This window comes from Bolinopsis microptera, chromosome 12 (assembly GCF_026151205.1).
Source record: "Bolinopsis microptera isolate Bmic1 chromosome 12, MBARI_Bmic_1.0, whole genome shotgun sequence".
NCBI lineage: Eukaryota > Metazoa > Ctenophora > Tentaculata > Lobata > Bolinopsidae > Bolinopsis > Bolinopsis microptera.
This window is the reverse complement of record NC_087083.1, coordinates 9,476,693-9,598,588: the sequence shown is the minus strand read 5'-3', so window position 1 is coordinate 9,598,588 and position 121,896 is coordinate 9,476,693. Positions and strand designations below refer to the sequence as shown.

The window sequence follows — 121,896 nt, the reverse complement described above, 5'->3', positions numbered from 1 at the left end:
ATTGTTCACTTTAGTTTCTCAATTTTATCATCATCGACGATTCTGTCAACACTTTTTAGGAAAACTGTTGATGGATTGCAGTTGAGAGTGCAGTAACTGTTTTTGCACTCAAATCTTATGCGACGTCTCTTCTAGGCACAACGTGAACGTTCTAGGTCGAGGACATGCACAGGACACTATAATCATTTATCAGACCATTGCAGCACGCAGCGAATGTTGAAACTTTGTCATATCCAATTCAATCAATAAATTATACAGTTTTGGATAAGTGTTAATTTTTTGCAGATCAGACAGAATTTCACAACAATTGTATCGAGCATAACAATGATTACCAGACGCCTCTATTTTTCAATTTTATCAATATAGATGGTATAATCAATATAATCAATATATCAATATGTTCATTATAAGCAAGCCTCTTGATTTATAACTAAATTATTGTAACTGGTCGGCGCTCAGCCTGACATTATGCCTTAGCAAGTAAAACTAAACCACAAGTTTCAAAAGAAAAACGCGACGTACTAAACTTACACTTTGTGAATTCCCTGATGCTTCATTTTAACTGTCTGTTGGAAGTTAAAGTTTTATTTTTATTATTTAATATTAAAGAAATGTTAACGGGTGATATTGCATTCGTAAAATATATTTGTTCTAAAATATTAAACCACCCAAGCAAGACCATCAACAATCATGAACGAGTCCAATTTGGTGCGCGTGAGTTTTGATAGTCTAGTAAGTTATAAACCTACAAAGAAAATTATTTGACGGATGTTACTCGTTTAAATTTCTTCGAAGTAGAGCGCCGCTTTAATTTCTTTTAGAAATGTTATGGCCCGCACATGGAGACTAAAGTGTAAAGAAACTGCTGCTGACTGCTACTGACATAACTGCTGCTAACTGCTGCATGTGCAAATAGCGCGCGCGCGACAGCAGCAGTTAGCAGCAGTTAGCAACAGTCAGCAGCAGTTTGCAGCAGTTAGCAGCAGTTAACAGCTAGCAGTTTGCAGCAGTTTGCAGCAGTTAGCAGCAGTTAACAGCTAGCAGTTAGCAGCAGTTAGCAGCAGTCAACAGCAGTCAACAGCAGTTAGCAGCAGTGAGCAGTGCAGTGAGCAGCAGTTAGCAGCAGTTTCACCTAACCATGTGCTTTCGCGCCACTTCGGGCGCGCTTGTTTCACAAGTCAAGAAAAGCACCAATCCACGAACCCCGATGGGAAGGTTCGTACGCGCGCGTACAGTGCTGACAACAGTGTCTATTTAGCGCAGGTAGTCTTGGCACTTCTCCCTCCAGTATGCAGTAACCACTTTTCAGGTTTCTATAGTGCATAGACGCATAGTGACAGTGTATAGGGGTTAATTAGGTATAAACTACAGTACCGCTGTACTTACACCTACATTCACAAGCATGTAAGCTCACCTGGTCCAATGAGCGGGAAACGGAGGACAAGGTCTGGTGAAGTCATAGTCACGTGACCTCATAGGCTCATAATTACGTGACCTCAAACCCAATCAATGATCAATTAGGTTCGGGCATGGTCAGCCCCCTGTCACCCGATCTTTAGGTGACGTATAACGACACCTCGTTTACGCAATCAATGTCTGAAAGGCTACACACGTTGCATATGAGGACAAAAGCGCGGGAAATTTTGGCACCCTATATAAGTGGTGCCAAAATCGTTGGGTGGGTTGGTGGCTAGAGCATAGAGCCCTTTTTACCGCCGTGAGGCGGGCGCGCGCTACTGCAAGCGCAAGGGCTCTGGATAGAGCAAAGCAGCAGTCAACAGCAGTTAGCAGCAGTTAGCAGCACTATAGTCCTCCTGTGGCGAGCCTATTGGCATTACATGTCGATTTATATTTCACTTGTTTGTTTCTTTATTTGATAATTTTACTGTATAATTTGTACCAGTATTTTTCAATTCTTAATTTCGACAAAAAATGACAGGGGTATCATTGTTCCGATGTAAATTAACATACAGAAAAAAACAATAGCGTCCAATATTTGTAAACGAATAGATGTAATTATATTGCCAGATGCAGGTATGAAAATGATTAAAGAACAAACCGATTTAGTTAAAAAGAGGTATAACTATACTTATAGCACATCACAAGCTCAAGATATGAATTTCTCAATTCTCATATCACCAATTTCAGACCTCGTTATAACGCGGTTTTTGTCTAAATTCTGTCTTCCCTTGACGCGCGTTATAACGAGGTACAACTACAACGACTGTATAAGTATTACTAAATATCAGACTTCAACAATATTGAAAGACTAAAATATTGATAACACAAGATAAATAGATGAATCAGTGTTCTCCATCAAGCCAATGTAGATGCCGTTCTGAAATCAAAGCTGGCAAAATTTTTTCTCTGATTGGCATCAAGATAATGATGGCGAATGGGAAAAACATCTTTAGATACGCAGATCCTGCAAACGAAATCAGACAGAGACCGACTAGCTGCACAATTTGTAGGAAGGTGAAACAGTGAATGATCTTTTGAGGAACTTTCCTAACATAATGGATGGGAGGATACAAACTCTGCTCAGTGAAGATCAGGACAAGTCTCTCCCACAGTTGGAACTCTCCAAGAGAAGTGACCGCCAGGAAAACAAACTGTCCGTATAATACAGGTATAGGGATCAGGTTCAAGGGGTAAGGAATCATCAGGACGCAAGCGCCGATCATGATATTGGATATCAGGGTAGTGAGTCGGGTTTCTCGTACGTAGACAATGTTCTCAGTGAGATTTCCGTTGTCGATGTGCTCCTCGATGTCAGCCAGAGCTCTTACGTGAAGAGGTGAGTGAGGCAACGAGCCATGAACAAAGGGGAGACCAAATATGCTCATGATGGCGTTTATGAGCCCAATAACAACCATATCTTGGTGATATGCCCTACCTTTCTTTAACTTGTTAGCCGGGTTGTTCACAACACTAGCGGCTATATTCACTTCCATGAAAAATAGGATTGACATGAGGAAACCTAAGCCGATTGCTGAAAGCACAGCTCCTGCTGAAGGGCTCTCGAACGTTACCACCTTGAACAGGGGCCTGTCTTCATTCACGTGGAACTGGTCCAATTCAATGTGTCGAAACACGTAACTTCCTAGTACGGTGCCAGCAGCAACAGCCACAACCAAAGCGTAGTCAGCAACGATTACCCTTTTGTCTGCATTGAGAAAGGGGCTGTATTTGAAGTTGAAGATCACGACTCCCACATAAACTGTGACTAGCACAAGAAGCAGAGACAAAATGGGTTTTGTTTGATCACAATCAGCCGCTTCAGCTATATCACTTGCTCTTTTTACAGCATTCATGGTCGCATTAACGGATAGATCACACGAATAGTAGTAGAGGTCAAATTCTTTCACAATGTACTTGACCGAATCGACGATAAAAGCGATGGAGATGAACAACCCGAATATCTCCTCCGTAGATCGGGAACAGTAGGCCATGACCTTACTTATACCACTGATACCGTAGATAACCAAGAAGACCGCGTTAGTAAGACCCACCATGGCGTAGAAAGTGTAAAAGAAACTGCCGTCGTCAGCCCAGTTCTTGCTGATCAGATAGATAATCTTAGTGTAGATAACCACAGGTATAGTGGTTCTAATCACCGCTAGATGTTGCCCACTGAACAAGGCCCAGAGTAACCCACCCAATGCTTGAGACACAATGACATTCTGCACATCAATCTTACCGTCCGTGTAGTGAGCATCGAGGACACCAAATGCTATGGAGGGTAGAAGTAGCGAGAAAAAGAGGAAGAGCGTAGTGGAAATTATTTTCTGTATGCTGGTACAGTCCTTCAGATCCCCGATGTAGTCGTGGACGTAGTGCTTGCTTCGTCTTTTTATATCTTGGATCAGTCCTATGACAGGTATCCCGTGCTTCTTTTTTGGGATTGTTTCATTCTCCTTGGAAATCTTGGCGGCGGCGACCCTTTCACGTTTTTGATGTTCTTTTTGCATTCTGTGGCATTCCATTTCGAATTCATGAGCAAACCGTTCGGGGCTATTTGTGTTTAACAGGTTATGCCTTAGTCTGTCGTCCGACAGTAGCGTGGCATAAGTCCTTGCAACCTCCACTCCAGATTTGGTGTGCTTAGTCTTCTTTGGGCTGAAGACTAGGCATATGAACCTAATTTCTTCGGCCCCATTTCCAAAATTGAAGGGTTGCTCCAAGACACACATTACTACCTGACTATCGGTTACTGCCTTTGTCTCGCCTACAACGACGATGAAGCTTTGTTCAGTAATAGGCCCATAGGGTGACAGGGTTATTCCTTGAACAGATTCTGGAATCAGGTAATCGGCCTCATTACTGATGACTGACTTCATGGCCATCTTAATGGCAAGATTTAGCTCAGGCTTCTCTTTACTTAACTTTATAATCATCTCCTCAACAATCTCTTCCCATTGAGTGCGGTGCATTTTGTTTTTAAACAAAACTATGGGCTGAGCTAAGAACTTCTCAATATCTTTCATAGCTCTAGCATTATTGTGATAGTTTTTGAGTTTCAAAGACTTTCTCTTTGTATGGTAGAGCTGGCTACAAGAATGGGCATTCAGGTCTCCTTCAGTTGGTGACTCTCCAAAGCTTGTGTTTTTCTTGGCAGCTGTTACTTTCCACAGAGTTGACAGCTTGTTCCAGTTTTGAGCTCCATTGAGTGCGGTCGAATATACAGGTCGTTCGGGTCTGTCCTCTTCTTGATCAGATTCATCACTGTCAGAGTCGGTGTCTACAGATGAGTTAGAGTTGGGACTGTGGTCCTTCTGTGCTTTCTTAGCTCCTGTTGTTTCAGCTACACCTTCTTCAGCATCTGAAATACATAGTGCAGTGATATTGTGATTTTAGCTCTTAGCTGTCTGGGCATTTGCAGTGTTAATCAACAATAATACATTGCTGGCACGTTAAAAAGAAATATTTATTGATATGTGTACGGGATAAATTACTGCAAGACTTTCTTAATACTTTAATAATATAATATGGTTCAAAATCATTGTTACATCATATAATATTTTCATAAACTCTTAACTCATACATCATAGAACCAAACCTAATCGAATAGTCGGTTGGGTAATGGAATGTTCATGGTGAGTTTTAGAAAGTTAAAAGAAATTGCATAACAAAAATCGCGGCCATGATGAGTTATACTTTCTTTAGGTTTAATAGTATAATACGTGAGTAATAACTTACCAACAACAATTTCATCAGAAAAATTTATTTGCTTGTTGGACATTGTGATAATAAGATACAAAAGACTCAAAGACGGTCAAGCAAAACTGCAAATGAGATTCTAAATATAAAAACCTTATGTTAAATAGTTTCTTTTACTAGCCGTGTTAATAATTAATATGGAGGTAGTCATTCAATACTCGTCTTGTGGAAAATGAAGTGGCTTTGCTTGCCGAAAACTGGCGCCTGCATAGCAAGCAATTTATATGAAAGTGTGGTCATAACGATTATATCGGTAGTACAGCGGTCAATTTAATTTATTATCGGGGGTTTAAGTATCTTCCACAACAGATTCCCCAAGCTAGTATAGGAGTGCCGCTTTATGATAATATTTCCTCGTTATTGAAATACGCTATTAGCATGTTATTTAGCATGTTATTTAATTTAGATCATTTTAGGAATCACGAGATATACTGCATGCAAAGTAAGTGGTTTCCTATATTTTTATATTGTCTACCGTAACCTGAGATTTGACGAGGATGATTTACAAGATTAAAAGTTTCAGGGTTAACTTTAGAGTGATATTACCATATTTTGGTATCACGTGATACTACTTTATTTGGTTATCACGTGATCTGGGTAACAGAGACACTTACCCAAAGTTATAGTGGTATCGGTCGAACTAGCAGGAGAGGGACCACCGCCAAGTGACTGTACTGCATTCGAGTCCATCTGTTGAACTAATTGTTACGAACACCGAGAAGAAAATCCTACAACGAGAAAAACATCAAGTTTAAGATTTTGACCATGTGATTGCCATCGTCGGATCGCTGCGATTTCAAGCTATGTTGGCAAGCTCGTTACGGTCAAACATAAAATATTAGTTTAAAGACCTATATAATATTCTAAAGAAATAGAGTGCATGACAAAATAGCCAATTTCTCTAAGTCAATTCTAACTTAGTTAGCACTTCAATATGGGACTTTAGTATTTGAATATTACAACTTCTGATTATCTTTCACAATATCATCCACACTTTGGAACTACACTAAAACACTAAGTGCTCATATCTTTGTAAGTTTGTACATAGCAAACTCATTTGCAACACAATTTTAAAGCTATTGCGCTTTAACTGTTACGATGCTCGTACTTGGATACGCTTTATAAGGCGAGCGCTTCCATTAGAAACTTTTACAATCAAGCACTTCATTAAACCCGGACATCTCTTAGATCTTTTGTTATGAATAGTTTTCTCGGTTGCGGCCCTCTGATTCGTTACTTGACCGACAGGTTTTAACTTGTTGTAACAGTGTATACAGTTATAAAAATAGTTTCTGTTATCTACTCAGTTACATAAGTAACTCATGTTTGCAGCTCCTGTAACTACCTTTGAAAATCGTATGATTGACAAAATTACAAATTTAGAAGACCAATGTTAAAATTTGGTTTAAAGAATTACATACATTATTCCACTGAAATATAGCAGTGTTCATTTATCACCGGCAGTGAGAGTCAATTTTATTATTTATTACTAATCAATCAACGCAATCAAGGAATTTATATTAAAAACATCAAAAGAGTTTTGTTTCATTGAAAAGAACTATCGTATCTTCAAAAAGTCTGTTCCGTTAGTTGTTTCGTAATGGTAATGGTAATTAATGTAGAAATAGATATTATAATTAAAACTAAGAAACGGCAAAAAGATTATGATTCAAATCATCCAAAACGTGTCCTTCTTTTTTGATGATTTTCCGTTTATCAAAGCTTTCTTCGGTAATTTAGCTTCCACTACCTCAACAGTGTCTTGTAGTTGCACCATTAACACTCCACAGGCAACTACGCCGAGCTTTAATTCATGCAGCTGGAACCAGACACAATTGGGCGGAGGACACGAGGGCGCGGTACCAAACACTGTTCTGAATGATGAACTAGTAATAAAATTGCAATATCACACAATTCCATTTTAACTTGGTTTATAAGCGTCAACCTAATTTTAATTTTATACACATTAAAAATTAATTAATATATTTTTGCTGTTGCCATATAATAGCTATATTCAATCATTTAATTTCATCTGATAAGACTTTACTGGTTAAACAGAAGATTGAACGGATTTTTGATGTCAGGTTGAGGTAAAGCGTAGCTGGAAGAATTGAATATTCATTTACGTTCATGTCTAAAATTTGGAACAAAACATATTCCTGATGTGACAAATAATCACCAATTTTGAACGAGCCAGAGATTTTTTCTTTACTTTTATTTTTTCCTTTTACTTAAATACCTCAGCTAACTCAGCAGCATATTTTGGGGTTTGTTAACGTGCTTAGACCAATAAAATAATAAAACACTGCCTAGATTTGACGGATGTTACTCGTCTAAGTTTCTTCGAAGTAGCGCGCGCCGCTTTCTTCTCGAAACGTTATGGCAAGAGCTACGAAGTAGCGCGCGCCGGGCCAGATCATTAACAATGGTCAATGCCTAGATGTGTCAAATCTGGTCTTCTGAATATTGCAATGGCTGACGCTACAGTTACTCAAGTTTCCGTTTAGATCAGGTGTATAGAACGAGCCGAGTTAAGTAACAAGTGGAACGCCAATTAGTAGAACGCTACCGGCTACTGCAGTTACCCAGGTTAAGATCAGGTGTATAGAAGTAGAAGTAGAACGAGTCATCAGAATGCGTATTTACTTTGGGATGACGAATTCTACTGAGGTGACCGTTGGTTTTTGTTTTGTCAACTGTTGATTTGAGCCTGGGGTATTGTATTTTAGAGAAATTTAGACGCGTATCATTCATAATTTAGAGCTTTCCAATGGGGGAGAATAAGAACCAATTATAAGAGAGCTAATCATCTGGTAGCTATTTGCTAACCATGGTAATTATACATCAAAAAAAGTGGTGAAACGGTAAACAAAGAAATCGGAGAAATGATCTTGAATACAGCAACATGATACAGCCACCGGGTTTGTTCTTGATCTTCATTGTAGCGGTGTACCTCCACCTACCCACTTGTGGTTTTTAATTTATACATTGTAACTGTATCGTTGTTGCTAAAAGTTTAGCTCCCAGATTTTACAGTTGTGGTATGATTGGAGCAGTAGATAGGCATTGATCAGAACTTTTAATATGTTTGGCTCTTGTTTGGCTCTTGTTTGGCTCTTGTTTGGCTCTTGTTTGGCTCTTGTTTGGCTCTTGTTCGGCTCTTGTTTGGCTCTTGTTTGTCTCTGCTTTGTTCTTGCAGATACTCTGATCTTCATGTTGTAGCGTACAGTTTCTGTAACGTCATTCACGACAATATACACATGATTATAAGTACAAAAAGTATAATTTAATGTACGTCGGAGCAGAATGCTTTTACTTACTCGTTTTTTGAATTTCCACGCGATTTTGAATCTTTTCAAAACCAAAAGCTGGTATTTTCCTTGTTTAAGTGTATTTGAAAAACGTAACTTTAAACAATCCCAGGCCGGCCGGCACTATAACTTCTAAATAAAGTTGTAAATGATTTTAAGGATCATATTTTTTAATATTTTGATAATCATTAAAAATTAAATATTATATATATATGTACTTACATAGTGCGGAGTTCTGTTAAACTATTTCTCGTTCATTAAAAGATGAAACAACGAGAAAACAAGAAAATGCGCCGCAAAATCTGGTATTTTCCTTTTGTAACTGTAAGTGTATTTGAAAAACGTAACTTTAAACGATGTGGAGAAAATAATTGATTGACTAAATAGTAAGTAACTTTATATACTGTTTTATAGAAATTAGGTTGATTAGACATATAACTATATAGCACTGCGGCGAACATACAGATCAGTGAGACACACACATTACACACGATCACGTGTCATATGTGTACATCCTTGCAGATTAAATAATAATTATAAATACAATGAATATAATTAACGTAATACTCAAGGAGCCTGGTTTATTGATACAAAGGTAAAAAGGTAAATAGCAATTTCAATGATGAGAACACTGCGAAACATACTTTTGCTCTTAATGAGTTACTTTTAAGCTTATTATTACTAATACTATGTGCGGTTTAGTTTAACCTCGTTTATCCATTGTAAATGAATTCAAGATTTTAGATTATAGTTATATTATAGTATTATGCTGTATCTCATCTACAATTATAAACAATTGCAATCACTATGATTGAAAACAATATGGATTACATTTATAATGTATTTTCTATTTCACTGGATAAAATTACGGTTCGTGTTTTTGTGCTTCGTAATTTACACATTTTTCACGGGATCAGTCACGGTCAGTAGAAAAAGGTGGAAGTTCCACTTTTAGTTCCACTTTTAGTTCCACCTTGTGTCATGTTAATTTTGTACGACATTTCTTACATAAGATGTATAATACTGGAGTACTTGATTCTCGAGATATTGAAATTTGATAGAGCAGCATTTTTTAAACACCTATATAAAAATTACGCCCATCAGAGTCATGGTCAGAACAGTTTTATCATGTTGTTTTTTTATCAGCTAATATTTGCCACTCCCTCTCAACCCTTCCAACTTAAACACACATTACATAAATAAATACAAGTATAAGTAAGGTTGTAAGTACGAAGTAATGAACGCTTATCTCCAGTACAAATACAAGCTAATTTGTCCGTGACGTGCTTATGATAATAGTAAATAAGTAAATACTAACTATTAACCATAATCATAGACCACATAATATGCTGACGTCAACCACTTAACCATTGATCACTAAACACTAAACAAGGCAACTGTACTCACTATTCACTATTCATGCATATTTGGCTGCATTTTCTGCAGCATTTTCTGCATATTTTGGCCTCAAATCTGTTTTGCAAACATTGCCAAATTATAATTGCCGTGTTTATTATTTCATATACGAATTTAAATACGATCAATCGGGTTTTCGTCATAAAACTTCTGATCCAAGAGGTGCTGAGTTGTTTCAGGATTTCTATAATGTCCTAATGCCAATGGAACGGCACAAGACCAAAATTTTGAAATTTGGTGCATTTTAACCGTGTTAAATTGGCAAAAAACTGTAATTACTTCCTAAGCTGCCACAAGACAGCTTACCAAACTGCTAATAGGTAACGCCACGTGACGATAAAATTTAATATATTTTCTAGCAATGTATTTCAATGTCAAAGAAAACGTTAGCGTTCTAGAAGAATTAGTTCTCACCTCGCCAACACTTTTAAAACACTAACTTATACTAAGCCTTAAATAAAATCCAGTCCTTCTCGCTGGATAAAAACGGTCACATGATAACTGATCACTGACTGTACCTCGTGGCCCGATGACCACAAACTGGTGCAGTACATGACACGTTTCGTACGTCACTTTTAAAATAAAATGAAACTTTATATTAATACTCTCACGTAAGCTTTTATATTTTCTATGACTATTATAGTTATATTATTTCCAGAACTTACACATCCCTTGTTTTGCGTGCTTGTTTGCCAACTTTATCCCATGTTTTTGCCTGGCTGTTTGCCAAATTTATGAAATTACCGTGTTTAGTTCACACTGTTTGAAGAGTGTGAAGATAATTGGCAGTTGTGCGACAGGTAATGTTATGTGTGACAGGTAATGTTATGTGTCATCCACTTTATCTTTGTATATACTGTACAGTGTATGGTGGTTAATTATGACTTCCACAATCTGTGATTCATATCATATAAAGATATAATCACCTTCGGGGTGCAGGTTGCATATCTAGGTTTTTTCTATTATGTCGAGGGGAAAAGGTGCATGGGACCACGACCTACTCCACGATGGCAACTGATATAATACAATACAATATTATATGATCTCTATTATTATTAAGCTTGCAATTATCTAATTAAGATTCACGTATACTGTAAAGTTTAACCTTGTTTATTTATGATTATCAACACTTTATGAAGATAATTGGTATACACTATACACTATACACTATACAATATTAAATGGTGATTGGCGTGCCAGGTCGTGTTATTATACCATTATTATAGCTGCTCTCATGTCTGTTCGTCCATGATCAGGTGATTAATTAACTTAATTTGGGGATTTTCTTTTATTTTACTGATTTTCTTTTATTTTACTGACCATTTCATTACACTCCTTTTGTTATTTACAGCCGGATGTTACTTGTTGTGATTTGTATTTCACAATTCAGCTAATTGTTTTTAAATGATGTTAATTGTTTAACTCATGTTATTGTATATTATGATCTTAGTGTGTATTATAAGTGTATATGTTCGGACGTAAATTAATATTTATGTCATTATCTTTATTAAACTCACAATATTCATGATTAATTTAACCTTGTTATGGTGTGAAGATAATTGGTAACTTGGAAATCACGTGAGGGGCTGCTATATCTTATTATCATTATATTATTAGTGTGTTTGTAGGTTGTGTGTTTGTAGGTTGTGTGTTTGTAGGTTGTGTGTTTGTAGGTTGTGTGTTTGTAGGTTGTGTGTTTGTAGGTTGTGTGTTTGTAGGTTGTGTGTTTGTAGGTTGTGTGTTTGTAGGTTGTGTGTTTGTAGGTTGTGTGTTTGTAGGTTGTGTGTTTGTAGGTTGTGTGTTTGTAGGTTGTGTGTTTGTAGGTTGTGTGTTTGTAGGTTGTGTGTTTGTAGGTTGTGTGTTTGTAGGTTGCGTGTTTGTAGGTTGTTAGTTGCTCACGCGACCCAGTGACTCACATGCATTGTATAATAACGTATATATTTCCAAATCACGTGTATCATCGCAGTAATACTATACTACTAGTATTACGTACTGGTAATGTGAAGTGTATCAGATTATCAAGCTTAGTAACGTTACAGTTTCTCATTAAGTTATCTGTTATCTGCTTGTTTTGAGATCAAGTTGCAGACGCCAGTCTTATCTAGATCAGCTGTCTTATCAGCTAATTATCGGTATATTGCAGTGTTTGGTGATGGAATAATGACTGCAGGCTAGTGACGTGTATAATTTCAGCTGTTTATATTGCCTGCTCTTTGCGAAACCTTCAGTTGAGACATAAGTGATTGTGCTCTTACAGTTACAATCATTTGGTTGTCATCTCCATTTGAAATGCCATGGTTAGGTTATGTAATGTAACTTTGCTCTTATCTCATGTTGTCTGTGTGTGACTGCTGATCTGTCATACTATAGAAAACAACACTAATTAATCAAGATAAGAGTACAGCGCGTGCAACCTAGGTTAGATAATTTACTTCAGTAGAGCGTATAGTAGTAGTACAGTGCTAGTACACTATAATTCGCTGTCCGTACTGCTGTTGTACTTATACTATACCCATTATTATACCATATGTAATTTATTGTATGATGTGCGTGTATATACATCTTATTGTATTCTCTTGTATGATTGGAGCTGCATCCTTGTAGTGGTGTATATAGTCGAGTAGTTGTGTTCTTTGATATCTTCTTTAATCTTCAGTATTCTAGATTATCTGCAAGGCTGAAACGTGTAGCAGCTTCATTGATGTGATATTGATCTTTTAAAACTTTTACTGATTTGATAGCTTGTTCGGATGCGAGTGATTAAACAGAATCATCAGACTCATCTTAATTAGAAGAGCCTAATTCGTGGTGTTTTCAATCCTAATCCTTAGGATTTAAATTAGTTTTACTATTGTTTGTACAAATTAATTATACTAATTAGTTCTACTAAGTTAATGATAATGTACAATGTACATAATGTTAGGGATAGTAATATCCTGATGCAGCCGATAACTTGTATAGTTAGTTGTATAAAGGTTGCATTGTAGACCCATTATCTGTCAACGAGGGCAGTAATCGGTTGAGAATATCGGGGCATGTTTTCATCTGAACTGCTGGCAGTTCAGGCTTTAAATTTGCTGGCAATAAAGTAGTTAGATACCAGTGTTACAGTAGTTAGTTACCATTGTTACAGTATTTAGTTACCTGCAGTGTTTCAGTAGTTAGTTACCAGTGTAAGTGATATAACTACTGACCGCAGTGCAACTTATTTTCGCATGTATTTTCTTAAATAGATTATTACGCGGTCTGTATAATAAAGTTTAGTTTTTTAGTTTTGCCTTTGGTTTGAGAAATAAGATCAGACAGTAGCTACTTGTTAATGTATTAACTATTAGAGTATAAGTATATGTACATTGTACTAAGAGCAACAACTTGCGGGTGAACATTTTATGTCTCAAATCCCGACATATTATACATCGTTGGAAAGATCTCATTGAGTAGAGTCACATGGTACCAAGTTTTAGGCAAATAGCTGCTCCTAGCGAAAGTAGCAACTTGTTAATGTATAAACTATCAGTTGTTTAGACCTAAATGTTTATCGTGTAACCAACTAACCATCCAACTCGAATCAAATCGTCGATAAATAGCGCTGACGTCAAATGTCTTAAACTAGAGTAATTTGCTGAATAAAGTAACTGCTAACAACTGAATACTCTAACTCTCTAATACTTCATTAAACTGATAGGTGTGTAGCAAACTTTCTGACATTTCAGAATATCTGGTATTAATTTCCTGGCCGAGATAAATTGGTTCTCAGTTTGGTTTATCACTTTATCTGCTGTTTAATATTATGGTTTGCTGCTCAAGTTGCTCTCAAATTCCCCAAATAAATAATGACTTTCAGCTCTTGTCACCACCCCAAGCCACCACAGATTTATATATTTTCATATCTTTACCAGCAAATACTGCATGTATTTATTTAATGATAGTAAAATGTTTATTGATATTTACTGTTTGCGAACGCCGTAATTGTAAATAATTGTTTAATTAAACGATTGTTCAATTATTTACTTTATCTAATTAAACAATTGTTTTAATCAGACTACAGTTCATATCACAATATTACACCCCAATAGGTTGAAAATATTACACCCCAATAGGTTGACAATATTACACCCCAATAGGTTGACAATATTACACCCCAATAGGCTGACAATATTACACCCCAATAGGTTGACAATATTACACCCCAATAGGCTGACAATATTACACCCCAATAGGCTGACAGTATTACACCCCAATAGGTTGACAGTATTACACCCCAATAGGTTGACAATATTACACCCCAATAGGCTGACAATATTACACCCCAATAGGTTGACAATATTACACCCCAATAGGCTGACAATATTACACCCCAAAAGGTTGACAATATTACACCCCAATAGGTTGACAATATTACACCCCAATAGGTTGACAATATTACACCCCAATAGGTTGACAATATTACACCCCAATAGGTTGACAATATTACACCCCAATAGGTTGACAATATTACACCCCAATAGGTTGACAATATTACACCCCAATAGGTTGACAATATTACACCCCAATAGGTTGACAATTATTTACTTTATTTAATTAAACAATATTGTTTTAATCAGACTACAGTTCATATAACAACGTCACACCCCAATAGGTTGACAATATTACACCCCAATAGGTTGACAATATTACACCCCAATAGGTTGACAATATTACACCCCAATAGGTTGACAATATTACACCCCAATAGGTTGACAATATTACACCCCAATAGGTTGACAATATTACACCCCAATAGGTTGACAATATTACACCCCAATAGGTTGACAATATTACACCCCAATAGGTTGACAATATTACACCCCAATAGGTTGACAATATTACACCCCAATAGGTTGACAATATTACACCCCAATAGGTTAACAATATTACACCCCAATAGGTTGACAATATTACACCCCAATAGGTTGACAATATTACACCCCAATAGGTTGACAATATTACACCCCAATAGGTTGACAATATTACACCCCAATAGTTTGACAATATTACACCCCAATAGGTTGACAATATTACACCCCAATAGGTTGACAATTATTTACTTTATTTAATTAAACAATATTGTTTTAATCAGACTACAGTTCATATAACAACGTCACACCCCAATAGGTTGACAATATTACACCCCAATAGGTTGACAATATTACACCCCAATAGGTTGACAATATTACACCCCAATAGGTTGACAATATTACACCCCAATAGGTTGACAATATTACACTTCAATAGGTTGACAATATTACACCCCAATAGGTTGACAATATTACACCCCAATAGGTTGACAATATTACACCCCAATAGGTTGACAATATTACACCCCAATAGGTTGACAATATTACAGCGAGCTCTCTGATTGTCCATGATAGAGCTGGTCATACAGCTCCTCGTCACTCTCGCCCTCCTCTTCGTCACCGTTTTCTTTACTATCCCCTACATCTTCCTACATTGTAAAGCATTCAAGTACAGGTTCCTCTTCTCTGGTGTCATCAACTACCCCAGGTTAATGATTATTAATTAATTAGTTAATGATTATTAATTTTTAATTACTTATTGATAATTAAAATTAGAGCCCAGTGATTAGGGGATCTACTTATCGTTTGCTAGTTTGTGAAATTAAAATATTTTCTTGTGTTTGATCAATGTTTTTCCTCGCATAATAATTTTGCTTTTTCTCAGCAAACAAGACAAACATCTGAGTGATCCCTCCAAGTTTGGTCTAGAAAGGACAGCTAATCATGTTCTCGAGGTAAGGAGAAACTGACTCTGATGAAAAGTGGCATTACGACATATTCCTAATTAAACATTTAAATATCAAGATTTTATAAGATTCTTGCGCATTTCTGATAACTTTCACTTTATAAAGTTATAATTACCGAGGTTATTTTAGCATGTAGGAATACGGTCGCTCGTCGCTGTGGTCCAACATAAGGGCTGCACGACATAGGGGGAAATCTACCCTATATCTAGCGGCTAGCCCATTTCTAGGTCAATTAAATTCTACTGATGGATCACATCACTAATTATGTATGTCACTAATTGTATATATAGTATATACTTATATATTAATGCTTTTCATACAACGTTACAACAAAGTCTTCATGTTATGAATCCTGAGTTTGGACAGGTTATTTATACCCGTTGAAAATATTTCCATCACGTTACATGATTCTCAATAACTGAGTAGATTTGTAGTGTTGCAATTAGTTGAAAACTAATTATTAATTATTTGACCCTTTTTATGACGACCAGATTTATTCGGCTATATAAATACAAATAATGGAATTGATTAACTTGAGAAGTCCCGCCGTGAATGGGTAATTGTAATTAGTTTAAAACTGATATTTGCAGGTAGTAGACGAGGGGAGAAGTAGCAGAAAGCCAGGTAGATTGGGTTTATGGGTAGTGGAGCCGCTAGATGAGGCAGCTCGGCAGCAGGTTCTGATACTTTACTGTCATGGTGCTTCCAGCAACAGAGGTATATTAGTTTTCATTCAATTGGTTGATGTGCTTATATTTATACTCTTGATTATATTAGACAACGACAAAAAACAAGGCCCTTCGTCAAAAATTGTCCTTGAAAATATCGGCAACCTTACATCATCTTTCAATAAGAAGGAACATAAACATTGAATCATTTCAGGAAAGCCGCACCGAATAGAGTTCTACAAAGTATTCCAATCACTCGGCTACACAGTAGTAACATTTGACTACCGAGGGTTCGGGGACTCTAGAGGTTGTCGTGCTTCAGACGCTACAGTAGAAGCAGACTGTCGGCGAGTGTTGGAGTGGGCTGTCTCTCAGTTCCCTGACTATCAAGTCGTGGTTTGGGGTCACTCTCTTGGCAGTGGCATTTCCACAAAGTTCGTGCACGGTATACAGTCTGATAAGCTGGAATCCCTTCAGAAAGTTCGGGGTTTAATACTGGAATCTGCGTTTATAAGCGCTGAGGAAGCAGCTAAAAACTTCCCCGCTGCTAAATACTGGAACTACTTTAAGATTACCCGCGGTAGAATCCCCAAATCTATGGAGGGAATCTTTCCCACTGTCCGCCTCCTCCCTCAACTCCAACTACCTGTCTTTCTGGTACATGCAGTAGACGATAAGACCATTCCTCACCAGCATTCAGTAGTGCTGAGAAACACGTGCTCTGGGAATGGCAAACTTGATGTGCAGCTTCATTCTGCTGCTTCTGGTGAGCATAGGTTTGTGCATCAAGACAATGAGGCTATACTGGCTGCTCATCAGTTCATTCAGAAAATTAACATAACTTTTTGAGAGATCACAGAGTGGAACAGTTTTGTTGTGAATATTATTATTTGGATTGTTAAACAGACAATGTTTTGATGCTTATGATTACATTTTATTTTTAATTAAATTTTGCCAAAAATGACCAGTATAATAAATGGCTGATTTTAGTCGAATTCTACAGATGTGAATTAATTTTAATGCGTAGATGACGAATTATTTTGATTAGCAATGCCACAAAAATTAAATAAGGTATTATATCATTACTTAACAGTTAAGTTTACAGCTACAATATAACTATAGCTGATAATATTACAAAAGAAAAGAACCTAATTGGGACCCTTTCTATTATTATTCGTAATTACTATCCCTGTTTATAAATATTTATACTTATTTCAAAAAGAAAAACATTTGTTTTGTTCGCAAAGTGTACTCCGTTTTTGGGTCCTTCGTTTTAACAAAGAGATATTTCAGTTGAAACTTGCATTTCTTAAATTCAATAAATGAATTATGACCGACTAAAACGCTGGAATTGAACCAGTGTAGTTCCACTTCAGTTGGTGGGGGGGAAGGGGGGGGGGTTCCACTTCAGTTGGGGGTTCTACTTCAGTTGAAGGGGGGGGGGGGTTCCACTTCAGTTCGGGGGGGGGGGGGGGTTCTACGAGTCCCCTTTACTTTTAGCCCCCTTTTACTTAACTTCTCATGTAAGACTAAGTCAAATTTGGTTAATTTTATATTATTTACTATTATATAAATTGGACCAAAACCTACAATCATGGGTAGAGTGGACCGCTGCCAGTGTCTCTGATTTTTTCCAAACAAAAGGAAATGATATTAATTTGAAGAACCGGTTGCAAATGCAAATTGATACCGATAATGAAATCGGTAGCTCGAGCTTTTCTCATTCAATAGTATAAGCTTTATTACAATTCGTAAGCCGTGAATGAATGGGAAAAGCGTTACATATTTGCAAGTCAAAACAAACACATCGTATTAAGGGATATATTAGTATAGTTGTATATAGGTAAGAAAAGAGAAAGAGAAAGAGAAAGAGAAAGGGAAAGAGAAAGAGAAAGAGAAAGAGAAAAAGAAAGAGAAAGAGAAAGAGAAAGAGAAAGAGAAAAAGAAAGAGAAAGAGAAAGAGAAAGAGAAAGAGAAATAGCGTCTTGTTTACACCGAATACTCCAACATGCGAAAATCTAGAGTTACTACAGTAACCATATTAATTAATACCAGCTATAGCTTATAATCTAGCACTTCAAACTTCGCGCTCTAAACAATATTTAAACACACATAACCCCGGCATGCGCAGGGATTATATTTCAATTTTTCCCGCGACGCGCGGGAAAAATTTATAATAATTTCGAGTGCGAAGCACGAGGGATTATTATGAAAATAACCCCGACGTGCTTTAGCACGAGGGGTCATTTTAATATAACTTAAGCGTGCCGGTGTTATGTGTTATAAACCCCTCCGGGTTAGTGCTAGGACCAACAAATTTGACATTTTACTCTTAATTCTAGCCATATGAGATCAGTATGGAAAATATGAAATGGAATTGGGGACTACCAAATTGAAATAAATACAACTAAGGTACTATGACATTTGAAATTGGCGTTATATCTAAACATTATTCCTCAGTCAGAAGTACGTTGAATGAATATGAATATCGACATAAAGGGGCGTCGAGTTAAGCCTGGCAAGCGATAAAAGGTGTAGCTAATAATGATATCGTGTCATGAAGTTCATCAAAGTAGACGACTATAATACATGGCTTATATCAAACACGACAAAATTAACCGGACAAAATCAAATGTAACCGTCGAGACAAGTTCTGGAACTGGTCCTATTAATGTAAGAGTTTAAGTAATGTAAGCAGTGTGCTGGAGTTTTGCCAGCGCCTGCAATTAGACCGATACGTAGATCAAGTGTATTTATAGTTCTTACGTTAAGCCATAGGTCACGTGACATTTTTTACCAATGCGCGTCGTAGTAGTTAGTCACGTGATACACGTCATCAAAACACGTGACAGTGCGCAGTTGAAATTCTCATGGAATATCAAAACAAAACAAATCTTGTTGAGCCAAATTAGCGGGGCGGGATTATAGAAGTTGTGCCGGGGTTATTTATTCAGCGGGAAAAAACTAACAGCGGGAGGCGGGATTATCAGAATCTATTTAGCGGGAGCCGGGATTATCATAATCTTATTCTATCCCGGAGGGGTTTATAATGTAGTAATCTGAAATATGTATTATAATATGGGCTACCGGGATTCGGCTCTGAACTTTACTTAAACTTATCACCTTATTGACGATCGAATGACTCTCATTTTAACTTGACAAGACAACAAATTTACAAAATAAAAGTAGTTAAGTCTTTAAGTGTTTGTATCAAGAGAAAAAGCTGCAACTTGCACAATAATTGGAATACAGTGAACTTTAACCTGTACTCCTCCGAGAATACTGCTATAAAGGGACGGAATAGAAAATAAGGGGCGGCGTTATGTGTGTTATAATTAAGTAATTAGCATTGCACTAACGCAGATAAGAAACAGCTCTATCGACACACACACATTCCGCGTACACATTTTACAGTGTTAATGTTATAAGTCAGTTTGAGTGCGTGCACACTCGGCGGTTATATAGCGCGCTATCTTATTGGCCACCAAACAACACGTACGTGAGAACTGAGAAGCTCTGCTATTGGCTGGATCGACAACTGCTCAGGGTTACCATGGTTACCGTGTCATGGACTACTCGAACACGTGCGCGTGTGCCGTGTATGTGAATTGTGATATTGGTACCTTTTTACCGTTCTGCTGACTAGACTTTATTAAGGTGCACTTTCTGCTCGCTTATCACGTTCTGCAACATAACTTCCTTTATATTTCGTTATTTTACCTCTTTATACTTAATTAGTTAATTTGACTTAATGCTACTGGTAAAATCGAGTTTCTACATCAGTTACCTATATCAACTGCATTGTTAAATATTTGAATTACCTTTATCAATGATTGGGCGACATATATGTCCGACAGCATGAACCCCGACAGAACCCTCAGGGTCGTACTCTATACGACGCAGTTTCCTGACCCGCGGGAATATAATCGTGAGCACATTTACTGTACACTTAATCTTCTACAAGATAAAATATCATAACAAAAGATAAGCCTAGGACGCGGTTCGCCCTGTAGCGTGTGATTGGTCGGCCTAGCTCGTCACGTGACAGGGAGGAACATCACTTGATTGGTCAGTTTATCAAGTGTTAGCTCGGTGAGCGCCTGCTGTTTCTTTTTGTAGCCTAGTCTCATTTCTGTTTTTATCCCCTGATAATGGGCGGTCGCTTTTTGTTCCGTTTAATATCATCTGCGCTTTAAACTTTGATTTAATTTATTTTATCCCGTTCAAGCGTGTAATCAAAATCATCAAGCTTCCAACTATCACGTTACCTTGGTGACCGAGGCGTCTGCCTGTTCTGCCTATAATACCACTTGCGTTCTCTTCCGTTTAATATCGTCTGTGCTTTAAACTCGGATTTAATTTATTTAATCCTGTTTATAATGTGTGTAATCAAAATTATCACGCTTCCAACAATGAACTATCACGATTCACGAATTACCTTGGTGACCGAGGCGTCTGCCTGTTCTGCCTATACCACTTGTGTTTTCTTCCGTTTAATATCGTCTGTGCTTTAAACTCGGATTTAATTTATTTTATCCCATCCATTTATAGAAAAAAAATTGGATGTCTGCTATTTTTTGCCTTTTTGCCTTTTATTTTTCTAAATTATGTCTTGCAGGATCATGTTATCCAAGTCGTCAAGCCTTCAGCTGAGGAACTGTCTCCACTGCAGCGTACCTACTCAACTGCCATCATAATAAAGTAAGGTTTTGTAAGTTTCACTGTGCTGATTGGACAACATCTGTCCGACAGCAACATCTGTCCGACTCAGAAAATAGATTATTCGAACAATAGTTTAGGTCGGATCCTACCGTACGATTTTCTTGAAACTTTTCATAAAGTATGCAGGTGGTTATAGGACGGATAATCTATGTAAGTTTTTATACCTTGGTAATGAGCGGTTGCTTTCTGTTCCGTTTATCATCGTCTGTGCTTTAAACTCGGATTTGATTTATTGTATCCCATCCGTCTATAGAACTATAGAAAAACAAAATGGATGTCTGCTATTTCATGCCTTTTCCCCTTTTATTTTGCTAAATTATGTTTTGCAGGATCATGTCATCCAAGTCGTCAAGCCTCCAGCTGAAGATCTGTCTTTACTGCAGCAGACAGACAAGTGATATCACATCGTAAAAAGGTAAGGTTTGTGAGTTTATAGGTTTTACTGTCCCGCCCTGTCCCGTCAAGTCCTGTGTTGTCCCGTCCCGTCCCGTACCGTCATGTCCTGTCCTGTGCTATCCAGTGGTGTGGTGTGGTGTGGTGTGGTGTGGTGTGGCGTGGTGTGGTGTGGTGTGGTGTGGTGTGGTGTGGTGTGGTGTGGTGTGGTGTGGTGTGGTGTGGTGTGGTGTGGTGTGGTGTGGTGTGGTGTGGTGTGATTGCCCCGACGCCCCGACCTTTAATTTTTTCTTCATCGCATCGTAAAAAGGTAAGGTTTGTTTGTTTACTAGCTGTGTTTATTTTAAGTTTTACTGTCCCGTCCTGTCCTGTCATGTGGTGTGGTGTGGTGTGGTGTGGTGTGGTGTGGTGTGGTGTGGTGTGGTATGGTGTGGTGTGGTGTGGTGTGGGTGTGGTGTGGTGTGGTGTGGTGTGGTGTGGTGTGGTGTGGTGTGGTGTGGTGTGGTGTGGTGTGGTGTGGTGTACGTGTGGTGTGGTGTGGTATAGTGTGATTTTTATATCAATCAATTTTCATATAACCAATTTTAATTGACACGTTTCGCCAACCTATATCCATTTATTCACATTTTTAACTCAGGTTAAATCTACGCTCAACGTCCCAAGTGTTGAGTCATTTGATAGATTATGTCATTTTCCCTACATCATTCAGTACAAATTTCCTTTTTTATCTACAATTCATTCATACGTAAAAACTTCAATTTGAACAAAAAACAAATCTATCAAATGAGACGGTGAGGGACCTGTACGAAATGATTCAGATGTGTAATGTATGTATTTTTAGAAGCTAAAGTTGTTGGATCGTGTGCAAAGTTTCAGGGTGATAATTCTTAGACTCGATGTTCAGTACATTCTACTGAAAACCATTTTCGCAATACTTAATACGATTACTCATCACTCATAAACGCTGACCTTTAGCTTTGACCACTGACAAGCTTTCCCCCTGTGACCACGGGCCCCCTAGTCATCGTAATAAAGTAAGGTTACTGTCCCATGGTGTGGTGTTTGACACCAGAGAATACTAATTCACAACTTTTGTGTTTTTATAAAATTATTCTTAAAAAAAGCACTAACTTCAATAGCGAATATCTTCATGAAGAAGCAAGGTAGGAAAATTTTCTGACAGATTTCCAGAATAATGAGGTCTGATCGTCATCTTCTTACAGCGTTCGATGTCTGTGTGAAGGTAAAATGGTGATATCCTCTGGATCAGGCAGAGGTCGAGTGTTATCGGGATTATTTCTTTAGTAGTGGAACAGCAATTCTAAGGTAATGGGACTACTGCGGACCCTCTACCGGCCAAACCTTGTTAACAAAGCCGCAGTCAAGGTTCGGTGAACGGTAGTTAAAAGCGCTTAAGGCTTTAAGGGACATAAATCAAATTGGTAGAGCAACATCATGTAGTGGACGTCTTAAGAAATGAGGAGTAGGTAGAATGTTAGGTAGCTCCTTTATAAATCGTCTTTTTCTCCGATAATAAGTTGACATCAAGTCTTGAAAATTATTCGAGAAGAATCTCGAATAATTTAGTTGCAGCGGCTTTGTTAACAAGGTTTGGCCGGTAGAGGGTCCGCAGTAGTCCCATTACCTTAGTATTGCTGTTCCACTACTAAAGATTTTCAGAATGCTTGAACAATTATCCAACTCGAAAATTTCTTCAGATTTTGAATAAAATTACTCCTTAATCAGTTAATGGAGTTGAATTGATTTGAAAAGTTATTGTTTTGTCAAAAATCAAGATTTAAAAACGCTTAATTTGATGACGTCATCAAGTGCAGTGATGATGACGTTAAATTATTTTTTGATATAATGTAAACTTAAGTGTAAACGATTATCTTCAAGACATATTCGTACTTTTGAATCTACTGACACTTTAATGTAAGCTACAATTGACAGCCAAAGCGTCTATAAATCTATAATACATACCTACCTATATCACGATAATCTGTTGTGAAACAGGCGTTCCAGAAAACCCACTTCCACCCTGAAAAGTTTCAGATCTCTAACTCAATTTTAACATGGTTTTTAAGGCACCTAAATATGGCGATTTTGGGTTTTTACCGAATTTCGTATAACTGTATAAGTGTATAACATGCTGGCGCGTATATTTTGCGCAAATTTCTTAAAAACCTCAACATAACTATTTCCTATTCCTGAATTAGAATTAGAATGTTTTGAACTTAAATATACTGGCTGAACTACTTTCGATGAGTCTTAACAGAGTTTTAAATACTGTACAGACATGGGTTAAAAACAACGGTCTTAAACTTAATGTAGGAAAAACTAAATACATGATATTCACTAACAGATTACCAGAGGATATAAATATTAGTATAGAAGGACAGCGACTAGTGAAAAGTGAACATGAACGATTTTTAGGTGTCATTATTGACTCAAAACTTAGCTGGAGCCTGCACATTAAACAGTTAAAAACTAAAATATCCAGAAATGCAGGCGTAATGATGAAACTTAAAAGTTCCATTCCGAATAAAGCTCAAAAAATGCTATACAATAGTTTAATTCAATCTCACCTGTATTACTGCACTACTGCTTGGGGTACCAAATCTTTAAATTCCATTCAGTCTTTATTCTCTGCTCAAAAGAAAGCTATTCGCGCCACTGATTCAGAATATCATAACTATTTTTACGACAAAGAAAAACGTAAACTACCATCTCACACAAAATCCATCTTCAACAAAATAGGAATTTTGGCTCTTCCTAATCTCATTGCTAAAAGCTGTCTAACTTTGATGCACAAGGTTTATATGGGAGTAGCACCATCGAGTATCTGTAGTATATTTGAAAAATCACCGCTTAGACAAACGGAAAGGAGAAATCCAAAGTATTTTGAAATTAAGTTCAACAGATTACGGATCACCGATTATAGCATCTCTAACGTAGGACCACGATTATATATAACAACACGATAAACGAAATAAATAAAATCCTTCCCTTCAACGTACCTAAGTTACAAGATAAGTTTATTAATTCATACAAGGACAACATTGTACGTTACTTACTGGACAAACAAAAACTTGACCTAGAAAACCTTTCGTGGACGGACAAGAACTTTGTCCTTTACAACTTTTAAACAAAATATTAGCAAAATATAACAGCTGTAAGAATCCTAAACGTTAGTGCAGTCAAATAAATGAACTGCGATAATGCATTTGACAGTCAGTCACTGCAATTTATTCTGAAACTTATTTTTCAATTTTCACTGCCACCCTAAGGCTTATCTTGCCTACACATTTTTTGAAACGAAATTCCTTGCGCACCGCGTACTAAAATTACTTGGATTTCTACCGCTTTGATAAATGACTACAAGAAGATGGGGAGTTAATATTGTTGATTTATATAATATAGATTATTTATTCTTTAGTGTAGATTAACTTTATTTTTATATATTTTACCAAGTGTGAAAATCACCATACGTTATTGATATTTTTGAAATATTTAATGATAAATTGATATAATAATAAATGATTGTAATATTTTTATTGCGGCACATGCCACCCCTTCGCGGGTTTACTACTACTACTACTACTAATGCCTGAAAAACAATATAGGGGATATAATAGTATAGGGGGTAAATAATATTGTGAATATAAGAGCGACGGTCATGCTTGCCAGCATTGTGATACTATATAAATACTACCTAACAGTTCTACGAGTCCCACCCCCCAACCATTTGTCTATTAGTTAACTTCTCATAATATAAGATTTGGTTCATTTCATACCCCTCCCTTAAGTTAGTTTACAGAGATTATGCGTAAATAATCAATTATTAATTAATTATATATTCAATATTCAGGTGCAAAACTCACACAATAATAGTAATCATACTACTATAGTAAATTTCTCCTCCCCCACGACTGGCATAGTACGTTATAATTGAGCGTTAATTTAAGTGATCAGCTCCATAATCACCTTGTACGTAAAATAAGTGATCATCTTGTTGAACTTGAAGCTCATTATTGGTAAGCTGACACGTGGAGACAACTAGTGTTTGTATTAACACTACTTTAGTAGACTCTTCAAAGTAAGAAAGAAGTGTTACCGCTGGACTCTGTGTGTAGTGTGATTGTAATTAGTGTCATTTGTGAGGCTGTCACACGGGTTTTATTCAATGTACCTACTCACTAGTACTCGTTTAATATTTTAATACACGGTCATTTTATTGATCTAATTATATACCGTCTTCTTTCAAAATATGTAAACATAAAGTTTAATTGATCAAGATTTCTGCTAGACATTTTGCTGTTGCACAGTAGTGCCACAGTACTGCCACAGTACTGGGTACTGGCACAGTACTGCCACAGTACTGCCACAGTACTGGGTACTGCCACAGTACTGCCACAGTACTGGGTACTGCCACAGTACTGCCACAGTACTGGGTACTGCCACAGTACTGCCACAGTACTGCCACAGTACTGCCACAGTACTGGGTACTGCCACAGTACTGCCACAGTACTGGGTACTGCCACAGTACTGCCACAGTACTGCCACAGTACTGGGTACTGCCACAGTACTGCCGTCTGCCACAGTACTGGGTACTGCCACAGTACTGCCACAGTACTGGGTACTGCCACAGTACTGCCACAGTACTGGGTACTGGCACAGTAGTGCCACAGTACTGCCACAGTACTGGGTACTGGCACAGTACTGCCACAGTACTGGGTACTGGCACAGTACTGCCACAGTACTGGGTACTGGCACAGTACTGCCACAGTACTGGGTACTGGCACAGTACTGCCACAGTATAACTGTTACAACAACACTTGAAAATAAAGCGCGATATATCTACATGAGGATATATAATATTGTGGAAGAAATCTTCCTTTCTAATAAAGCACGTACCGTGAAATGAATCGTACTACTAAAGTATATTATATCAACAACTCAGCTGATCTAACCTCTCAGATCAGATCAAACAGAATACTGTGGAATTAATTTGATCACTAGATTAAAAAGTAGCTAGGTGCAATAATAACAGATAAATTAGTTCGGCACGTGCATTACTTCATAGTAGAGAGTAGTCATGTGTTAGATATAAACACGTGGTAGTTGATATAAATCACTGCACGTGCAGGTAGTTGTTTTGATAACGGAGAACTGAGTGGATTTCGAAGCTAAGAAGTGTGACCATGTGACCGGTCACCTAGGAGCCTGACTGATTTAGGGCCGATAAATATACTTTTCCATTTCCTAGAGCGATTGTTGAGTTCTTGGTGCATTAAATGATTTGAGGATATCATTTCTGTATTCAATACCTTTAACTCTACTATATATAGTAACACTATATAACACTACAGCACTACTATATATAGTAGTGTTAAAACAAATAATTTGAGATAAAGATGAATGTGGGGGTATCTCCCTGAAACATAATGCGCTGTTCTTAAAAATTGCCCAATTCATTTCAACCTGATATTGTGCTCCTTACTTGGACGACTCGAGAAACGACACTCAGCTAAATCAGTAAATATTTGCGACTCCGAAATTCGTTGACAATCTCAGAGATTAAAGCAGCTTTTATTAATATCATAACATTATTCAATTTTTCAAGAAATGTTTCTTTAATCGATGTCAGTTAGAAATTTCTTAGAGGTATATTAATTAGTGAAATAGAGTAATGATAAGCGACATTATTTGACTAGGTTGTGCTGCAAAACCGAATTGAAAGATTAGTGTAAGGATATTAGTTTATTTTCAAATACAATCATTACAATTCCCTGTGACATCGACATCGTGAATTCCATTTTATAATATTAGTTAACGTTAGTTTTTCTGAAATTTACATAAGCTCAATTAGATTTAACAGTTGTGCCGATTGAAAAACCTTCAAATCAATCGCTGATTTTAACATTTAACATCTCATAACTCGCACATAGCATTATCACAGTGCTGGCAAGCACGACCGGTGCATTTATTGTGGGTATACTATGTACCCCCTTTACTATTATACCCCCTTTACTATTATACCCTCTTTGGTACACGTTACAAGCCTCTTTCGTGCACGCGAAGCGTGCACTCCGGCCGGAGGCGGCGGCCGAAGGCCGCCGCCTCCGGCAGGAGTTTTTCAGGCATTAAGACTCATCGGAAGTCGTTCAGCAGATTTATTTTTAGTTCAAAACATTCTAATTTGGTGTCAAAGATGACAGGAATAAAAAATAGTTATGTTGAGATTTTTAAGAAATTTGCATAAAATACTCGCCAGCACTGTTATACGAAATTCGGTAAAAAACCCAAAATCGCCATATTCAGGTGCCTTAAAAACCATGTTAAAATCGAGTTAGAGATCTGAAATTTTTCAGGGCGTCTAGACGTTGACCAAATCGACTGCAAAAAAAGTTTCAGGTTTCAGGAACATCGGGAAGTGGGTTTTCTAGAACCCCTGTTTTACGACAGATTGTCGTGACATAGATAGATATACATATATATTCAGGGATAGACGCTTTGCCAGTCAATTATAGGCTACATTCAGGTGTCTGTAGATTTGTACCTATAAAAGATACAGCTATTTCCGACCACAGGTCTTAAAGATAATCGTTTACACTTCAGTTTCAATTATATCAAAAAATAATTTAACGTCATCATCACCACTTGATGACGTCATCAAATTAAGTGTTTTTAAAACTTTATTTTTGACAAAATAACAACTTTTCAAACTGATTTTACACCATTAAGGAGTAATTTTATTCAAAATCTGAGGAGATTTTCATCTTAGATAATTGTTCAAGCATTCTGAAAATCTACCGGAAAGTTTTTCTAGCTTGCTCCTTCATAAAGATATTCGTCATTGAAGTTTGTGCTTTTTTGAAGAATTATTTTATAAAAACGTCAATTTTGCGATTTAGTATTCTCTGGTGTTGGGCCATGCCTTGGGTTGTGGAGCTCAGTTCTGCTTCCTATAGATATAAATTGTGCATTAGGCTAGTTTTAAAGTTAAAAATCGAAAAGTTGCACACGTGGGGACACGCCCAAATTGATAAAAAATTGCTAAAATCACTGAAAATTGCTGTTTTCGTCATTTTATGTCAACTTTAGAGTGCCGTTGTGATAACAGTTCTTCTTGAAATACTTTGAAACTTTGCATGCTTATCAAGCTATATATACAACAATTACATGCAAAATTTTACGGCGATTCAATATTGGATGCGCACGCAACGTCCGCTCAAAGTTTGCACGTGCGAAAGGTGAGAATTTTGCTCATTTGTGATTTCCAACAAATTCTGCTTTGCCACGACAGTTTAATGTCATTATAAATGAATTTAATGCCAACTTGAATGAGTATTAAGTGGCATATTCAGTCAGTGATCGACCGATATGCTTACCTAAACACAAGGAAATGTTTTTAAAGGAAAAATTTCGAAATTGTTGAAACTTCCTCCTTATTAATGAAGATATCAGTTTATATTTCGACTTTATAAAGTACCCTGACATTATAATCAAAAAGAGATGATATTTGACCAAAACCCATAATCATGGGTAGAGTGGACCGCTGCCAGTGTCTCTCTTTCCCAAACAAAAGGAAATGATATTAATTTGATTGACCGTTCTCAAATGCAAAATGATACCGAGAATGAAATCGGTCGCTCGCTTTTCCCATTCATTTACAATTGTAATAGATTAAGATGAACTACCCAAAGGCAGCTGTACTCAGCAATAAAGATTCAATAAACTTCAGCTAATTCAATAAGTAATAACTACCACCCTTACCCCGAAATACTAGGTATCGACCCGAACGCAACCCAAAGAGATTTTTACAGCATCTGATTGATGTACCTAATCAATCGAAACTTATTACAATTCGTAAGCCGTGAATGAATGGGAAAAGCGAGCGACCGATTTCATTCTCGGTATCATTTTGCATTTGAGAACGGTCAATCAAATTAATATCATTTCCTTTTGTTTGGGAAAGAGAGACACTGGCAGCGGTCCACTCTACCCATGATTATGGGTTTTGGTCAAATAGCATTATAACAGTTATGTGTAATCCTTTTAGCCTGCAGCAGCTAGTGAGGTTACTGGGCCGCGCTCAGTCTGTCATTCCGCCTAATCTCTATTTATAAACATGATAGCCTGAGGTCCCCAGGTAACTAGTGAGGCAGCAGCTAGCTGAATACAAAGATTACGATGCTATCAAAGGATTAGCTGTAGACAGACCTTTTAGCCTTTTTAGGTTTATCATGAGATTTGTAGGGCACTTAGGGTAAAATTCACTGCCCATTTTTGAGTGGTCCAGCTGTAGTTTGTTTATTATTATTCTGTATGATTTAAATTGTCATCAGATTTTATTCCCATCTTCCAGATTTTGTGGCAATTCGGAACTTAAATGAAGTGCAAGGTATACAAAATTAATTGTTGCGATTTTTGCACCTATTTTTGTTCTACTTACTCCAAAATTACAACAGCGTTCAACACTAATAAGGAAATTGTGATCCTAATTACCTTGAAATTTGAATACCTTAATCGTAATTCGAGCACTACCACAATGAGTTCTAGTCAAGTTACCACATTTTTCACATTCCAATCCACCATCCACAAATAATCAGTTTATAAGTTTCAATTTCATACAGTTTCCACTCTCACCATGATCTAAGGTGCCTGCTGGCGTCTTTGACAAACAGGGATTGCTTAAACAAGTTTCAATTTGTCCCTAAATTTGTCATTTTGTTTACTTTATTAGAGCTCGTATAACCCTGCTACTAGTCTGATCTCACGTTATTGTCGAGGCTGTATTAATATAGGGTACTGCAACTCTTACTGATTAGTCAGCCGTCTGCAGGCACAACACAATATGCTCGAATGACTTAACTTTGATCTCTAAATATAAGGTAAAGTAACGTAATGTAATGCAATATAATAAAATAACGTAATATAACGTAATATAATGCAATATAATAAAGTAACGTAAAATATTTGCAGCGCCGCGACAAGCTAAAGTACAACCAATACCTATTGTGTGATCTGGATAATATGATAGTGTGATCACTATATTATTGCTTTGTTGGTGCGAACTAATGATCGGACTACCTTGATCGAATTTTGCCAGTATCTCAGAGCTTCTGTAACGAAAGGGGAATTTGATGGGAATTAACTTGTAGTCAATACAACCATTCGTCCATTGAATACTAACTATGTTACAATTATTAACATTTCCTTGCATATTCACTATCATTACATAATGGTGATATTATTTGTAATTTTGCTTGTGCACTTTATTTTATTGATCCACGAAAAATTGCTCAACATGCAACTATCTCTAATTTGCTAATAATTATACTTCAACCAGCATATTTTCACTGAACCATAAGAATGTTATTGTTAACATTTTCTCCAGCTGGAGTGGGAATAGTGTTGGAACCGGCCCCATAAGGTGCCCCATAAGGTGCCCCATAAGGTGCCCCATAAGGTGCCCCATAAGGTGCCTCATAAGGTGCCCCATAAGGTGCCCCATAAGGTGCCCCATAAGGTGCCCCATAAGGTGCCCCATAAGGTGCCCCATAAGGTGCCCCATAAGGTGCCCCATAAGGCGCCCCATAAGGTGCCCCATAAGGTGCCCCATAAGGTGCCCCATAAGGTGCCCCATAAGGTGCCTCATAAGGTGCCCCATAAGGTGCCCCATGAGGTGCCCCATAAGGTGCCCCATGAGGTGCCCCATGAGGTGCCCCATAAGGTGCCCCATAAGGTGCCCCATAAGGTGCCCCATAAGGTGCCCCATAAGGTGCCCCATAAGGTGCCCCATAAGGTGCCTCACAAGGTGCCCCACAAGGTGCCCCACAAGGTGCCCCATAAGGTGCCCCATAAGGTGCCCCATAAGGTGCCCCATAAGGTGCCCCATAAGGTGCCCCATAAGGTGCCCCATGAGGTGCCCCATAAGGTGCCCCATAAGATACTGATATCCACACAGAAATGCAGTACTTACCCTCAAAAAAACAATCAAAGAATAAAAAGCATTTCGAGACTAATGACAGATCCGCCCCCCTTCAAAGATAATCTATACAACAAAAGCAACATTTAAAGTTGTCTACCCTAATGTATACCCTTAGTGGTCTGCCACAAACAGTCTATCCATGAGTTGGGTCTTTAGAGGAAATTTTAACATGGATCTTAGGTTGTAGCAGTGGTAGAACTCATAACATTACTTTTTATTTAATAAGTTTTTTTCCTCATGTAGCATGTCATTTTATTGCAAAATGATTGGGTAAGTTTGATAAAATGCAGTCTTCAACGCCATTGCAAGAATACAGCATTTAGTTCTAGACTTCAGTGAGACTGTGTTCACTTATTAACGCTTGAATTTGTCTGACTTTAAGGGGGCATACACCAAACCTGTCCAACCCAAATGACCTCATAGGCAGTTCAGTGACCATCTAGCGCACCGTTTCCACACCAAAAAAATATTTTGAGAATAGTGAATACCACAGTAAACCTGCTTATTCTGTTATAAATATTCTTTTATCTTTTTGTATTATATAATCCCGTGTTACACTATTCTATTATTAGTTGTACTTACATATTATCAGTGTCCTTAGTTGCCTTTAATACCACTAGGACCTGCAGGCTGCTGGGTCCATGCCAATATAGAGTAATTCTTATTACCTGGATAATTAATTACCTAGTAATTACCTAGTAATTACCTAGTAATTACCTAGTAATTACCTAGTAATTACCTAGTAATTCTTGGAACCTTATCTAACGGAACACTTTGTAGTTGCTTATAAAACTACTCCGGATTTAGCTTCAGCATCAGCCGGGATTCTATACCAATGTTTATTCCATGTTAAATACCAAATATGTTCACTGTGCTAGACTCATTATGCAAATAATATACTATTGTGTGTCCATGAAAGCAAACAGGTTTTGTATTATCTTATTATCGTGCTTAGCCCGGATATGAATAAATTTTACGTTTCAACAATAATCATCGATTTAATGAATAACATTCCTTATATTGTCGTTATTTTGAAGCTCATTTTACGTGAACAATTTCCAACTTCTTTTGTTTTGCTCCCTCGTCAATATTCTAATATTGTCCGCTGAAGTTATCCACTGTATATCTGATTGTACTATCTTTCATTTCTTTTTCATTTCTTGTTTGTTTGTTTATTTATAGAACTCGCCCCAATCTCGTATCGGAAACTGACGAAACTCAATTTTGAGTGTGAATACGGGTGGTACCTGCAAGAGTGTTTATTAGGCATTTGGAGTTCCGTTTTCATTTTTTACCTAACATGTAATGCTTGGGCTAGTAGAAAAGTAGGTATGATGTAGCACTGGGGTTCAAAAAGGGTCATTGTAAGCCTCCAGCGTAATGGTCCTAAGTCTCTGCCTCATGCGGTGCCTGTCAGCATCTATTAATATTGTTGAATAAAGAGATTTGAATATAATATTTGTTTTATTCTGAGTTTATATTTTTTCAATGGACATTGCTCCACAAGTTCATTAAAAGAAAAAACTATTGCTTTATTAACCTTCGTGAGAAAAATAAGGTTTGAATTAAATTATCTGTTCGAAAATTATGTTTAATTAAGTAAATGACCGTGTAACAACATGTCATGATGACTATTGACTAATGACTTGAGACTGCAAAATAAAAATGAAACGTCAGCCGATAATTATAGTATCCGTAGTATATCATAATTTATTCATTCCTGTTTTTTGAACGTTGTTGATTATGTTTACATAACTTAACAATACACAGAACATACAGAACTAGTGCTTGAAGTATCAAGCACTAGGCTGATCTGTACGGTATTCTCGACTGAGCGGTCACGCTGCAACAACATGAAGCTTCATGATTAGAAGTTTGAGCTCCTGAATCATCTCCACGACAGAAAGAGCCACTTTTCTGAACTCCCTTTTTACGTGGAAACTCTACTTTACAAGGTCTACAGCGAGAACTAGTGCTTGTTGATTATGTTTACATAACTTTACAGTACACACAGAACTAGTGCTTGTTGATTATGTTGATAGTGCTTGAAGTATCAAAATCCCAACAGCATTCCACGCGTAATCTCAACAATTTTAACTAATAAAGCAGAAGTTATTATGATATCCATCAGGCATTCCACGTTTAACATTTAGACAGTTTAAACCATGTACCACAACTGCTAAATCATAGTATCATCAGGCGAATTGCCACAACTTTTGGGAAGCCATTTAATGACAATAACACAGTGAGAAATATTTAATTGAATAATTGATGTTCAAATTATGACAGCTAATTGAATAATTGATGTTCAAATTATGACAAAGCTACAGATGTTGCACATGAAATTTGTTCAGACTAAGATTTCTCTGTTGTTGATTTTGAATTAGTTCCATGTCTCACATCAATACTATGGTACTTATAACGATGTTGTCTGCTCATATTGTCGCACTAGTATTAATACAATAGCAAATAAGAGGGATTGGCGTGCCACACCCACTGTAATTAATTAAATTTGACGAAACTTTCAAGAAATCTAAGTTTGACCCATATCTATAATCTCTGAAATTTCTGTGAAATTCTAAGAAGAATTACGTGAGTTATTAAAGGGTTGCGTGTGGGCAGTTACTTCTGGGCCACCCTGTAACTTTATAACAATGTTGTCTGCACATGTTTTATATCACACTGTCGCATGCTAGTATGCACCTTTCTTGGGTCAGCTTCAATTGGGATGTACGAAGTTGTTATAATGCGTTAATGTAGGTCAAGAGAGCAAGAGTGAGAACCTAAGGACCAAAGTCTAAATAACAGGGCCATTGAAAATTCAGTCTTAAATCTTTTAATTTTAGCCATGACTGACTGCTTCAATAGACAAGAAAAAAGAACAAACTGTGATGATATTAGGAATAGTTCCTTGAAACGGCCGAGGGATCTCGAATATAGATTGTCTCCTACATTTTATATACGCTGTGTTCGGAAAAGGAACAAATCCAATACGCATTTTAGGATTTTAACTATCAAACTATGAAATAAAACGTAAGCAGATCAGAGTTATTGATTTGATAGAATAGTACTATATTATGCTCAACGAGAACACACGAAGGGAAGTCATTGGTATACAATTACAAGTCCATAAAAGGGTGATGTCATCATTCAGCCTTTGAAATTTGGAGAACAAACCCGAAGCAACATTAAACATACTAAACTATAAAATACATTTTTGAACTATGATAAACGTAAGTGAACCCTGGGTGACGTCATCATAACCATGTGTGACATCATCACGAGTCAAAATGGCCGTTGAACAGCCGACTCCATGGTACGGGGGTTGGAATGTGTTAATTCAGTTTCAGTATCCGACTAATACCCACCATTGAATTATTGGACACTCTCCATTACTGTGATAGTTTGAAATTACATTTACAACCCCTCAAAAGACAGCTTTGAGAATTTAAGATGTATGTTTTGACATTTTGGGTGCAGGGGGTGCGTGAAGTGGTTGTACCGTGGTCTGAGTGCGGTAAACATTTGTTCTTTTCAGTTGTTCTGTTCTGTTCTGTGCAGTGCGCTAGACATTCGTAATTCGTATAATTCGTTTCTGTTGTTTTCATTCGTCAGTTTCATAGATACAGTAATATTTCCATTTTAAGGTTTGTAAATGTTGAATCAGTCAACCCAAAATAGCAAAGTTGCCAATTCTGGAATAATCACATTGAGCCTAATTTTCTTTTATCCTATAAGGAAAAACAATCTTTTGATTTTTGGTAGCACTCTTACACATTCAGATCCAGGTTTATTGTCACATTATACCCATACTAACGCAAATTATGTCTCATCTCGGTCTATAATCCCAGGTCTACACCACGCATGTTTACTATAACACATGCGGGTCATAATCGTGATCATTTTTTCAAAAGCCAATTTTGTCAAGAGGCTATTATAACACACAGAACGCCGGCACGGAGGTATTTATAACCATTCTTGAGTTTGTCTTGGTGTGTGATGATTAAAGTCTATTTCTAAATTGACCGTGAATAGAATATATGCAGAGAATTCATGGTAACATACATGGTGTTGGATTGTTTGGTAGTTTGGTGGTTTATTTACAATTTTACGCCCTTATACCTTACATTTTTTGTGAAACTTGGTTTCGAGACCAACAAACTAGGACCGGTGACCGAAATTTTGAGGGGGTCCCGGACCCCAACCGCCAAACGGTGCCGACGGGACAGCCACGCCCATATTTAATCCAAAGTAGCCAAATAAATTAAGATATAGTCCGGCTTTAATAGGCTCACTATGTTAATGTAGTTAATTGTGAAATTCAGAAAATCAATGTTAGTGTACAATGGTGGTGGTGGTGGATATATAGGGGTTTATTCAAATCCTTTATTCAAATAGTGGTTTATTAAAATCCTTACCTCCTTGCACCATTGTGATAGGTAATACTTTATTGATACTGTATAAGTGTATAGAGTTACAGACTACTGACTATGCCAATGGCTGCTCAAAGTCTCATTTGGTAAGGAAAAACCAATTTTCTTTTGGTGGATAATTTTTAATGTCCTTTAGTACTTTAGTACCTACCCAGAATATTATAAAGATTTGACATATATTTACCCTTCTTTATTTGATTTCAGCGAGTAAGAAATAAACGAATATTGCATAAACCATCAAAAGACTTCGTCATTATTGCTCCGATTTGGTCCCTCTGCTCTTAAATGATTTAAATCTGACGCCAATGAAACTATCAAAGGTTCAAAATGCAATTTTAGTCAAACGTTCATTTTAATGTTTCATAACACGTTCGGAAGACTAAACAGGTGTTTATTTCTTGAGATGTAAGAAATTAAGAAGAATTAATTATATTTGTGGTGTCTATTTAATGAGTTAATACGCTGAATTTTTGACACCAGATATAAGCACCCAAAAGTGTAATTCGCTGTCTTGAATTACCATTGAAATCCTCCTTTTGCTACAAAAGGCAGTTGATGCAGAGAATGTTTCAAAATTGGAACGGTTATACAAAATGTTATGCAATTATGTCGCAGATGTTGTGAATGACATCCGAATAGAAGTCTTCTCAATCTTACATCAGCTGGTCTAAAGGCAGTCTGTCGCTTTTATATATGCTTCCTTGATTTCTTCAGTTCTTTTAATTGTTGGAAGCAGCATATTGCAGGTTCGCATGCCCTAATTTTTTGAAATTGGATGCTGCTTGACGTAATTGAAAACGTCTAAAAAGTTTGCTTTGCAAAGTTATTTCCAGACTAAACTCATAATAGAGTTCAAATTACTTTTTTCTCTGAATTTTTCCCTAAAAAAGTTTGCCCAGTAAAAAATTTACATAAGACAGCCAAAATTCCTAATTATCTTTCTTCGGGCATTCCTTTCTGATTTGATCAATTGGCCCGGCGCATATTTTACTTTCTGACGCACATTCTAATTCAACACTCACCTTAGTGAGCAGCGAAAAAAATGTGTCTTTTAATTTTGACCAAAAATAGTTTATTTAATTATATTACTATTAAATTTAAAACAGTTGAACATTTTTGAGGCCTTTCTCCAGATCACACTCACACAAAAATCGGATACACTTTGAATCCCGATACAATATACATGCATGACCCATCATCTGATCATCATTTCACAGGAGTGCATCCCCGTTAAAGACCCTGAATTAAATGCTAAAAGAAACACCTGTCTCACATTCTCTCATTCTCTCTCATTCTCTCTCTCTCTCTCTCTCTCTCTCTCTCTATCTCTCTCTCTCTCTCTCTCTCTCTCTCTCTCTCTCTCTCTCTCTCTCTCTCTCTCTCTCTCTCTCTCTCTCTCTCTCTCTCTCTCTCTATCTCTCTCTCTCTCTCTCTCTCTCTCTCTCTCTCTCTCTCTCTCTCTCTCTCTCTCTCTCTCTCTCTCTCTCTCTCTCTCTCTCTCTCTCTCTCTCTCTCTCTCTCTCTCTCTCTCTCTCTCTCTCTCTCTCTCTCTCTCTCTCCCTCTCCCTCTCCCTCTCCCTCTCCCTCTCTCTCTCTCTCTCTCTCTCTCTCTCTCTCTCTCTCTCTCTCTCTCTCTCTCTCTCTCTCTCTCTCTCTCTCTCTCTCTCTCTCTCTCTCTCTCTCTCTCTCTCTCTCTCTCTCTCTCTCACCCCCACTTGCTCTGTAATTACCCCCTAATTGTCAGTCCTGGCTAGAAAGTATGTTGTAAGTGCCTGCATTTACATAGCAGCTGTCGGACAGTAACATGGTTCCAAAATTGGAATTTCTCAAATTGGATCAATTAATTAATTGCTCAAATTCTGCCAGCATAATATGATCTAGCTCAGTAATTACTTTTTAATTTTCAACCTTTCTCCATCCTGACATTGTAAATGCCTGTATTTACATGGCAGGTGTCTGTTACTATTATAACGAGGAGTTGGAATTTCAGCTTTGGAACCGACCACATCGGAGGTGTGTATTATCGTGATGTTCAGGATCTGGTTTAAAATGGTATTATTTCTTCATTTCTGACTGATTAATGTATTCTTTCATTAGAACAATTTTCCGTGCTGTGGCTTTTGGTTGTTACAGTTTTAAAAGCTCTATTCACAGCAGTTATCATTTAGTGTACAATGCACTAATTGGCTTCCAATCATCTCATTAAATAAATTGAACGATTACATGATCTTGTTTTGCACCAATTTCAATATCTAATTGTCAAACATCAGTGACCATGAGTGTTGTTGCTGTTTCCACAACCTTGTTACTCGTCAACTGATCATATGAAGAAACTCGGTCGTGCACTTGTTTTTTTTAAGCTTTCGTTACCAACAAACCATCGTACCATTTCATTTTTTAAACATCCACCAAATAAATTGGAGCATGCCACATGCAACTGGTAAATCTCTGTCAGTATTCCACTCATATAAACATGCAAAAGTGCACTGAATGAAGACAGGTGTATAAAATAAAGGAGCATGCTGTAATACCTACAGTATTACTATTAGCCGCACTACAGTAAAAGTGCAATGACTGGAGGATAATTAAGGCAGAGTTCCTTTTGTTACATCATGGTTGCAAAACCGAGGCTTTTAGTACCATGCTGTAGTGGAGGGGCCCCGGTTTTTCCCTCCTTAATACTATTTATATTCTTTTATTATGGTTACTATTTTTTCCATAATGATATTTTGTATACCCAGTCGGCTCAGTTATTTGTTTAGGTGCGGGCCTTGCTTGCTGGCCCCTAGTTTGGGCAGGTCTGACTTATATAATATATATATATATATATTTCATGGCTGGACTTCTACACAATAAAAGAAAGCGGTTGTGATTAGATCGTCGAAAGTCTTTGCATCATTTATTTACATCAATTCTGAGAAATTATATCATTAAAGTAACTACAACAAATACGAATCATATACAATTGAGAATAAATACAAACTAAAAGCAGTGGGAAAATCTGATGAACTGAAATTTAAAAATATATATATAACATTACCATGCTGAGAGGCCCTGCATTGCTATTTGTAATTTGTATACAATTTAATCCTTACATGCTCATTTATAAAGATTAAGGAGCGGTGCATTATATTCGATACTTACTTATAGAATGACTTTCTGCAGCTGCCTAACTGATTAGAAGTGTAGTAGTGCTTATAACTCAACAATTGAATCTTATATACTCCTTTATAAAATCTTTTCTCGTATTTCAGTATAATTGGTGACCAGGTTCTCAAAACAGTCTCTATTTGAAGTGCTACATTTACTTAGGTTGTACATTGCTCTTCATTTCGTTCTCGCGCACTATGCATCTATAAAGCACGTGTTGCACTGCTACAACGTTGAATATTACGAAGGAGTAGCTCACTGTCCTCATCGCTGTAACGATTATCCACCTCGTAAGTCCAAACCCGATAAATTATTCCCTGTTCGGAAAATGTAGGGACACAAATTTTTGTAAGTCTTACTACTTTACTAGTGAAGAAATGTGCGCCTGGTGTAATGTTAAAAATGCTGTTAATTACTCAGCTATATAACGTCACAAGATCATGACGTGTATCGTGTAGTGACGTAATTAACATTGATGACAACAGCTGCACACATACAGTTGCTACATAAGATGAGTATCTCTAGTTCGATAGGAATCGTTTTTATTGTCAATACAAATTCCTTAGAAGCTTAAAAAGTTGAGGGCCTCTGTTAAAAATAAGATTATTTATTTGCGGTTCAGTTGCTCATTTTGATCATATCACTGTATAGAAATGGCGTATTTCGTGCAACCGCGATCAATAATTACAAGAAACTTTATTTGATACAGCTGTGGTACAATACATAATCAGACGCGTGATCTAATATATTATCTTGGATCAAATTAAAGAATTAGTCTTATTAGATCTTATATATTTATACTTTTATACAGCTAATTACAGTGGGTTCCAATGAATTACAGGATCTTATTTATTTAATATCTATTTAAATGTCTACGTGAATAACTAATCGTTAGTCTTAGTATAAGTAATAATAATATTTATATTACTATTAGAATAGGTTCCATTACGGGCCGTTTTAACCAATGTTTATTAACCAATGTTAATATTAACAATGTTTACTAACCAATGTTTGAATGTTTATTAACCTATGCTGCCTGCACTATTAAGAAATTAAAACAGGATGGTGTAAATTTAATTTATACTCTTTTTGTCTCTCTTACCATCTGCCCGGCCGAGGCAACTCTACCACTGCAGTTGTGTAAGTCAATACGATTCACCTTTATACTCCATACAGACCTGACTGATGGACTTCTCTTTGTTTCAAAATGTAGCACAGTGACATCGCAGACACTACCACCCACGTGCTGATCACGTGCTGATCACGTGCTGCCCACGTGTTGATCACGTGCTGCCCATGTGCCCACGTGGGTGACATGTGCCCACGTGGGTGTTGGTAACTTACTAAATACGGGACCCTTACTTTATATTATACGGGATCCAGTCCACTTGTAATATTATGAGGATCTCAGTAAATCGCACCTATTTTACCGAGATGGGGGTCTGTCTGAAGGTTAAATTGTAGATGTAAGTTTGACTGAATCTCCCTATCTATATCCTAGGGTAGGTTGATAAGCTTCACTTTTTTAGTTTAGACAGTAATTTATTGTTGACCTTGCAGATCTTAATGCTTTGTTGTGATTCGTGAGACTATATATTGCTATCTTCTGTCTTAAATTAATGATTCAAAATGTTTCCAGCTCTAAATTATGAATAGAATTAGATGCAGCTCAGTCTACGAGATTCACTGTTTCCTCTGTTCGTCACATTTAGTTAATTTCTTGATGCTTTGTTGATCAAGGTATTTAGATTAAAAACATTCGTAGTCTGATTATTATAGCTTGATCTGTCTAATAGATGTGTCTCAAAAAATTGAAAATAACTCTGTAACTTTGTAACTCTGTGAGTCACACCTCGAATGGAGATTGGAGGCAGACTTAAACTGACAAATCCTCATGCGAGATTGTGTCATTTTGCGCATCCAATTTGTCAGTAAATCAATGAGATTAAAATAGAAAATCAAAAAATGTTTGTAGATTTGGATCTTGTACATCTTTATTTAAAAAAATTATGTACACTTCAATACTCCGAAAATTGTGGATTTTTTAAAATAGTCATCTTTTTTGTATATTATTACCTAACCTTTGAAGATGTGGAATCCACTCTGTGGACTATTATAACTGAACTTCAATATATTGCAATTAATATGTATAATTAATATTATATGATGTTTCTTTTGGAGAAATCCAGTTTCAAGAGTGCTCTACCCGGGAGGGGAGCATTGTACAATGAAAACAACGATTCTACAAACTCAGAGTTTCATGCAAATGCAATCATCAGTGTCAGAATAAGTTTACTAAATTAATAAATCCATGTTTTCCTTACAAGCTCCTTCATAAAATTAACTTAACTAAACTAAATCAAAACAAAAATCTGCCTTACTGAAAAACTTTATATTATTTTAAATAAAGATGGCAATCTATTAAATAGGAGGAGGGAACTCATAAGTAAATGTAGGCACACCAACAAGTTTATGCTGAAGAAATGCTTTTAGGAATATTTTATTTTAATTTTAGTTTTTGTTCTTGTATTTCATTTTCGTTTCAATTTCGTTTCGTTTCGTTTGATTTTGTTTTGATTTAGTTTAGTTAAGTTAATTTTATGAAGGAGCTTGTAAGGAAAACATGGATTTATTAATTTAGTAAACTTATTCTGACACTGATGATTGCATTTGCATGAAACTCTGAGTTTGTAGAATCGTTGTTTTCATTGTAATTAATATTATATATATAAATATAATATTATGCCATGAATACTCAATTTCTTAACGGTTACTGGTAGAGCGATAGATACAACTGCATCAGCTCGCACATCAGAGCACGTGTTCAAATACTATAGTATAGCTACTGTGATGAACACAGGACACATGTAATGAACACTTGACACATGTGATTATAGTAATGAACTGGTATATGCTGGACGTATGATTTATATGTGATATATCACTAGTACTAACTGAGCTATCACAAGTTTGTGTGATTTAGTAGCTCCGTTGGTGGCTCCGTTATCATGCAGTGAGTTGTAAATGTTACGGTTGTGCAACGGCATGGTGATGTTCCTGTGTTCATTGTGCATTCTAACTAGGGGTGCTGTGCGGATTATACGCTGGAATTACTTGAATATGAACTGGATATAGGATATTTCTTAATTTTTATGAGCAATTTTGAAATAAAAATAATTCTAATTAGGCATACAGGGAGAGATTAGCATTAATCCATCATGTATTTTGTCGCAGAGAACAAAATATTTTGTGACATTTTATGGCATTTTATGAGATTTTACGGCAAGCACCTGCTATTTCTCAGCGTGATTTATTATTTATGAAGCTCTTATTAATGTTGTAGAGCAAAGTAAGTTTAATATCATAAATTAAAGACACACGGTTAGGTGAAGTGATTTTAAAATTAAGATCATTTTAATATTAATTATATCTCCATAATATACCAGCTTAAACTCGATGTCAACTTTCCGGTGCTTTTATAATTATATTCCCAATAAATGCTTAACCAATCAACGCGTAAAAATACATTTTTTAAACATTTTAATAAAATTGAACCGACGTTTCACGTAGTTTTCCTGGAATCATTGCGAGAAAGAGGATCATTACACGTTAACACAATGAGTCTATACACTTGACAAGATTAGAATTACGAAGAATAATTCGTGGACTATAACACGTGCAATACACAAGCAATACACGTGCAATACAGGTGTAATATAAATTTAACTAATATGTTAGACCCTTATTCGTCAAATAATTTAATGGGTGGTGTCCTCTCAGTGGGTGGACGGATAATGGCTTCATCATGCTCTTTCAAATATATCGTTATCTTCTGATTGGGTAAAACAACGTAAGTATAGGTTAAAGCTTCACTGATTCCTATCCATTATTATAGTTTGAAGCTTTCTTGGTATTTCTATAACGTCAACAATTAGTACTACATCGTAGTAGTACATATTAGTAAACAATTAGTACTACATCGTTATCGTCTGATTGGCTGGCACAATGTACTACACTGAGGTGCAATATGATCACAGCTTAAACCGAATGTTAACAAATGATCGGGGCCTTATACAATCAGGTGACAGTTAGATGACTGCTTAAACGAATATATATATCATTTGTTATTGAACATATTATGCCAGTAAAACATGTTATCTCGTGTTGCTACCATTACCACGTGTTTTGTATCACGTTTATCATTGTAAAGGTTAACAGAGGTACAATAAGATCACTTTGAAACAGCGAAAAGATAAAAGCTTAAACGAATAAATGAATATGATGTAGTAAAAGGCTTTGTAATATGTATTTTATTTGTTTAAAAAAAGGCTTTGTAATATGACGTATTTTATTTGTTATGTGATCTGTGCCAGTATAAGACTTATGTTTTCTATGTTGCTTATACCGTTAACAATTATTTCGTTGTTTTGTCGTTGGTTGCAGATTGTATAGCTTGTAACTGCTTAACTGCTATAGCACAATTTATTAAACGATCCAAAGGGCATCAGTAAAAGTCGTTTCCCATTATCACTCTCTCGACATATCATTCATTGGTAACCTGAATCACTGTGCTGAGCGTGCCTTCAAATTTTGTGAATCACTCTTAATACCTGTAACTTTTGTTTACTTTCTTCTTTTATTTAAAGAGGGGCTGGACCTGGTGGCCCACGAGAGGATATAGCATATGCTGATATATGATGATGCTTTGAGGATGCTGGGGTTAAATGTGTGGATATGTAAATGTGAAAGTGAAAGTGTGATAGCTTACTTGTTTTCTCTTCTCACGCTTATATCATGTCGCAAATTGTAAAGCTCGCGTGCTAAATGGCACACAGTGTAGGTTGAAGCCGTGTATTATCCCTCCATTGTCGTCTACTTTTACTTTTGTACTGTTCCTGCTGTCTACTGTTGGATAACAAGGACGGTAGGAACTAGGTTTAACTTGTTGTTATGGTAATTGGGCTGGGATTTGGAACACCTATGTGTTGCTGTGTGACAGCTGTTGTTTGTTGCTGCTGTTACTTGTCTGCTGTTGTCTGCTGCTTATCTTGTAGGGTCGGTCGTTCTGAACTTCTCAAAACTGTGACAGTCCTACCTCAAATATTGCATGCAGCTTTGAGTCTCAACTTCTGCTGCATTCTGTGGCCTTATCAATAATCAGGTTTAGCCTCAATTGTCCCTCGCTGTGTGACAGCTGACGTGTTGTTTATTGTTGCTGTTGTCTGCTGCTTATTTTGTAGGGTTCTGAAGTTCTCAAAACTTCTCTGGACAAAACTGAAGACCCGGAGACAAGGCTGGCAACTGCTGGGAGTGGCTGTTTAACTTGTAGGTAATTGTATATTGGAGTGTCTGTAATACGTGTGTCTGTAATACGGGTCCACCTTTTTGTTGTCTAGTCCTTATTGTGTGGTATTATATGTGACGAACTTTCTTTTGTCTACTATGCAGCTTTGGAGCTTTGTTCTTCAGCGATTTAAAAGCATTAGTGTAGGGTGTTGCTATTTGTCGCCTAACCATTAAGGTTTTGTTTTCTTTACATTTATATTTTGCTGTGTAACTTACGTTTGATGGTTTGAAGTAAATACGGAATTAATATTCGAGACGAATATTAAATATCAATCATTAAATTAATATTAACGAATATTAAATATTAAATATCTTTACTGCGTGCTTGCGTGTTACTAAATCATCCCGTAGATCTAAGAAGCTGCTGCCACTATCATTTGAGTCATTCGATAAAATCAGTACTGCATATAATAGTTTATCAGATTCCTCTAGGCATAAAGCTGATCAAGCATACGCATCTGCAATAATGTAGCGTAACTCATATCTGCATTACTTATAGTTGTTAACTATAAGCTGTTAACTATAAGCTTATAAGTGATGCAATGATCGTAAACTTAATTATTGCGCGTGCAATAATTAAGTTTATGTATCATATTGTGTGTACACACTTATCGTTTATACTCGCTGTACATATCGGGTTTACATCGTAGCATCCTACCATTTCTTGTGTGATGTATCATCCTTTTGTGTGTTTGTCAAATGTCTTCTGAAGCGGAATGAGCTAGGATGTACCGGAGCCTGTTTTTACAACATGTAGTACATTTTATTTATTTAATGTAAGTAAGTATTATGTAATACCTCAATTATAAAGGTCAGCGGGTGTAAGGCGTATATGAATTTTTTTTTCTGCAAGCTTTCCTAAAATTAGGATTATGCGTTAACTACTGTGAGATTATAGGACTTTTCTTGTCTTTAACCTTAGACAATTTTTGATACCAATTGATAACTTGTTGTCAAGGTTTCACTCATCTTAAAACTTTAAAAGAATCGCGCTCGCCCTATAGCTATATATTATTATTAAGTTGCCATTTTGTAGTGCTTTATATTAGTTTGACGCATTAATTCAAACAAGCACGCGGTTCAGCTACAAAGTAAACTAATTTACTTTGTACCAAATAATATACCAGTAAACAGTTGATACATTTTTGCAAAGGTTTCACTCTGTTCAAAATGTTTTAAAATCCTTTATTAAAGCTAATATATATAATATTATTATTATTAAAGTTAATATATATACTATAATGAAACTGAACCTATAAGTAGAACATCAAGGTACACGACAGAACTCAACTTGAAACACACGGAAATTTTGCCGGAAAGAAGCCGACACGAATGCAGACATGTTTGATGAAAATTATTTACTGTGACAGTCCTTATTTGGTCCCAACATAAACACCCTACGTGCGTGGGGTGGACTCCTGGGGTGGACTTTTATTCAGCGCGTATTTTGTAGCCTGTTCAACTTGACGTTTTGATTCGTTACTATCTCAATGTCACAGATACACAGAATGTGAGGTGATCATCTTAAAGAGAAACGTCTCAGCTTTCACCTGGTGTAAAGTTTATCTTTGTACTCAAAATATAGCTCGCTCAGTGTGCAATAGAAGTTGACACTACAATAACCACGTCTGCGACCGGTCGTCAGATACCGGAGTGTTGCACAAAATTGGGTCCCTAAATTAAAATTCTATGACACAGTTACCATGCAGAAATGTCTAGGGAAACATTTGGTGAAAGTTTCAACTCTCTACTATAAAAATAGCGATAGTTATTGAAGATAAACCGTGAGAAACTCCCTCTTGTCGAGATCAACGCTCTAGGAACCTCCCTTCTGTACCACGTGACAACGATTTGAGCGTCACGTGGCCGTCACGTGACAAAAGTGCGCGCATCGGATGGAGCAGTCTCGTGGGAAATCCTGATTGCCTGATCGATCTCGTGGGAAATCCTGATTGCTACGGAAAGGGCTGACAACCACAGTTATTTCCCTTCCTCAATTTTCCAGTTCACTTGCTCAGTGCTGTCAGTTGTTTTTTGTTTGCCCTGCTATATAAACTTCACTCCGTCATAATCCCCTACTCTCCTATCCAATGAACTGTTTCTGTTACAGCTGCCATTCTGTTGACTGGACCCTAACTTAGTCTTATCATTTTCACTTGATAACTTTATCCGTGTGCACTTTCTCGAAACTCAACTTATCTTTGTCAAGACTCAGCTAATCTCAGAACTAAATGTTGCCTTAACAGACTTACTTGTCACTGCACTGGGCCCTCCTTTAAATGCAAATATCATATGAGCAGCTGATCGATTTATTGCTTGAACTGTGCATCCTTTTTAAAAATAAATAAGGTCAATTTTACTATCGTGAAACTTAGTCACTGAAGACAACGCAATCTGGCTGTGCCGGTTCCCCTCTGCCTAGATCACTTAGAATATCCATAGTTAGCAATACTTTTATCGTCTAATGCAGCGATATAGCCAGTTATCAATGCTACTTAGTAGATTTTAGCCTGTTCCAATCATCCTTATATCGCGTTAATGGAATTTATGAAATTGCCTACCGTTCAAATCGCTCTCTGTTGTTAGCACCACACTGATTAACTACGATGTTCCAATTTTTTAGAATTATGTCCGACATAATTCTAATTTTTGCTGTTACAGCAGATAGTTATGGTGTAATGGCACGCAGGAATAAGTCATCCCTGTCCTCCAAAAAGCCCATGAAAAGGTATTTGGTAAGCTATGTCTTTTCCAATATCAAATCCAATGTATCACAATCTGTGGACTTTCTACTCAAAAACTAGATTGATTAATTGATAATTCATTGCTGATTGTTCACGCGCCCTGTATGGAAGTATATAAATGGTAATCCGCATACTCCAGGAAGAATTGAAGCAATCTCAAAAGAAAAGAAGGGAATCTGGATCCTTCGTCGGATCGTCAAAGAGCTTAGAGGGGAGCTCTACGCTTCACTGGCCATGCAAAGCAGGGAGAGTGACGGAGGCGGAGGCACTGCTGGCTGCTGGAACGGACATTAACAAGCTGGACAGAACGCAGTTTAACCCTTTCATGGACGCGATCAACTCAGGTAAATCATTCGACCGCCTTAACAATATGGGTTTATTGGTAATAGTAGCAAGAGGTTTTAGTCATGCGTTTGATTACAGCACAGTGTGAAACCCTGAAGCATACGTCGAGCTCTAAACTCTGTTTTGTCTAATAATCAATTATTTGAATATTGAAGGATTAAATTTGGTAACTTGATGATCACACAATTAACAGGACAGGTCGACTGTGCTAGATGGCTGCTGAGGCAAGACGGTTTAAAGCTTCAGACCGAGATATGGTCGTTTTGTAGGGAGAGGGTGCTAGAGTCATTGCTAACAGCTTAACAGAAGGTAAAATCCTGAACTTTTGTTCATTGATTAAAAATCACCATTCAGACATACAATCGTTCAGATGTAAAAATTATTTATTCACTATTTTGGATTACATTTAGTTACAGGACTAACATGCGACATCCGTCGTTGACCTTTGTCTTTAATTCAACAAGGTAGGGAGAGCGATCCATGGCTGTCCCGATAGACCCACTCAGACTCCTGCCGGAAGATACTCCTCCGGTTGATCCAGATGAGACAGTTCTAGCAGATGATCAGTTACAGACTGAAGAACATATCCCACAGATCAATGCGTCAACATCTGCAAATGAAGGTACTTCAATCTGCTCTTCTTGTATATGTCTTTGTGCCTGCGTCTGTGATTGTACTGAAGTGTACTCTGTGTGTTTGTGTCTGTGTCTGTCTTTGTATCGTGTGTGTGTCTCTGATTGTACTGCGTGTGTCTGTAATTGTAATGTAGTGCACTGAAGTGAACTATGTGTGTTTATGTGTGTGTGTCTGTGTGTGTCTGTGTGTGTCTGTGTGTACTGTGTCTGTCTGTGTGTCCGTCTGTGTCTGTGTGTGTCTGTGTTTATGCCTGTGTCTGTGTGTCTATGTCTGTATGTGTTTGTGGGTGTGTGTCTGTGTGTCCTTGTCTGTGTGTAACTGTGTCTGTCTGTGTGTCTGTCTGTGTGTCCGTCTGTGTCTGTGTTTATGCCTGTATGCCTGTATGTCTGTGTCTCTGTGTGTGTGTGTCTATGTCTGTATGTGTTTGTGGGTGTGTGTATCTGTGTGTGTGTGTGTGTGTGTGTGTGTGTTCTTTCATAGAAGTTGTTATTTCCAAGATACGAAGTTCGAAAAGCTAGCATTTAGTAATAGACGAATTTTGCAGCTGATATCAGAATCGACATGATGATGGTACTACACGAGATGCTCATGAAAAAGGTCTCCGTTTGCTTTCCTCCTCCCACGAGCAGTACAAAGTGTGGGTTCAACTTTAATCTGATAGAAGATATCGTATGCGGAACCCAAGCCCGGCCATGTCTGTACATAATAACGAAAGAAACCGGTAAGTTTCTAATCATGTAAATGTTCGGCCGAACGTTTGCATTCATTTTAGACTAGTGACGAAAATCAACAATCGTTTGCCAGTTTGGTTTGCAAAATCGACAAAAAATAGTCCATTCCCCATGGCCATGATATTAGAATTCTGCCCGTTGAAATCGGCCACTCTGATTTTTATCATTGAACTTCACATTGATGACATGTTCATTCTCTACAGGTTATGCTGCGAGGGCGTTTACCTCGATAGATGTTGAAAATGCCCACAGCATTATAAATCATTTGGACCGCCGAGGGGTCCAAAACTCCTCAATCGAAGAGCTTAGTAGACATGCCAGCAACCTACAGAGACTTCAAATTCTCAGGAAACCTCTCTAGGACGGTAATACATTAACTTGTTTAGTTAATAAATTTAATAAGTAGATTTTGAGTGATGATTACTGAATACAGATATCGAGCCTCGAGGTACCATAAAAAGGGTAAATAAACTTATCACTTATGCTTATATGCTTATACTATCAATGAATATCAAATCGCCTTCTCTAGTTATCAAACCCAACATAAGTTAAATCTCTGCCTACAAGGACTATTTGATATTTACAACAGACCGAGTGAATGTCTCAATCTTTTCAGGAAGCTTTATACTCCGACATCCACAATTTACCACGCCCCTGAGATCGACAAAGGTCTTTCTGATAGATTGACTTCCAGCCAATTCGATCTATCGAAGCCGAGTGGGAAGAACAAAGAACTGAAACCCCATGGTCGCAACGATGCTCCTCGCGGACAAGGGAGAGTTAGGGCCATCGGTGGTCACAAGACTGGATAATATTTATTTTTTAAGCGTTGAGGTTGTCACGAAAGCGTACTGTAACGGGACTATCAGATTTGAGTGATTTGATTTTGTGATTTGCAGTTCACGTGATTTTATTGTGATTTTAGACTGTAAAAACTATAAAGGTTCAAGTTGAACTATCGTCGCCATGATTATGTATTTTGGAACTGTTCACGTTGAAATTGCTTCGTTAATCAGCAGTCTTCCTTGGTTACTTTCTACTGTGTAATGCAGCTACGATCAACGATACTTAGCTAGTACATTCATAGTAACACTAACTGCACTGAGAAGAGTAAAAAATTTGAGCTTTGACGGAATAACATTTCCTTGTTTTTAGATACGGTTACTACTCTAGTGAGGGGTTCATAGCTGATCATTAAGGTCTTACTCACAATAATTTGTGCTCTGATATTGGCCGTACTGACGGCTGTTGAAAAAGCCACTCCGTCAGATGCGCGCCGCAAGAGTCCACCCCTGTAGACCCCACTACGTACAAAATTTGAAATTTTCCCAAAAACTTCTGATTAAGCTAGTTTGTTTTCAATAACTTTTGCAATATTTACAGTAGACCCTTCAAATTTTCACCAAATGTTACTCCAGACATTTCTGCATGGTAACTGTGTCATAGAATTTTAATTTAGGGACCCAATTTTGTGCAACACTCCGGTATCTGACGACCGGTCGCAGACGTGGTTATTGTATTGTCAACTTCTATTGCACACTGAGCGAGCTATATTTTGAGTACAAAGATAAACTTTACACCAGGTGAAAGCTGAGACGTTTCTCTTTAAGATGATCACCTCACATTCTGTGTATCTGTGACATTGAGATAGTAACGAATCAAAACGTCAAGTTGAACAGGCTACAAAATACGCGCTGAATAAAAGTCCACCCCAGGAGTCCACCCCACGCGCGTAGGGTGATAAATAATTCAGATTTTAATTCATCACTGTGACAATCCGATAATCTTATATTTGATCCTTCGAACAGCTGTTGAGCAATGAAACGCAAACATAATCTTAGCAAAATGAATATATTTCTTTTATCTTCAGCATTTAATCAGTCACATAATCTGAGAATATCAATGGTTAGTTTGAAAATGTCAAAAATTCTCATCAAAAATGTAGTAAAGTCTCAAAAAATTAATTTAGCATCTCGTAAAAATGGAATAGTTTAAAATCGGAACAAAATTAATGGCATATACTATAATAATGTGGAGTCTGCAGTAGTTCATTAAATCAAAAAATCAAAAAGACGCAATTCAAAAATTGATAGACTGCATATATAAACAAAAATGGACGATTTAAAAATAAAATTCGGGACACCATGAAAAATTAGCTTCCAGAAACTGAATTCACATTGTTCAGGCCAAACGGATAAAGTGTCTTCAATTTGTTAATATAAAACTGTTCTGACTTTCTAATATTATCTGGGGATGTAGAACACAAAATATCAAAATGGAAACTTTCATTGAAAACAGATCTCTCCCTCAAATTATGAACTGAAAAAAGATGTGCCCCTAAAACATTCTCGTCATCAAAATCTCTGTGGCTCTCAACATTCCCCTTACTACTCGCCTCTAAAATCTCATAATATTTACTGCGATGACCATTCACACGTTGGCTGAGGCTGGTGACTGTTTTTCCCACGTATACGTTATTAACAGTACAAAGTTTGCATGTCGCGCCGTACACAATGTTGCGTGTCTTACAGTTACCACCTTGAGTTCTGACTGAGTGTCCATTATTGGAGACCATGGAATTGCCACTAACAAGGTGACAAGTTTGGCAGGGTCTGCCTTTCTTCTTCTCACCAGGTTTGGTGCATGGGTCAGTTGTTCTTGACTCTGAACCTAAGGCAAGCTTCTTTCTCTTGAATAAAGTGTCCTTTAAGTTAGGGGCTCGCCTGGTCACCACTTGGAGTTTAGGGATCCTCTCAGGGTTCTCACTGCTCCATGTACGGCTATTTGAGATGATGTTACTGGCCTCTTTAGCCTTTTCCTTGGTTTCCTCATAGCCCGCACCGAATGTAACAATCCATGGTGTGAAAGAAGGGGGACCCTGATCCTTTGCCTTGTACTGTAAAGTTCTTGGTATCGATCTGACATCACTGATGACCTCTCTCACCATATCAGTAGGATATGAAGACCGTTCAAAAAACAACTGAAGCTCTGCCAATCTCTCATCCAGCAAGACGTCATCATTGATTATCCTTCTGTATCGAAGTGCCTGTGAGAAGACTATACTCCGGAAGGTATGTCGTGGATGGAAACTTGAGAATTCAAGATACCTGTTAGCGTCAGTAGGTTTCCTAAACAGATCTGTTGTGAGTCTCCCTCCAACAAACTTGTACTGAATGTCCAGGAACTGAGTGAACTCCGTGATTGGTTTCACTTCGTATGTAATATCTAAGCCATAGTTATCAACCATCTTACTGCGTAATGACCCTACCCATTCTTCAAAACCAATCATAGAACCTCTCCACATACCTTGGCCCGAAATATCATCCACAAACCGATCAAGGTTCTTGAGCTCCTCTGGTCTAACAACCGGGTCGTAAACCAGACTCTTTAGGACAAAGAACAAAGCAATGTTACCGCAATCCACTGAATTGATACCTCCAGTGGGTACACCGTTAACGACCTCATACCAGTTGTCTGCATTCTTCAAGACTGCCGAATCAAAACTAAGCTGTATCAGTCCCTTCAGCCAAGTCCTGAACTCCTCAGACCAATCTGACAATCCGATATGATGATAGCACTCATTTTACGACGTTTGGTAAATGTTCGTCAGCGAAATCTACCAGTACCTCGAATATTGCATGTAACCTTGTCTTGCCTCAGGTTTCCCTCATTCATTTTGTCACTAGTAGTTTCCCTCATTAATTTTGTCACTAGTAGTTTCCCTAATTCATTTTGTCACTAGTAGTTTCCCTAATTCATTTTGTCACTAGTAGTTTCCCTCATTCCTTTTGTCACTAGTAGTTTCCCTAATTCATTTTGTCACTAGTAGTTTCCCTCATTCATTTTGTCACTAGTAGTTTCCCTAATTCATTTTGTCACTAGTAGTTTCCCTCATTCCTTTTGTCACTAGTAGTTTCCCTCATTCCTTTTGTCACTAGTAGTTTCCCTCATTCCTTATGTCACTAGTAGTGTCACTAGTTCCTAATGTCACTAGTAGTTTCCCTCATTCCTTTTGTCACTAGTAGTGTCACTAGTTCCTAATGTCACTAGTAGTTTCCCTCATTCCTTATGTCACTAGTAGTGTCCCTTATTCCTTTTGTCACTAGTAGTGTCACTAGCTCCTAATGTCACTAGTAGTTTCCCTCATTCCTTTTGTCACTAGTAGTTTCCCTCATTCCTTATGTCACTAGTAGTTTCCCTAATTCATTTTGTCACTAGTAGTTTCCCTAATTCATTTTGTCACTAGTAGTTTCCCTCATTCCTTTTGTCACTAGTAGTTTCCCTAATTCATTTTGTCACTAGTAGTGTCACTAGCTCCTAATGTCACTAGTAGTTTCCCTAATTCATTTTGTCACTAGTAGTTTCCCTAATTCATTTTGTCACTAGTAGTTTCCCTAATTCATTTTGTCACTAGTAGTTTCCCTCATTCCTTTTGTCACTAGTAGTTTCCCTCATTCCTAATGTCACTAGTAGTTTCCCTCATTCCTTTTGTCACTAGTAGTTTCCCTCATTCCTTTTGTCACTAGTAGTGTCACTAGTTCCTAATGTCACTAGTAGTTTCCCTCATTCCTTTTGTCACTAGTAGTGTCACTAGCTCCTAATGTCACTAGTAGTTTCCCTCATTCCTTTTGTCACTAGTAGTTTCCCTCATTCCTTATGTCACTAGTAGTGTCACTAGTTCCTAATGTCACTAGTAGTTTCCCTCATTCCTTTTGTCACTAGTAGTGTCACTAGTTCCTAATGTCACTAGTAGTTTCCCTCATTCCTTTTGTCACTAGTAGTTTCCCTCATTCCTTATGTCACTAGTAGTTTCCCTCATTCCTAATGTCACTAGTAGTTTCCCTCATTCCTTTTGTCACTAGTAGTGTCACTAGTTCCTAATGTCACTAGTAGTTTCCCTCATTCCTTTTGTCACTAGTAGTGTCACTAGTTCCTTTTGTCACTAGTAGTTTCCCTCATTCCTTTTGTCACTAGTAGTTTCCCTCATTCCTTTTGTCACTAGTAGTTTCCCTCATTCCTAATGTCACTAGTAGTTTCCCTCATTCCTTTTGTCACTAGTAGTGTCACTAGTTCCTTTTGTCACTAGTAGTTTCCCTCATTCCTAATGTCACTAGTAGTTTCCCTCATTCCTTTTGTCACTAGTAGTGTCACTAGTTCCTAATGTCACTAGTAGTTTCCCTCATTCCTTTTGTCACTAGTAGTTTCCCTCATTCCTAATGTCACTAGTAGTTTCCCTCATTCCTTTTGTCACTAGTAGTGTCACTAGTTCCTTTTGTCACTAGTAGTTTCCCTCATTCCTTTTGTCACTAGTAGTGTCACTAGTTCCTAATGTCACTAGTAGTTTCCCTCATTCCTTTTGTCACTAGTAGTGTCACTAGTTCCTAATGTCACTAGTAGTTTCCCTCATTCCTTTTGTCACTAGTAGTGTCACTAGTTCCTTTTGTCACTAGTAGTTTCCCTCATTCCTTTTGTCACTAGTAGTTTCCCTCATTCCTTTTGTCACTAGTAGTTTCCCTCATTCCTTTTGTCACTAGTAGTTTCCCTCATTCATTTTGTCACTAGTAGTTTCCCTCATTCCTTATGTCACTAGTAGTTTCCCTAATTCATTTTGTCACTAGTAGTTTCCCTCATTCCTTTTGTCACTAGTAGTTTCCCTCATTCATTTTGTCACTAGTAGTTTCCCTCATTCCTTTTGTCACTAGTAGTTTCCCTCATTCCTTTTGTCACTAGTAGTGTCACTAGTTCCTAATGTCACTAGTAGTTTCCCTCATTCCTTTTGTCACTAGTAGTTTCCCTAATTCATTTTGTCACTAGTAGTTTCCCTAATTCATTTTGTCACTAGTAGTTTCCCTCATTCCTTTTGTCACTAGTAGTTTCCCTCATTCCTTATGTCACTAGAAGTGTCACTAGTTCCTAATGTCACTAGTAGTTTCCCTCATTCCTTATGTCACTAGTAGTGTCACTAGTTCCTAATGTCACTAGTAGTTTCCCTCATTCCTTTTGTCACTAGTAGTGTCACTAGCTCCTAATGTCACTAGTAGTTTCCCTCATTCCTAATGTCACTAGTAGTTTCCCTCATTCCTTTTGTCACTAGTAGTTTCCCTCATTCCTTTTGTCACTAGTAGTGTCACTAGTTCCTAATGTCACTAGTAGTTTCCCTCATTCCTTATGTCACTAGTAGTGTCACTAGCTCCTAATGTCACTAGTAGTTTCCCTCATTCCTAATGTCACTAGTAGTTTCCCTCATTCCTTTTGTCACTAGTAGTTTCCCTCATTCCTAATGTCACTAGTAGTTTCCCTCATTCCTAATGTCACTAGTAGTTTCCCTCATTCCTTTTGTCACTAGTAGTTTCCCTCATTCCTTTTGTCACTAGTAGTTTCCCTCATTCCTAATGTCACTAGTAGTTTCCCTCATTCCTAATGTCACTAGTAGTGTCACTAGTTCCTAATGTCACTAGTAGTTTCCCTCATTCCTTATGTCACTAGTAGTTTCCCTCATTCCTTTTGTCACTAGTAGTTTCCCTCATTCCTAATGTCACTAGTAGTTTCCCTCATTCCTAATGTCACTAGTAGTTTCCCTCATTCCTAATGTCACTAGTAGTTTCCCTCATTCCTAATGTCACTAGTAGTTTCCCTCATTCCTAATGTCACTAGTAGTTTCCCTCATTCCTTTTGTCACTAGTAGTTTCCCTCATTCCTTTTGTCACTAGTAGTGTCCCTTATTCCTAATGTCACTAGTAGTTTCCCTCATTCCTAATGTCACTAGTAGTTTCCCTCATTCCTTTTGTCACTAGTAGTTTCCCTCATTCCTAATGTCACTAGTAGTTTCCCTCATTCCTTTTGTCACTAGTAGTTTCCCTCATTCCTTTTGTCACTAGTAGTGTCACTAGCTCCTAATGTCACTAGTAGTTTCCCTCATTCATTTTGTCACTAGTAGTTTCCCTCATTCATTTTGTCACTAGTAGTGTCACTAGTTCCTAATGTCACTAGTAGTTTCCCTCATTCCTTATGTCACTAGTAGTGTCACTAGCTCCTAATGTCACTAGTAGTTTCCCTCATTCCTAATGTCACTAGTAGTTTCCCTCATTCCTAATGTCACTAGTAGTTTCCCTAATTCATTTTGTCACTAGTAGTTTCCCTCATTCCTAATGTCACTAGTAGTTTCCCTCATTCCTAATGTCACTAGTAGTTTCCCTCATTCCTAATGTCACTAGTAGTTTCCCTCATTCCTTTTGTCACTAGTAGTTTCCCTCATTCCTTTTGTCACTAGTAGTTTCCCTCATTCCTAATGTCACTAGTAGTTTCCCTCATTCCTAATGTCACTAGTAGTTTCCCTAATTCATTTTGTCACTAGTAGTTTCCCTCATTCCTAATGTCACTAGTAGTTTCCCTCATTCCTAATGTCACTAGTAGTTTCCCTCATTCCTATTGTCACTAGTAGTTTCCCTAATTCATTTTGTCACTAGTAGTTTCCCTCATTCCTTTTGTCACTAGTAGTTTCCCTCATTCCTTTTGTCACTAGTAGTTTCCCTCATTCCTTTTGTCACTAGTAGTTTCCCTCATTCCTAATGTCACTAGTAGTTTCCCTCATTCCTAATGTCACTAGTAGTTTCCCTCATTCCCAATGTCACTAGTAGTTTCCCTCATTCCTTTTGTCACTAGTAGTTTCCCTCATTCCTTTTGTCACTAGTAGTGTCACTAGCTCCTAATGTCACTAGTAGTTTCCCTCATTCATTTTGTCACTAGTAGTTTCCCTCATTCATTTTGTCACTAGTAGTGTCACTAGTTCCTAATGTCACTAGTAGTTTCCCTCATTCCTTATGTCACTAGTAGTGTCACTAGCTCCTAATGTCACTAGTAGTTTCCCTCATTCCTAATGTCACTAGTAGTTTCCCTCATTCCTAATGTCACTAGTAGTTTCCCTAATTCATTTTGTCACTAGTAGTTTCCCTCATTCCTAATGTCACTAGTAGTTTCCCTCATTCCTTATGTCACTAGTAGTTTCCCTCATTCCTTTTGTCACTAGTAGTTTCCCTCATTCCTTATGTCACTAGTAGTTTCCCTCATTCCTTATGTCACTAGTAGTTTCCCTTATTCCTTTTGTCACTAGTAGTTTCCCTCATTCCTTTTGTCACTAGTAGTTTCCCTCATTCCTTTTGTCACTAGTAGTGTCACTAGCTCCTAATGTCACTAGTAGTTTCCCTCATTCATTTTGTCACTAGTAGTTTCCCTCATTCATTTTGTCACTAGTAGTGTCACTAGTTCCTAATGTCACTAGTAGTTTCCCTCATTCCTTATGTCACTAGTAGTGTCACTAGCTCCTAATGTCACTAGTAGTTTCCCTCATTCCTAATGTCACTAGTAGTTTCCCTCATTCCTTATGTCACTAGTAGTGTCACTAGTTCCTAATGTCACTAGTAGTTTCCCTCATTCCTTATGTCACTAGTAGTGTCACTAGCTCCTAATGTCACTAGTAGTTTCCCTCATTCCTAATGTCACTAGTAGTTTCCCTCATTCCTTATGTCACTAGTAGTGTCACTAGTTCCTAATGTCACTAGTAGTTTCCCTCATTCCTTATGTCACTAGTAGTGTCACTAGCTCCTAATGTCACTAGTAGTTTCCCTCATTCCTTATGTCACTAGTAGTGTCACTAGTTCCTAATGTCACTAGTAGTTTCCCTCATTCCTTTTGTCACTAGTAGTGTCACTAGTTCCTAATGTCACTAGTAGTTTCCCTCATTCCTTATGTCACTAGTAGTTTCCCTCATTCATTTTGTCACTAGTAGTGTCCCTTATTCCTTTTGTCACTAGTAGTTTCCCTCATTCCTAATGTCACTAGTAGTTTCCCTCATTCCTAATGTCACTAGTAGTTTCCCTCATTCCTTATGTCACTAGTAGTGTCACTAGTTCCTAATGTCACTAGTAGTTTCCCTCATTCCTTATGTCACTAGTAGTGTCACTAGCTCCTAATGTCACTAGTAGTTTCCCTCATTCCTTATGTCACTAGTAGTGTCACTAGTTCCTAATGTCACTAGTAGTTTCCCTCATTCCTTTTGTCACTAGTAGTTTCCCTCATTCCTAATGTCACTAGTAGTTTCCCTCATTCCTTTTGTCACTAGTAGTTTCCCTCATTCCTAATGTCACTAGTAGTTTCCCTCATTCCTTATGTCACTAGTAGTTTCCCTCATTCCTAATGTCACTAGTAGTTTCCCTCATTCCTTATGTCACTAGTAGTGTCACTAGTTCCTAATGTCACTAGTAGTTTCCCTCATTCCTTTTGTCACTAGTAGTGTCACTAGTTCCTAATGTCACTAGTAGTTTCCCTCATTCCTTTTGTCACTAGTAGTTTCCCTCATTCCTTATGTCACTAGTAGTTTCCCTCATTCCTTTTGTCACTAGTAGTTTCCCTCATTCCTTTTGTCACTAGTAGTTTCCCTCATTCCTAATGTCACTAGTAGTTTCCCTCATTCCTAATGTCACTAGTAGTTTCCCTCATTCCTAATGTCACTAGTAGTTTCCCTCATTCCTTTTGTCACTAGTAGTTTCCCTCATTCCTTTTGTCACTAGTAGTGTCACTAGCTCCTAATGTCACTAGTAGTTTCCCTCATTCATTTTGTCACTAGTAGTTTCCCTCATTCATTTTGTCACTAGTAGTGTCACTAGTTCCTAATGTCACTAGTAGTTTCCCTCATTCCTTATGTCACTAGTAGTGTCACTAGCTCCTAATGTCACTAGTAGTTTCCCTCATTCCTAATGTCACTAGTAGTTTCCCTCATTCCTAATGTCACTAGTAGTTTCCCTAATTCATTTTGTCACTAGTAGTTTCCCTCATTCCTAATGTCACTAGTAGTTTCCCTCATTCCTTATGTCACTAGTAGTTTCCCTCATTCCTTTTGTCACTAGTAGTTTCCCTCATTCCTTATGTCACTAGTAGTTTCCCTCATTCCTTATGTCACTAGTAGTTTCCCTTATTCCTTTTGTCACTAGTAGTTTCCCTCATTCCTTTTGTCACTAGTAGTTTCCCTCATTCCTTTTGTCACTAGTAGTGTCACTAGCTCCTAATGTCACTAGTAGTTTCCCTCATTCATTTTGTCACTAGTAGTTTCCCTCATTCATTTTGTCACTAGTAGTGTCACTAGTTCCTAATGTCACTAGTAGTTTCCCTCATTCCTTATGTCACTAGTAGTGTCACTAGCTCCTAATGTCACTAGTAGTTTCCCTCATTCCTAATGTCACTAGTAGTTTCCCTCATTCCTTATGTCACTAGTAGTGTCACTAGTTCCTAATGTCACTAGTAGTTTCCCTCATTCCTTATGTCACTAGTAGTGTCACTAGCTCCTAATGTCACTAGTAGTTTCCCTCATTCCTAATGTCACTAGTAGTTTCCCTCATTCCTTATGTCACTAGTAGTGTCACTAGTTCCTAATGTCACTAGTAGTTTCCCTCATTCCTTATGTCACTAGTAGTGTCACTAGCTCCTAATGTCACTAGTAGTTTCCCTCATTCCTTATGTCACTAGTAGTGTCACTAGTTCCTAATGTCACTAGTAGTTTCCCTCATTCCTTTTGTCACTAGTAGTGTCACTAGTTCCTAATGTCACTAGTAGTTTCCCTCATTCCTTATGTCACTAGTAGTTTCCCTCATTCATTTTGTCACTAGTAGTGTCCCTTATTCCTTTTGTCACTAGTAGTTTCCCTCATTCCTAATGTCACTAGTAGTTTCCCTCATTCCTAATGTCACTAGTAGTTTCCCTCATTCCTTATGTCACTAGTAGTGTCACTAGTTCCTAATGTCACTAGTAGTTTCCCTCATTCCTTATGTCACTAGTAGTGTCACTAGCTCCTAATGTCACTAGTAGTTTCCCTCATTCCTTATGTCACTAGTAGTGTCACTAGTTCCTAATGTCACTAGTAGTTTCCCTCATTCCTTTTGTCACTAGTAGTTTCCCTCATTCCTAATGTCACTAGTAGTTTCCCTCATTCCTAATGTCACTAGTAGTTTCCCTCATTCCTTTTGTCACTAGTAGTTTCCCTCATTCCTAATGTCACTAGTAGTTTCCCTCATTCCTTATGTCACTAGTAGTTTCCCTCATTCCTAATGTCACTAGTAGTTTCCCTCATTCCTTATGTCACTAGTAGTGTCACTAGTTCCTAATGTCACTAGTAGTTTCCCTCATTCCTTTTGTCACTAGTAGTTTCCCTAATTCATTTTGTCACTAGTAGTTTCCCTCATTCCTTTTGTCACTAGTAGTGTCACTAGTTCCTAATGTCACTAGTAGTTTCCCTCATTCATTTTGTCACTAGTAGTTTCCCTCATTCCTTTTGTCACTAGTAGTTTCCCTAATTCATTTTGTCACTAGTAGTTTCCCTCATTCCTTTTGTCACTAGTAGTTTCCCTCATTCATTTTGTCACTAGTAGTTTCCCTCATTCCTTTTGTCACTAGTAGTTTCCCTCATTCCTTTTGTCACTAGTAGTTTCCCTCATTCCTTTTGTCACTAGTAGTTTCCCTCATTCCTTTTGTCACTAGTAGTTTCCCTCATTCCTTTTGTCACTAGTAGTGTCCCTTATTCCTTTTGTCACTAGTAGTGTCACTAGCTCCTAATGTCACTAGTAGTTTCCCTCATTCCTTTTGTCACTAGTAGTTTCCCTCATTCATTTTGTCACTAGTAGTTTCCCTCATTCCTTTTGTCACTAGTAGTGTCCCTTATTCCTTTTGTCACTAGTAGTGTCACTAGCTCCTAATGTCACTAGTAGTTTCCCTCATTCCTTTTGTCACTAGTAGTTTCACTAGCTCCTAATGTCACTAGTAGTTTCCCTCATTCCTTTTGTCACTAGTAGTTTCCCTCATTCATTTTGTCACTAGTAGTTTCCCTCATTCCTTTTGTCACTAGTAGTTTCCCTAATTCATTTTGTCACTAGTAGTTTCCCTCATTCCTTTTGTCACTAGTAGTTTCACTAGCTCCTAATGTCACTAGTAGTTTCCCTCATTCATTTTGTCACTAGTAGTTTCCCTCATTCCTTTTGTCACTAGTAGTTTCCCTAATTCATTTTGTCACTAGTAGTTTCCCTAATTCATTTTGTCACTAGTAGTTTCCCTCATTCCTTTTGTCACTAGTAGTGTCCCTTATTCCTTTTGTCACTAGTAGTGTCACTAGTTCCTTTTGTCACTAGTAGTTTCCCTCATTCCTTTTGTCACTAGTAGTGTCACTAGTTCCTTTTGTCACTAGTAGTTTCCCTCATTCCTTTTGTCACTAGTAGTTTCCCTCATTCCTTTTGTCACTAGTAGTTTCCCTCATTCCTTATGTCACTAGTAGTTTCCCTCATTTCTTATGTCACTAGTAGTTTCCCTCATTCCTTTTGTCACTAGTAGTGTCCCTTATTCCTTTTGTCACTAGTAGTTTCCCTCATTCCTTTTGTCACTAGTAGTTTCCCTCATTCCTTTTGTCACTAGTAGTGTCCCTCATTCCTTATGTCACTAGTAGTGTCCCTTATTCCTTTTGTCACTAGTAGTGTCACTAGTTCCTTTTGTCACTAGTAGTTTCCCTCATTCCTTTTGTCACTAGTAGTTTCCCTCATTCCTTTTGTCACTAGTAGTTTCCCTCATTCCTTTTGTCACTAGTAGTTTCCCTAATTCATTTTGTCACTAGTAGTTTCCCTCATTCCTTTTGTCACTAGTAGTGTCACTAGTTCCTAATGTCACTAGTAGTGTCACTAGCTCCTAATGTCACTAGTAGTGTCACTAGCTCCTAATGTCACTAGTAGTTTCCCTCATTCATTTTGTCACTAGTAGTTTCCCTAATTCATTTTGTCACTAGTAGTGTCACTAGCTCCTAATGTCACTAGTAGTTTCCCTCATTCCTTTTGTCACTAGTAGTTTCCCTCATTCCTTTTGTCACTAGTAGTGTCACTAGCTCCTAATGTCACTAGTAGTGTCACTAGCTCCTAATGTCACTAGTAGTTTCCCTCATTCATTTTGTCACTAGTAGTTTCCCTAATTCATTTTGTCACTAGTAGTTTCCCTCATTCCTTTTGTCACTAGTAGTTTCCCTCATTCCTTTTGTCACTAGTAGTTTCCCTCATTCCTTATGTCACTAGTAGTGTCCCTTATTCCTTTTGTCACTAGTAGTGTCACTAGTTCCTTTTGTCACTAGTAGTTTCCCTCATTCCTTTTGTCACTAGTAGTTTCCCTCATTCCTTTTGTCACTAGTAGTGTCCCTCATTCCTTATGTCACTAGTAGTGTCCCTTATTCCTTTTGTCACTAGTAGTGTCACTAGTTCCTTTTGTCACTAGTAGTTTCCCTCATTCCTTTTGTCACTAGTAGTTTCCCTCATTCCTTTTGTCACTAGTAGTTTCCCTCATTCCTTTTGTCACTAGTAGTGTCACTAGCTCCTAATGTCACTAGTAGTTTCCCTCATTCATTTTGTCACTAGTAGTTTCCCTAATTCATTTTGTCACTAGTAGTTTCCCTCATTCCTTTTGTCACTAGTAGTTTCCCTCATTCATTTTGTCACTAGTAGTTTCCCTAATTCATTTTGTCACTAGTAGTTTCCCTCATTCCTTTTGTCACTAGTAGTTTCCCTCATTCCTTTTGTCACTAGTAGTTTCCCTCATTCCTTATGTCACTAGTAGTGTCCCTTATTCCTTTTGTCACTAGTAGTGTCACTAGTTCCTTTTGTCACTAGTAGTTTCCCTCATTCCTTTTGTCACTAGTAGTTTCCCTCATTCCTTTTGTCACTAGTAGTTTCCCTCATTCCTTTTGTCACTAGTAGTTTCCCTCATTCCTTATGTCACTAGTAGTTTCCCTCATTCCTTTTGTCACTAGTAGTGTCCCTTATTCCTTTTGTCACTAGTAGTTTCCCTCATTCCTTTTGTCACTAGTAGTTTCCCTCATTCCTTTTGTCACTAGTAGTTTCCCTCATTCCTTTTGTCACTAGTAGTTTCCCTCATTCCTTATGTCACTAGTAGTTTCCCTCATTCCTTTTGTCACTAGTAGTGTCACTAGTAGTTTCCCTCATTCCTTTTGTCACTAGTAGTGTCACTAGTAGTTTCCCTCATTCCTTATGTCACTAGTAGTTTCCCTCATTCCTTTTGTCACTAGTAGTGTCCCTTATTCCTTTTGTCACTAGTAGTTTCCCTCATTCCTTTTGTCACTAGTAGTTTCCCTCATTCCTTATGTCACTAGTAGTTTCCCTCATTCCTTTTGTCACTAGTAGTTTCCCTCATTCCTTTTGTCACTAGTAGTTTCCCTCATTCCTTTTGTCACTAGTAGTTTCCCTCATTCCTTTTGTCACTAGTAGTTTCCCTCATTCCTTTTGTCACTAGTAGTGTCCCTTATTCCTTTTGTCACTAGTAGTGTCACTAGTTCCTTTTGTCACTAGTAGTTTCCCTCATTCCTTTTGTCACTAGTAGTTTCCCTCATTCATTTTGTCACTAGTAGTTTCCCTCATTCATTTTGTCACTAGTAGTTTCCCTCATTCCTTTTGTCACTAGTAGTTTCCCTCATTCCTTATGTCACTAGTAGTGTCACTAGTTCCTAATGTCACTAGTAGTTTCCCTCATTCCTTTTGTCACTAGTAGTGTCACTAGTTCCTAATGTCACTAGTAGTTTCCCTCATTCCTTTTGTCACTAGTAGTTTCCCTCATTCATTTTGTCACTAGTAGTTTCCCTCATTCATTTTGTCACTAGTAGTTTCCCTCATTCATTTTGTCACTAGTAGTTTCCCTCATTCCTTTTGTCACTAGTAGTTTCCCTCATTCCTTATGTCACTAGTAGTGTCACTAGTTCCTAATGTCACTAGTAGTTTCCCTCATTCCTTTTGTCACTAGTAGTGTCACTAGCTCCTAATGTCACTAGTAGTTTCCCTCATTCCTTTTGTCACTAGTAGTGTCACTAGTTCCTTTTGTCACTAGTAGTTTCCCTCATTCCTTTTGTCACTAGTAGTTTCCCTCATTCATTTTGTCACTAGTAGTTTCCCTCATTCCTAATGTCACTAGTAGTTTCCCTCATTCCTTTTGTCACTAGTAGTTTCCCTCATTCCTTATGTCACTAGTAGTGTCACTAGTTCCTAATGTCACTAGTAGTGTAATGTCACTAGTTAAGGATAGTGTTAATATGAGATGTGGTAACACTGATAGTAAGATTGCAGCGTGTCTCAGTTGGTATAGTTTTTCTGCTCAGTGGCCTGCTGTAATAGTACTATAATAAGTAGTGCACAGAGTGAGGGGTACAGGGATTATTGCTGCTTTCGCTGGTCTTATCAATAATAAGGTTTCCCTCTTTCCTTTTTGTCACTAGTAGTGTATAAATGTCACTAGTTCCTTTTGTCAGCGTGTTAAGAATTGGTACTGACTCCATGATAGTTAGATTGTTCGCTTTATAAAGTTATGAGATGTATCGAGGTTGACGCAGTATAGCTTTACACAATAATTTGAGAGAGTATGAGCCGGCAAGTTAATGATAGGTATTCAATCCGATGAATGACCGCGGGATTCTAAGGCCTAGTCCAGAACGAGCAATAATTTATCAATCCAAGAGATAATTATCATAGTTAATAATAATAAATTCCCATATTGTATATTCTCATATTGTATGACACAATCGTACTCTCCATATACGGCCGGTATAAGAATAAGCCGGGTAGCCTAAAGTAATAACTCAGCCCAAATCCCGTGTGGTGCAGGAAAGATCACCGGCGGGTTTTTTGCATCATTTTATACTTACTACATCATCAGTGTAAATATCTGGACTTGAAAAGTAACCATGTTAACTATTAACGATGTTAACTGAGATAATTGTAAGTTTGACTGTTCTTTGAAGAGGTCTTTATAAAGACCTCTTCAAAAAAGTATATAAATATACTTTTTTTTACAGATTTACTGTGTTCGGTCGGTAGTGAGATGATTTTTTCCCGATCCATGACTCAAAGTGCCGAAGGCACAAAAGAGTCAAAGACAAGGGTTAGCGAACGAGGTTTTTTTTTGTATATTTTAGCTTTGCGACCGCGTGCAAGCGTGCGTTGCATAAACAATAAACATACGGTTAGTGTTACGTAGAAATGTATACGATTTTCAAGTTTAATATGGAATTAACTGGGCGGCGCTCGGCCTATCACTCCGCCATATCTGCATGCTTATAAAGTATAAACAGTAAAGCCTGGGGTCCTTAGGTTGTATAATGGAATATGATAAAATACGCCATCACGGATCGGGAAATTGAGCGTCCATGATCCACAAAAGAAAAGCGGCCGCATTTCTTGTTTACGGTAGCGGCTTTGAAGTTGGACTAACTGAGCAAAAAGCTTTTAAATTTCTGTGAAGACAGTGAAATTGTATGTATAACGATTACTTTGGACTTATGGACTAGAAACATCGTGAATTTTCAAATTAGTAATGTCCATCATTTTCTATGGAATCTGTAAATTTAGATTGAACTATATAATTACGCTTAATTTAGACATAAGTTTGTCCACGGTTAGAAAAGTACTAAAGTAGACAGGCATCACAATTTTGAGTTATATTAATTGAGAATGTTGATCTACTTAGTTATTTACTTTATAAGTTGAAGTTTACAATAAATTAATACAACTTTTTGTTATTTTTGTTATGTTGCTGAAAATTTCGGCGTCTTGTGAAATGATAATTCGTTAAATTCAGTTAGATTAGGTAAGTACGTACTTTGCAACTACGCTTAAACCGTAAACGCCTTATCCTAACAAATAACCGAACTAGCAGACACCTTTTGTCTGCTTCATGTCTGGCTGATAAAGCCCCTAACCGAGTATGCACATTCCTGGGCCAAATTACAAAAATTTCGTTTCGTCTCGGACAGTACATTCCTTTTAAGCTAGCTTCATGTAATTGGTGGAATGTTGCACAGTTGTATAACTGTAAGAGGAGAGAAAGATGCGTTTATATAATATCAAACGGTTAAACTTGGGGCAAATGTAAAAGCTGCACTCCATGAGGAGAGAAACATTATAATGTCTCGCTTCAAAGATGCGTTTATATCAAACAGTTAAACTTTGCGCAAATGTAAAAGCTGCTACAGTCTACATTTGCTTACAGTTCGTTTGAGCTTCTGGCTGATAAATTGATGGAACTGTAATTCTGAGCTAGGGGGGAGGGAGGGAGGGAGGGAGTCGAGGGAGGGAGGGAGGGAGGGAGGGAGGGAGGGAGGGAGGGAGGGAGGGAGGGAGGGAGGGAGGGAGGGAGGGAGGGAGGGAGGGAGGGAGTTATACAACTAGGCTGTACACTCGAAACCGATAATTCTTCAAAAGTAGTTATCTGTTTTCGTAACTTTAAAGATTTATTGATTTTGTTTTTATTCAGCGCTATGTTGTAAACGTGATCCTTTTAAAGTTTTAAAGGCATCGGTCACCAATTTGTCAACACTCGAACAACATTTTAAGTTAAGATTATATTATATTATATAATTTGTATTCTTTTTGAAATCATGACATAATGCGTGCCGCGTGAGGCATATGAGCAAGCGCAGCCACCTTTTTCTCAACCGTTGTTGATTTATCTGATACGGTCCAGCTTTATTTCTCTGCTTTATTTCTTATTTCTTGATATCCAGTCTTTGTTCATTTCCAGCTTTATAGCGTCAAATGTATTATTAACAATTACAAAAACTCGATATTTATTGTTTTGGCAATGCATTTTTAACAGACTATACATAAGACGGCAATTCGGTACATAACATTTGTAGCAAATAATGGGAAAATCGCGATTCCGCACATGCCGCGATTTCCTTTTGTCCCTGATGCATGTTTGTCTGGATGTGGTTTGTTTATTTGGCTGGAACTACCCACAGTAACCTAAAAAGTATACATCGTTTTAAAAGTAGTATATAGCTTACATGTACATGCAGTGTATGTTTATATGTATGTGCTTTATTTGGTTGTTTGTAGCGACTATGGTTTCTGAAAAAGAACATCCCACGTTCAATAATAACTTGTTTGAAATCGCCGAACCCACTCAAAAGCAATTTCCCATTCACAACAATACATGACAGGGTTCATGGAGCCTGATGATGATATCTTCTATTCGACAGAGTACCCTCAAGGTAGTCAGATTCTGATCGGGATAGTCCTGTACTTGGTGTCTATATTCGGGACTGTTGGTAATCTTACCTTGATACTCGCCCTCAGGAAGAATAAGAGGTTAGTGTGATCACGTGTCAGCTTTTATTAATTAAACATAAAATTCGCTGATATTTTCTTGGATATTCTTAGTTCTTACTTGTTAGTATACTCATCGTCAGTTATTCCATCTTTTTGTTTCTTTTCTCTTTTTTGGTCCTTCCATTAATCACGTTGAAATCAGTAATTGTGATTTGTTATCTGATCAGGTTGAAGAATGCCAGCAACCTTCTGACCATTAGTCTGGCGGCCAGTGATGTACTGATTTCAGCTGTTGCCATGCCAATAAGTGGATACGCTGCTTTAAGTTTGTAAGTAATATTTTACTACACGATTTCGAAAGAATTTATTACAATGTTGTAGTGTAGTAGTGTTAAGTCGGGAGCATCACTGCTCCCTAAAAAAGCTAGTAAAAATATATAATCCACACCAGGATTATCCACATAAACCCCCAAACTGTATTCCAGCGACACAGAAGAGACTATAGATGACACCCACAAGTACAACCACACGCCCACGTGTCGGTCACGAGACACCACCCTCAGACTCTCCCCGTTCCTCTGTACCCTAAACGGGCTCATCATTTACGTGTCCAGTAGGATATCTACTTGGACTCTAGCTGGAATGGCGCTGGAGAGGTTCATTGCTGTAAGTTTATCGTTAATTGTTTCTCTAATAACTTTATAATAAGGAGACGGCTTGTCATCTGTAGGCGTTTTCTTTTTATGGTAAAATGGGTCAATTTTCTGAGAAAATTTAATGTGGCTCTTATTACATTATCTTTTTTAATTTATTAACCAACCTGTTAAAAACAATACAAATACAGTTAAATCTCAGGTCCTTCATCCTCTAAATTACAATAGAATAGTTACAAAGAGACGTATGTTTGTTGTTATCATCACAATCTGGATCATATCTCTTATAGTGGAACTACCCCAGGTTTGTTTAATATTTCTACTAATTGCTCATGTGTCATGTGCAACAGTCACTACTGTTATTTGTCTTTATTCTTTCATCTGTGTCCACAACGTTTTCGGCACCACACAAGATCTTAAGGCTTGGCGATATCTTAAGTTCTGAACAAAGATAACCTCAATTTCAAAAGTCTCTAAAATCTTATCCCCTTACTGCAGGGGGTAAAACGATAGCTTGTAGTAACCTGTAACGTACAAACTACAAGCTTTCAAAAATAATTTTTAATCATCTTACTATTATCTTATTATCTCTATCTAAAATAGTAATAATATGTAGTAATATGTAGTAATATGTAGTAATATGTAGTAATATGTAGTAATATGTATTCCTCAGATTTGTGTTTCCTATTAAACAATGAGTGTTTTCTTCTCAGGTTGGGGGCTGGTTCCCGTTTGTGTATTACCACAACGCCTTTGGGTGTCTCTCTCCTTCGTATCACCATATGGGCTACAAACACCCTGACTTTCTTATCTTCAGTATCAGCAAGAAAGTTATACTAACTCTCCTCCCAACACCATTAATAGGTTTGTTTAATGAAATAAGGATTGAAAATTTATTAATAGATTTTTTAAAATAAGAAACAATTAATATAGGCTTTAGATAGAAAGTAGAAATGTGTAATTATACAATCAAATGACGAATTGAATTTTCTGAGAAAATATCGTGAAAAAGTTCTGAATATTTATCATCTCTGTTATTAAGTTATTAAATGCGATTGTTATTGCAAATTTTTCTTGAGGAAGACAAACAAAACTCATCTAGAATATAACACTAGCCGTAAAGAATAAGCAAATCCCCAAAAGTTTCACTATCTATTTCAGGCTATTGCTACTACAGAATACTTACGGTATCCTTCAAAAACAAACAATCTGATGACACGTTAAGAAAAAGATACGTGGAAAATGGTTATCACAAATCTCGTATTAAACCAGGTAAACAATTACCAATTACATTTTAAATACGTAATAAGAAATATCAATTACAAGTTTTTTGAATTCGTTAGTAGATGAATTGAAAATCTGTTACAGATTATCTTTCTGTATATCACTGTACAGTTCCTCTTATGAAAAGTACAAACTCAAAAGAGGAACTGCGAACCAGCTGATGCGGGACAGGGATATATAGAGGGGGTTATCTGGCGTAGATCGCGATCGGACTTAGTTCCGACATAGTAGTAGTATAGTAGATAAATTACAGATTTTACCGTACTGTCACGCGAACATCAGTGTACATCAGTCCCAGGGCGAATAACTGGGGGTCTCCATCTCCATGAGCAGATCATTCTTTCAGTAAAATTCCTAAAGCTCTCGTTCATCACTAAATAGATTACAGGGTTGATCCACGCTGATATAAACATAATTGACCATGCAAACTCCGCAACTTCTGACGCCAAGTTTTCAATTCCATAAATGTAACAAATACAGAATGGAAGAAATGACACAATGAAGCTGATGCAAATTAAGATAACAATAAGAATGCGTTTCTTAACTATTGGTCGATCTGTCATCTTTACAGCGTAGACTAGAAGTGCCAAAGTAGTTGTCACCATCGTAACACACAACACGCCATCGAGGAATATCATCAGCACGATATTAACTGTCATAAAATTAAAACCCTCAGAGGAGAATACAAGGTATGTAAAGCAAATCTGGAGGATCCTAAGTCGCTTGGGTGAAGCTGCCCACCATGACTTCTTTCGTCTAACCATAAGGAACCATTTGCCCATAGATACAGACTCCAGCACATTGGGAGGGCGCTTAAAGCAGCGGCAATTAATGTGACAGTGAGTCTTTGTCGCCGTGATGAGGATAAATTTCTCAAAGGATACAAACATCTCAAAAGTTTGTTCAGCGATAGAAAATTGAGAAGAACAATGTTTGCAACCATGAATGAGTACCTGTATGTGAAATGGATGTAACAGAAGCTTTCGCCAAACATCCAGTTTCCTTTATATTGAGTGATCAAACTTGGTAGCAAAACTAAACAACTGTTGGCGATATCAACCACGCATACATTGATGATTATCCAAATCGACATCTTGTCCATTTTTATGGCTTTGTGGCACAATGTTGCATAAATCACAAATGTGTTGCCTATGACGCTAAAAAAGATTGTCATCTGATTCCAAATCATTTGAATTACGATCGTTTCTGGTCGTTCCATGTTTTCCGTGTTCATTTCTACAGTATATAACGCAGTAATTGTACAAGCTATAAATAAAGTATCATCAACATTAAAATAATAATGAAGTGTAAGACACAGCGCCCAGTTGCCGTTGGAGACAGCTATATCTACAAAGGTGGACCAAAATGTACTTAGTACTAAATGTACTAGGCTGGATATTTATTAAAGGCTCCACGAGAGCGTACCTACTGCTCTCGAACTAGGCTAGTACTTACCTCCATCATGTCCTCCTATGAATGAAGTATCATCAACATTAAAATAATAAAGACGACATCGCGGTTATATTGTTATTGTATAAAACACAAAATATAAATGGTAAAATGAAAATGTCTAATGATTACCGAATAATTCAGTTTGTTAGTTTAAAGGTTTCCCGACGTTTATCATCTAAACAATTCATGATGTTTGTGTTACCGTACCATAAGTGAGCTCGAAAAATTAGAACAGTGTAGGGAAAAATAAAACATCCCTGGGTAGCAAATTTTTGTAAGATACCAATATTTTACACTGCAAAAGATAAAATCACAGGTAGCAATACAAATAAGGAAGAAAATCCATTATCAAGGTACCACACGTCCGTCTTATTCACAAATAAGTCTTTATCGGTTCAGTAAAAGGCATACCTATAAAACTATTAAGGCTAAAGAGTGAGGTATAACTAATGACCACTGTCCTTAAAGTTAATCGTCGTTTTCAGGGATAATTTGAGGCAAGTGATTATCGGAAATTGTCGTAGAAAATTGATTTTTGTACTACTTTTGTAACGGGAAGCCCTTCACATTCAAACAAAACTCAGCTTTGCGCCAGATGATAGAAACTGTATTTGGCACAAATAAATGAACATCGGAACAGCTGTTCGAAAAGTTCTGAAAACCACATAAAAACTTTCAGCCATATCGAAGGGGCTATCGAAGCAAAGAACTCAGGTAATAAATTTTCTACACTCTTAATCTATCAACAAAGCCATACCTGTATGCTACTGCACCAGATGCTGTATATAATTGTTTAAATCCAACTATAAAGAGTAAAAACAAGTTATATGGAAAACCAGATGCTGTATGTAATTGTTTAAATCAAACTAGAAAGACAAGTTCTATGGAAAAATATTTTATATGAGTACGCCATCTGTCATCTGATGGTTTAATTAAATAATAAAGAAGCCTTTATAGCGTGATAAAACTGAACCATACAAGGGTTTCTCACTTTTTAGTTTTTAGCATCTCCAATCTAACTACAAATTTCTCCGACTCCAACTCCAACTCCAACTCCAACTCCAACTCCAACTCCAACTCAACTCCAACTCCAACTCCAACTCCAACTCAAACTCCAACTGTTATAGTTCTTAACTCTAACCTCTAACTTCTAATCTCTAACCTCTAATCTCTAACCTCTAACCTCTAACCTCTAACCTCTAACCTCTAACCTCTAACCTCTAACCTCTAACCTCTAACCTCTAACCTCTATTATAAGATAAACTCTCCGGAGACAAACCAAAGAAACGGAGAATGACCGCTGCTCACGAGTCGTTGGGGGATATTTTAGCAAAGACAACTCAGAAATACAACTGCTACAAGAAGAGTTTCATTTGGCTGATAATAGTCATATCTTATGTGATATGCTGGTCACCTGTGTCAAGTAACTATGACAACTTCTTAAATTAAATTGATTTTTTAAAGATTAGATTTAGTTTATGTTACTTGATGTTATTTGATTGATTCAAAAATTTGTTTTTATCAAATTGAAGCGTACACTTGTTTTTTATTTTGTTTTAAGTGTACTGTTATTCAGCTATTGTACTTAAGTAATTTAAAAACAATTTCAGTAACCGGGATTACGATGAACTTTTTGGATGCTTATTGTGAAAAGTATTACCCAAAGGGACTAATAATCACAGTATTTGTTATAGCTATTATGAACAGGTTAGTCATAATTTTTCAGCTTTATTGTAGTTTTGGCATTGATGCTACTGCTAGACTATAAATCTGTAGTTTTGCTGAGAATCTATTTTCAGCTGAAGTATTTATGAATTAATCATCATGCGTTTGTTTTGAATTTTTTAATAAACTTATTTAAATAATTTTTACAATAGAAAGATTGATATTGTATTTAAACTAACGTGTAACACTCACAGCTGTGTGAACCCTGTAATATACGGGTTTCTACATCAACAAATCAGAAGGACGTTTCTAGATATCCTCTGCTGCAGAAGCACACAATCTCGCTTACGTATAGAGCAACAACACGTAAGAACCAACCTTATTGGTTTTAATTTGGTCGGCTAGAATAGAGACTAGCTTATAATATACTAATATATTTAAAAAAACATGCTTTTAGGTTTTAGCCGTCCAAATCTCATCCGATAACACATGGGTTAACTAAACTTAGTGTTTGGGTGAACTAAACTTAGTGTGTTATACTTGTGCCAAAAATAGCTCAGGAGGAAACCAATATCCATTGGCATCAATTTGTGGGCAATTATGCACGAATTATGCAAAGATTATGAATGATAAAGTCATTAAAAGATTTTCTAAATATTTTATCCTTTAAAATTAATGATTTCAACATTCTCAAAAACTCCTCGTCAGTATTATAATAATGTGCAACCTACTTCTAAAACTCCCTAAACAGGAATACCTGGGACAGGACACAGTTACAGTTGGTTTGGGAACACGAGCTATCAGCTCAGTCTACCCCACTGATGTGGTGGAGGTGTCATCAGAGAAATCAGTACTCTCCAACCCTCTCACTTACACGTCCTCCTCTAAAAACACTGATAAATCCTCCTCTAAAAACACTGATAAATCCTCCTCTAAAAACACTGATAAATCCTCCTCTAAAAACACTGATAAATCCTCCTCTAAAAACACTGATAAATCCTCCTCTAAAATCACTGATAAATCCTCCTCTAAAAACACTGATAACATTGATAAATCCTCCTCAGTTATTGACAAGACCTCGTCTCTGAAAAACAGCAGTGCCGTGTTAGTTAACCATGACAGTAAACCATTGTTTGACAAATCTCTGGTACTTCCAGTAGTGGAGAGGATCGAGTTTTAATGCTGTGTAGAATAGAAGGAGTTTTAAAGTAGATGTTGCTTATGAGTAATATCATCACAGGGTATTTGGTTCGGTTAGTTTTTTTACCGTAGTTATGATTATTATTAATAGCAGAATAATTTATCGTTAGCTCAAAGGTCTTGGATTAAAATATAAAGTTTTAATCACCAATTTAATGACTGGATCAGGCAAGTTTCCATAACTAATTTTTTGTGATCAGCGGTAATAACCGCTTTTTTTACGCTAAAAAAGCGCTTATTGATAAAACCCACCGTTATTTGGCGATTATAAAGCGATTATAAACGGTCCCGTTAATAAACGGTTAAAAACGATTATAATCGCTTTTTCCATAAAATATTTTTGCAAAGGCGATTATTAGCGCTTTAAAAGCGATAATAAATCGCGAATTAAAATTATTAGTGATAAAAAAAACGCTTTTATTTTAGGGTTGTCGATTATTATCGCTCCGTAAGCGCTTTTCAAAAAAACGCTTATAAACCGTTTTTTGGACCGTTTTTAAAACGCTTTTAATCGACTATAAGCGATTATATTCACTAGGGAAAGTTCCAAATTAAAAAGCGCCTACTAATCGTTAAAAAAACGCTTTTTTATTTTAAGTTAATAAGCGGTTTAAATCGATTATAAAACGATTATAAGCGACAATAAGCGATTTTTTGAAATCTGCTAAAAAGCGATATTTTCACTATGATCAGCGCTTATAACCGCTTTTCTTGAAATTTTCCTACTGAAAAGCGTTTATAAGCGCTTATTTATTTGCTGTCTATAAGCGATTATAAACGATTATAAGCGCTTTTTTACGTATTTGAAACGAGGAAAAAATTGTCAGGTACGAGATATTATAAGCGATTATAAGTGATTATAAAGTATCGTAAATGTTATTGTCTTCAATTGTCGCTTATAAGCGATTATAAACGATGAAAAGCGCTTTTTGACGCATTTTAAAACTATGATCAAAATATGTTTTGATTTGATTTATTTGGGGTATGTAAGCGATTATGTAAGCGGGGTATATAAGCGATTATAAACGATTATGAGCGCTTAATTTTTTATGTATTTGGAACGAGGACACAATTAACAACAAAATTACGCGATATTATAATAATAGTCCAGTTATTAATGGACATTTATGGAAATGAACCTGCAAATTTTCAGATACTCACGAAACTTTGCACAGACCTTCCAAAAGGTATGAATAAACGATTTTCGGTTGGAGACATTTTTTACCATGGGGAAAACCCAGGAGGGCCACGCCCATATTGATCCAATAATGTAACTGACCCTTTGCTTCTGAAAGTCGTAGAGACTTCAAAATAGGCTTAAACGAAGCCGCATATGCATGTTTATATAGAAGTTATTGATCAACACATGGCCTAAAATCCTTACTTTTCGAGAAATTCGCCAAAAACCAATTTGGGCGTGGCGCTGAGCCCATTTTACTAACTTTTGATATGATTGTGATAGAGTCTTCGGATAGAATGCAAAAGAACCGCAATTGGCATATTTATATATGACTTATGAAGAAACATGTGCCTTAAAGTGCTTACTTTTTCAGTTATTGGCGAAAAACTGATTTTCGGTTCCAGAAATCATGCAAAAATATGGGTATCTGGTATTTGAGGGCCCTAGAGATTTTTGAATGGGTGCAAATTGTGCAGAATGGCCATGTTTATATACAACTTATGAAGCAATATGTACCCTAAAATGCTCACTTTTCGATTTATTAACATAGAACGGGAGGCAAAAATGGCTTATATATAACCAATTTTGCTCTATTTCGTGAAAATTTTCTCTGGTTTTCCCCCAAATAACTCGAAAAGTGAGCATTTTAGGGTACATATTGCTTCATAAGTTGTATATAAACATGGCCATTCTGCACAATTTGCACTCATTCAAAAATCTCTAGGGCCTTCATAGCTCAATTTACCAGATACCCATATTTTTGCATGATTTCTGGAACCGAAAATCAGTTTTTCGCCAATAACTGAAAAATTAAGCACTTTAAGGCACATGTTTCTTCATAAGTTATATATAAATATGCCAATTGCGGTTCTTTTGCACTTTGTCCGAGGACTCTATCACGATTATAGGCCCCTTCCAGCCATTGCCACCTGCCACCTAATTTGGCAGGTTTTACATTAAGACTGATAATCAATTTGAAGTCTTAAAATGATTCCTGCAAAATTAACCGAAAACCTGCCTATTTATCGTATTCGTGCAGAGATTTATCTCACGTAATTATTTAATCGAGTTGTTGATTTATAGAAAAGCCTGCAAAATTAACACAAAACCTGCCTCACCTTTCACCTACTCTCGGCAGGTTTGCTCTATTTTGGCAGGTTTTCCGTTAAATATAAAGTCGAATGCTGCAGATTTAACGCAAATCCTGCGTAAGTTGAGATAATTTGAATCAACTTGTGGCGTGATTAAACCTATATTGGCAGGGGTTTTGGATAATTTGAGTGTACAATGTGGAATACTGTAATGATCGTATATAACCTTATTACTAGGTAGGGTGTAGGACTGAGACTTGGTTTGTGCAAAGCTACAGAAGTACAGAATGCTACAAGTACATGCCTACATGGCTCTATAGTTTATACTTTTATACATGCAGTCACTAGTCAGTGGCGAAACGACCGCCCGACACTCCGGCAACCCCTGCTATGCGGAAGGGGATGGGGGGGGGTGCAGCTGCGGCCTCTTAGGTACGTTTCGCCACTGCATATTATCCACTGTTACCAACACGGGGTCTATGATAAGTTTGAGTATAAAAGTACATATAAAAACCGATTATTGGAAAATAACTGTTTGCTTAACTTCAGTTCTTAGGTTGCCATTTTTAGATTAGATTGCTATGTTCTTAAGTAGTGAGGACAGCACTTTTTCAGTTGCAGTGCCTCTACCTGTTCATTGTTCACATTGTAAGATTTAGTGAATGAAGTGATTCTGAAAGAATCTTCAATTACAATTAATATAATAGTTCTAAATATGCAGTTATTTTCAGATTATGAGATATTTGATCGGAAATTTGTCACACGTTAAAGTGACACTTAATAAGTTGGACCTTAATCGAAATTCGTATTCACGAATTGGAAATAGCTCGTACTATAATTTATAGGTTGACCTCCCACATATGCTCTAAGTGGGAGGTCAACCTATAACTCAAATTATTGCTATTTACCAATATTAATTGATCACTGATGTGGCACTTTCAGCGGAAAATTAGTAATAGAAAGCGGACAAACCAGTTTTGGTGAAGGATGTATATCTTATACTCTTATAGTAGTTGTACACTGTACAGCAATGCTAAGGTAATGAGGTAATGCTGTAATGGGACTACTGCGGACCCTCTACCGGCCAAACATATTATCTCATTATTGAAGGGTGTAGACTGTAATATAGATGTAAGAACTTGCTAAATTGGGAGGTGACTGTTTTAAAATGATCAGATGCTTGCTTAGGTACTAACTTATTAAGAATGAGAGGTGATAGTGATTTACTTTATCTTGACAGGACAGTTAAGTATTTAAGCTTAAGAAACCACGTGGAGCTAAACGGTGCAAGTGATATAATACTTGAAAATTGACCCCCCCCCCCCCCCCCCCCCCCCCCCCGACAATTGACCAAACAAATATATTTATTATACTAACCCTAACAGTAACCCGATTGGGCGACATCTGTCCGACAGCGACATCTGTCCGACAGCCGAATTGGGGAGTTCGGACAGATTTCGCTGTCGGACAGGAGTCGTTTTTGGCGACATCTGTCCGAATTTCGGATCATATTGTAATTTCGGTTCACATTCGTATTTCACAAACTCACGGGTAATTTCGTGACGTTGCTCCCATTGTTCGAATGCTGATTTGATCCATTGAGATCTGATCCATCGATACGTGATTGACTATTTAAGGACAGGATTGTGCTAGCCGTACACTAACAAGCTGTCGATCACATCACAGGACACAGCCTACATGAGTACATATAGGATAGCAGCCGTATGGAGATCAGTTATCGCAATCCACAATGGCAACCAATCTTCAGTAAACAGACCCAGATCTGCAGCAAACAGACCCGAGAGATCTGGAAACGCTATCCATTCCTGCAAACTAAATCCTCTCTACCGACAACAGTCCAATGATGCTCTGGGACTCTGGATGGGACGAACAGACTCGTCGATCATTCCTTTTGGGGACTCCTAAGAACGCAGATCATATGGTGGACGCGGAGCATTGCGTAGTCAACGCCCAACGGTACCTTCAAATCCGCACCTAATCTCTTCCATCAGCTCTTCACAGTCCACGGACTCTTCCCTGACGGCTGGCACCTCCCCCTCTTCTAAGGACTCATTCCTGGAAAATCGACGACCCTCTACCGCAACATGTTCGAAGAGATAGACACCTGGGCTTCTGAGGCCTTGGGGCTACCAACCACAATACATTCTCATGGACTACGAGCTCGCCATTCACAACGCAGTTGCTTCATGCCTGCCTGCCTAGGTCGAAAATAAACTAGTAGTACACTATGGCTCAGATCATATCTCAAATTGGCAATGTTACGTATTCAAATTAACAGTTCAGATCACGTCTCTAATTGGAAATGTGTTGTATTGAAATCAGATCACAATTTCGGACAAATGTCGTTTTTTCTGGTACCCTGAGTCGGACAGATGTCGCTGTCGGACAGATGTCGCTGACAGGAGTCGTGTTACCCAGTAACCCTAACCCTGACCCTAACCCTAACCCTGACCCTGACCCTGACCCTAACCCTAACCCTAACCCTGACCCTGACCCTAACCCTGACCCTAACCCTGACCCTAACCCTGACCCTAACCCTGAATTGACCCCAGTGTAATTACATGGGGGGTCAATTGTCGGGGGTAGATTGCATCAGGGGGTCATTTGTCGGAGGGGGGGGGGGGGGGGGGGAGGGGGTCAATTGTTGCGGTACCGTACTATATAAGTATATAGCGTACTATACCTCTCATTTGGAGATTCAGTGCCATGCCATGGTTGTCAGCTTTTTATCAACTCCGGCCAATTTCTTGACTGCGCTAATCAACTCGGTTTTATTGACTTTTAGTTTTGGTGCCAAATAAGCAAAATTCCAAATAACTTAAGAACTTAAAAGAAAGATAAAAGAAACCTGCCAATTTATAAATTTAACGCTGCCATAATAAGATTATAGCATTATAATCTATTTGGCATGGATTGATAATTTTATAACAAATCCTGCAAAGTTAATGGAAAACCTGCCGATTTAACTTTATCACTGCCGTAATCTATCCGGCAAGGATTGATAATTTTATAAAAAATCCTGCCAAGTTAATGGAAAACCTGCCGATTTAACTTTATCACTGCCGTAATCCATCCGGAAAGGATTGATAATTTTATAGCAAATCCTGCCAAGTTAATAGAAAACCTGCCAAATAACAAATACCTGCGCTGTTGATGCAGGATCACTAGTTAATTAGGCAGGTTTTGACATAAAAAATTAAGAGAAAACCTGCGGATTTAGTGTAATATACTGCTGATCTGGACAGGGTAAATTAGATTACTAGGCAGGAGTGGTAATTTCGCAGTCTTCGCTATTAACTGGGCAGGTTTTAGGTTAAATTCGCAGTGGCAATGGCTGGAAGGGGCCTGATTATATCAAAAGTTAGCAAATTGGCTCAGCGCCTCGCCCAAAATGGTTTTTGGCGAATTTCTCGAAAATTAAGGATTTTAGGCCATGTGTTGATCAATAACTTCTATATAAACATGCATATGCGGCTTCGTTTAAGCCTATTTTGAAGTCTCTACGACCTTCAGAAGCAAAGGGTCGGTTACGTTATTGGGTCAATATGTGCGTAGCCCTCCTGGGTTTTCCCCATGGTAAAAAAATGCCTCCAACCGAAAATCGTTTATTCATACCTTTGGGAAGGTCTGTGCAAAGTTTCGTGAGTATCTGAAAATTTGCAGGTACATTTATCATAAATGACTGGACTATAAGCGATTATTGTATAACTATAAGGTATTATAAATGACATAGCTCGGCGCGCTCATACTAAATCGCTCGCCCAAATTTTAAGAAAATTCTTGTGAGAAGGCCCTTTGGGTATGAAATTGATCTGAATCGATGTATTTTTGGACGCTAATTCCGAATCACCCCCCATGACGTAGGGTAAAAATGCTTCCCTGGAGAGTTATAAGCAAAAAAACCGTTTTGGTCACGTGACAGGCTAGTAAAACATGAACTCTAGGGAAGCTTGGGATTTTTTGCACATCTGCCAATATTTTCGCAGCAAATTGGAAATAAAAGATATATCTTTTGCCGTCATGACGATAATTTGCGTTTTGATTTTTAATAATTTGCGTTTTGATAAATTACAACCGCTTCTTAATCTTGAGTTAATTACATTTGTTTCACTATATGTTATATGGAAATATATGGTTACACTGTACACATTGACATAATATTTAGCGATCTATTTTAATCCTTGTTGCCAGAGAACTGAAAGTTTGCAACCAAAAAAATTGTACAACGATGATAAGATGTTGGTAAGAAGGAGAAGGAGAAGGAGAAGGAGAAGGAGAAGGAGAAGGAAAAGGAGAAGGAGAAGGAGAAGGAGAAGGAGAAGGAGAAGGAGAAGGACAAGGACAAGGACAAGGACAAGGACACAAGGACACAAGGACACAAGGACACAAGGACACAAGGACACAAGGACACAAGGACACAAGGACACAAGGACACAAGGACACAAGGACACAAGGACACAAGGACACAAGGACACAAGGACACAAGGACACAAGGACACAAGGACACAAGGACACAAGGACACAAGGACACAAGGACACAAGGACACAAGGACACAAGGACACAAGGACACGGAGACAAAGACTATGAAACAAGGACAATGACAAGGAGACAAGGGGACAAGGAGAAAAGGAGACAAGGAGACAAGGAGACAAGGAGACAAGGAGACAATGAGACAAGGAGACAAGGAGACAAAGACTATGAAACAAGGACAATGACAAGGAGACAAGGTGACAAGGACAAGGAGAAAAGGAGAAATAGACAAGGGCAAGTACACAAGTAGACAAGGAGACAAGGAGACAAGGAGACAAGGACACAAGTACACAAGGACACAAGAACACAAGGACACAAGGACACAAGGACACAAGGACACAATGAGACAAGGAGACACGGAGACAAGGAGACAAGGACACAAGGAGACAAGGACACAAGGAGACAAGGAGACAAGGAGACAAGGAGACAAGGACACAAGGAGACAAGGACACAAGGAGACAAGGAGACAATGAAACAAGGAGACAAGGAGAAGGAAAAGGAGATCAAATGAGGTTATTCTCTTGCCGACACATGAACACAAAGTGTACATCTCTCAGTAACACTTCTACTAATACTTATAGCTATAATCTATATAGAACTAGTAACATGGTCGCCTTTCATCCGTTTACGAATACGTTTATGATACCGCGTGTTTCGGGATTTTCCGTGAGGCCGGGATTAAAACTGATTACGCGTACGATTTATTTAACTAGCAAGCCGTCGGCTAGAGAATAACAACAATTTGATATGATACTCCGTCTCCGTCTCCGTCTCCGTCTCCGTCTCCGTCTCCGTCTCCGTCTCCGTCTCCGTCTCCGTCTCCGTCTCCGTCTCCGTCTCCGTCTCCGTCTCCGTCTCCGTCTCTGTCCGGAGACGAAGACGGAGACGGACTCTGTCTCCGTCTCCTCCTCCTTTTCCTTTTTTGTTTATTCGATTGTTTAGGGCTCGGGTTAGGGTCATGTGGTAAGGGTATCGGATAGCTTCGGGATTATATATTATGGTTGTTAGGGTTGGGATTAGGGTTTATGTAAAACCGTTTTGTACGGCTGCAAAACTATAAAAACCTTGTATCACGTCGTGACCCCCATCGTTACCTGGGGACCCCAGGCTATTATGTTTCATAAAGAATAAAGATTCGGTGGAATGACAGGCTGAGCGCCGCCCAGTAACCCCCATCGCCGTTTCACTATACCCCTGTAGAGTTTCTACGATACAGCCTACAGGGGAGCTGCGCACCTGTGCGCGGCGGGTCATACAACGTATGACAATAAAAACCAAAGTCACATGAAATTTTTGGGCGATCAGCAAATCAGCGAATTAGTAAAAGCCAGTTCGGCAAGGCCCAATAGTGCATTTTGCTGCGATCTACGTTGTACGTGGTTGCGAGAAGAATTATTTGATGCGCGGCGCAGTTCAGTCTAGTAGTGCATCGCTTTACAAGTAATTGTTTTACTTTATTGTATATTCCAGAGTGGTGTTTGGCAATTAGAAAAATTGATCGTGTGTGGTTTAACCGCGGCAAAATTTTTGTTGAAATTCTTGTTAAAATTCTGCACGCCTAATATAAACAATTATAACGTGCGTCTTACCTGGGGACCTCAGGCTATTATGTTCATAATAGAGATTCGGCGGAATGACAGGCTGAGCGCCGCCCAGTAACGTGCGTCAAATACCACTCTGGGATACAATAAAGTAGAACAATTACTTGTAGCGCGATGCACTGCTGGGCTGCGCCGCGCATCAAATAATTCTTCTTGCAACCACGTAGATTGCGGCAAAATGCCGAGCTGGCTTTTACTAATTCGCTCGCCCAAAAATTTCATGTGACTTTGGTTTTATTGTCATACGTTGTTTGACCCGCGGCCGCGCCGCGCACAATCGCAGCTCCCCCTGTAATTGTATCGTAGAAACTCCACAGGGGTATAATGAAACAACAATGTTGACATACGTTGCATGCCACTTTTCGCGCGCGAAGCGCGCGCCGCCGAAGGGGATACGAAACATGTATCAACAACAATGAGAGTACAAGTTTTTTATAGTTTTGCAGCCGTAAAAAACGGTTTTACATAAACCCTAATCACAGGAGGAGCAATGCGTGGGCGCGATTGCAGCAGTTAGTGCCCGTTTGTAGCAGTCAGTGCCCGTTTGTAGCAGTTAGTGCCAGTTTGTGGCAGTTAGTGCCAGTTTGTAGCAGTTAGTAGCAGTTTGTAGCAGTTTGTGGCAGTTTCTTTGCACTTTGCTCCTCCTGCGTAATCCCAACCCTAACGACCATAATATATAACCCCGAAGCTATCCGATACCCTTACCACAACCCTAACCCGAGCCCTAGCCCTAAAAAATCGAATTCAAAAAGGAAAAGGAGAAGGAGAAGGAGAAGGAGACGGAGACGGAGACGGAGACGGAGACGGAGACGGAGACGGAGACGGAGACGGAGACGGAGACGTTACCTGGGGACCTCCGGCTATCGCGTAATTTTTGTTGTTAATTGTGTCCTCGTTCCAAATACGTAAAGAATTAAGCGCTTATAATCGTTTATAATCGCTTATATACCCCGCTTACATAATCGCTTACATACCCCAAATAAATCAAATCAAAACATATTTTGATCATAGTTTTAAAATGCGTCAAAAAGCGCTTTTCATCGTTTATAATCGCTTATAAGCGACAATTGAAGACAATAACATTTACGATACTTTATAATCACTTATAATCGCTTATAATATCTCGTACCTGACAATTTTTTCCTCGTTTCAAATACGTAAAAAAGCGCTTATAATCGTTTATAATCGCTTATAGACAGCAAATAAATAAGCGCTTATAAACGCTTTTCAGTAGGAAAATTTCAAGAAAAGCGGTTATAAGCGCTGATCATAGTGAAAATATCGCTTTTTAGCAGATTTCAAAAAATCGCTTATTGTCGCTTATAATCGTTTTATAATCGATTTAAACCGCTTATTAACTTAAAATAAAAAAGCGTTTTTTTAACGATTAGTAGGCGCTTTTTAATTTGGAACTTTCCCTAGTGAATATAATCGCTTATAGTCGATTAAAAGCGTTTTAAAAACGGTCCAAAAAACGGTTTATAAGCGTTTTTTTGAAAAGCGCTTACGGAGCGATAATAATCGACAACCCTAAAATAAAAGCGTTTTTTTATCACTAATAATTTTAATTCGCGATTTATTATCGCTTTTAAAGCGCTAATAATCGCTTTTGCAAAAATATTTTATGGAAAAAGCGATTATAATCGTTTTTAACCGTTTATTAACGGGACCGTTTATAATCGCTTTATAATCGCCAAATAACGGTGGGTTTTATCAATAAGCGCTTTTTTAGCGTAAAAAAAGCGGTTATTACCGCTGATCACAAAAAATTAGTTATGGAAACTTGCCCTGGATCAGTTATTGATATTTGACGAGCTCTTTTATTTATTGAAATACAGTAATCCCCCTTCATAAAGAGGTTTTTGAAATAACAGATTTAGCGTAAAAAATGATGAAACGGTAACTTATTTTCGTCCTAAGATCAGCTTTTGGCTTTGCACCAAATATTTACGTTGGAGATATTGTGTATTTTAAATATGATGGATGGCAGGAAGTTATTTAGTTGCAACTGGAGAATGACGAGTAATTAGGAATTTTACCTCCGATTTGGAAGGGGAAATTGTTGCGTTGTAGAAGGTGGAGTGGGAAAACAGTAATAATACTATAATAGAATTTCCTTATAATTTCCTAAATTGTGTAGAAATTATAAAATTATTGTGTTTTATTTAAAACAAAATGAAATTTTATTGTGTTCCTCAAAATCACATATTTTAACCTTAATTTGTTTGATCTCAATTTGCATAACTGAATATTATCTGGTACTAAACAATTTTAGATCGAATTCCGGATGATGGCTAATCACTCTACACTCGATTTTCACGTGAATTTTTCAACCCGTTCTCTAGCTGGCTCTGAACGACTTTTCGAAACCCTAACGCTTTAATCTGAATTCTGATCTCAACCCTAACCCTAAATCAATCCCTAACAAAAGCATATGATGAAACCCTCACCCTAACGAGAAATTAGACCAACTTCCTTATATGTACGGTCATATCACGTGATCGAGATAGTTTTTCGCCAATATATTGCCACATTGCCAGGGGATCATATATTTAACGTCCGAAAATACATCGGTTCAAGTTGATTTCACCTGTCGGAGTGTCGGGCGCCCTTTTAGAAACATCTCGAAGATCGAGTGTAAAGTGATTTAGCACGCTCAAACGAATTCCTAGAACGAAATGTTACCTACAGTTACACTACGCCATGATTCATGAAATTAATTAGTCGTGATTCACCTTTTTATCAATTTCAAATATTAGAATATCTATTAAATACAAATAACCTATGATCGAGCGAAAAATGTTGTACCAAATAACGCATCCTGTACTTTTAAGTTTTAACAGTTTATGAGTTAATGAATTAAAAGTATAAATTTGTGTTCTTCCTCCAAGTCTGATCAAGAGAAGCATATTAATATTGTCAGCATGTCGTCCTGAAATTGAAACATATTTAGGTAATTTTATAATAAATTTAGCTATTTTTGAACATATATAGCTATTTTCAACAAAGAGCGTCAAATCAATTCCTCTCGTTCAACTTAAAGTTTGAGTTCGATTTCAATTTTCAAAAATATAATTTGTAGATCAAAATTTAGAAATCAAGTTTTACAGTCTGTCAATTTGTAATATGGGACTTTTAATTCCAACAGAGCAACAGGATATGCTGATATAGTTCAGAGATCGAACCATCTGACTGTAACACTCCCCTGTGAACTTATTGTACGTCAACCCGCTCAACTGTGAACTGACACTGGCTTTTTTTGGTTTTAAGCTTGAAGCTTCTTAATTTCTGTGAAGAATAATAGGTAAGTTTTATCCATATCGCCCAACTTAACCTGATTTAATGTCATTCGGCAACCTACCTCCATTCACCGTCGGCTCTAATTCAAGTATAAAACAAAATTAAATTAAAAATAGTGTAATAACTACTAAGTAGAAATGATTAATTCAATGGTAACTAAAAAATCTGATTTTGTAATTGTATTACGAATCGACGATTTTATTGAATTTGTTCCCAGAAATTCAATAAAATGTCTCTACAAAATTCAATATATGGCCACAGGACTAAAGAACAAAATCTCATTAGAGAGTTAAAAAACACCTGTCTCACTTTAAAATTGAAAAACTACAGAGTTTATTGAATTCAAGAAACCATTGCTCAATCTTTAAAAATAAAACAGGAGTTTTGAAAGTATGAATATTAGTTTTGAAAAACCTGACTGACCTTCCTACTTGTCACCCGGCCTGACAACTAGGTGGTAACTAGATGGTAACTAGGTGGTAATTATGTGGTAACTATGTGGTAACTATGTGGTAACTATGTGGTAACTATGTGGTAACTATGTGGTAGCTATGTGGTAGCTATGTGGTAGCTATGTGGTAACTATGTGGTAATTATGTGGTAACTATGTGGTAACTATGTGGTAAATAGTAACAGGAGTTTTGAAAATGATGGACCAGGTAACTCTAGGTTTGACTTACGTTGACATTTCCCCTTCCAAGATACGAAATCGCGTATTTTGTCGCTAAATTCACTGTCTGACATCTTCATCAAATCGTCCTTCAAAAATCCCTTGAAGTCGATAGAGCCTTCGTCACATAGCTTCTTCGCATAAGAACAACTGAAACGATTATGTTCGTTATATTATTAAATACAATTTCGTTTATTTTGGAATCTGGAAAGGTAGCTCCTGTGATCAGTTCACACTGGCACAACACTCCCTTTATCTCCGATATAGTATTAGATGTGGTAACTATTGGTAACTAATAACTATTGGTAACTATTGGTAACTATGTGGTAACTATGTGGTAACTATTGGTAACTAGTGGTAACTATTGGTAACTATTGGTAACTATTGGTAACTAATAACTATTGGTAACTATTGGTAACTATGTGGTAACCTGGAAAGGTAGCTCCTGTGATCAGTTCCGCACACTGGCACACACCATCTCCGATATGTTCACAACTATCCGGACAGACTCGTTCCGCTTCAGCACATGGTCCACTGGTTATCGCATAGCCAAGGTTTTCGAAGAGGAACTCGATCTCAATATCGCTGTTGAGGACATTCAGTTAATCTTAAATTGTTATCACTTTGATAATAAAAGATTTTGCTGTTGCAGAATGAGGAAAGATCCGAAATAATTGCCGTTAATAAAGTATAATTTTAACTATCAACCTTTTTATGAAAAATTAGTTAACCAGAAAAAATGTAAAATCATTGTATAGCACATCATTCTTACTTAATATCTTTGCTCAAATTGGTGACGACACCATCACTGCACAACTTGAAGAACGCAGCACAGTAACTATCATAAGTGTTTCCTTGACCACCCTCTGTGACCTTGATACAGATCTCTGACAATTCACCCTTCCAGTTATTACAAGAAGGACACACATTTTCCCCTGTTGTAGGTGGTACTTGTAGTACCTGGGTATGTTTATAATTAGGTAGTATTTGTAGTACCTGGGTATGTTTATAATTAGGTAGTACTTGTAGTACCTGGGTATGTTTATAATTAGGTAGTACTTGTAGTACCTGGGTATGTTTATAATTAGGTTGTACTTGTAGTACAACCCGAAACAAGCGCGTCACGCAGTACGTGAGTGGCTAGATTGTAGATTGTTTTATTATAATATTATTTAATTATTTTATTTTGTTGTTATGTCGTGTAAGTTTGTGGAGTAGTAGCAAGAAGGTATCGTATACATTTAAATTTGTTCTCTTGATTATTTATTAATGATTTTATGTAGGGTCGGCACCAATGTTATTATGGTCTTACCACCGTGTTTTGGTTCAGCCGAAATAAATTTTACGTTGATGTTTTTACAATTTGTTTCTCACTCCAGCTGAGTCTGGTAGTGTTGAGTATCATGAATATTTTTCTAGCTCTCTTTTTCCATGTTTTTGCTTCACAGGAGATATTGTGGTCTTTTTATTGAATATAACTGTAATACATTGATGTAAAGTTTATTTGAATTTTGAAATAAAAAAAAAAAAAAAGTACCTGGGTATGTTTATAATTAGGTAGTACTTGTAGTACCTGGGTATGTTTATAATTAGGTAGTACTTGTAGTACCTGGGTATGTTTATAATTAAGTAGTATTTGTAGTACCTGGGTATGTTTATAATTAGGTAGTACTTGTAGTACCTGGGTATGTTTATAATTAGGTTGTACTTGTAGTACCTGGGTATGTTTATAATTAGGTAGTACTTGTAGTACCTGGGTATGTTTATAATTAGGTAGTACTTGTAGTACCTGGGTATGTTTATAATTAGGTAGTACTTGTAGTACCTGGGTATGTTTATAATTAGGTTGTACTTGTAGTACCTGGGTATGTTTATAATTAGGTAGTACTTGTAGTACCTGGGTATGTTTATAATTAGGTTGTACTTGTAGTACCTGGGTATGTTTATAATTAGGTTGTACTTGTAGTACCTGGGTATGTTTATAATTAGGTAGTACTTGTAGTACCTGGGTATGTTTATAATTAGGTAGTACTTGTAGTACCTGGGTATGTTCATAACTAGGTAGTACTTGTAGTACCTGGGTCCTGGGTATGTTTATAATTAGGTGGTACTTGTAGTACCTGTGTATGTTTATAATTAGGTAGTAGTAGTTAGTACCTGGGTATGTTTATAATTAGGTAGTACTTGTAGTACCTGGGTATGTTTATAATAATATGGTTTGTGCGATTAATTAGATTTAACGTGAGTTATTATTTAAGTGAGTAGTTATTTTTAATGAAGCAAAACTAATTTGAAATCAAATCGAGACGTAGTATATTTTCAAAATTACAATTTTCAGATCTTTCATCATGAATACAATAATTGAATATTGATAGAACGTGTAGCTATAAATCAGTAAATATCCGCTCACCATGAGGAGAATCAACATCATAGCAAAATACACTTCAAACGTGAATATGTGAACTCAACACTTTACTACGAGAGCTCATATCTAACAAAGAAAAACATAAATATTACTGAAGCCATCTGGTTTAAATTGTTACACATGAAAAATAACAAATCAAGCTATGGACAGTGAAAGTTTAAAAAACCTTGACAATAAACACAACTGGCACCCTGGTAACAATTGGTAACTAGGTGGTAACTATATAGCAACTATGCAGTGAAATATTACCTGCCAAAAATAAACACACGAAATGTGTGTTCTCACTAGACGAGCAACAACTCCGAACAAAACCGTTATCTAACAAGACCCCATAATTTAACGCTCTGACGGGCCCACTACGGGGACAGGTGGCCCCTGACTGGTTAATGGAGTGAGGTGACTTGCACGTGGGCGGTGTGAGGAGTCTTCACCCCTCCGACCATCTGTCAGGGGACCCGCGTTAGAGTGACAACTAATTGATTTACGCAATCCTGATAAGATTCGAGATTGGATAATTCAGGCGTCAGTGCTGCTGAAAATTTAAAATTTCACACGCATACAGCTTATAGTTGCAGCTGTGGAGTTGGTTACATATTTAGTTGAAGTGGTTATAACTAGGGGTTAATATAACAAACTCACTAGACTGGAACATTATCTGGAGGTTTACTTCATCATTTAGATAGGTTGCAAGTTTCACAAGTCTATATTCTATATGAGCCCGTAATAATTTAAGATACCTACTTTAATCTGACGGCTCTAATACATGGCGGCCCTAATAAGTTAGCAAGTGTACGGTATTGGGTCCTGTAACGGTGTTTTACCTTCGAGTTAAAGACTCGTCATACTCCGCAAGCAACCCTCATAACTTAACATCCACAGTTAACCATATTTTTTCCCGATCCATGACTCGTGCCGAAGGCACAAAAGAGTCAAGGACAAGGGTTAGCGATCGAGGTTTTTTTTGTATATGGTAGCTTTGCGACCGAGCGTGCGTGCGTGCGTGCGTGCGTGCGTGCGAGCACTGTTATCGCCCACGTGACTACCTGCGCAAAGTTATTTTGCGTGATAATCTGAATTATATAATTGTTGGCGCGCGGCGCTGAACCAACCAAGTACATTATTAATTTCATCATGTACGTATCCCACTAGGCACTAATTGATAGCATATTATAATTATTTTGAGTTAGTATTACTATTTTGCACAGATCCGTGTCAGGTTGCATAAACAATAAACATATGGTTACATAGAAGTATACACGATTTTCAAATTCAATATAGAATTATATTAACTGGGCGGCGCTCGGCAGTCGGCATGTCACTTCGCCATATTTGCATGTTTATATAAACAGTAAAGACTGGGCCGTCCCCAGGTTGTATGGAATATGATAAATACGCCATCACGGATCGGGAAATTGAGCGGCCATCCACAAAAGAAAAGCGGCCGCATTTCTTGTTATCCAAGATAACCTCCTAGTCCTGCTAAGTAAAGTGCTACCTCAATCTCTCAATTACCCAAAATAGCGCGCTACTTTAATTACCAAAACCCAAATCCATCTATTGCAATACCTAGGGTTAAATATCAACGATTAAGATTTCTTCTTCTCCGCCCTGATTATTAAAAATTCAAGATGACAGGAAATTACAACTTTGTCATCAGTGTCCTCTTATTGTAAAGAATCATGTTTTGAAAGATCACTTTTGTCAGAGGAGGGTACACGAAAATAAGTAAATAGTAAACCAAATCTACACAGTTTCTTGATGGTCGCAAATGATTCAGTGAGAGAGTAAGCATTATATTAGATCCATATTTGTTTGAAACCTCTGTGTTAGCTTGGTTACTAGTTGATTAAGGTTGTTATGATATAATTTAATTTTATTATACTTTTATTTACTTACGGCTTACTCGGAGGTTATCAAACTTACATTTCGTCCACGTTGATAAATTCTTGAAACGGGTAAATTCAAAACCCGAAAACATAACCGTTACATTTATAAACTTGTACCACAAAACCCGAAAGTTGTACAGTTTCGATATTACACTTACAGACATAGGTAATCATGATTTCTTCTAGATAGTAAGTTAAACTATAAAGTCCTAAAAGCTTGCAATGACGAGCTTCGAATGAAATCATCTGCTCACGGTACGTATGTAATGCAATGTGAAAATATGATCCTCAACATTGTACCGATATAAGATAGCATTACATTGTAACATTACGTCACCAGCATGATATACCGCGGAGTGTAATTTCAAATTTGTAATTATGAGTGTTCACTGTTCAGTATCTTGTTTTGCATTTGCAGTTAAAGAGCAGGCCAGTTGTTCTTTTTCATTTTGGATTTACATTTTAAATTTTGGTCATACTTTCATAACCCGGGCGATATGATAAAAAACATTTTTTTTAGAGTAAACTGCTAACAGTAACTGCTTACTTTTTCACTTGCTCATCGTTTTAGAAACTTTTTTTAGAAATATAACGTTTTAACCCAAAAATAAAAATACTCCTTAACTCTGTCGCATTAGCAGTCCTACTTCTCATCTGCATTTTTATTCACGACATTGAACTGAAATCAGATAGCATTATCTGCATTATTACATCATCAGTGAGTAATTTACTTTTAGCGTCCACCGAGTGTAATATATGCAGAGCTTATGTGAGTTTAGGAGTTATACTATACAACTTGTTTATTGTTTTACGTTTGTAGTTACGTATATACGCGTTGGTAGTTTGCAGTAGTTAAAAGGTTAAAGAGCAAACTGCTAGCAAACATGTAGTTGTGTTATTGCTTTTCATTATGGTTAAACTTGTCATTCTGTCAATATAAAAGTATAATCAATATATAGCCAACTGACTGATTTTAATTATACTGCTCACGTAACCGTAAAAATGCAATCTGTTCATAATTCTTCGGAAAATTCTAGCGAAATACTATACGCACATTTAAGTTTGAATTTTGAATTTTTCGGAATCGCGATTTTAGTTTTTGCTCATGATCCCTCGAAATTGTGATTTAACAATAGCATATCGAGTTACACTGTCTCACTATACTACTACAGAGGAATTTGATTATGGGCGTATCCCCCCCCCCCTGATTATGCGCTGTTGTTAAAATTACTTATTTCATTTCGATCTAATATTCTGCTTTTCACTGAATCGAATACAGAAAAAGGAACTCAGTTAAATCAGGTACTTAGTAACTTTTAGTTACTGACAGGATTTCCTAGCTCATATCATGCATTTTATTGACGCTATGGTAAACATGACCAACAGTGCGGAAGATCCTCGAATGGCACTACTTGGACAGAATTTAATATACGTTATCCCCTCACTTGGTGCCGTTGTAGTTTGTACTACCATTCTCCCTCTTCAACATGTATCTGCTGTATCTTACTGATGGAGAGAGGAGACCTTTACATCTTCTTTACATCAACTTGCTTGGAGCAGGTATAGTTTGAACATTTGTGATTTTCATGTGTTTAGTTTACTTAAACTGTGCTTCAGGTCATTTTTTACCTCAACTGTGCCCCAAATGTGCCCCAGCTGTGCCCCAACTGCATCTGCCCCAAGTGTGCCCCAAGTACTGTGCCCCAAGTAACTTTTTGTCCCAAGTGTGCCCTGGGAAATACAATTTTGTGCCCCAAGTATGCCCAAAGTGTGCCTAGCTAGATTTGTTTCCCGACACCAAGAGTGTTTGACAGAAGCCAGCTTAAACTTACAGTATCGGACATTATTTGAACGGACATTAAAATTAACGCTATGCCCTCTTGCGTCCAATTAATTTCCGCTCAAATAAAATAATTAAGTCCGATAATGCAAGTGTAAAGTAAACACTTAAGGATAGCTTTCGAACAGGATTTCAAGTTTTATTGATCTTCAATCTCAATCTAACCTATAAGTATAATCACAAATTCATTTCAACTGAGTAATAAAATAATATCACTGATATCTTGTTATCCAGATTTGCTGACAGTTCTGGGCGGAATATCCTTGGTTGTACACATAAAAAGGGGGGACATGTTCAGTATTTGGTTATTTAAAGGACCAGTTAACTGAAAAAAAAGTTATCCTCATATTTTGACAGATTGTGACAAATAGCAAACTAAGCAACGAGTCGAAATTCCTAAATCTCTAACTGCTCTCTAACGCGTGTAATTAGCGTTTGTATCATTTTGGCGATGACGTCATAAAGTCCCTTGCGCGCGCAGAGGAGCTCGTGACACTGTATTTTACAGGTAGAAAATGGACATAATACAATGTTTTTCCCCGAATATCTCGAAAAGTAAGTAATTTAGGGTACATGTTGCTTCATAAGTTGTATATAAACATGGCCATTCTTCACAATTTGCATACATCCAAAAACCTTTAGGGCCTTCATAGCCCAATTTACCAGATACCCATAGTTTTGCATGATTTCTGGAACCGAAAATCAGTTTTTGGCCAATAACTGAAAAAGTAAGCACTTTAAGGCATATGTTTGTTCGTAAGTCATATATTAATATGCTAATTGCGGTTCTTTTGCACCCTGTCTAAAGACTCTATCACGATCCTATCGAAAATGGGCTCAGCACCACGCCCAAAATGGTTTTTGGCGAATTTCTCGAAAAGTAAGGATTTTAGGCCATGTGTTGCTCAATAACTCCTATATAAACATGCATATGCGGCTTCGTTTAAGCCTATTTTGAAGTCTCTACGACCTTCAGAAGCAAGGGGTCGGTTAAGTTATTGGGTCAATATGGGCGTGGCCCTCCTGGGTTTTCTCCACGGTCAAAAAAATATCTCCAAACGAAAATCGTTTATTCATACCTTCGGGAAGGTCTGTGCAAAGTTTCGCGAGTATCTGAACATTTGCGGGTTCATTTCCATAAATGTCCATAAATGACTGGACTACACAACTTTAGAGTTAACTTTAGAGAAAGTCATTTATCTCAAATTAAGCTGTTAGTGTCCATGATCAACCTATGGCGACAATGTTTTACGTGAAATGTAAAAATCAGGAGTAATATAATAAGTGTATTTTCAGATTAAAGTGCTAGCTCATAGTTTTAGAATTGTATAGATTAACGTTGGTCGTTTAGCCATCTAACAATCGATCGTGCCGTAATATATGGCCAAAGAATAATAGGGTCTTGGAAATTCTATAGTTGTTCAGTGGGTCGATTGACTGAACACGTTTGCACTTGGTATTTAAACTTACCAGTAGTTTATTTATGTTATGTACCGATGATAATGCAATTAGGATAACAACTAGGTAAGCCGTAAGTCAAATTCAAAACACACCGCACACGCGTACACTCCAATCAGTATTACTATTTGGTAGACCGGGTATTTTGGCGGGAATTCTGTTCCCATGGCACTGTTCTGATAGAAACTACTTCTACTAATGGTCCAAGAGGAACGGCCGTAAAGTAGCCAGACTTCTTGTCTGCTATACTGGTTGACACATGCCATGCGGACTAAAGTTAGAAATTTCGCTATGCTATAAATATATGATTGCTCTCGGAATTGAACAAACTCCTACTTATCTAGATCCTTTCTAAATTCATTAGAGTTTCATGGACTGGGGAAAAACAATCGGTACAGTCTCCCTGCTTGTGTAACTAGCAATGAAAACAATCCAAAATTATCACATATGACATATAAGTTGTAATAGTAGAAACTTTCTAACCGTACATTCACCCGGCACTGTTCAAGAACCTATATCACTGTTTAAAATCATGACGTGAGCACTGTACATCCAATTTGACCATTGTTAATGATCTGGCCCGGCGCGCGCTACTTCGTAGCACTTGCCATCGAGAAGAAAGCGGCGCGCGCTACTTCGAAGAAATTTAGACGAGTAACATCCGTCAACATCCAATCAGCTATTCCTTTAGTTAGGATGATAGCCAAAACTATAAGGATTTTGGAGAACTAGGGAAATAGTCATAATTCTAAAATTTGAGTGAGTTACAGGTGTTTTATTGACAACGATAAACATTTGCAACGTATTACGCTATGCCAGCGCGCACTGAGGGACTTTATGACGTCACGAGGCCACAGCTTATTATTGCAATAACACGCGTTACACGTACGCTAGAGAGTTGGTTCTTTCGGCGATACGATTCTTTACCGGTTTGTCACAGCTGATTTAAATCTTAGCCAAATTTGAGACCACAAATTTTTCAGTTAACTGGTCCTTTAATAACATGATTTGGCTGTCTTTCTACGCAGGTGTACCGCTACTGTTCGGATTAGTTTTAATCAGGGTAGGTGCTCTTTTTGTGCGTTAGAGGTCGTTCACATATTAATTAGTAGTAATTAGTAGTAATTAGTATTAGTATTATTACGTTCACATATTAGTATTATTACGTTCACATATTACGTATAAATCATCTGAAGGGGGAGGGTTCCTAATGATTACGCTAGTGTAATTTTGACACAATAGCTATGTGTAAAACTGATTACAGAGGGGGGGGGGGTAAAAATGTTCCAAAAATGATTACGTAATATGTGAACGACCCCTTAGATTTAACATGTACTTTTATTTACTATTAGCGTTTGATTAATACTAATAGTTAATATTAAGACTTGTAAATAAGCCGAGGGGTACAGGAAAAGTGTCAGAGTTATTTGACCTCTTAGACTTGTTCTCAATTCAAATTATGAAAAAATGGGTTTTGACACAATTTTGCAAAAAAAAAACTAAAATGTAAGACCTAACAAGCATTCCCAAACCGATTTCATTTAATTTGCTCCTTCATAAAATAGAAAAATTATAATTTCAAATTTGGACACGAGTCTTGAAACACCCTGTATATAAGTATAATATACTTATTAAATACCATGATTGCCGTATTATTGATATGACAGGTTACCGTGACTTTAGACTGTGTAATTTTGACTGTATTTATTCTACAATAAGCTTAATTATACTAACTGTATTCATTGCAGAAAACTAACTGTTTCCTTTCTCTAACTGTTCCAGATACTAGCCAGGCACATGGAGCTATCAAACTGGATATCAAACGGACTAGAAGCAGCTAAAGTAAAAGCCTCAATATCCTGGACAATAGGAATCGGAGTAACAATCCTCCACGACAGTATGGACTTTGGTAGGATCGGCTCCGTTGTAAAAGACGTGTGTATCATGTGCGTAGTGATACCCACCTGTGTTTTGAACCTGTATGTTTGGATTACGATAAGAGGAATGAGACACTATAGTAGTAGCCTGTATAAAGCTACGGTGACGGCGCTGTTACTCTTTCTTAACTTTCTGATGTGCTACGCGTACTTTACTGGCTGTTACATCTACTTTATCTACACTGTTGTTACAGGTGAGGTTTTACTGGGGTTACATCTACTTTATCTACACTGTAGTTACAGGTGAGGTTTTACTGGGGTTACATCTACTTTATCTACACTGCTGTTACAGGTGAGGTTTTACTGGGGTTACATCTACTTTATCTACACTGTAGTTACAGGTGAGGTTTTACTGGGGTTACATCTAATTTATCTACACTGTAGGTACAGGTGAGGTTTTACTGGGGTTACATCTACTTTATCTACACTGTTGTTACAGGTGAGGTTTTACTGGGGTTACATCTACTTTATCTACACTGTTGTTACAGGTGAGGTTTTACTGGGATTACATCTACTTTATCTACACTGTAGTTACAGGTGAGGTTTTACTGGGGTTACATCTACTTTATCTACACTGCTGTTACAGGTGAGGTTTTACTGGGGTTACATCTACTTTATCTACACTGTAGTTACAGGTGAGGTTTTACTGGGGTTACATCTAATTTATCTACACTGTAGGTACAGGTGAGGTTTTACTGGGGTTACATCTACTTTATCTACACTGTTGTTACAGGTGAGGTTTTACTGGGGTTACATCTACTTTATCTACACTGTTGTTACAGGTGAGGTTTTACTGGGATTACATCTACTTTATCTACACTGTTGTTACAGGTGAGGTTTTACTGGGGTTACATCTACTTTATCTACACTGTTGTTACAGGTGAGGTTTTACTGGGGTTACATCTTCTTTATCTACACTGTTGTTACAGGTGAGGTTTTACTGGGGTTACATCTACTGTATCTACACTGTTGTTACAGGTGAGGTTTTACTGGGGTTACATCTAATTTATCTACACTGTTGTTACAGGTGAGGTTTTACTGGGGTTACATCTACTTTATCTACACTGTTGTTACAGGTGAGGTTTTACTGGGGTTACATCTTCTTTATCTACACTGTTGTTACAGGTGAGGTTTTACTGGGATTACATCTACTTTATCTACACTGTAGTTACAGGTAAGGTTTTACTGGGGTTGCTGTTCTGCGTTTTATGGATAAATTAGAAACATCAGTTTCCAAGATTTGACACAAATTTACGATGGTTGAAAGAAATCATACCTTATCGTACTTTATGTGGTCAACATTACGTGAACTGTTACGTGGGGACCCCATGGCCCAGGCTATTATGTTCATAAACATAGAGATTACGGCGGAATGAAAGGCTGAGCGCCGCCCAGTAAGTGAACTTTGGAGCTCTGCAGTGGAAGGTTTAGAGCTCTCGTACTGTCCGCCCAAATGAAAGTCCAGCTCCCATGTTCGTTCAAACAAATTGCGTTCATAATATTAATTGTGTCCGCCCAAAATCATATCCGTTCACGTAATATCCCACCAAATTAGGTCCGATAAAGTATTATAATTATAATGCCAATGGTATTGGCAATACTCGCGATTTAAACATTAAACAGTTTTTTTTTGCGAAGATAGCCAAACTGCACTGATCGTTTTAACATTGTGACTACCATTTTATCGGCTGATAGTTGTCATGCGACTAAACATGAGAAATAGAACCCGCTAAATATTTCGTTAAGTTAAATTTGACCAGTAGAATTAATTTTGATACTTGACGTTTTTAAATTTAAGCAACATTTCGCTCAAGATGTTGATTCAGACTGTTTATCCAATTTGACATATAAATCGTAATACTATGATTAAGTTTGGTGACTTGGTACAAAATTAACTGGAAATAGTTTATCTTAGATATATATTTAACGTAAACTTAATCGTAAAAACTAAACGTAAACTTGGTTTTGAAATTAATATGTCTGATCGTTCCATCGCAAAATAGAAGTCTAGTCGGAAAAAAAATGCCCACGATTTTTATGGTTATGGTTTATCAAATTTAGCTGAGTTTTGCGCATCGAGAACGGTAATGGACTTTATTAAAATTAAAACATTAACACCTTACAGTCGATCGTACGGGATTTTAATAAATATTGATAATTCTGATAGAGTTGAATAAGCTGGGAGTGGGAATGCTATGTTTACCCTACGAGACATATCTAAAAGGTACGAAATGCGGTGGTTTTCCGAAGAAAAGACACACCAGATTTTCGGACTACCAAAATTTATGTCACCATAATTTTTTCCCCCAAGTTATTTTTTGCATGTTTTCTTTAGTTCTTTAGTTATGACTTTGTCGATTTACTATCATTATTATAAACTATCAATATGATTAATTTAACAAATGAACACTAGTATTACACCTGGGACTACCCTGGAAAGAGAAACGCCCCTGAACCATGAGAAGTTTTTAAAAATTACACTTTTTTAATCAATTCAAAGGACAGGTTTTTAAATTTAGCAGTTGACTTAAAGTTTAAATAATCTAATCATCTGAAGCTCAACAATTTTTATTTTTTGTTCCTTTGTATGTTAATCCAACAAAATGATCACACACTATTCCGAAGGTATGAAATTACAAAACGATTTATAAAATTTTAATGATCAATATTCAAAAATCCAACGTCTTAAAAACGACTCATATAATATTTCTTCAGTTCCTATTCCGAGGTGCAACAGCTCCCCCTGGTAACACTATAAAATCCCCCAGAGCCCTAGGTAACACTAAATTCCCCTGGGGCCTGGTAACATTAAATCCCCTAGTAACACTATAAAATCCCCTAGAGCCCTAGGTAACACTTAATTCCCCTGGTAACATTAAATCCCCCTGGTAACACTATATCCCCTGAAAACATTAAATCCCCCTGGTAACATAAACACCACTGGTTACACTAAATCCCCTGGTAACACTAAATTCCCCTGGTAGCACTAAATCCCCCTGGTAACACTAAATCCCCCTTGTAACACTAAATCCCCTGGTAACACTAAATCCCCCTGATAACACTAAATCCCCATGGTAACACTAAATCCCCCAGGCAATACTTCCTGCTCTACCTCCACCTGGACAGGACTCCTCTTCTGCACTGACGAAGGGAGACATTACCTAGGAGAGTGCTTCATGCTCCTTCAAAGTGTAGGTAACAACTTGGTGTTAGTCTGGAACAGTGCCAGAGTAGCGAGGATTGTTGTTAGGTTTCATTGGGAGAGGGTCAGGGTGTTTTGCTATCAAAATAGGTCTGAGCAGCATGAGGACCAGCCGTTGCTTTCTCAAGTTTGATTGAACTGGGAAGAGTTTGGTTTAGTTTTTGGGTTTTACATTTTGTATTAATATAATGGAATTTTTAAATGATGAGATTTAATTGTTAATTTTGGTTTTAAATTATGCACTGAGTGAGTGTACATTTCCGATTTTTTCCACTGTCAATAATTATAAAGTTAAATTGTACTTATTTTTGAGTTGGTTCACTCCAGAATCCTTTTCACCTCGGCGGAATTCTAAGTTTATATCTTGTTGTTAAAATCATATCTTAGTTAAGTTAAATCAATATCTGAATTATATGAAGTGTTAAAGAATCTGAGTGAGTAACCATTCCACATCATACTATAAAATCAGCTTCAACAAAATGACAGAATTGATAGCTATAGCATAGATAAAATAAAAAATTGCAAATGTAGCATGGTGATCAGTAATGGATAATTGTGCTTCACTTTAGGGATGAGATGATTAGCAAGGCTATATGATTCGTTGATGATATTAATCCACTTAGGATTGCTAGGCTTATCAATGCTTCAAGGCTTTTATAAGGCCGCTAATTTTTGTAATTAAATCAATTTTCCTTTCAATTGATATCGTACATTTTGCCATCATAAAATAACAATACCATTTATAAATCTGCTCCCAAAAACAAACCTCCTCCAAAAGAACATGTAGGGATGGGAGACAGCACTCCATCAGAGCACTTGACCACTGTTCCTGAACCTTCCATCAGACGGTATCCTGGCTCACAGGATACTTGTACTGTAGCTCCGTCATCTAGAGGGAAAGCTGAGCCGGGTGTGATCACGTGACTCCAGTTTTCAGGTATATTGTCACATGTTCTTCCACCTGAGATATCATTTAAATTACTACTTAAATTTCATTTTGGGGGAGGAGTATAGTACGGTATATCGGGAGGTGTAGAGTAAATTTAGGCACGGTAAAGCAGGGTTGTTTCTAGGTGTTTAACAGTTTAACTTAGAAAACAGAAATAGAGAAATAAAGTGTATGTCTAAAAGATCGTGTGTCCTATACCTTTATACCTGCCTCCTTATATTCTGAGTATTTGTAAAATAACCTCTCCGTTGCTTTGCCTCTGGTTATGTAGTAATGTATAAGCTGAAGGGCTTGGTTTCATTCAGTTTAAACCGGCCTCGTTCTACACCTTTTGATCTATCGGAAACTTACCAGGTTCCGGCTGGACAACATTACAAATTGGTGCCGAGTCTGTAGTCAAGGTAACACGAAATGAGCCATCAGTAGAACTCAGCCCGATTGTTGAGAGAGCGCTGCTTGTAGCTAGAGGTACACGGCCAGCAGTCTTACTTGCTGAGAAAATCTTGATCTGGTCAGCATCTTTGTCACACTGTATTATCAGCTCTGAAGACGCGCTGCTGATCCCCAAATCGGACACCAACCCTCCAGGTCCATCAACTTCATACAAGGTCTTCTTATATCCATCAGCAGAGATAAACTCTTCAAGACTCAGGGCTGAAGTTGTTGGGAGGTTCAAGGTGAAGGTTTTACCATCACTCATCTGCAAGTGGAGTCGAGGAGGGGTTGAGGAGGTTACTTCGTACTTTACACTGAAATTAGCAGCTCCTAGATCAACTTGCTGATCAAAACTCGAGCATTTCTCCCCCGTACCTGGACAATCAAATTTATTAGTAACACTAAATCCCCCTGGTAACACTAAATCTCCTTGGTAACACTAAATCCCCCAGGTAACACTAAATCCCCCTGGTAACACTAAATCTCCCTGGTAACACTAAATCCCCCTGGTAACATGAAATCCCCCTGGTAACACTAAATCCCCAAGGTAAAATTAAATCCCCCTGGTAACACTTAATCCCCCAGGTAACACTAAATCTCCCTGGTAACATAAAATACCTCAGGTAATACTAAATCTCCTTGGTAACATAAAATCCCCCTGGTAACACTCAATCTCCCTGGTAACACTCAATCCCCCAGGTAACACTTTCACTTTAACTTTCACTTTACAATGGTTTTTATGTTTTATCGATACTTTATTATTTGATAACATTAACTTTAATTGATTATTTGCACTCACAGTTGATAACTAAAATTATTAGTCTCCTTCAACTAAACCAATGACTAATTAATTAATTGATTAATTATTTAAGTAAGCCTATAACTAAACTGTACAAACCTGAACTTGTGGTACATCCAAGAAACAGTAACAGCTTCGCCCCGAAAGTCAAGACATTCATTTAAATCTTGGAAGAAACTCCTCCGACAAACTTATGGTAGTTTTTTTGAGTTATCTCGGGAGAATAGTAGAATAGTCACGAATTTTTTTCTCCACCAATCAATACTGTCATATCATCTCTAAACTGAAAGATCTAACTAAGAGAATAATTACTCATCGCAACTGCAGTTAACACGAGTTATACGAATTAAAACTATATCAATTAAGTTGTTAAAAAACCTTAATCGTTTTCGCCCCGAACGTTCAACTTACATGTTAATTATTAAGTATCATTGTGGCAACCAACGTTAAAATTCTAAATATGGCTATGATCTGTAATAGACTGGTAGATAAGCAGGAAATGGGTTAAATTAAATACTTATTAGTGACACCTCTACATCAATTATCACCTTTAGTAGATCAATTATTGTAAGTATAACTCGAACAGTTGAGCCAAGTAGGCAGTTCGTTTAAAATTGATCATATCCTTCTAAATTGTGTTAATTATATTAATTGACACTTTACAGAGTAGGGCAGTTTAAACTCTTCGTGCTAAGTAACGGGGCATTATAAGATAAGAAAATATCGATAATTATACAGGGTGGTCCAAAAGTAACGCTACATACGTTGGGTCTTATATCACCGCCGTATTTCATATTTGAGACCTGCAATTAAGATGAAATTATACAAACTTTATTACGGAATCGGAAGTGGAAAATGAGTTGTTATATTACTCAAATGGACGGTGAAAGAATATTTGAAAAAATAAGATGGAGTGTTATATACTTTGTGAGCTGATAAGACTGTTTAAAGGTTTAATTACACACATGCTTTTTAGATTCTAAACGTTTCTGTTTCCAATAAAGAGTATTTTGTTGAGATATGCTTGCTCGGTAAAATTAGGAAAAATTGTGTTATTTTTAGGAAAAATAAGATAATTGTAAAGTAATTCAGGTTAGGACGGCGTGGATGCAGGATCACCAAGTCAATGAAAATCTTTAAGAGAGTAGAATGTACTCCTCACCTCAAGCTGTTCATAGGAATAAGATTATCGTGCGAGTTTTGCGCTTTTGCCAAATTATATACCATCCGATAGGAAAAATGCTCAATCGGATGTCGCAACAAAAGCGCAACGAAGCGCACGTTCCTATAAAAAGAATTAAAGCAGCCGTATTGATCCTCCAAACCTACATCTTTCAAGAGCTAGGATTAGCTGTATTTTGCCGTTAAAATACAATTTATACTGTTTTACTTCATGATTGGGCCGTAATTCAAAAGCCAATTTGATAATAAGTGGAGCTCATCGGCTCACTTAACATTACTTATCGCTCGGTTGAGCGACCATGTCTTGCGACTTGACAGCAATGCAGGCAATATGATCCGAATACGAAATATCCTTGTGTTTGGCATGTAGTATCCCTAATTGGGTACTTCGTCATCAGTTATGTCTATGATACTCAGGAAAAGTTACTGGCTGGTGGTGGTACTAGAGTTGGTTTAATTTAAACAGACGGTTTGACCTCGCGCGCGACATTAAGCTATTAAGCATGATTTGCACGCGTGGCGCATTCCGATGTCCAAGCAGCTAGCACGTGACACAATTCAGCCAATCAGAGTACAGGAATCCGCAAAGTTAAAGTTGCAAACTTTTGATCGGCTCAAAATGGGACTTTTCTGGAGATTTTGAGATAACTCAACAACTACGTTGTACGACTACGTTGTTTTAAATTTTCCTCCTGAGGAGGTAACGTTACTTTTACAAAACGAAAATGTTACAAAAAACCGAAAGTCCCTAACTATTTTACTTTCAAAATTAGGCCCTATCCAGTAATTAGGGTTTCTGGGAATCTGTGCATGGGAAAAATTAGGGATGATGATTAATCACTCCATCACTCTTTAACAAAGGCATATGCTGAAACCCTAAAGAAACCTAACGAGAAATTAGACTAACTGTACTTCCTTATACGGTCGGTCATATCACGTGATCGAGACATTTTTTCGCCAATATCTCGTCAGGGGAGCATAATTTAAGCCTATGTCATGGGGATGATTCAGATTTCGGAATCAACGTCCGAAAATATATGGATTGAAGTTGATTTCAACTGTCGGGGCCTTTTTAGAACAATCTCGAAGATCGACTGTAAAGTGATTTAGGACGCTCGAAAAATTAGCGATTTATTTGGCCAATGTTATACTTATAGCTAGCGTCGCGCGCCAACAATAAACTAATAAATGATCAATTCAGAAAATCGTGTAAAATAACTTTGCGAGGGAGGAAACTGGTTGCTATGCGTGCAATTAATTTACACATGCTTGGTGTCGCGCGCAGCACAACAGACCCCACATATATTCATAATTATAGGGGAGTGGTCTATATTGCGAAGGAGCAGACTTTTGTCATCACCGCAAGACCGTCGGGCCACCTCATATATCCAAACCCGATTACTTATTCCTTTCGATCTTTCACTATCACTATCAGTTCAATTTATATCAATTAATATAAATTGAACTGATAGAGTGAAGATAATACAACTTACAAGCTTTGAATGCCAAGTGTTATGATATGTAAAAACAAGATATCAGTTGAATCAAAGTCATGAAATAACATCAGTCAGTCATATACAAGAATATAATCCTGTATCAAGTAGGGAATATAATTATCACAGCAGTTGAACAAGTAGGGAATACAATAATCACAGCAGTTGAACGAGTAGGGAATACAATAATCACAGCAGTTGAACAAGTAGAGAAGTAGGGAATATAATTATCACAGCAGTTGAACAATGAACAAGTAGGGAATATAATTATCACAGCAGTTAAACAAGTAGGGAATATAATTATCACGGCAGTTGAACAAGTAGGGAATGCAATAATCACAGCAGTTGAACAAGTAGGGAATATAATTATCACAGCAGTTGAACAAGTAGGGAATACAATAATCACAGCAGTTGAACAAGTAGAGAAGTAGGGAATATAATTATCACAGCAGTTGAATAAGCAGGGAATATGATTATCACAGAAGTTGAATAAGTAGGGGATATAATTATCACAGCAGTTGAAAAAGTAGGGAAGTAGGGAATATAATTATCACAGAAGTTGAACAAGTAGGGAATATAATTATCACAGCAGTTGAACAAGAAGGGAAGTAGGGAATATAATTATCACAGAAGTTGAACAAGTAGGGAATATAATTATCACAGCAGTTGAACAAGTAGGGAATATAATTATCACAGAAGTTGAACAAGTAGGGAGTATAATTATCACAGCAGTTGAACAAGTAGGGAATATAATTATCACAGCAGTTTAACAAGAAGGGAATATAATTATCACAGCAGTTGAACATGTAGGGAATATAATTATCACAGCAGATGAACAAGTAGGGAGTATAATTATCACAGCAGTTGAAGCGTAAACAAATTCCATACGCCAAGGATAGGGACTGCCTTCATTTGAATATGTCAAATCAATAACACTGAAAAGTGTACACTAGTGACACGCTAACAAATATAATAAACCTTATCGGACATAATTGTCACGGACATTACTTTCACGATGAAGACCTTAGCGTGAATAATTGTGTCCGTGAAAATAATGTCCGGTCCGTGAAAAACTTGTCCGTGACCAATTGTGTCCGATAAGGTAGAGGCAAAGCAGTATTGGAACCATGTTTTTATACATTCAGAGTACATAGTATAGTGTTAAAATGTGATTGCAGAAGTGTTCCATTTTCCACTCCCAGTATCTAGGATACGAGAGAAAGTGACAAAGTACTGACAAATTAATTCACCGACAGTTATATTGTAAATGCTTAAATGATTAGAGTTAAATGATCTGCCGATTCATTTAACCGTGCCTTAACTGTGCCTTAACCGTGCGTTAACCGTGTTATGCCACACTACTGAATTGCCGTTGACAGTAACCATAACAGAGTTTCATAGCACGTGCTACATATTATAATTATTTATTTTATTTCGGTTGCCGATTATATGTTCATTATTCACCGATTGATTCCATGATGTGACATGGACAAAAGGAAATCGCCGCATGTGCGGGATCATGATTTTTCCCATTCTTTGCGAAAAATTTTATATGTCGTACTCGTCTGTTTGGCTTGTCAGTTATACTTGATTATAAGATTATGTTTACTAAGTTATATTTCTTCAATAAGTTTAGTTAAAGATATAACAAGCATTTTACAATCTATGCATGGGGTACATTATAGGTTTATAGATTTAAAAATCGAGATTCCAGAAGCCTGAGTCGTCATTATAGCTTTATAGCTGCTGTAATTTCAAAAATAATTATGCACATTTTTACTGACTATCTACTTATCTAGAGTTTATCAAATAGTCCCCTGTCCCCTGTCCCCTGTCCCCTGTCCCCTGTCCCCTGTCCCCTGTCCCCTGTCCCCTGTCCCCTGTCCCCTGTCCCCTGTCCCCTGTCCCCTGTCCCCTGTCCCCTGTCCCCTGTCCCCTGTGCAAATGAGCTTGGTCTCCTGACTCCTCGAGGGGCAACATTTCCTAATTTTCTCCTAGTTCGAATAGATAAAGCTATAAGTATATTAAAATCTACGTCTCCGATCTCCTCGCTCTCCCAATAACTTGCACCCCTAAATGATACAAGCCATTGTCACCTCCTGAAAAGCTCGCTGACTACTCACTAATCTAAAACACTTTACAATCCCCCTATTTAACAGACAGGATCCACATTATCACTGCAATTTTACCCCGCCATTCAAAACCAATCCTCCACTGTTTACTTGTTTAGTGAACCGTAATTTCGGGTCCTCACCATCCTCTTCGAGGATAAAAGAAACGTGCCCAACAAATTTTGCGATAAATTAGTGACAAAGAACTCGGCCTCGACCACGAGTCTATATCTGTAATAATTTTTGATTTGCCTTTTGTTATGCAAGGCTCACAAAAATAATTGTCACCTGCGTTTCAAGCAGGCTTATTTTCTTTGACGCTCTCAACCCCCGCAATTATCAGATGAATCAAACAAACCGGCATGTAGCAATATATTTCAGATAATTGACCATCATCATTAACGGCTGGTAGAAAGACGTATGTAGTCTTTTCAGGGGCGAGTACCATTACACTGAGTCGACCACGCTCTCAGACCACGTTTTTAAAATAACTTGTTATCTAATTAAACATTCCATCTAAAGAGCTGTTAATAGCGGTAAATAGGTAGCTAGAAAATGGAAATGTAGTTGCTCTGCCCAATCAGGTTAAGAAATGTACACTGTCAGGGTGCACGTGAAACCATTAGTATAGCTCTGCTCATGTGGTACCCTGAAAAGAGGTGTTTTTCCAGGGCTCGTGAATTTCGCTTGCTTTGTCCTACCACCTGCCTGCAGGAACACCTACCAATAGGGGGCTAGATCTGAGGACACGTTGGTTAGATCTGAGGACACGTGGGTGCGTCGGGACCCAATCAGGGGCTATATGCAGCGCACCGGGACTGGTTTGATACAAATATGCATGTGTGAGTAGAGATTACGAGAACAAAAGAAGCGCACTTATTGAGGCAGCTCATTGGCCAATGGGCCAATTAAAGCGCTTTATTTCAGGACTGAGAGCAATGATTGGGTAGCAGCTAGTGCACGTGCGCGCGGCTCCAGATACAGGACACGCTAGCCTGCAACCTTGTTACATAAACCCCCTGTCTGCCTTAATCGGCTCTTTACTTACATTGATTTCCAATTAGTAGACGAAGTAATAATCAACAGCACTGTCGCCATTACAGCTCTCTCCCCCACCATACAGCTTCTGAAATTAAAGATTAGTCCCGGATCCCAAGTAAGGAGCATATAAGCGAGGAGAGAGGGCTACAGAGAGGAGGGGAGAGGAGGCGAATGACGAGCTGCTGCCGACATGGCATAGAGGCTGGGTTTTTGAAATAATCGTCACGTGCTGACACCTAGCGGTAACGGGTTGCCACTGCACATTACTTTGCTGGTCTAGTCATGAAGAGCATGCAACTGGTCTATGACTTGTTATTGAGTTATTGACGCACGATTCACCGGAAATTCCCTGACAGTGGGTCTCGGTTGGGGTACAAAGAAGTCGGTTATTGGTGGTGGAGGGGGAGGAGCTGGGGAGGAATGAGTAGTCAGATATATTGTAGTCAATTCCATGAGTCTTTTTACAGTGTTGTGTAAATTAGTTATAATTAAAACGCTTTCGTCTAATCAATGACATGATCAAAACTTCCTCTTGAAATTATAGGACGGTACAAATGCTTAGTAAACTTTCACGTGAAGGACCCGTCATGAGCTATAGTTCAGATGGATATAATTGTGTAGTCAATTTCATAAGCCTTTTTACAATCTGAGCCTCGCACACGTGCACTATCTGCCACCCAACACCCAATCTAAGAGCAGCTCTAATGTTAAGTCCGGTTGTCCTGCAATTGTTCACCCTTACAATTTATAATATATATGACGTCAAGACCATATTCTCTTGGAATGGATGGAATATGTGCTTAGTAAAATTTAGTTTCGTGCACTTCTGATGCAGTCCATTTCGTTATATATATATAGTAAGGCACAATTATTGACCAAGATCAAAATATTGACAAATACTCAAAATTAAATGTGGAGTGGAATATATATTAAATGTTTATTGTACTTCAATATAAGGTCCGACCAAGGATCAAAGATTACGTTTATTATATATACCGTTTCCCTCTTAAAGTCTTAACAATTACATGACCATATTTTTATAAGGAGTTTTATAATCGTTAAACTTAACAAATTGTATACACTGATAATCCCTGACTTTGCCTCAAAGCAAAATAAAATTGATCTCAAAAAACATTCACGGTGAATCACTTTTAACAATTTTCCGATGCATGTTCGTCCAAACCATCATAATTATACTTTGTTAGAAAAGATGTAATGACCGTGAAGTCATTTTCGATCAAACGCCTTGATGAAGCTGTCAGTCAAACTTAAAGGCTAAATGAGAAAGTTGAAGAATTTAATGAAAATCCCGATTTTCTACGTCAATGCGAGACATGAGTTTAAATTAGGTATCGATTTGTGGGGACTTGAAAATGGAATGCGCTCCAATTCATTACAGCCGGTGACATACAATATCCGTTAGAAAATTATATAATACCACATTTGACCTATAATAATGGTGGCACATAGTAATTGTCGAATTCTAAAATCGAGTAAAATGTCTTACCAGTATACGGTCAAATGCCAAATGTCGATTTCCTTAAATGTTATATCCGATCATTTAGTATAAGGTGGTATTGAAAATGTTGACTAAAACCACGATGTTTCCCTATTATTTTAACACACCTAAAATACCTTTTAAAGAATAACCAAAGAATTGTATAGGGCTGGATCTAACTGCACTTGCAGATCGAGTCTGATCAATATTAATTCGAAATATAACTCTATAAGCCTATAAGCCTATATACTCCGCTGACCGCTCTGAGATCTGTCATCTGAGATCCACTCCGATATTCTGTTGTGATATTTAACAGGGATTCTAAATATAACCGTACCCCAAGCTCCCGAAGTCGGCCAAATCTCACCCAGTGACCCAGACAGAATGCACATGGTGAGGATATACGCTATTACCATAGCAACTCACTTGGTTTATGTCACGTGACTACAGAATATCGTTATTAAACCTTACCCTCCTGGTTTTGTTTCGTTTTAGCACATTGGTTTGATTCTAAATATAACCCTACTCCGCTCCAAGGTCCATCTCACCCATTGGGGATATACGCTATTATAACCGAGCCACCGCCCACGTGGTCTGTAAGCCGCCCACGTGGTCTGTAAGCCGCCCACGTGATCTGTAAACCGCCCACGTGATCTGTTTTCTGTGTTTAAGTTCTCACCCAGTCAGCCCACGTGGTGTGTTTTTAAGGTCACGTGACAATGATCCAGACGGAATCCACGCAGAGAACGTGAGAATATAAACTCATTTCTCCCATCTCTCCCCTCTCTCTCACAGTAAGCTATTACCATTCTTTCAATTTAAGGTGTCAATAATATAAGTGGACTTTAGATTCAGTAAAATGTGCTCAAACGAAACAAAAATGGAATTTTTGAGTGCCAAATCTGTCGTTGAGTGCCAAATCTGTCGAGGTAATACGAGAGAAACTGAGTATAATGGTAGGTATTCATTATTAAAGTATTAAGTTATTGTATCTTAGAAATAGATATGGTACTGTCCCGATATTGGGAGTTAATATAATTAAACTCCTTACTCCTCTAAAACGAAAAAAAGACGGGATTTATAAATGTACCAGAGATATGCAGTGCAGTCCAGACTCCAGATTTACAGACATATAAAACACCAGCCTCAGTTGTGGAACACTTAAAACTTTAAAACTACCATATCAAACCAAACATTGCGTGAACGGACATAATTTTGAACGGACAATATTAAAATGAACGCTCAAAGCCATTTATTTCATGTATTCAATTCAACTACCTTGTCGAACTTTATTTGAACGGACATTGCATTAAATTTAAAATGAACGCTTAGGCCTCCAGCGTCCAATTAATGTCCGTTCAAGTAAAAACCGATAAGGCAAATCGCTTTCATAAATACTATGTAATATGTATCAGGATTCTTGGGTAATAATAATGAACTTATACTATGAAGTGGAACTATAGAGTTTGTAGAGAAGTCGATCAATTCACCATATAAACATATAATTAGCACTTTCCTGGTCTTAGGCGATGTGATAGCGAACACTGACTTCGGTTGTTCAAGTTAATTAACACTAAAAACAAAATGTTAATGGTGCAGGTGACAACGATACTCATACATTTTGCTTTCATGAAACCGATTTAGAATTTTTAATCAACGCGGTGTAAACCAAATTAGTGGTGGTTAAAATTTTGAAAATAATACACCTGCCTAATTAAGTGACCTCTGCATATCAAAGTTACTTTAGTTGACCACTAGCATCTGACCAGTGTTTTGGCCAGTGGCGCAATGTTGCCTGTTGGCGCCCCCCCCCCCCGCCCCCCCCCCCCCCCCCGCCGAAAATGCGCCCCCTGTTAAGTTGGCCCCCTCACCTTTTGGCGCCCCTCCCTAAAATTGAACAAATTATAAGGTGATTTTAGAGGATACGCTGGTAAAATCTCTTAAAAAGTGTGTTTGCTAGTACCTCAGTTAAGTTTTTCAAAATTGTCCCACATTCAAACGACGATTTTATGTCCCCCTAAGAGTGAGATGCCCCCCCCCCCCCCCCCCCCCTGCACAGCGGGGCCCATCGTTACGCCACTGGTTTTGGCTCATATTTTCAGGTTTTCTAACGAAATTGGATCGCAAACTTTGAAAATCTGAGAAATGTTTTTTCACTGGCTCACTCCCTCTCTCTCTTTCTCTTTGCGAGTGCAGTATAAGTCTGTATAGTTAAAACTTTAAAATATCTGTAACACACATCAAGACCCTGGCTATAGACGCGTAACTATCTCATCTTCAGTCTCTGTCTCGAGCTGTTCATCTAGATTAGAATTAAAATTAAGGTTATTTGACCTCACCGGGTACGGTGTGATCATTTTATTACTTTAATTTGATAATGGTTCGAGTTTTCAGGTTGTTGTAAATGAGAAAATAATGTGGAGAGCATGGACCTCACCTCATAGGATGCCTGCGTCAGCGCAGTCTCTGCAACTGTCGACGTAAGACACGTGGGCGGAATACCGCTCTCTGATTGGTGCTTGGTTTTAGATACGCGCGCTGATTGGTTGTCATGAAGACGCGCTCCTCCTCCACTCCTCAGCATAATTGCATAATCAAACTCTTTTTTAAATGCCAACAAAATGTTTTTAGTCTGAAGCCAATGATGGTAACCGGCCGGCAGTAAATTTAATTTGAGATTAACCGTGGTAGGAGTGCCTCATGGGGCATTCTATCACCTCCAGAACTACGAGTAAAGTGAAATAGTTTACAAAATAAGAGTTTATCGTAACTTGATGATAGAGGGAGACTGGCCGGAGTAAGCTCCGTTTTAAGGAGGAGCTGAACAGCTGTGTGAGCCAGGAGGAACATGACAGGCATTTAGTTTGAATTAAAACAAGAGCCGGAGATTAGTTTGCATTAAGAGACCTGAATTAACTAAAGTTAGAGGTAGGTGTTGTGAGGTCGGCTAGATGAGGGTAAAAATACTAATATGATCGTTAGACCGTTTTGTTATTCATTATGAATCCTCTGAATCAACAGACAAACATAAATTCTGTGGCCCATTGTAGAGAGGAACGCAAACTTTCCCTGAATGTTATCCGAAAAGAAGCTGTGGTTGTTGTCACAATGTCTGAAAAATCCATGTAGGCCTGGTTGTTACAACTTTAGAAAGCTGACCTACAATCACAGGGAAATACCTAAAGCACCTTCTCTGTAGACCTGGTTGTCAGAAAGCTGACCTACAATCACAGGGAACTACCTAAAAAGTATGATCAGTATTATCTCATACTTATACTCTTATAGATCAGGAGCAATGCTACTTTGCTAGGCTGCTTGAGAGCAGTTCTGCCTCACATACAGGGATCATAATTCCAAGTGCGTGTCCTGGTGAAGAGCACTGCAACCTCCACCTCATTACCTCCCTGCAGACTCTCAATAACACTTGTTAGGTCCCACCAGCCCGGCTAAATACCGTTTTCAGCGACACAGTTTAATTGCACTGTACGCAGCACCACTGTTGTGCTCGTTCAACAGCACTTTGTGGGACCGGATCAACAAGCCCTGTTTTTGGGGTGCTAAACCTCGCACCTCCCCCTCCGATATCAGAGTTAAATTAAACAAAATCTGCGGGTCACGTGACTTGTAAAAGAAACCACGTGGTTGCGATCTATATCTGAGCGGGTCCTGATTAAAATGAAGGGGCAAGGATTGGTAGACAGTTCCTGGTAAACGGTTTTCATTGGCATACATATCCCACGTGACTTGTTTGAATCGCCCACGTGCCCTGTTAGAATCGCCCACGTGACGTATTTGTAGGTCAAGTGGGTTGTTTGAAGGTGCGATGATGGAGAAGAACAGTAAAATTATGACAAGCAAGTTAGAACGGCTCTCATTGGATGATTGTTGAGGTTTCAGGTAGATGGGGTTTATACCAGGGTGAAGAGAGTGACGAGGTGCTAACCCTGCTCCTTAATGGAGTCAGGGCTAGATACTGAGATTGTAACACACTTCATAAGAATAGAGCTAGAAACCTTCCCCGGTCCCTCCACTGTAACCAGCTCCTTAATGGAGTCAGGGCTAGATACTGAGATTATAACACACTTCATAAGAATAGAGCTAGAAACCTTCCCCGGTCCCTCCTCTGTAACCAGCTCCTTAATGGAGTCAGGGCTAGATACTGAGATTGTAACACACTTCATAAGACTATAAGAATAGAGCTAGAAACCTTCCCCGGTCCCTCCTCTGTAACCAGCTCCTTAATGGAGTCAGGGCTAGATATTGAGATTGTAACACACTTCATAAGAATAGAGCTAGAAACCTACCCTGGTACCTCCACTGTAACCAGCTCCTTAATGGAGTCAGGGCTAGATACTGAGATTGTAACACACTTCATAAGAATAGAGCTAGAAACCTTCCCCGGTCCCTCCACTGTAACCAGCTCCTTAATGAAGTCAGGGCTAGATACTGAGATTGTAACACACTTCATAAGAATAGAGCTAGAAACCTACCCTGGTACCTCCACTGTAACCAGCTCCTTAATGGAGTCAGGGCTAGATACTGAGATTGTAACACACTTCATAAGAATAGAGCTAGAACCCTACCCCGGTCCCTCCTCTGTAACCAGCTCCTTAATGAAGTCAGGGCTAGATACTGAGATTGTAACACACTTCATAAGAATAGAGCTAGAAACCTTCCCCGGTCCCTCCACTGTAACCAGCTCCTTAATGAAGTCAGGGCTAGATATTGAGATTGTAACACACTTCATAAGAATAGAGCTAGAAACCTACCCTGGTACCTCCACTGTAACCAGCTCCTTAATGAGTTAATGGAGTCAGGGCTAGATACTGAGATTGTAACACACTTCATAACTTCATAAGAATAGAGCTAGAACCCTACCCCGATCCCTCCTCCGTAACCAGCTACTTAATGGAGTCAGAAAGCTAGTGACTGAGATTGTAACACACTTCATAAGAAGATAAGAATAAAGCTAGGTCAGGGTCAGGGTCAGGGTCAGGGTCAGGGTCAGGGTCAGGGTCAGGGTCAGGGTCAGGGTCAGGGTCAGGGTCAGGGTCAGGGTCAGGGTCAGGGTCAGGGTCAGGGTCAGGGTCAGGGTCAGGGTCAGGGTCAGGGTCAGGGTCAGGGTCAGGGTCAGGGTCAGGGTCAGGGTCAGGGTCAGGGTCAGGGTCAGGGTCAGGGTCAGGGTCAGGGTCAGGGTCAGGGTCAGGGTCAGGGTCAGGGTCAGGGTCAGGGTCAGGGTCAGGGTCAGGGTCAGGGTCAGGGTCAGGGTCAGGGTCAGGGTCAGGGTCAGGGTCAGGGTCAGGGTCAGGGTCAGGGTCAGGGTCAGGGTCAGGGTCAGGGTCAGGGTCAGGGTCAGGGTCAGGGTCAGGGTCAGGGTCAGGGTCAGGGTCAGGGTCAGGGTCAGGGTCAGGGTCAGGGTCAGGGTCAGGGTCAGGGTCAGGGTCAGGGTCAGGGTCAGGGTCAGGGTCAGGGTCAGGGTCAGGGTCAGGGTCAGGGTCAGGGTCAGGGTCAGGGTCAGGGTCAGGGTCAGGGTCAGGGTCAGGGTCAGGGTCAGGGTCAGGGTCAGGGTCAGGGTCAGGGTCAGGGTCAGGGTCAGGGTCAGGGTCAGGGTCAGGGTCAGGGTCAGGGTCAGGGTCAGGGTCAGGGTCAGGGTCAGGGTCAGGGTCAGGGTCAGGGTCAGGGTCAGGGTCAGGGTCAGGGTCAGGGTCAGGGTCAGGGTCAGGGTCAGGGTCAGGGTCAGGGTCAGGGTCAGGGTCAGGGTCAGGGTCAGGGTCAGGGTCAGGGTCAGGGTCAGGGTCAGGGTCAGGGTCAGGGTCAGGGTCAGGGTCAGGGTCAGGGTCAGGGTCAGGGTCAGGGTCAGGGTCAGGGTCAGGGTCAGGGTCAGGGTCAGGGTCAGGGTCAGGGTCAGGGTCAGGGTCAGGGTCAGGGTCAGGGTCAGGGTCAGGGTCAGGGTCAGGGTCAGGGTCAGGGTCAGGGTCAGGGTCAGGGTCAGGGTCAGGGTCAGGGTCAGGGTCAGGGTCAGGGTCAGGGTCAGGGTCAGGGTCAGGGTCAGGGTCAGGGTCAGGGTCAGGGTCAGGGTCAGGGTCAGGGTCAGGGTCAGGGTCAGGGTCAGGGTCAATAAATGGGGTTGCAGCGTTAACGTAATATGTGATTCCTTAGTAATCATGGGCCAGTTTTCACTTAGAAATAATCATACGTTATTAAACTTATCTTGGTAGTCATGTTTGTTCGATTAGAAACATAAAATGTTCCATGAAAAAAGTGATTACAAGCTATGTTTATGTACTTTGGCAACTTGCTCAGGGCGTACTTGCATACTTTGCAAATACGTTTATCACAAGAAATACGTGCATATTCGGACATAATTCAACATTTAAAAATTTGTGTATATCTAAAATTATTAATTTTGGAATCCCGTTTTTAAAAATGATGCTTATTGCTTTATTGGACACTAACTACCGCCTTTATTTTAAAGTTCTGGGTATCGGCCCGAAACTGAAAGTAATCCAAGAGATTTTTACGAGTGTGATTGATGCCATAAACCAAAACTTATTCATTATTACAATTATCATGTAAGCCATGAATGAATGGGAAAAGCGAGCGACATAAAATCTTTGGACGTGCACGTGCGAGTTTTAACACCGTTACCATGGTTATTATGCAACCTTTTGCTTTTTACCTAATTTGCACGTGGGCGGTCGTACAGACAGACAGAATAATTTTCGAATTATTATATTGACTAGAAAGCCCGTGGTAACAAGGATAAAATTAGTAGTATTCTTTGATAGTCAGTTTTTATCGCATCAGAAAAAAAGAAAAAATATCAGTCACAACCGAAAATACAGCTTAATACTTTTATAGCTTTATAGCTTTATGAAAAGATGAAATATTTGCATCATCGCGCGTAGCATTGCAAATAAATCATAACATGGCGAATATTTTGTTAGCGCGGCGAATATTTTCGTAACACGGCCGCAATTAATGTTGCAATCTGGGATCGGGGCTTAATATTAATAAAGCCAAAACTTATAAAATGGACAAACCCACCCGTTTACTCGCTCATATTTGTCTTAGAATTAATGTTATACATGACATTGACAGACAGACAGCATAAATATTTTTCTGGATCATTTTCTTTCTTTCTTTTCTATTAATAGCTTGCATAAAAGGATGGACGGACACAGGTCCAAATTTTATGAAATCGTTGATGGTAGAGCATTTGATATTACTAGTGATGAGTATAGCCTAGGAGTTCACTTAATTGACCACGGTTTAGGAGTACATACAGATTTTAATGAAACTTTTAGAACTTTTATTTTAGAGAATTGCAGTCCCAGTACACTTGAAGTAAAAGAAAATAACTACATACATTTGCTTAATTCTCTTAGACCTTTTGGCCTTAATACTGTCAATCCCTTTGGATTACCTATATTCCATAAACCTTAATATGATCTTTTTACCTTTTTCGGATTCTTAATTTTGTAACGGTTTGAGTTTCACTAACCTTTTAACATTTTTTAGGTTCAATGTCACTGGAGATGACTACAATCGAAATATATTTGGCAAGAATCTGAATGTTTTCAGTGTTGAAAGTTTAGTTTCTTAAAATCCTGGAGTAGTCATTCGTGTCCCTGATATTTGGGTTAATTCTAACTCTCCTATCTTTAATCCCTCGCGGAACTACATGGAACCTTATGATGTCAAGTATGAATATTTCTGATGACACTGGTATATCCCAACCCAGTGTGCCTCCCACGAAATCGCCTAGTTTACTAAGTAAGCACTACGGGGAATATTCAGACCTTGGAAAACTCCAGATTGAGAAAATGAGACTCACCTTCCTTAGAAATTGCACTACTCTCAAAAGGCCCCCTGTTTCCCTTAGAATTAAGGGTTCACAGGCGCTGAATTCCCATCCTCAGAGGTTACTTTATTTTTCACACCTCGAAAGTAAAATGCTTGGACTTGCAATCACTAGAAAAGTCAACATCGTCAGGATCTTGTCAGAGAAAGTGAGCAAATCCCATTTTAACCTTGAACCACTCCCTGGAAAGGATTTCAAATCCCTCCAATCACATTTTGACAATAAGCTTTCATTCCTCAAAATGCAGTGTCCTACTAAATGGAAAGCCTGGCCTAGAAAAACTAAGGATATACTCAAAAATCTGTGTGATAAGAAATCTGCAAACTTCAAAAGGAGAGACAACAAGAGACGAAGGAAAGTTGAAAAACTGGCTAAAAAAGCATTAGATGGTGGTTCTGTTATAGTTCTCATCGATTCACATGAAATACCTTTAGGAGCAGTTTCAGTACTCAGTAAAGGTCTTGGTTTTGTCCCTACTCCTACAGTAGATGTTCTCCAAACAAGACTTGACATGAGACGCACCACCAACAGTATTATAAACTCTTCTAGAAGGTCAAGTGTATCAAGTAACAGCTCTACTGACATTCCAATTGATATTAGTGATGACCAACAATCAACCAGTTCTGAATTCAGACTCCCTTCAAAACTCCGAAAGAAGAACTACAACCTCCCAACACCTAGTGAAGATCGGGCAGTCAATGATATAGTCCAAAGCATGGAATCTGAGTTGGACCAAATCCTCCACACATCAGGACCACGCAAACAAAAACCCAAGAAAGAAAATCTCATACCAATCGAACAAGAAGGATTAAAATGGCTCGAAAAGAAGGTATCAGATGGAATAATAGCAATAACACCAGCCGACAAAGGAGGAAGCATCCTTATTGTTGATCCCAAGTTACTGAGAAATAAGACCCTTGAGAAACTAGAAAATCCTCAACTATACCAGAAACTTGATTCCGACCCACTCCATACCCTCCACGGTGAACTTTTTGACACTTGGGTCGAAGGTAAGACAAGAGGCTTCATTACACCTGAAGAAGCAAAGTCTGTGATGGGTATTTCAGACAACACAAATAAAGCAGGCACAGGCCCGACCAACAGGCCAAGTACAGCTCCCCACCATAAACCGGGAAAGAGCTACTTTTACCCCTCCTTGAAAGTCCACAAACTGAGGAAAGACCAACTTATCCCAGGAGTTGAACCGCCAGTGAGACTTATTACAGCACTTCAAGAAGGTATCAGCAAAAAGAGTGATGTGTTTGTAGCCACGAAATACTTAAGACCCCTGGAAAAAGACTTCTGCCAAGACCTCCTTACAGACACAACAGATGCATTAATTTGGCTCGACGAAATCAACTCTAATAAGCCCCAAGTTGAAAAGAAAACATATAAACCGTTTACTTTTGACTTCAAGGGCCTTTACGACTCACTCAGCCCCTCCCTTGTCATTGAAGCTCTTGAATTTGCCATGGACCAATTAAGACCCGACTGGTCTATGAACTTCAAAGCTTGGCTAATTGACTTGGTGAACCACAGCCTAAAATCATCTATAGGTTTTTTCGAGAATGCTTGGTACAAACAAATACACGGTGTACCTACTGGAGGTTCTCTATGTGTTCAACTGGCAAACATCGCTGTGTTTTATGTCCTTAACAAGGAAGTCTACTCAAACCCCACTCTAATGGACCAAGTAGCATCTGTTAAGAGATACATTGACGACGGAGCAGGTCAGTTTACAGGTACTACCAGACAGTTTTCAGCATGGATAAAGAAGGTCAACGAAAACATCGCTCCCGATGGCCTTGAAATAGATGAATTCCAAGCAGAAAATACAGCTGAATATGTCAGTTTTCTAGATGTACAGTTTACTTTCGACCATCAAGGAGAGCTTCAAACTGATCTATACGTAAAAGAAACAGACTCCAGGTCCTACCTACATTTCAGCAGTAGTCACCCCAATCACATATTCTCAGGAATTGTATACTCCCAGTGTTTACGCCTCAGGAGGATAATCAATTCAAAGGAGAGATTAGAGACCCAGCTTAACATTCTCAAACGGGCGTTTCATGAATCAGGATACCCTAGTAAAATGGCTGACAACATAGCTAACAAAGTCCTTGGCATGGAAAGAGTGTTAGTCAGGAAGAGTACGGTCGAGCCTAATGAACAATCCCCGCTATCAGCCATACCAATCAGAGTCATCTCCAGTTATGGAAGTGACAATGACTTGGTGAATGTTGTCCAGAAATACGAAGGTCACTTGAGACGAACTCGTAGTTTTAGTGAAAGTGAGAGTCAGCAAGCCACAAACTCCACCACAGCACCGAAAGGAAAAAATAAACTGTTTCAGTTTGTGAAGAAAACGGGATCTACGCTTAGATCTCGCCTCGTTACATCTAAACAGCTTGCCTTAGGTGCTAAACATGGTAAAACTGAACCCTGTCACAGAAGAAACTGCAAGTGTTGTAAAATGATCATGAATAAGGACTCCATCACATCAAATGGCAAAAAGATCAAATCAGCCCCTGGTTGTTGCAAGACCTATAACATCATCTATCTTGTACAGTGTTCGATTTGTAAGAAAAACTATGTGGGTAGGACTATTAATAGCTTGCATAAAAGGATGGACGGACACAGGTCCAAATTTTATGAAATCGTTGATGGTAGAGCATTTGATATTACTAGTGATGAGTATAGCCTAGGAGTTCACTTAATTGACCACGGTTTAGGAGTACATACAGATTTTAATGAAACTTTTAGAACTTTTATTTTAGAGAATTGCAGTCCCAGTACACTTGAAGTAAAAGAAAATAACTACATACATTTGCTTAATTCTCTTAGACCTTTTGGCCTTAATACTGTCAATCCCTTTGGATTACCTATATTCCATAAACCTTAATATGATCTTTTTACCTTTTTCGGATTCTTAATTTTGTAACGGTTTGAGTTTCACTAACCTTTTAACATTTTTTAGGTTCAATGTCACTGGAGATGACTACAATCGAAATATATTTGGCAAGAATCTGAATGTTTTCAGTGTTGAAAGTTTAGTTTCTTAAAATCCTGGAGTAGTCATTCGTGTCCCTGATATTTGGGTTAATTCTAACTCTCCTACCTTTTCTGGATCATAAGTAAGATAAGCAAAATAAATGCTGATATGATCCTAATCAAGCTGTCGAATTAGTCTGAAAATTTGCGGGACACATTTATCTTCCGTCGAGCTTAAAATAATTACACGTCTGAAGTTATTTTATAGGATCTATAAACTGCTAGCGTTGGAGCTTGCTGGTATCAATAATTAATACATTTAAAATCTTTTAAAGATGCCTTGGTTTTGAATTATTTCTAATAGTCCAATCAGATCGCCAGTCGCGGTAGTCGTCGTGTATTAGTGATTTTAAGATATCTGACATCTGAGTTTTGACATGGCTTGTGTTTTAGCTTGTATCGGCAACGTTTAACTATATCTCGATATCGATTGCTACAGAATTAATCACTAGATGCTATGCTCCGTACTGAACAAACCCTTTATATCATTTAAAACTCGCTGAGTAGAACCAGAAAATGATGGAGATATGGAGGACGACGCGTCAAATTAATTTCAAAGTTTTCAGACGCTGACGTATTAAAGCTCCTGTCTGATTTACAGCTTGCAATTATCATGTCAGATCGTAAATAGTGTGGCTAGTTTTTAATAAAATCAGATAATATATTATGGTTATTTTAAAACTTGGTGCAAAGAATCGGAATTGAGATCAAATTTTTGGATTGGCTGCGGAAGAATTGTGGATTGTTTGAGTTGTCCGACATATTTCCATATTCCGGAAACTTCTTTTTGAAGTTTTAATGATCATTGAAGACTTGTAGACTTTCTTCTGTGAATAAACTTTCATTTTTCATTTAATATCGATTCACATTAATTTTCACAGCAGATTTCGTAAATGTGGCCTTCAGATATTCAAATTAAAAACAATGTCAATCTCAAAGCCAGCGCCGTGAAGATTCTCAAAATCCCAAAACCCCAGTTATAATAGCCTGAAAGTAAACATTGTAACATCCCAATCTTCTACCCTCTGAAAATAACCCCACAATGTGATACAATTCACATGTTCGATCGTTCGGTAATCAGTAAAAGTCAGATACCCCGATACGATCCCCTGAGTATGTGTTAAACGCTACAGGTCACGTGATCAAAGTAAGTGTCACGTGTTCATAAAACAGGGAATCTGATTGGCTAAAGCTAGGAATCTGTGATTTGATTCTTCAGATTAATGGTAAGATTTGATATCAGGTCGGAGAAGGTCTGAAAATGAAAATGAATTACTGCTGTCTACCCGAGACAACTGTATCTTTGATCATGTGATCTTGACCCTATCACGTGATCTCGGACCCATTGCGTATTGGCGGCGTGTTGTCAGCTGACCAGACTTTAGATGGAACACTTCACCTTGCCATATAACATGTTTTTAGTGTCTGAATGTAATCGATAAGGCGTGTTTCGCGTGTGTCACCCCCACTAACAGTATATGTTGTAATTTGGCATTTCTAATGCTTTAGTCTCTGATTGTTTTTTATTTTATATCATAATTTTCTCGCTGTTGTTCTCAGACTGAATGTCGCCGGCCCAGCATTATCGTGAACCTCTTTCTGAATGTTTCTGAACGCTCAACCAATCCAACATCAGAATGGGGCTTCTTCCTCCAATCACAAAGCTGGATTAAATATCGTCCGACCTTTTCCGAGTGGTGTCACCCTTTTTTCAACCTGTCTCTAATTTGGTAATTTTAAAGACAGTGATTAGAATGGCGTTCCCATGCTCAAAATAATAATCAGGAATGATTAAAGAATTGCCCGAAGTAAGATCACAGGTTTTTTTTTCATCCAAATTTGGACCAGCACATTATCTGTGACTATGCAAAAGTATGACTATGAGTTCATAACAAAATAATATCACGCAACTTGTGGAGATGGCAAATTTCAAGCAGGTTTCTAAAGATTTTTAGAGATTTCTAGAGGTTTCTAGAGATTTCTAGAGATTACTAAGAGGTTTCTAGAGATTTACCTTTCCTTAACTTTGTACTTTGAATCTCAGCAAACTTTTGAGTTTTGCAGCAGCTATAACAGCCTACACTCTCCACAATATCGAACTTGAAGCAACGTCATCCTCTTATCTAGGTTTTCACTTTGGAGAACCACTAAGCTGAGGACTGCAGACTGGAAGACAGGAAGGCGGGACTTAACCTTCAGCGTATGTTTTTAAATTCATGTATCTATCACCATGTTCAAGTTCTGAATTTTACTTTTGAAGTTTTGATCTTCGCAACTCTTGTATGTAGTAGCATCTTTATATTGCCAAACTATTGAAGTATATTGACATTTCCGTTTATAGTATTGTGATTTAAGGACTTAGAAGAATCTTAACTACGGGTAGAAAGGTGTTGTTTTAAAAAGTTAAAACATGATTTCAGTTCTTTACGGCAATTCTGTTACAGTTTTACATCAAACAAGGATCAGTTTTGAGTTAAGCCCCTATCGTCATGTTTTAAAGTTTGTGCCTACGAATTTAAAAAAACGTTTTCAGCTGCTATTGTAAGTTATCTCCACTTCACTTCTAGGTTTTCAATCGAATAAGAATTCCATTAGAGTAAGCTCAGAAGGCGGCGTGGTAGCTTTAGAACTAGTTTTTAAGTGATTTCCCTGATTCCCTGATGAAGCATGTCATTCACATAATTCCTTAAGCATTGACATCTGTTTTCAGCTTTAAAACTAAGAAGTTACCGTGTTTGTTTTAAAACATGATTTAAGTTTTACAGAGCTGGTGTTTTGCTGGCACGTTCCTCCTCCGCAGGCGTTCCTCCTCCTCCTCCGGCCTGCATACCAGTTGAATTTTATTGGAGTCAGATCATTCCTTGTTGTCACAGTCCAATTATATTCCCCATCTCTGTTTTTAACTCTACTTTTGATCTAACTATCAAAGTATCAACTGCTTTAGCTAAACTATTGAAGTATTGACATTTCCGTTTTCAGAATTGTGACTTAAGGATTTAGAAGACACTTAACCTTAGGTAGGGAGGTAGCATGTTTT

At 37.9% G+C, this 121,896-nt stretch overlaps 3 protein-coding genes and 2 long non-coding RNA genes across 5 annotated transcripts; 4 read left to right on the top strand and 1 right to left on the bottom strand.

Moving 5' to 3' along the window:
* Positions 1-1,944: 1,944 nt before the first annotated feature.
* Positions 1,945-5,967, bottom strand: LOC134824314 (solute carrier family 4 member 11-like). The gene is made up of 2 exons (XM_063836139.1): positions 5,835-5,967; positions 1,945-4,822 (listed from the first exon to the last, which is right to left on the bottom strand). Exons 1-2 carry the CDS (start codon positions 5,908-5,910, stop codon positions 2,304-2,306), a joined length of 2,595 nt encoding a protein of 864 aa, XP_063692209.1. The 5' UTR covers positions 5,911-5,967; the 3' UTR covers positions 1,945-2,303.
* Positions 5,968-12,173: 6,206 nt separating this feature from the next.
* Positions 12,174-17,659, top strand: LOC134824061 (lysophosphatidylserine lipase ABHD12-like). The gene is made up of 5 exons (XM_063835754.1): positions 12,174-14,503; positions 15,126-15,491; positions 15,669-15,738; positions 16,341-16,467; positions 16,633-17,659. The coding sequence occupies exons 2-5, from the start codon at positions 15,352-15,354 to the stop codon at positions 17,265-17,267; spliced, it is 972 nt and encodes a 323-aa protein (XP_063691824.1). The 5' UTR covers positions 12,174-14,503; positions 15,126-15,351; the 3' UTR covers positions 17,268-17,659.
* A 29,309-nt stretch (positions 17,660-46,968) lies between these two features.
* LOC134824330 (uncharacterized) lies at positions 46,969-48,775 on the top strand. The gene is made up of 4 exons (XR_010161389.1): positions 46,969-47,547; positions 47,742-47,857; positions 48,013-48,170; positions 48,729-48,775. It is a non-coding gene; the product is annotated as an uncharacterized LOC134824330 (long non-coding RNA).
* Positions 48,776-48,786: 11 nt separating this feature from the next.
* On the top strand, positions 48,787-49,927 carry LOC134824331 (uncharacterized). The gene is made up of 3 exons (XR_010161390.1): positions 48,787-48,905; positions 49,119-49,280; positions 49,532-49,927. It is a non-coding gene; the product is annotated as an uncharacterized LOC134824331 (long non-coding RNA).
* A 16,727-nt stretch (positions 49,928-66,654) lies between these two features.
* On the top strand, positions 66,655-73,274 carry LOC134823885 (melatonin receptor type 1A-like). The gene is made up of 11 exons (XM_063835482.1): positions 66,655-66,685; positions 66,932-67,079; positions 67,268-67,369; positions 67,526-67,706; positions 67,896-67,997; positions 68,407-68,557; positions 68,855-68,965; positions 71,688-71,852; positions 72,040-72,136; positions 72,349-72,460; positions 72,846-73,274. Exons 1-11 carry the CDS (start codon positions 66,655-66,657, stop codon positions 73,272-73,274), a joined length of 1,629 nt encoding a protein of 542 aa, XP_063691552.1.
* The last annotated feature ends 48,622 nt before the right edge of the window (positions 73,275-121,896 follow it).

Coding starts and splice junctions, on each gene's coding strand:
- LOC134824314 (XM_063836139.1), bottom strand. CDS start 5,910: ATGGACTCGAATGCAGTACAGTCACTTGGCGGTGGTCCCTCTCCTGCT. Junction 4,823..5,834: donor CGATACCACTATAACTTTGG/GTAAGTGTCTCT, acceptor TATGTATTTCAG/ATGCTGAAGAAGGTGTAGCT.
- LOC134824061 (XM_063835754.1), top strand. CDS start 15,352: ATGATAGAGCTGGTCATACAGCTCCTCGTCACTCTCGCCCTCCTCTTC. Junction 15,739..16,340: donor CAGCTAATCATGTTCTCGAG/GTAAGGAGAAAC, acceptor TGATATTTGCAG/GTAGTAGACGAGGGGAGAAG. Junction 16,468..16,632: donor TGGTGCTTCCAGCAACAGAG/GTATATTAGTTT, acceptor GAATCATTTCAG/GAAAGCCGCACCGAATAGAG.
- LOC134823885 (XM_063835482.1), top strand. CDS start 66,655: ATGCCGCGATTTCCTTTTGTCCCTGATGCAT. Junction 66,686..66,931: donor TCCTTTTGTCCCTGATGCAT/GTTTGTCTGGAT, acceptor AATACATGACAG/GGTTCATGGAGCCTGATGAT. Junction 67,370..67,525: donor GGATACGCTGCTTTAAGTTT/GTAAGTAATATT, acceptor ACTGTATTCCAG/CGACACAGAAGAGACTATAG.